Source organism: Crotalus tigris, unplaced genomic scaffold (assembly GCF_016545835.1).
Source record: "Crotalus tigris isolate CLP2741 ecotype Arizona unplaced genomic scaffold, ASM1654583v1 scf7180000018486.1709376, whole genome shotgun sequence".
Taxonomy (NCBI): Eukaryota; Metazoa; Chordata; class Lepidosauria; order Squamata; family Viperidae; genus Crotalus; species Crotalus tigris.
This window is the reverse complement of record NW_024097034.1, coordinates 93,288-219,681: the sequence shown is the minus strand read 5'-3', so window position 1 is coordinate 219,681 and position 126,394 is coordinate 93,288. Positions and strand designations below refer to the sequence as shown.

The window sequence follows — 126,394 nt, the reverse complement described above, 5'->3', positions numbered from 1 at the left end:
AGCAATGATCTTTATTCTTACAATATTTCCTGAAAAACTGGAAATTCCATATGAAGTTTAATGTTGCACCAGAGAGATGAGGCTGTTTTATGTTCTCACCCGTTCTTTCACACACCAAAAGGACAGAAAGAGCAGAGTGTTTTTCTTGTGCAAACCTGTATGTTAAAAGTTAAAAGGCTCAACTCACAAGAACATAGCATATAAGTTATATATCTTAATCAATAAATAGTTGGTGAACCAGCTCTTCAGTCATAAGGATCTTCATAAGGTAAGAAATACCTCAGAATCCTGGATATCACAAAGGCATGCTTTCATGCAGATGTAAAATAATTCCAGTGGTACCCACTGAGTGAACGTCATTTAGCTCATAACTTATGCAGCCTTATAAAACAACATCAAGGTGGAACATCTCAGGTGTGCCAACAAAGGGTTACCTAGCTTTATCTCCAAGATAACAGTTAACAATGTGTTACATCTTGAAATTGTGTGGATAATGCTATTTACGGAAAATATATTAAACTAGAGAACTGGGCAGTGCTTCAGAATCAGGCTTCAAACATTAAATTAATTTAAAAGCTTAATCTTCTCCTAGGATTATTTGGCTACCTGTACACCTACTAGGAAAGGATGCAACTACTTTGTGGCTTCGCTGACAACTGTCACATTTGTGTTAACTCAGTGATTCTCAACCTTTCTAATGCCGCGACCCCATAATACAGTTCCCCATGTTGTGGTGACCCCCAACCACTTATACATCACCGGGTGCCAGGGGCGTGGCCAAAGAAAAGGGGGAAAAAATGGCGGACAGCCTTGTTTGGCGACCCCCGTGAAATGGTCATTCGACCCCAAATGGGGTCCCGACCCACAGGTTGAGAACCACTGTGTTAACTGAAAGAGGAAAATACCTGAGGAAATGGTGGCTACTAGTCCTCTGAGAAAGAAAGAAGGGAGGCAAGAATTTATGGGATTTAATTCTGCATTACACCTTATGCCTCTAAGGTTCATCTCATTTGGATTGCTGTGAGTACAGTGAAAGAATTTTACATTGCAATCCTAGATCTATTAGATTAGATAGCGCTGAGTTCCAGAGAGAATATTGCAGTATTTAGCAGCAACCTTAACAATAAATTATTTCTATATTTTGCTTCTTTCCTATATAATATGCAGATTGGCGAAGGAATCTGAAGACAGCAAACACTTGTTTTGTTTTGCTTTTTCAACTGGTTTCATGTTGCACTGTATGCTGTTTTATTTTTGTGCGTATTTCATACTCTACATATTATAACTCTATTTTGCAAACAATCTTCTTGGCTTTCCTTTGCAATGACTCATACGAGGATGTGATCTCTCAGCAAAGCAAGGCAATATAACAGATGGGCTGGCACAATATTGATAATCTTTTCTTTTTTTAAAAGGTGGCATATTTAGTTCAGTTTCATCTTGTGAGGGATTCATCTTTTTTCATTCATTTAATACTTCACTTTTTTTAAACTTGGCCGTGTAATAATTATGTAAGATAAATGTTAGACTTGGCTCCATTGGCAGTTTAAAGAAATAAGATAAAATAACAAAATAACGGAGTTGGAAGGGACCTTGGAGGCCTTCTAGTCCAACCTCCACTCAAGAAACCCTATCCCATTTCAGACAAATGGTTCTACAATCTCACCTCTCCAGTATTAATAGCTAGGAAACCAACAGGGATTGCTTTTGCATTACAGCCATTTTACAATCTCGTTCCTACTGTGAATGATTAAGGTTAGAGGTAGCCACTGTTTAGCCACTGCCTCATATAGTGACTATTGATATTACAATAATGATGAAAAAGCAGCATTGTGATGAGTGCCACATTCACAATCTTCACAGGTCTGTAAAACAAAGGAAAACTATACTAAGATCATAAGCACAATGGTGCTTTCATGTAGTGATCACTTTGTTTAATGACTAAGTTGCCAGTCCCAGTTTGGGTCAGTAAATGAGGACTACTTGTAGTGTTTATCTGGGAGGAAGTCTTATCACACTCAATTCTTTGGAATAGGGATGCATTGAATTGTGTCAAAAATGACTCATTTTAGTTGCACTGTAAATGTCTTATTATTGAAATGTGGAGGGAGGATACAGATTCAAGGGAAGTCATTATCTTGATGTCAAGGCTTGGCATCATTGGATGTTTCTAGAATCAGTGCCTCAATAAAAAACCTCTGACTGGCAACTCTTCCAGAAATTGTACTTTTTCTTTCTGGATATCCTAGTTCTGTTTCTTGTTTCTTACAGTGCCAATGGATATCCACTGTTGGAAAGCCTTTCCAGTCCAAGCCTGTTTTAAAGAGAAAGAGTTATGAACCGGGAGAAGCAGAGCCTTGAAGGTGTCCATCCATAGTGGGGGATCTGGCAGCAGACCATGCAGGCCTACAAATCGCCAAGTTGCCACTACAGTATAATAGATTGTCATTCTATGTATTTTGCAGCTACGTATCTGCCCTTGCAGGAGCTGGGATGTATAAAAATGGCAACCATCTGGATCACGGGCTGTATACAAGATAAGTTGTCATGTACATCATGTGAATTTAATTTATATGTGTTGTTAGATATAAAAATTAGCCAATCTCTTTTGTCCTCTTGACTATTTTTCTTTCTTCTCTTTTTTTGGCCAAAGCAGTCATTTTGTCATTCTCTTATAATCCTCTGGAAATCTATGAACAGCAACAGAAAGGATAAAAATGAGAAAGGGGCCAGTGTGAGACAAATTAAAACATTATTTATATAAGAAGAGTAATTATAGAAAAAATGGATAGGAAAAAAAACAGATGTCTTAATTTCTAGAACTACAGTGCCCTCTACTGGTAGATGTGATGAATCCTTAGCAAATAAAAAGCTGTAGGTAAGTTTACACTAGTTTTTGAAAATGCTAGTATCAGTGAAGAACGATACACAATAGGAACAAAATAAAAAGAAAAGTGAGAAATGCCTTCTCTGCAAAACAGATGCAGGCTGCGTGTATAAATATTTGTTTGTAAATGAGATGTGAATGAGTTAGAACAAAAGTAAAATGGAAAATTAAGTGCAGAAAAGAATATGCAACAGCAGCAATCCTTTTATCTAAGTTAATAGCTAGAAGAGCAAGTCTTAAAAACATGGGAGACAAGCGGGAAGGCTTTGCATGGACTACTGCAATGTGCCTTACATGGGGCTGCCCTCGAACACAGAAGCTACAGATGCTACCAAATGTAGCAGTTATGTGTACTCCTGGATGTGCACATTACACCTCTGAGTCCGTGAACAGCTTTGGTTGCCTGTTTGCTTCTGCATGCAGGTCAAGATCTTGGTTGTAACTCTAAAAGCCCTTCATTGCATGACCAAGTTGTTTGATTTATCGCCTCTCCTCAGCTCCACTTACCCATCCCATCAAGTCGAATAGAAAGGGAATGCTCCAGTTTCCATCCATCTGGCAAGACCCAAGGAAGAGAGCTTTTTCTGTCATCCTGCCTGCCCTTTGGAACATTATCTATCTGATGTTCGCTTGGTCGCTAGACAGTGAGATACTGGTGAAGCAGGCATAGCAGTGCCTGCATTTTCTGCATCTCATGAGAAAAGCACATCTTCCTTCCCCTGTCCTTATCACTTTCTACAGAGGGACGATCGACAGCGTCCTGTCATACAGCATCACAGTCTACTTTAGAAGCATCACTGCTTCAGACAGAAAGGTGGTGCAGAGTGGTGAGGATGGCTGAAAAGATCATTGGCGGTTCCCTCCCTTCCATCCAGGACATAGCTTATAAGTGGTGCTTGAGCAAGGTCTGTAAGATTGTCTGGGACGCTACACATCCTCTTCACGACCTGCTTTCCTTGTTACCTTCTGGGAGGAGGCTCCGTGGCATCCGAAGCAGAACATCCAGATTCAGTCACAGTTTTGCTCCATACAGTATTAACCTTGTGAACTCTAAAGCTTCCTCTTTCGGCTAGGTATTCAAGATGGACAGTTGATTAATATTTGTATGTTATTTATATGTAAGGATGTAGGTTTATAATGTTGTGTATAGCATGTTTAAATCTGGGTTAAGTATGCGTACACTGTGAGAACAAGCAACTAAATTTCATTTTTAATGTGTGCCATTGTGCTGACAGTAAAAAATGACAATAAAGGTTATCTAATCTAATATTAGATTTAACCCAACTCTGCTGGGCTTTTGCAAAGCCTTAAAAGCACAGTTGAACCCAAAATTTCTGTTGCTAAGTGAGATTTTATGACCTTTCTTGGCCACAGTTGTTTAGTGAATTGCTGTAGTGGTTAAATTAGTGACACAGTTGTTAAATGAATTTGGCTTTCCCAATGACTTGCATATCAGAAAGTCACAAAATCTGATCATGTGCCCTTGGGATATCGCAACGGTTATAAATATGAGTTAGTTGCCAAGCGTCTGAATTTTGATCACGTGACCACGGGGATACTGCAACGGTTGTAAGTGTGAAAAATGTTCATAAGTCACTTTTTTCAGTGCTGTTGTAACTTTGAATAGTTACTAAGTTAGCTACTAAAAGCCAAGGACTACCTGTAGTGTATAAATCTCTGGTTGAAAAAACTTTCTGTCTGTAAATTGGATTGGTAGAAATTTAAGAACAGAGACAGAGATCTCAACTATATGGAAACAAAAGTAATAGGTGAGTTGAAAAAATAATCTAAATCTTTCTTATAAAAAAATATTTAGACACAGTATTATACTCCAAAGGCAATATTTTTTACAAAATATTATTTTATTGGCAATGTAAAAATTATTTCATTACAGTGTAAACTTTCTTTGTCACCTGAACTTGAAATAACACTGGTTACCATTTTTAAGAAGCACCTTTTGTTTGTTTCAGCAGTTGTTGTTTTTGTTTTGATTTACAGTTTCAGATATTTCTAACAGAATAAAAAAAATTAAATGTATTAAAGTTATACAAACGTTATATCAAATTTAAATATTTAATACTGTATTTTATATTTCAATGATAAATATAACATGAAAATGTAATCAGAGACTTAATATTGGCTCTGCTTTCCTTACATGGAAGTCTGGTGAGCTATTATTTCTGATGCACATTTTATTTTCTTAAAAAAATAAATTGCTGCCTTTTAGAACAGCTATCTTGACAAATTTGATTTGCTTGTTGGGCTGTAGATATACTTTACCACAGAAGCAAACCTTCCTAAACCATTTGGAAATATTTTTATTAACCCAGACAATGTGGGTTGTAAGACTCTACTTTGTTAATTTGAATGCTAGGAAGTGGCACAGAAACTCTACTCCTTTTTTTCTTACTATCAAGGAAATCGTAGGATAAAAACAATGACTAAAGAAAACAATCCATCTACCTAGTGGGTTGTTTCACAATAGCAATTGGTCTTGCCATATGTAATTAAAAAGCACATCTAAATTGGACACAAAGAAACTACTAGTAGTCCTCATTCAGAGACAGCTATTGGTTCCAACAAATCAGTTGTTAAGTGAAATGGATACTAACTGGATGTATGACAGAAAGAAGAGACATTGCAAAGATCACTAGTTGCTGCCTTCTCCTTCAGAAAAGGTGTCTCATACAGTGCCCTATGCCTGATTTTTTTCCTTTTTTTCCCCTCTTGCAGAGAGATTGCTTAAACAAGCTATTACTGAGTTACTTTTCTCCACAGCCCAGCATTCGCCTAAAAAGTGCTAACCCCCAAGTTAACAAGCTCTTCCCCTCCAATGCTGGCAGTTGCTGTCTGAAACTGACCAGACTTTAATCAGTTTCTAAACTAAAGAGGGTTTTTTTGGTCATAAATGTGTGCATTGGTTGGAAAATGATTTTTAATTACCATTTATTACCATCATATTTATGAATAATAGCTATCCACGACAGTTGCTAAGCGAGGACTACTTCTACTAGAAAAAAAATGTTATCTTTCATTCTTCTTAATAGAGCATCTAATATTATTTATATTCTCAAGGGTTCTGTGGAAAAGTGATTGTACTTAAGATATTTGGCATAAAAATATGAGATTCTCTTTGGCTTAGGTAGCTGATTATCATTACAAATAAACTCCTACATTTTGGGCTTCAAGTCATTTCATTAAATTCCTGCTTGGTGTTTTACTGCCCGGCATTCAGTTGTACTAATTTTAAGTTATACATGAATTGCCAAAATATGATTGCATACTAAATAAACATGGATGTTTAATATTTGATTCTCTTGCTCTTTGTAACAGCTTGTTACCATAATTCATACAATAAATGATTTAGGAGTTTTTATTTAATTGGCACAGTTACAGATAGTTGTTACATTTTGTGTTCTTTTGTTTCTTTTAAAAAAAGAAATGCATAACAAATGGCTGCAAAGAAGTGCCAATATCTGATTGCAGTGTGCTTCCAGCTCTAGGGGAAAGAGCAGTAATTATCTTAAGGATCTTTCCATTATCTTAAGGAAACTGGCTGCTTACTTAGTGGCAGTGCAGTTCCCCAACGTGGGAGCTACAGTTATCAGTTCCTTTCTATACAATCCACTCCAATGATGTTATCTGGACATCGGCAAGAACGCCCTCCTGGAGTAGCCAGACATAGATGAGTACAGCCTCCATTATTCACGGAACAGTAGTTATGTCCTGCAAAACAACACATGCCAGCTTAATGAATCCAAGTGCCTTATTTATTAAATAAAAACTTTTTACAATGGTGGCAAATATCTGTAGCTCAGGTGTAGGATGAGGGTGGAGGTTCATTCTCCAAGCTTGTGGGTTGGTTTCTGAACGTTTCATTACTAGGCTAAGTAATATCTTCAGTGGCCTATTGACCACATGAAGTCCTTATAAACAGAGGAACACTGACACTGACATCCCCTAAACTCTGCTGAAGATGTTACCTAGCCTGGTAATGAAACATTCAGAAACCAACCCAAAAGCTCAGAGAACGAACCTCTGCCTTCAAAACATTTTTAGGTAAAACAAACATTAGACCAGCCTGGAGACATAAGCCATGATGTACCCTAGGATGAATCATTCATTCCTTCAGTTATGTCCTCCTTTTGCATACAAAAGTTGAGACATTGGTTCTTTCAGATAATCCAGTCTAAATATCTCACTGACTATATGACAAATTGTAATAATAATAGACTGGAAATTCTTGTGTATTTTGTGTATCACAGGGAAAGTTATAAATAACTTGTGCAGTTCTTTACCTAGAATTCTTCTCAGTATCCTTGCCAAAAATTCTATTAACTTATAACAATAATAATAATAATAATAATAATAATAATAATAATAACAACAACAACAACAACAACAACAACAACAACAACAATAATAATGGATCATCGCACAGTCAGCCAGATGTTCAGACTGGATTTGGCATTTTGTCTACCTATCGAGTCCTTACCCAGGACCTGGGATAGGCAGATGTGGATGTTTGATGGTATTACAGATATCGTCGCAGGATGGAAGCAGTTCATAGTAAGGCCGCCTTTTGCAATTGACTAATAGCGAATTTGTCAATGCCAATGGTGTTCAAGTGGTGCTCCAGTTGTTTTGGGATTGCACCCAAGGCGCCTATGACTATTGGTACTACCCTTGCTTGCTTTTGCCACAGTCTTTCTATTTCTATGTGTAGGTCTTTGTATTTTGTTATCTTCTCCAGTTCTTTCTCTTCTATTCTGCTGTCTCCAGGCACTGCCACGTCCACTATCCAGACTTTTTTATCTTTCTTATCGACAATTGTTAAGTCTGGGGTGTTATGTTGCAGGTGCTTGTCTGTTTGAATTCTGAGGTCCCAGAGCAGTTTAATTTTATCATTTTCTATGACTTTCTCTATTTTATGATCAATAATAATAATAATAATAAAGTTGGAAAGGACCTTGGAGGTCATCGAGTCCAACCCTCTGCTCAGGCAGGAAACCCTACACCATTTCGGACAAATGGCTGTCCAGTCTCTTCTTAAAAACTTCCAGTGTTGGAGCATTCACTGTTTCTGGAGGCAGGTTGTTCCACTGGTTAATTGTTCTAACTGTCAGGAAGTTTCTCCTTAGTTCTAGGTTGCTTCTCTCCTTGATTAGTTTCCATCCGTTGCTTCTTGTCCTGCCTTCAGGTGCTTTGGAGAATAGCTTGACTCCCTCTTCTTTGTGGCAGCCCCTGAGATACTGGAACACTGGTATCATGTCCTCCCCTCGTCCTTCATTAAACTAGACATACCCAATTCCAGCAGCCGTTCCTTATATGTTTTAGCCTCCAATCCCCTAATCATCTTTGTTGCTTTTCTCTGTACTCTTTCTAGAGTCTCAGCATCTTTTTTACAATTCACAAATTTGGCAAATTTGTATAAAATTGCTATAACCAATACTCAAGTTTCTAAAATGTTAAGCAAGAGCTTTGTGTTTGTTTCTATAATAATTGACTTCATTCAATCTACCTTCTGTTTTAGCTCTTCTGCTTGTTTAACAATTGCACAAACAAGGTAAGAAATAGGATAAGCAAGGAATAATTTGAGATCGTTCTTTATTTCTAATTTCAGCAGAAAGCATGCCAAAAGCTTTTTATTCTTGATAGTGCTAAATTCTTGATGGCACTGATCAGTCAGAAAAACTGACTAAATTTACAAAGATATACTCTACTAAAAATATATTACCAAGCACGAAAAAGCTAATATTTTTGTTCATTTTAGCTCTTCTAAAGCAACTGAAAGAAATGCAATAAGTTAATTAAATTTGTACTATTAGGAATTAGGCTGATTTTTATTGGTAGCGGAATTTCTCGAGAAAATTTTCTGAAATCTGTGGTATATCTCCTTTAGTATTTCAGCCTCTATGGTTTGTTATAAACTTTAAAAAAAACCTCACACCATTACCTGCTGGACATTGGGCCAAGGCGGTCGTTATTCCATAAAGACGAGTGCGCTTATAGGGTTGAAAGTTATCATTCTCTTTAGAGATTGTGCGATCCACTGCTACCACAGCATCTCTATGGCACACAAAACAATAAGTAAATAAGATAACGGAGAAAGAAAGAGAGAGAGGAAAAAAATAGGCCTAAATAAACAAAAACTTTTTAGTGTCGCAGAAACACCCCCATATACACCCCACACGCACTGACACCTCAGAAAATCAGTTCAGTTACCTGCCTGTAGGGGATGCAGGAGGTTTTTTTAGTATACAGACTTGCCTAAAGAATACAGATAATCCCCCAGGTACGAACCTTTATTTAGCAAGTTTTCACAAAAATGAATTAATTCAGAAAGGGTACTTATATTAGAAATTCAAAATTGCGACCAAAAAGAGGCCTCTGTAGCCATGTGAAAACGCTTGAGCTGGCTAGCAGCAGTTGTTTTTTTTTTAAAAAATAACTCATGGCTGCAAGCCCCGCTTGGAGGCAATTTAGTTCCTGAGCCAGCTCACTGGAAACAGCTGATCGGCGGTTGGCGGGAAACACTCCCAGTTCAGTTAACATGGCAGCTATTGCAAGTAATAGTAAGTCAGATCTTTGTTCATTTAACAACTCATTTGACTTAATTAATGAATTTGATTTTAAAAATTTGTAAAATTAAATCTGATTCATTTGATGAGTTTTTTGACTCAGGAGCCTAATGGCCAGGCTCCATAAGGCTCATACCTTGAGAACTACCTGTATTTGTGGGGGAGTGGAGACCATGAGTAAAGCATCTGCTTTTTTGTAAACAATACACAACAAACAAAAACAGGTAATCATACCTTCTCCAGTCAGTGTAAAATAAATTCTTCCCATAGCTTGTAACGCTAAAAGGATATTGAATTCCTTCAAGGATCTTTCGACGGCTATGCTGATTGACATCCATACATTCTACTCTTTTGGTTCCTGCATGTGAAAAAATAAGCTGGAGTTTGCAAGAAACTGATGACTCTTTCCTTTCTAAGGTTTTAATTTAGCATTAATATATTCTCAGTTAAAGAAGATAACTTCTCCACATATAATTTGTACATGATTATTTTCCTTTTCAATTTTTCTATATTAGCCCATGTCTAACCCTGCCCATATTTTTTCCAGACATTCATTTTGAAAACTATAATTACAAGGTTTGTTTGCTGCTGACAACTTGTTTTGTGTTGGATGCCCAAAGACCAATGTAAATAAAACAACCATTCTTAACATTTGCTTTCCTTGCCCCTTTCTGTATGCTTGAGTCATTCTAGGGTAGGTCTATGACAGGGGTAGGCAACCTTGGCTCTTTTATGACTTGTGGACTTCAACTCCCAGAAATCCTGAGCCAGCATGGCTGGCTCAGGAATTCTGGGAGTTGAAGTCCACGAGTCATAAAAGAGCCAAGGTTGCCTACCCCTGGTCTATGACAACTCGCCACAACCAACTCGCCATGGCCAATTCGCCACAGCCAACTCGCCGCAGGACAACTCACCATGGCCGACTTGCAGTGGAACAATTCGCCATAGGACCAGTGTTACACTACTATCAAAGAAATAGTCAAATAGAATCATTAAAGAAAGGATGCCAAAGGAGGGACAAAATCAAAGGTGAATGACAAAAATTAAAATAATTTTTTAAAATAATTTTAAATAATTAATTTGAATTGTTGAATTGTCCCGTAGTGAGTTGTCCTGTGGCAAGTTGCCCATGGTGAGTTGGCCGTGGCGAGTTGGCTGAGGTGAGTTGTCCCATTCCATTCTAGGGCTAAACCATTACATTCAGATCATGGGTAATTTAACATAATACTAATAATGAAGTATATAGCCGTGGTGGCACAGTGGTTAGAATACAGTACTGCAGGCTAATTCTGCTGACCGCCAGCTGCTGGCAGTTCGAGTCTCACCGGCTCAAGGTTGAGTCAGTCTTCCATCCTTCTGAGGTCAGTAAAATGAGGACTCAGATTGTTGGGGGCAATAGGCTGACCCTGTAAACTGCTTAGAGAGGGTTGTAAAGCACTGTGAAGCGGTATATAAGTCTAAGTACTATTGCTATTGCTATAATGACTGACAGTCCTGAGAATTTCAGACAGCAGACTTTCACAGCTGTGCTTTCAGACATGAAAAATTAAAACTGGACTATGATGAGAGGTTAGGAGTGACCAATGCTATTTTGAAACAGTAGAGAAAAAGACAAATGGTAGTAATTGTTGAGTACTTTCTATGTAGAGAAGTAGCACTGTCATAACTACAGGACCCTCCCTGATATTTTTAGCATCCAGTTGTTCATTTATTTCATCAGTTTAGTTTATTCTACAGTGTAAGACTTTACCTGCATCTACCCAGCACAACAATGAAGAATAGGTGTCAAATGTCAGCCCATTTGGCAGTCCCAAATCATCCTTAACAAGAATTCTTCTATTGGTACCATCCATATATGAGGCTTCAATTTTAGGAGCTTCTCTGTTCCAGTCTGTCCAATAAAGATTTCTGAGTGTATTGATAAAGACATATAAATAAATAAATAAATAAACAAACAAACAAACAAATAAATAAATAAAACTGTGCATAAGGAGGGTGTCCTGAAAAGAAATATCACATTGGTGTTATTCCTAATAAAATTACATGGATATTTGCATCAAGGCACCAGGAGTCAAGCTTGTCTGGGGGGAGATATATCTTTTCACAGTATTTCTCTTTCCTTTTTGTTTTGTTAATAATTTGATCACTAATATTATAAAATTCAAGATTTACCTGCTATTTGCAGAACACAGCGAACCTTCAATCACTCAATCACTTTCTAATCAAAGGCATTGTGCAAACATACCATGTTTTTCCATGTATAAGACGCTATTTTTTCCTGCAAACACTCTGTTCAAAAATCAGGTGCATCTTATACAAGTGCAGCGTCTTATACATGGAAAACTAATGGTAAATTCCACAGCCCAGGGCATGCCTGTGTGGGTTGCCATGCCACCTGGTGTAGGTGTCAAGCCCCTGTGGGCTTGCCACTAATGTGAGGGGGGAGGGGACAAGATTGTCAGCTGGCCGAATTTCCAGATTTGCTGGTTCAGCTGTTCGGCACTCCGCCAAACAGCTGATTGGCACAGAGAAACTCACATGCCACAGTGTCTTATACAAGGGTGCGTCTTATAGATGGAAAATACAGTAAGTCAGACAGTTACTTTATACATTGAATCTGAATAATGCTGGGTATTTTATAGTTCAACATATCATGAGTAATCAGTCCATATAGAATGGAATGGAATGGTATGGTATGGTATGGTATGGAATGGAATGGAATAGAATAGAATATAGAATAGAATAGAATAGAATAGAATAGAATAGAATAGAATAGAATAGAATAGAATAGAATAGTTGAAAGGGACCTTGGAGGTCTTCTAGTCCAACCCCCGCCAGTTCCTTCAGAAACTTGGAGTGTGATCTATCTGGTCCTGGTGATTTGAACTCCTCTAAGGTGGACTTACCATTTTCTTGCCTATTTTAATTTGTGTTTCTAATCTGTTTTTAATGGTATTGTTGTTGATAGATTGGACTGTTTTTTCCTTTGTGTAAGGACGGATGCAAAAAACAAGTTAAGTAATTCTGCTTTCTCCCTGTTACTTGTCACCTTCTTGCCACTTTCTCACAATAATGGACCAATTGTTTCCTTGACTTTTTTCTTGTTTTTTACATGTTGAAAGAAGATTTTTTTTGTTATTTTTTACTTTTGTCATAAGCCTTAGTTTATTTTGAGCCTTAACTTTCCTCACTTCAACTTTTCAAGCTCGGGCTATTTGCTGATATTCTGCCTTATTTATGTGCCCCTCTTTTCACTTTTTATACTTGTCCTTTTTTGTCTTTCAATTTATCAGAGAGTTCTTCATGAATCCATGTTGGTTTCTTTTGAGAGATGTTATTTTTCTTCTTCATTGGTATTATGCTAGACTGGGCTTTTATAATCTCACTTTTCAAAGTTTCTTGAGTTGTTTTCCCCTTGAGGATTCTCATCCATGGAATCATTCCCAAGCTCTTTCTACGTTTATTGAAATTAGTTCTCTTAAAGTCCAAGACTCTAGTTTGACTATGTTCTATTGCTTGTGTTTGCATAATGTTGCATTCCAATATTGCATGATCACTCCCCCCCCCCCAAGGTTCCTGTAGCTTCAGCACCTACTATCATTTCATCTCTGTTGGTGAGAATTAAGTCCAATATGGCTGATCCTCTAGTTCCCTTCTCTATTTTTTGGCAGACAAAGCTGTCTGCTAGGTTTGTCAGGAATATGTCTGATCTTCCACTTGGTGCATAATTTGTCTCCCAGTTGATGTCAGGGTAGTTAAAGTCCCCCATTACTATTGTGGTGTGCTTCCTACATACCTTAGTTAACTGACTCGTTCATCTATTTCCTCTGTTTGGTTGGGTGGCCTATAGTATACACCTATGGCAATGTTATTTTTCCTCTTAAGCCATCACATGTTCTTTTTTTAAAAAAAAAATGACACAGCATATTATATTTAGCCAGTTGTGTGATATTAATTCATATTTAGATTTTAATGTGCTTAATATGTTGCATGATCTCAGTCAGTATGTTGTGGAAAACTAGAAATTTGAAGTAAACCGGTAGCTCAGTGAATAGTAAGTAAGCTTTTCATGTGAATATAAGTTTTCTTCCCAAGGAAAAAGGATCAGACCTTTAAAAAGTCACTTGCCTACCAAAACACATGTAAAGTTTTTCCAATAAGCAATAAGCACTATATACCAAGCAGTGAAAATATTATACAGTTTCGTATTATTTGTTAATTTAGTATATTGCTTTCATCCTACATTTTTCTTTACCTTTATAGCTTAATCCTTCTTTTTTTTTTGCACCAGAATTACAATTAGAACTATAGCACACTATGGGAATGTTGTCTCTGGTTTCAGTTTAGGTTTTCATTTGAGTTCATGAATTCAGTATACTTTACTAGTGTGCTGTATAAGGTAGGTTGTGATTAGTGTGAGTTCAAGTACTGTAGTGTGATATTCAATTTAGTGCAATTTATAAATTGATAACAGGTATGTTTAACATGAGCCAAAATTCAGTTAGTATGAGGCTGGCATGTACACAGTTAAAGCTAGTGCATGCACAGCCTCCCTTGATACATAGCATATAGTTTGAATAAATAAATACAAGATATAGAGCCACGTTTCATTCCTCAGCTGATCTGAAGCCAGCCTGTTTCCTCATATTTTATCCTAAATGTAAGTTTCACCTGGGATTCCTATTTTCCTAAGGAAAATTCCACTCTTTGACATAGTTCACACAACTGAATGCCTTTCTATAACCAATGTTCCTTTAGATAGCTCTCTGGGGTTTTTGTTGTTGTTATTGTTAAATGCCTTCCTGAAATCAGTCTTTCTCAGCATTGGCTTCTCTTCTCTTGGCAATCTCCATAATCTATTTTGACATTCAGTTTGGATTCTTGTTTTTCTTAGTGTTTGGCAGTTATTTTTCACATTCATCCTTAACGACTTCTTCAATTTCACTACATGGTTCATTTGGTTCTCTCTCAATGAGGTAGAAGCAATTCCTGATCTTCTTGAAAATGCTGCCTATAGGGTCAAGATCATAATGTGGAAACTGCTTGGTTTTATTCTCCCACTTTAGCTTGACTTGGAACTTGCACATGAGCAGCTTGTGATCTGTTCCACAATCAGCCCCTGGCCATGCCTTTGCTATTATAACTGAGCTCTTCCACTTCTTGTACCATTAACATAGTCAATTTGATTTCTCTACTATTCCATGCAACACTGCTCCATTTTCATCAGGTCGTACCTGATGTGAGATACCCTTCCCACCTTTTCTAGTCTTGAATTACTGCTAGATTCCAAATTAAGTTCATTTGCATAGAAAACAGGATCTCATACTGGCAACTTCAGCTTGTATACAATATTCATTTTTATAAGCTGCCCAGAGTCACTTCTAGATGAGATATGTGGCACATAAATCAAATACATAAATGTAACAGGAAATCCCCAAGGTGCTTCCTAAACTGAAAGAAATTCAACACTCAGAGGCTGGGTTCACACAACACATTAGACTAAACTATAGTGGATTGGATAATTTGTAGTCAGGTTGTTATGAGATTCTACTATTGTCTTACTACGACGTGTGATTTATGCATCATATTAAGCTACAATACAATCTATTTGGCTATAAAATGTTATGGACTAATAGTTTTAGGATGGGTAAAGAATCTGATATAGATACTGGAACAGCATGGGCTATAGGAATAGGAAAATATGGGAAGTAAAATAACAGGATATTTATACATCCTTACCCCCTCACAGGATCTGCAACAATGGCTCGAGGATTCACGAGCTCAGTGTCAAACAATACACGTCGATGGGTGCCATCTACTCTGGCTACCTCTATTCTGTCAAGCTGAGAATCAGTCCAGAAGATGGTACGACCAAGGTGATCCAGTGTTATTCCTTCAGGACTTTCCAAATCTTGAAAAAAGAGATATAAAAAGAAAACATCAATCAAAGGGCTTGGCTAACATTCAAAGCCATTCCTAAGTTCTGAGGAAGTTTATTTTGTTCATGAGATCTCCCTTCCACATCTCAAACTTCTGAAGAGGGCTTGAAGCATCTAATGTTACAATGGTAATATAGTACCTCAAATACCAGAAATGCAGGGGTACCGAATAATGAGCAAAATACTGAGACCTACCTAGTGCCGTATTTCAGTGTGGGTACTGAGGATTTTGAGCCAATTTCCTCTGGAGTGGAATATCTCATCTTGCTCCAGGCAAATTCAAAGAAAGTAAATAGGGTTTGCTATTATAATAACTCTTTAGTGGTAAGGCAAAGGCTGACTATTATGCTTAAAGGTATTGAGAAATTACGAGGGAGAAATTGTGAAACAAAAATATCCATTCTGTTGAAGGGAAGGTAAAAGGAAACTAGCAAATGGATTGGTGAATTTCAACTGTTATTTCAATATAAAGATTTTTAGTTATGGATTTATAATAGTTGTTGGACCACTTGCCCTAATCTTCAAGTCAATTACTATAAGTAATATAAATACAATGTTGGGAAGAATATATTTCTTTTGTTAATTGACTGATACAATTTTGTTCTGCATTTCCTCAGGAGCTCACATAATGTATAACACAATTGCTCTCTCACAACATCCCTGTTGAATAGGTTGAGCTAAAGAGTGTCACTGGCCCAAAGTCACCTAATAAACTCCAAGATTCAATGAGACTTTAAATATAGGTCTCCCCTAACTCTAAGTTATAATGGTATAATATATTGTGATACAGTATAAGTCACTATACCCATTAGTACTTATAATATTGTGACTCTTAACATTCTACTCAAAATAAATACTATGGATTCATTCCATATAGACACCTACAAGGAAATATCTACACTGGGTGCCTGCATAATTTCACAAATATGACAAAGTCTATATTGTTTTTTAGTAAAAGAAACAAAATTGGGGTGAACATATAAATACTTACAGTAAGTATGTCAATAAAATATATACACTTTTCTGATAAAGGTACAATGCTATGACTTTAAACTATTGACTGTAAAACAAACAGAGAAGAACCTATTTTGAGAAATAGGAGAAAATTTAGAGCTCCAAGTAACTAATCGTTTTGGAAAAGAGATTTCAGCTTTAGAAGAACTCTTAAAAATGTATGCAGCTAGTTTTTCTTGGACAGTGACCAGGCCCAAGGCAACAGGAAATAGCAGATGATAACCTCTACACTGGCTCCAAGGACTGATCACAAGCACAGACTGAGTATAGGCATCTTTCTAAAAGTTCAGTATTCATTCAACTGTGCTGGATTTTTTTTTTTTAACTCAAAAAGGGTTTTGTTCTATTCAAGACAGACTGACCAAAATTTAGGCCAAGAGTGGGAGCACATTTTTTTAAAATTATAATTATAAACCTCAGGACACTAATGCTATTCCTCACTCCATCTCCCTGCTCCATTTCTTATTTTAAATGAGATAAAAAGAATACTGAACTTTTCTTTTTTCAGGTTTTCAAATCTATGTCTTGTGATGAAAAATTTCTAGCGGATTAAACAAGCCATTGAAAGCCACTAAGTTACATGACTCTGCCCACATAGTTAGTGAAATGAATGTAACCATTTTAAGACAGTTATTACAATATGTAATTCTTCAAATACTGTTGCAAAATTTGATTGATGTTTGATTATCGGACTACCTCATAATCAGTCAGGCATAATCCACACAGGTTTTAATGGGGTGACATTTATAACATTATAACCGTTCCCCCATTTGATTGTAATGTTGTGATTATGCAAGAATGGAAAATTCAGGGTAGGAGACAACATTTATCCCCATGGGGTAGCTTCTGCAGCTGTTAAATTGAGCAGATGATTATAAAGGTCACAGGCTACTCAACTGACATGGAATATAGATTTTAATGGTATTTCACATATGCAAAGTCACTTTTACTCAATAGGCCTTAGAATGGGTTAATGGTTAAGCATGCAGACTTCCCTGTGAAAACTCTTTCACAGAGGCAGCTGTGCTGTTGCTCTGTGGCCTTGTGAGATATGAGCAGCCAGAAGAGCTTCATCCAAGTTGGTGTGTCCCTTGTGTACATTTTAAATAATTCTTCTAAACAACCAGGAGGTTATTTTTTCTCACTGAGATTGAAACCTCCATTCTAGGGCAGTAAATCTCACTGAGCTCGGGGATACTTACTTCTAAGTTATATATAAAGAGAGTGCACTGTACATACAAATTACGGATAATAAAATAAGCCCCTGTAGTAATAGATGCAATAAAAATGATATGCAAAATATTATAACAAAATTAGCTTATTACCCATCATTTTAATGAAATAAATTATATATGTCTTCATTTACCCGTTATACTAAAATAAGTAACGTTGAAAACTATCACAAGTTGAAAAATACAATACATAATAGCGTTTTGTTCCAAAATATTTTTAAAAATAGCAAATCAAATCAGTATTTACTGATTTGGGAACAATGTTATCCCAACCTTCATCTGTACCATCAGGATACAAACAGTCTGATTTATCAACATTATCAACATGTCCATTCAAATCTACACAATTTTTCATATTTCTTGACTGTACCTAATAAACATAACAATCAATACATTCTTTAAACAGATAGCATTAATATCATTCTTCACTAAAGTATCTTTCCTAAGTTTCTTAGGTCTGATTGCCTGTATGAGAACTTGGATAGTAGTAGTAATAGACCAAGTGAATATAGAGATTTGAAATAGTTGATTAGGTATTTTTCTGCAACTAAAAAGCTTTTTGATGCAGCAGAATGTCGAACAATTTTTCAGCAAAAAGAGACAAGTACTGCAATTCTCTATCTGTACTCTAATTTCAAATGTACCCCATAGGGCTGATGTTTTTTTTTTCATGACAATGTGAGAGGTTATGTTGAAGACTTCAGTGTTAACTGCCGAAAATCATCTTCCATCTTTTTTCCATTTGGAAATATACATTGGGTTCATTATGACATGGTGAGGAAGGAAATCTATAATTCCTACCTGTCTTTATGATGGATACTGGCTCTCCTCCACCAAGGCTTGCTCTACTGATGGATGGGCTGCTGATATCTGTCCAGTAAACCATCTTCTCCAAGCAGTCATAAGCAACTCCAATAACAACTTTATCCTGCATTTTAGACAAACTATTATATCACATTTGTAATACTAAAAAAATGGCTAAGAATTTAGTGGCTTGAAAATTCTACAATGAATAGTAAGAGACTAGTGAGGAAATGCAAAGGTAAAGCCTTATGTCCTAGTTCTAATTCAAGTCTGATTTTTTTTATCATTTAGGGATCAGTCCAGATGGGTTAAGTGCTGCCTTCTAGCTTAAGGTGGATATCCAAGATCAGAAACAAATTGCATTGCAGCAATAGAAAACGAATAGATTGTCATTTAAAGCTTGGGGCTTCTGTAATCCCAGCTAAAAAATGAATACTGTAATAGCACAGTAGGACTATTCTATCTAATAATTATTTCAGTCTTTCCCAATTTGATATTTGCAAATTCACACTGGGCTATATTTATTCCATTCCCATTTCTAAAATCCAAGCCTACAGCTTACACCCAAAGGACACAAAATGTCACTGAATCACTTACAGACATAATATTCACCATATTTTTTTTCTTTTAGGGAAAGATTGTGATTCAGTTGCATGCAGAAGCCCCAAAATTCTGCTCTGTGCAGTTAAAAAGGGTCTCATCAGAGCTTTGAAAAAAATCTCATGATGGGGCCTTAAGGTGTCGCCATTTGCCAGAATGTGTGAAGTCAATTGTCTGACCCTCTACAGGGCAGGTTCACATATTTAAGTGCCAAATACCAATTATAGATAGATTAGGCTTCTGGAAGAATCAAAATATATTACACAGAGTCATGAAAGAATAACTATTCTAATTAATATTTATTTGAGCATAAACATCCATTCCCCTCAATCTCTGTGCTTGATGAAATTCTAGTTTCATTCTATCCTTTAGTTGATCAGATGTTACTATCTTTATATTGTTTGTCTTGTCTTCTTCGTATCCAAATTTGTTATTCTAACACCTTTTGTCACTGAAACAACATTACAGTCAACTAAATTTAAATTTAATATTTAATTAGCCTCTCAACTTTGAAAAAAAAAGATATGTACAAATATGGCATGAATGTATATTTAGAGTACTAGCAATTAAGGAGAAAAATGCAGCATTGGTTGAATATACAGGATCAATGATTTCCATTACCTTTTCAAACAAATGCATTGCTAAGCTACCCATTCAGAGGATCTGAACTATTTTAAAAGATTAAGACCCTACTACATAGCAAAAAACACAGAGTAATTGCAGAAGAAAATGGGACAGTAGTGAAATACTTAACTCAGGTCAGACACAGAGAAGAGATGAAAAAGAAACCTTTGACAGAATATAGACACTGACCACTTTACTGGGAATTATCAGGAAATTATAACATTTAGAAACGTAAGTGCATCAAGAAAGGAAGTAATCGGGAAGAAGCTTATATGTCCCATAAATTTTTATAGCTATCTACAATGGCAATTAAGATCCAAGAGTCCCAAACAATGGAAACTTTACAGGAGATCCTGACTTGGTTAGAAAACCAATAAAAATTAGCTCCACATAAAGTAAGTTTGTTTCTAAAAGTTGGGCCTGATTATCTCAGAAGCAAGGAACCTTACAAAATACAATGCTTCAGGAACATTTTATTCTTTTAGATATCCCTGCCTTTAACCACAAATTACAAATAAAAATACATGCCACAATTTATTTTTTTAAAGTCAGGGTTCAAAAAATGTACCAGACACAAGGTTAAGTCTAGCCATTCAATATATAATTGTTCCTGACACTGGACTGGAGAGGCATTTTTCAAGCCATAGAAATAGAGAAATGGATAACAAAGATGGTAGAATTTGCTGAGATGGCTAAACTAATTGCTTTAATTAGAGATAGGACACTGTCTAAATTTAAGGATGACTGGAAACTTCTTATTGACTTTTCGTGGAAAAAGAAAAAAAAAGAATATATGGTTTTGAAGATTAGAATAAAAACAATAGATTATAGAGAAAACATTTTTAAAAATGTATCATGTACTTACCGGCACATGCAGCAAAGCTTTTGCATCTGATTTCTTCATAACATTCCCCTCCAGAGGGACATGGTCAATCTTCCCACTTTGAGCAATGAGTAAGTGGCTTCCTGGAGGCAGGGGAATTGCATCTGGTTTTACCGTGGGTCCCATTGTAACAGGAGGAGCAACTGTGCCCAGACCTTATTGACCAATAATATAAAACACACATTATCAGGTTACTCAAACACAAGATTTGCCGTATCTACAAGGCCAGGTAATCTTACTGATTCTGTACAAGCCTGGCAATTTAACACATTTAAGATATCACTAAAATACATGCATAAGAGATTGCAGTTTGGTGCATTGTTATTTGAGATTTAGGTTCAATGACCTTACTTGCCCTAGTCTCAGATTGCAATGCATTTCTCCTCCAGAAAAAGTGATCAGATTCTAAATGCAAAACTTACTCATGATTACACCATTGTATGCATACATCATCAAACATCCACACATAGAAACCTATAGCATATAAATGTCCATTGCATACTACGCTTCTTGCTTAAGAGATGCAGCTATTAAAAAGCAAAGGAAGCCAATCCACACATTCATGTACAATGCTGAAAACTTATTTTATTTCTCTTACACTTGATGATTTATTTATACACACATACATATACAGCGATACACTTTAGGTCAAAAGTTACGTTCCTGTGATCCCAATCATGCATTAGTAACAATGTTAAAATCGCTGAACAAACCAGAAAAACTAAGAACTTCTCCAAGCAATGTCTACTCCCTAGACATCCATGGGAGAAACACACGGAATCAAGTGATGAAACATGCATTGTGATATCTCAATACAAACCACACGAGTTACATATTTGTGTCTGGCATCAGGAAGCAAGTCCAAAGAATCAGTTTGGTATGTGATGTGTCGATACATGTTTCATCATTGTGGGTTTGTACTAGGGACCTATGCTTTCACTTTCTGTTGCCAACTAGGGCAGTGTTTCTCAGCCTTGACAACTTTAAGATGTGTAGACTTCCACTCCCAGAGGAATTCTTAGAGTTGAAGTTCACGCATCTTAAAAGTTGCTAAGATTGAGAAACACTGAAGAAGGGTAAAATGCAGCGTTGACCGGAAAACGTGTCCAAAACATTTTCTACTGCAGTTTCTTTCATTGGAAATACAAACCTAATTAGAACATTAAACCAGATCATTCAAATCACAGTTATAGTATAAATACATCTTTCACTTAATCATAGAACTTTGATATACAAATAACTGCAAATATCTCGAGTTCATTCATATCAATCTTCTTAGTTAAATTGAAAGTAAGAATAGGAAAAATCTAAATGAAGAAAAAATATTGCACTAACTTATTAACTTAGAAGCAACTTACATGGAGGCTGGATACCTGGGCCACTTCTAGTGCCATCTATCTCATTACCATCTCTATCCACACACCAGCAATAGCCAGTGCTAGGATGGCACTGGGTTGGCAAGTAATTCCCATAGATATCACACTGGGGAATAAATTGGCCAATTGGCCTAGGTCCTCTCGGGCCCAAAGCCAGAATTTGTTCTTGTTCTCTTTGACATTTGGTCTTTTCTACTTCTGTAATAAAAAGAAGAAGAAAATGCAAAACATTCTTTAATTTTATTTCTATTACCCAAGCCCATATTCTACCCACATGAGTTCTTCAAAGTCAGCTGGAACCCATACAGATCGCATCAGAAATGGCTGGTGATTCAGACTAATCACTGTGTTTAGAATTTCAGTGAAAAGATACAAAGTTCTTTTTTTTTTCTTGACACAATATGTCTTTAAACTTTGGATTCACTTGTCATGCCAGACAAATCTTATTGCATTCTTTGACCAAGTGACAAAATTAGTGGATCAGAGGAATGCTGTGGACATAATTTACTTGGACTTCAGTAAGGCATTTGATAAAGTAGATCACAACCTACTACTTGATAAGATAGAAAAATGTGGGGTAAACAGAATCACCACCAGATGGATCCGTAGCTGGCTGACCGGCCATACTCAGCGAGTGGTCCTCAATGGAACTGCATCTATATGGAGGGAAGAGTGTAGTGGGGTGCCCCAGGGCTCTGTTCTGGGCCCAATGCTCTTCAACATCTTCATCAACGATTTGGATGAAGGGATAGATGGGGAACTCATCAAATTTGCAGACGACACCAAGCTGGCAGGAATAGCCAACACTCCAGAAGACAGGCTTCAGATACAGAAGGATCTGGACAGACTTGAACACTGGGCACTAACTAACAAAAGGAAATTCAATGGTGAAAAAAGCAAGGTTCTACATTTAGGCAAGAAAAACCAAATGCACAAGTACAGCATAGGTGGCACCATGCTCAATAGTAGTAACTGTGAGAGGGACCTCGGAGTCCTAGTAGACAATCACCTAAAGATGAGCCAGCAGTGTGCTGCAGCTGCCAAAAAGGCCAACACAGTGCTAGGCTGCATTAACAGAGGGATAGAATCAAGATCACGTGAAGTATTAATACCACTCTTCAAAGCCTTGGTAAGGCCACACTTGGAATACTGCATCCAGTTTTGGTCACCACGGTGTAAAAAAGATGTTGAGACTCTAGAAAGAGTACAGAAAAGAGCAACAAAGATGATTAGGGAACTGGAGGCTAAAACATATAAGGAACGGTTGCTAGAATTGGGTATGTCTAGTTTAACGAAGAGAAGGACAAGGGGGGACATGATAGCAGTATTCCAGTGTTTCCCAAACTTGACAATTTTAAGGCATGAGGACTTCAACTCTGAGAATTCCACAGCCAGCAACGCTGGCTGTGGAATTCTGGGAGTTGAAGTCCACATACCTTAAAATTGTCAAGTTTGGAAAACACTGCAGTATTCCAATATCTCAGGGGCTGCCATAAAGAAGAGGGAATTAAGCTATTTTCCAAAGCACCTGAAGGCAGGACAAGAAGCAACTGGTGGAAACTAATCAAGGAGAGAAGCAACCTAGAACTAAGGAGAAACTTCCTGACAGTGAGAACAATTAATCAGTGGAACAGCCTGCCTCCAGTAGCAGTAAATGCTCCAACACTGGAAGTTTTTAAGAAGAGACTGGACAGCCATTTGTCCGAAATGGTGTAGGGTTTCCTGCCTGAGCAGGGGGTTGGACTAGATGACCTCTAAGGTCCCTTCCAACTTTACTACTATTACTATTACTACACAAGGAAGTCATGGGGATCAGTGGTTACTAGCTTTCGTAGTAGTGTGATGGCTTCTGAAAGCCATCTGCTGGCTACCTTGTGTGGTTATTTGGCCACTGTAAGAACAGACTACAGAACTAGATGGGCCAGAGACCCAATCCAGCCAGTACCTTGCTTATGTCTTTATTTTTTTTTCTGCAGGAATAGTGTTTTTAAGTAGCTATCATTGTGTTCTTTTGAGTTTTGAGGGAACAGAATCAAACTAATGGTCATTTTTTTCCCCACAGCTATAAATAATGTATTTGACTAAACTGAACGTAGAAAACATTTGAGTATTAGGCTACAAAGATACTCAAGAGAGATAGAGATCCAGTAAGGCTGTTCCTATGTTCTTAACTAAGTGTCCCCTAAAGGTATTTAAATGAAAAGATCCCAGCAGCATAGCTGTGTATTCTACAGATGTAGTCCAACCCTTATGGAGGGTGTTAGGTTGAGCCAGATTGCTGTAAGATGAGTCATTTTTTTTAAAGATAGCTCTGGGAAGCAACATGTCAGTTTAAAGTGATATTTTGAAGAGAAGTTCAAAGAAAAGTTAATTAACACTTCAATATTAGGAGGTTGTACTTTTACTTCCGTTACAAAGCATTACCAATCTGATGCCAATTTTTACCAGCAATTCATTTCCTTTGTGAAGGATAACACACTTTAACAGTTGGTGAATGATGCTTAGTGATAACAGCCTCTAGCCAGAGTGTCTGCATTTGTTTCTGTATGGTAAATAAAGCCTATGAAGAGAAAGGGGCGACAGAATTCAGACATCTTTTTCTTTTTGAAATAAAACAGTGGAGTGTGAAGATATAATGAATTATAGATACTCTTAGTACTTAGTACTTTTTTAGAGCGCTACTCTTACATCAGTACCTTTTTTACTGGCAAGCTGGATATGTCCCGAAGTTATGCAAAATTCTGCAGCTTCTTTAAAGAATGAATTTGTTAAATAAAAACAATTTCTGCATTGTGGAATAAATATTTTTGCTTAAATTTAAAGATGCAGAAAGCTGTCTTAAAATGCCTCAGCTGTAATACTGATGAAAAACTGTAAAAAAAAATAGATAATACAGAATATGATCTTATAGTTCTATCTTACAGCTATATATATGTCAAGAGTTGGATGGCTGTCTTATCCCTTCCTTAACTACAAGGAACAATGTCCTGGAATAGATAACAACAGATCTGAAAAGCAAAAAGCAATATCAAATAATTATAGCTTGATCAAAGCTTGATTAGTCACTGAATGCAAAACAAAATTGCTGCCCATCTACTATTCCATGGAACTACTCTTTAGTGTTTGCTCTCTAAGAATGTTTTACATATTATTCCAAAAGTTTACCTTGTGGTACACAGTGGAAGCCATCTCCATAATAACCTGCTTTGCACTGGCAGCTGAAGGACCCTGGGCTGTTGTAGCAGAAAGCATCTGGATGGCAGCGGTTCTGTTGACATTCATCTACATCTATTTTTATAAGGATAGAGAAAAAGAATACGGGATTTAAGACTCTTCCATGCAGTATCGTATTGTAAATCCTCTGCAAAATATTTGAGTCTGCAACCCCATCCTCTTTTCTGTCATGATGAATCAAGGCAAGTGCCTGCTGAGTCAAATAACAACTATTTGTTTGATCATTCACAAGCAACATTTATGCATATAGATTGTGAGCATGCTAAATGGTTCCAAGATAGTTGTAACTATTTTAATGAACAATTAAGGTGCTTTAAAGAGAAAAAAAAAATGAAGTTAGAACATATCAGTATCCCATGCATCTCAAATATAAATAAATAAATTATAAATGGTACAGGAAATTCAATGGGAATCAAATATCAGAGAAACATTTAATATCTTCCATCAATATAAAATATGCATTTCTAGTAATAGCATAATATTTCACAATCAGATTATTTTATCATTGTTAATACTGAAATAAACAATTGCTATTTGTCTGCAAATCTTGAGTATTCTAGATGGAATCTGTCAACTTTTGATAAGTGCATACTGTTAATAATTGGTTATTTCTGCTTTTTTAGGATTTCTGAAGGTATATTTGTAATTAATAATATTTTCATACAAATTCTTATTGCACAATACTGTTCACATTTGCTTTCAAAAAATTAATATGAAAAAAATAACTTTTAAAAATATGTATTGTAGAATATTTGACCCCAGCAATAAAAAACAGCTTCTTTCGGTCAATTTCATTTTCCAAACAGTTATTTTCTTCAGCACCTAAAAATTACTATGATAAAAGGAATTGCACACATTTACCATATAACAGATTTGCATAAAGATCAAGAAGGACAAAGAGGAAAGGGAACAATGCTATCCCTCACCTATGCAGGTGCGTCCATCTCCAGAAAATCCCGGAATACATGCACAGATATAAGAAGATCCACCAGAGTAGATGCAGCGGGCACGTTGGGGGATATCACAGGTATGTGAACCCATCAAACAATGATTCACTTCACGGTCAACAGCTATAAATCAGATATGTATAAGGAAAGAATATTAAAGTTTAAGCTTTTTATTTTTCAACAACAAAAAATATATTCTGAGGAGATGGTGAGAATTGAGAAAAAACTGAGCAGACTTTTTAAAAATAATCTTTCCATACTAGGATTTCAAGGTAATGTTGATTTTATACCTTAGAACAGTGGTTCTCAACCTGTGGGTCGGGACCCCATTTGGGGCCGAATGACCATTTCACGGGGGTCGCCAAACAACGCAGTCCGCCATTTTTTTCCCCTTTTCCTTAGCTGTGCTACTCCCTTTTATTCTATTGGCTTTTGAAAGCCAATAGAATAGACTCTCTTGAATAGAGTTTAATTCTATTGGCTTTCAAAAGCCAATAGGAATTGTCCAGGCTGTCTCTGCCCTGCTGAGCCCGCCAAAAGTCCCATTCTGCAAACGGTGCTGCACCAGTTGAGTAGTCCTCAAGTTACGACCGGTTGAGTAGTCCTTGACTTACAATCGGTTGGGGGTCGCGGCATTAAAAAGATTGAGAACCACTGCTCCAGGGAAAGATTGAAGGCAAATGAGGTCCAGGCAGAAGAAGAACATCATGGCTTCAAAATCTAAGGGACTGGTTTGGACAAAACTCAGCAGCACTTTTTTGTGCGGCTGCTGATAAAAACAGGATCGCCAATATGATTACCTATGTCTAATAACAGATATGGCACAACAACAAGAAGAACATGAAGAGAACACCAATTATCATTTGGGCTAGGTCTTTGACAGATAATGACGTAATTATTCATAGATGTTTTATTTAGTACATTGAAACATTATTAATGGAGGAGAAACATTATTAAATAGGTTTACACTGTCAACAAATGCCAGTAATAAATAAAGCTGGAACTGAGAAGTGAAAATTTTTGAAAGTTAAGTGTAAGTAGGATAGTTATTATCTATGTCAGTGGTTCTCAACCTGTAAGTCGGGACCCCATTTGGGGTCAAACGACCATTTCACGGGGGTCGCCAAACAACGCAGTCCGCCATTTTTTCCCCTTCTCCTTAGCTGTGCTACTCCCTTTTATTCTATTGGCTTTTGAAAGCCAATAGAATAGACTCTCTTGAATAGAGTCTAATTCTATTGGCTTTCAAAAGCCAATAGGAATTGTCCAGGCTGTCTCTGCCCTGCTGAGCCCACCAAAAGTCCCATTCTGCAAACGGTGCTGCACCAGTTGAGTAGTTCTTGACTTACGACCGGTTGAATAGTCCTCGACTTACGACCAGTTGGGGGTCGTGGCATTAAAAAGGTTGAGAACCACTGCCTTAGAATGTTGCAAAATTTGGGAGAAATCATAAAAATACTGGGTAGCCAAACTGTTACTTAGAGGAGTACTGTGTGTATGACATCTAGCTAGTGCCCATGTCACCAGTACTCTGTATTTATTTATTTTCTAGTGTTTATCAAATATATTTTGGTTTCCTTCCTATCAGTCTTGCAGTTTATATATAGATGCTAGAGTCATCTTTTGGTTTCACTGGTTTAGCTGCTTCTTTTTAGCAAACCCTGGTCACATTTCCTGTGTTCTGCTTTTTCTCAAGCACAGATTCTCACAATCATGGTAGTATTTTCCATCTTTTTAGTTCATTATGTTATACAAATTTACTTCTCTACAATTCAACGCAATTCCATACATTTTTCTGTTTGAGACAATAGTCAAGATGGCAATCTCCAGACATAGAGAAAAAGAAGCTTGGCAAATTTTGTTTGTCTCATACTTCTAGCCTACTGATTTGTCATTAACAAGGACCAGAGATCTCAGAGAATTCAACATTTGCCATTCATAATGTGTTATGAAGAATTTTTCATCTTACTTTCTAAATTACCTCTCCCACCTTCCTTTTCCCATGACATCTAGGCATGAATTCTTAGACAGTATTCTATTTCTGCTTGAAAATGAATGGGGGAAAAGGACAATGTCAGCTTTATCTTACATTATAAAAGTTATATCTTGAACAAAGAGAAAAAAAATCAAATACAATAGTCGTGTGTGTGTGTGTGTGTGTGTGTACTCATATTCCAGTAGCATTTACTACCAGGTCCTGTTTTATATCTGGGGAAGACAGACAGATAGATATGCACACAGTAAACAGCACAAGTTTACAACATATTTTTGCTCAAATATATTTTATGGCAGCAGTTACAGAGTGGAATATGTTCTTGAAATTCTGCACTACTGTGTGCAATATTTAGATCCTAGAAATTAATCAACTATGTATAATTCAGTACATAATCGTAACTTCAATTGCAGCACTTTTTTTACATAATTGCTGGTTAGCAATGTGGAGAAACAATAAAACCATGAAAGGCCTCATTGCAAACTTTGGTTGCTTATACAAAGAATGATTTACTATCTTACTAAAATTTAAGCCACCGCTGACCCAGAATTACTATTTGGCAACTGATTATATCTGCAACTCAGTGAGTTATAAAAATGTTGGCAGATTAATGAGTTTTAAACAAATACAGAACATTACCAAACTGAATAGTCATCACTAAGTATACTCATTTGGGAATTAAATTGTCTCTAAAACATGAGAGAAACTATAGTATTCATAAAATGATATATTTAAGGAACATGTCATTAACATTCTTTTTAAACTCTGAAAATCTTCATCCATGTTGTAAAATATACAAAGGCACATTGAACCTCACTTAATTTCTTCTACTATGAAAACAATTTTCCAATTAAAATAATTAAGTAAGCACATAAATATATCCTATAATTAATTAATAATTAAATCAATTATTATTTCCAAAATATTTTGTATGATACTGGCAACAAATAAAACTATGTCCAACGTTGGCTGTACACAAGGAAAATATACAGTGCATATAACACAGATTTCTCTCCTGCAGTTCTCCATGACTTCTGGTAAAATTTGACGTATTCTCCAAATAAGACAAAATTGTGCAGTATGAATTTCCTACACAATACTGCAAAGGATATCTAATTGTTTTCCTTTCCTTCAGAGCTATGAATTTATTGGGCCTGATTCCTGGTGACTAGATGGATAAATGATACAATCTCCACTTGTACCAAGTTATAGCCCATAGTATTTCCAAAGTCATCCAGGGACCTCGATTCCTCATCCTTTAATCCAGTGTGTTTCTCTTCCTCTACTTCCCTCAACATGAGTAAGCACAATAATTTGTTATGTCAATCACTCAAATCATATCCCCAAAATCTGTGAGTTTCTGCTTGAAACAGTCAGTCTCTATTTAATCCAAGACCATTTGATTGACTACTTTTTGCAGCCAATGGTACCAACTTCAGGGACATAATTCAAAGGCATCCATCTTTCTTCTTTACTACTTAAAAAGCACTGCTTCAACTATTCAGGGATGGGGTTTTTTTGTTTTTGCTTTCTTAAAATATCTTTAACTTTCATATCTTCTCATAATTAACCTCACTTTACTTTGGATTCTATCTATCTATATTTTCATTCTTTATTGTTGCTAAGTATAAATACTAAATCATTATTTCACATATTCTCCATTACCTATTTTATTTTAACTATCTGATCTGCTGTCAGCAGTAAGTAGCTCTACACATGGTTCTATTTTCCTTTTTAAGATCTTAAGCAAAATGTTCCCTGTATTAGGAATGAGTGATTTGCACATTCTCTTGCAGGTTCTTATTTTGGTATTGAATAGACACTAATCTCAGAACCATCCGGTTTTGTCTGAAATCTTTTGACACAGTTAGCTCATTGACTGCCTTTTCTCTTGCAGCTTTAAACAGTTTAATGGGCATTTTCACTTGCACCATGGGTTTTCGTACATGACAGCAGGTGCTGCCTCTGGTTAAATCCAACTTGTAGTGGAATAGGTTCTGAACCTGCACACACTGTCTCTGCAAATGTTTATGTCATTCTATAAAGCTATTTCTAAATGGTTTCAATATTGTCCTTCTACATTTTTTGCATTTATTTGCCTCTTTTTCATTTCTTCTATATTTTCTCTTTATAATCCTATCTTGTAAATTTTCTTCTGATTTCTTATAAAACAGCTCTCTTTCTTTTTAGCTATTTTCTTTTATTCCTTTGAGTTCTTAATTAAGATGTATTTCCTTGTGCTTTTTTGTTTACACTTTAAAATGCTACATTCAGTCATTGCACAACTTTCATCCTCTGTCTCTTCTCTGACTATAATAATAGCATCTTTTGATGGACACTTGGATCCTTTCCTCTTCAAATATTTTTCCTTCTTTGTTTTTCTCATTATTTGACACAGCTGCTCAGATTCACTTTTGCATAAGCTAAGGATAGCTGATCTGTTCCTTATACCGATCTTATCTTTCGTCTGTACAGTCTCAAGGTCATACTTTCTGATATAACTGCTGGAAAAATTGGAAACATTTTTTTCCCTTAGAGAATAGATGGATATAACTCTGGGAACAAAGCAAATTGGCTTTAAAAGCAAAGGGGAAAACTATGTGTGAAGAGAGTGAAGAGACTGAATAAGAAGTGGGAGGAACTCTGGACATTAGTAACTAATACTGCATTGTAATAGAGGTTTATCAAATTAATGACAGTTCAGTCCAGGGTACAGGAATATTCAAAAGAGAGGATACAAAATATTCAAAAGAGAGGATTTACCTTAACAAGTAGTGTTACTTTCTACCTTAGTGGTAGAAGAGGGCTGGAAGTTCCTATTGCATTTCTAAGAGTCTGTACCAAATTCCTAATTCCTATACTAAAATTCCTGATTGAAGTCCATGTAAACACTGGCAGTTTTTAAAGAAGAGATTGGACAACCATTTGTCTGAAAGGGTATAGGGTTTCCTGCCTGAGCAGAGGATTGGACTAGAAGACCTCCAAGGTCCCTTCCAATTCTGTTATTCTATTCTATTCTATTCTATGCTATGCTATGCTATGCTATGCTATGCTATGCTATGCTATGCTATGCTATGCTATTCTAAATTCTTGATCATGTCCTGCTGAATAGGGCTTGATAGTATAAAACACTTCAATTTACAAGAAGTACTTTTTAAACTAATGCAGTTATCTGTTGCTCCTCAAATAATCATAATAACAAAAGCTGAGTCATTTTAAATTATTTGGTGCCCTGAGAGGCATAAATGAGGCAGAATGTTAAGGATGTTATATCCCTTTCTCCCTCTTTAGACATATACAGAGAGTCCTCAACTTATGACTGGTCATTTAACAATTGTTCAATGTTACAATGGATTCTTACAACCCAACTTTGAAGTGCTGACATCTGCAGACACAGATCATATGACTGTGTTTTGGGCACTGGGCAACCAGTTCATCTTTATGGCTGTTTGCAGCATCCCATGGTCACAGGACGTACCTTTCTACATTTTTTGCTAGTTCCCAGCATTTATTCTCAGTTTTTGGCCAAAAAGCTGTCATTGGATAAAATGAATTCACTTAAGAGCCACACCGAAAAAAGTTGTAAAATCAGGTGAGGCCAGATAGTGACCTGCTCAACAATTGTAATGACTTCCGGGGTCAATTACAGTCTTTAAGTCAAGAATTATCTATATACAGAATACACATTGTCTCATACTGCATCTAGCTCAGTGGAATCTGCATTAAATCCCAAAACTATCCCCAGATTTCAAAGGATTTTTTTTTACTTCCTTCTCCTTTACTAGAGATACAGTTAACTAAACAATTGCATTTGACAGGGAGAAAGAAAAAACAAATTAAAGACATGCCGAGCTACAGCCAAGCACTAAACTTTCTTCCAAACAGATGTTGAAGCTACTAAAATATAAGAAAGGAAATGTTTAATACAGCTGCTTGGCAGACAATAAAAAAATTATCAGATTAAAACTTTAGAAACCTTATTACATTACATGCTTTCACTATAAACTATTCAGTTTCCCTTTATTAAAAGTTTAGTCTTAACTCAGCCACAGTTTTATGTCTCTCCTCTTTCCTCAATATGCTTCATTAGGACATTTTTAATACAGCAAATAATTTATTCAGTAAAGGTTAAAGAGACACTTAACCACGGATTCTGCTGGGATCTCATCTGGATGCTTTTCTATTAGTGGATAAATGACAGAACACATGTTACTAGCTATGCAATCCAAGACTATATTAATTTTCCCCACTTAAAAAGTCAAAAAAGGGCACATGTATTGGCTCTACTTTTTTTACATGCTTTTGTTGATTGAGCACTTTCCATTTTCTATTATTTAGCTATAAAAATCTCCCACCTGCTCTTTGCCAAGGGTCCTCATCTTTTCTAGCACTATGAAAATGACCCGCATACAGGATGGGGTATTTTTACACATAAATGACAGCAGACTAAAGACCATAGTCTTCCATAAGGGGAGCAAGGGGGAGGTATCTGGTAATATGTGTCGCTATAAAATTTCTGCCCCTTATCTACTTATCTATAAGTGCAAGCATGGAAAGATGGAAATTATATAATGAAAGGTACATGGTACACCAGATCAGGAAACCAATGCCATAGAGGTGAAGACTACTTTTATTGTACAGGTAGTCCTTGCTTAATAACCATAATTGGGACTAAAATTTTCATTGCTAAGCAAAGCGGACATTAGGCAAAACATCATGTGACTGCACTGCCTAGCAAAAGCTATTCCATTAGTCCTGGTTGTTGCCAATAAGTCAGGATTGCAGACCGTTGTTAGGCGAGGACCTTATGTTTCTCCTACCCTGCCATGCTCATCTCCACTTCAGTTCCTCCACCTCCCATCTCTTCCCTCCTCTGCCCTTTTGGTCACCCTACACTCCACCACACACCTTGGCTATCTTCTCCCTCTCATTGTGGGAGCTCCTGGCTGAAGCACCTGTTGCCAAGTGACCTACAACTGGGACCAGAATTTCTGTTGTACATCAAATTGAAACCAATTGTGCGACAATTTTTACAGCAGTTGTTGAATGAATCGGGTATTCATTAAGTGAATACAGTTTTCCCAATGGGCGGTTTTTTTGCTGAAAATCGGCAAAAAGTTTGCAAATCACAATTGTGTGATCACAGGATGCTGCAACCAGTTGTAAATGCAAGCCAGTTGCCAAATGCCTGAATTTCAATTATGTGACCATGAGTGTCATAAACGCGAGTTCAAGTCATAAGCCACTTTTTCCAAGGCATCATAACTTCAAACAGTCATTAAACTAATGGCTGTAAGTCAAGGACTACTTGTAGTACTCTCTTAAGCTGTTTGGATTTCCCAAAACAATAAGGGAGGTTTTGAAATAAACTCACCTATGCATGTTCGCCCATCATCTGAAAACTGATAACCCTCTAAACATTCACATCGGAAAGTTCCTGGCTGATTATTACACACAGCATTACTGCCACACATAGTTGGCTGCTCCTGGCATTCATCTACATCTGTGTAGAAAAGCAACATTATTATACGACTGTCACTCACAATTCTTTAAAGGAAGAACATGACATGTCTGTGTTTAGCATTAGTTCAGCTGAAAGGCCATCTCTGTCTTCCAAACAAACCTGTTACAACAGAGATTAGAAGCACCAGGCAAATGACTTGTCAAGACATAAGTGATGAAGAACCTAGTATCTGATTTTGCCAGATTAGGATATTGGTGTGTTTTTATTCCATTTGATTCTTACAGCACAGTAATTTAGTATCATGACAACATCAAGGTCTGCACAAGAGGGGATGGGTGTTTATTTTTAAATCCAAAATACCTCAGAAGATTGCAGCCTTGCAGAAGAAAAATAAATTGGGGAGGGATATAGCTAATCCCTAGCCGCCTTGCTGTTCAAAATTATCTTCAGATTGCTGTGCAGTCGTTGTGAAAAATTCTAAACATAAACATAACTCAAGCAGGTCAATAGCAATTCTGTACTGCCACCCCTCAGCTTTGATATACAACCTCCCAAAACAGCATTTTTGTTTTCTTAAAACATCAACAATTGGCGTAATAGCTATTATTACAAATCACCTTTAATTTGGCTCCGAAAAACTACGAGCTAATGTCAAGGTAGTATTAATTGTATGGATTGGATTGGGTCCCACCCTGCATCTGCCATTTCTGCACTTGATAGGTAGTAATCAAGCTTTATCAGCATTTTTATTGTGGTTCCCATTTGGATTACTTTCCTTATGGCTATGTGCAAAAAACCATTTCCAATTGGAACAAAGGATTAAAAATGTCTTCTTTGGCTGTATATTCCCAATCTGGGTCTTGCCCCCTTCTAGTTAAAAAAAAAAAAATCCCAGCAGGAACAAATTAGATGATACAAATAACCTATATGTGTATATTTCACATATAGTTCTGCCCTAATTTGCAGAACTTCAGGGTAAGCAGAAATGCTATAAAAAGATACTGAATAGAGTACAATTTGACCATACTGCTATTTCTGCTAATGAAATCAGGTGTCTTTCTGTTGGCACACACATACAAGGGGGAAATATACCAAAATTTGTCATGTATAGCAAGTTTATAAGAAATAGTATATCAAATAGCAAAACATAGATTCTGAAAGTGAATACTTTATTTTCTATTAAAAATAAAATTCCTACCATAACATGTCTGTCCATCTCCCCGGAAACCCACCGAGCATTCACAGGTAAATTGATTGCCTGATCCTGGACGACAAACTGCATTAATATCACAGCCATGGCTGCCTGTGTAACAAGGATTGCGGCTTACATCACCCGAACCATCTGCCAAAAGATCATAGAAGATACTTTTAAAGAAGATTGTCAAACATTATCTATATTTGTGCTCTTGAAAATGTGGCTTAAGTTAAAACTGAATGATTTCCAGGTCAATAGGATGCTAATGGGTCTGTAAAATCTGGACAGCATAGCTTTTAAATACTCAGCAAAAAAGTTTATACCCCTCGTGTTTGTAAAGGTTAAGACAAACTATGGAAATGTGTCTTAAAGGTAATGAATAGAAGCTCTAAGTTCTTCTAGGCCCATATATTATTTCTACATATAGAAACTCTAAGCATTTCTCTCAATTCAGAATAACTATGAATATAAATTTAATAAATAATAACTATGACATAATAAGAGTGAATTATAGCTGTATTCACAAACAGCATACTGTATTTCTACTCAGTTTTTCTGCAGATAAGTTTTGTTACCTAACTCTTATGGATGATTTATCATCCAGCTTTGAAATTTGAAATCCAGCTTTTAGAATGTGATATCTATCTATCTATCTATCTATCTATCTATCTATCTATCTATCTATCTATCTATCTACCTACCTACCTACCTACCTACCTACCTACCTTCCAGTCATAACTCAGCCTGGCTTCTGAATAATTTTAATCATTTTAAAATGCAATCATTTTAATAATAGTATATCATTCTAGTCATTGTGCTATGGAATGAGTGATCACTTCATAAGTGATCTTAAGCACAGACATTTAATAAATGAGTTATCTTACTTATGAAATTTCATGGTAGAATGTTAATAAATCATATAGCAAATATTCACAAAGAAAATATTCTTTAGCTATACCCAAACAGTAAGGTATTTCTGATTTAAGAAAGTAATCCATATGCACTTACATGGAAATAAGCCTTACTGAAATCACTGAAGCTTACTTTCAAATAGCTATATATAGGTTTGTATTGTCAGTGTAATAGATCCTTTAAAAAAACAAATTGCTTTTATGTCTGTTCTTAGAAGATCGGGTAATCAATAGCGCTATTCATGAATCACCCCATTCTGAAGTGAATATCAGAGAACAGAAGAAAAAAAACATTCTCCTTTTGAAGAAAGGTTGAGTGTTTGGGTTTTCTAGCTACAAAAATATCACTAAAGGAACAAATAATAACAATGTATGAATTGATACATGGAAGATGGATAGTGAATACTTTTTTCTTATATTACTAGCACTCGGGGTCCTTCATTGATACCAGATGGCACAGGTAGCTCAAGGCAGGCACAAGAAAGTAATTGTTCACTAAAATACTATGGAATTCATTGGCACATTACACTGTGATGGTCACTAGCTTAAGTTACTTTAAGCCAGGCACACTGGTTGAGGAATTCTGGGAGTTGAAGTCCACAAGTCATAAAAGGGCCAAGTTTGAAGACCTCTGCTTTAAGCAAAGATTTGTGAAATTCATAAAGAATAGAACTGTTAGTGGAACTTCTAGGATCAAAGTCAATATGTCAGAAAGTGTTCTTAGAAATGAACAGCAGGTGGCTGACTGCTGCTTTCAGTTATTGCATCCTGGAGATGTTGTTGGAAGCAGGATGGTGAATCAGCAAAGAGAAGGGCTCTTTCATATGGACTGTTCCGTCTGAAAATCCACAAATGTAAAATCAAAGACAGGCTTCTATGCAAAGGCAGTGAAAGTAAACCAGGCTAATTGTCACCAAACATACCAATTGGGCCAATTGAATTGCTCATCGCATATCGCAAAATCTGCTCCTCTTTGTTGTATAAGACAAAGACACTGTCCACTGATAGCTGCTGAGTGGCTGACCCAGAGTGATGAGAATCATCATGGATGCATTCATCAAATGAAATCGTTTGTCGCCATTGATAAGAAACTGTATATGTTGGTGATACTCCATTTCTTTCTGGCTCCGTCACAGTATACTCTCTGGTAGAAGATGATGTGATAACTGAAATAATGAAATAAATTCATATTAATAAATATAAATTAGTCATACTTGAATATATTTCATTTAACATAACAATATTAAAATATAAATAATTTAGCCCTAGAATAATGGGGCTGACTCTTGATAATTCATTCACAGAAGACTCCAAAATACATTTTCCTACTTACAGAGGAAATGGGGTGGGGGACTTATTTATTTTCTCATGCCTTTGTGATCTTTAGTCACATTTCATGCTGCTTTGGAGCTATTTGCTTCTTTAGAACAGCTTTTTAGGAGTCACAGGGGAGGAATGTGAATAACAGAAATGGTTTTACTGTTTCTCCACTATGAATTGAATACTATTTTGGAGAGGTTCAATTCATTCCGTCATAAAAGGCTATTGTTTATTTTATCTTTTTATATATTTATGCAATGGTTTAAGCCAAGTCTCATACAATATCAATCAGCTTATGTTTAATTTATATTTAATTTACTTTTCTTCAACTGAAGATGTTAACTTTGCAAGGTTGAAAAATCTAACTTTTTATATTGTGTAACTAAAGACTAAAGCTGACTTGTTCAAAATGTTGAATTAGGCTGAAGGAAAGCAGCAAATCTCCTGAGAACAGTGTTTCCCAATCTCGGTATTTAAATCTTAAAATCTTAAAATGATCCATTTTTTCCATCAGATGTCATAATAAATCAAAAATATTTCCCATTGCATCACACAATTCAATTTTTATATCATTTCTTGTTTTGCAATCTTAAATTCCATCCATCAGACAAATGGATTTGTTTGAGAGCAAGCTCTTAAAGTCTATGAAATTGTAAACAACACTGAACAATTAATCAATTGGTCTTACAGAATTAGACTACAAAAATTGGGACAACTACTAGCTGTCAACCAAGAAGCACAGAGAACTCAACACTCTGCTGTCATTTAGAGGTCATCTGGATTTTTGCAGCCCACATCTGGTCAGCCTAGTAAGTCACATCATTTATCTGAGTGCAAATTAATAAGACTTGAGCACTGAACAATTTCATTACAGAAAGATTTATCTAGCAAAGTCTTTTCAGTAAAGTATAATCTACACAATGGATGTTTACATTTAAATATAGTAAAAACAATGTGAAGTATCTTCTTTATTGGTAATTATAAATGACTGCATAAGGTTTCCTGAAATATAAGCTGGGAAAATAAAAAAAATGTGGCTCTCCCAAAGCTTGATTGAAGTTTTCGTAATCTCTACAAAGGCTGCCAACCAAATTGAAAGGGTTCATGAGAGAAAAAAAGGGAAACTATTAAATACAAACTGTGCTGAAATAACTGTATTTGTGGAGTGTAGTCCTTAGCATGTCACTCAAAATGTCAATCAAGATAATCCCTCATTTTGAGCATATGGCTGGAAATAATTTTGATGATAATTTTTTTTAGCCAAATATAAAGGTAATTTGTTGGCTAAAACACTGCAATAAATTAGAAAATTTCAAATATGTTGCCACAAATCTAAGATACACGATACCAATGATATAATTATACATGATGCATTGTGCTAGCCTGCAGATACAATATGGGGGGGGGAAACAATGAAACAATATATATGTTTAAAGGAGTTGTCAGAAACTTACTTACCTATCCCATTTCCACCCAACAACCCCCACTCTCCCCCAATCCAACAACTCTACCAAGAGTTTTGAAACTACTAAATGCCTGACTAGTTAGCAAAATCTTTGAATTAAAAATGGTTGTCATGAATCAATATCAGTTATCTCCTTTCTTCAATAGTCCTTAAGACGTTTCCTGGAGGACAAGCTGAAAGAGCTGCTGTGAAGGGGGAAGTGATGAGAAGTTAGCTTTGAACACCTATATTTTGCATATGTTGATCTGGGTTCTAGCCACTTAATGTCAATTAGTTTCATAAGTGGTGTGATATATCTCCTTTGGTTAAAGGAGACCAGAGCCTGAATAGATGATTTCATCCTGCATTAATAGATTTGGCTGCAGGCTTTCCAAGCAAATATATTTAACTTACCTGAACTGGAAGAATGATAGATCTCAGTGTAGGGTTCTATATGGACGGATGAGCCAAAAGGGATCTCAGGTACTTTGCCTTCAAGTTCCGTGCTGATTGTAAGATGCCCATGTTCATCAATCCCACTGAACTTCTGCTTAATGATCAGCTTTTCATTGTTGCTGAGGAATGTAACTTCTGCTTGCCTTGTAAACTCGCCACCTAGAAGATAAATTACATTATGTTTTATTTATCTGTTGGAAGAGTCATCTTCTATGTTGAAATATTAACCTTTAGCCTAGGTTCACCTAGCCAGCCAAACCTTATGTGGACTGCTTGCTTTTGGTTTAGTATTATGTATGTACCCAGCTAACTGTGAGTTTGTTAACAAACTATAGTTTAAAAAAACTATGTCTGAATTCTAAGAATTTTTTTTTAACAATTGTTTAAACAAACCACACAACCTATGGTCTATTTTTCTTGCTCATCCTTGGAGTCCACAATCTCATTTTCTGCTTTTGGTGTCTCCTTGCTTTTATTATTGTGTGGCTTGTTGCATAATCGGCCAGATGTTTAGACTGGATTTGGCATTTTATCCACCTACTGAGTCCTTCACAAGGACCTGAGATAGGAAGATGTTGTTTGATGTTATTAATGGTGTCATCATTGGTTGTAAGCTGTTCCAAAGTAAAGCTGCCTTTTGCAATTGGCTGATGGTGATTTTGTCAATTTGATGGAGTTTGAGTAGTGCTCCTGATGTTTTGGGGCTGCACCCAAGATGCCTATTACTATTGACAGTATTTCTATTTTGTTTTGCCACAGTTGTTTCATTTTTATTTGCCAGTTTTTATATTTTGTGATTTCCCCCCCCCCAGTATATTATGATGATTATTACATTTTTATTGTATGGGGGGAAAGATGCAAACATAGTTTATTGTATGGGGGGAAAGATGCAAACATAGTTTATGAAAGAAAAGACAATATATTATGGTGTGATTTTGCTGCTTGTCTTCTTCTGAAAATAATAAACTTACAAAACAAGCTTACAAAACCTCCTCAATGGGAATGTAGAAATCATAACAACTATTATAACATAAGTCAGTGTTTCCCAAACTTGACAATTTTAAGGCATGTGGACTTCAACTCCCAGAATTCCACAGCCAGCAATGCTGGCTGTGGAATTCTGGGAGTTGAAGTCCACATGCCTTAAAATTGTCAAGTTTGGGAAACACTGACATAAGTAATACATAATTTTAAGAAGAAATGTTAAAAATTACCAGTAACACTGAATCCATTTTGGTAACCTTCCTGTTCCACGGCAAACATCCATCCAATGATGCCCCCAATGGAAGCGAGAGGAAGCAAGGAGAAACCCAAAGTGTCTGGAATTGTGCTAATGGCCGTGTAGGCACGCCCATGGTTCATCACAACATATGAGTGGAGGTCAGTGTTCTCAAATACAACCGGTACTGGGTTGTTTCCAACAAAAATCCGTCCCTTGACTTTTCCATTGACTCGCTGAGGAGAACCTATTAAAATAAAACACTGAAATGTAAATATTGTATTCCTGTAGTATTGTAGATCTTGGTTAATGTGAGGGGCCTCAAGGTTGATTCAGCCTTCCCAACAATTATGGGAAAGAAACTATAAATTGACAATGGCGACTGCGTATAAAGAAAATATGTACAAAATGTTTTACAGATGGCACATGTCTCCTGAAAGATTAGCTAAAATGTTTAAGGACAGGTCTATGAAATGTTGGAAATGTCATCAGATACCAGGTTCCTTCTACCATATGTGGTGGACGTGTGCAGAAGCTAAAACTTATTGGAATATAATTAGAACATGGATAGAAAAGATGATACAACAACGTATAGAACTAAGACCAGAAATATTCCTGTTGGGTATTCTATCAGAGAAATATAATAAAGAAAAAACATATTTAATTATTCATGTAATTACGGCAGCCAGGATTGTATTTGCACAAAATTGGAAAGCACTGAAAGCCCCCCCAGAGGGAGAGGTGATTGGGAAAATACTGGAATGTGCAGAAATGAATAGACTAACAATGACAATTAAAGATAAGACAGAATCAGACTACCATGAAATTTGGGGAACTTTTTATGATTGGCTGAAAAGAGAATACGGTTAAAAGATAGTTAACATCAATTTAGATGAAGAAGAAGGAGCAGATAAGGAGGGAGACCCAGGCGACACAGTATTGAATAACTGGAGGTTGTATACATGTTTATAGAAGTATATACCGAGAAGGTTAGATAAATAGAAGTATTAATCTTATTGTCTATAATACAAATAGGGAAATTTGGAGAGAGGAGTTGCTCGGACATTACCCCTGAATTGTATCTGAAGAGGGATGAGAGGGAAGAATGGAGAGGAGAGAGAAAAGAGTAAAGGGGGGGAGAAGGAAGTAGGAAGGTTGGAGGAAGAGGAAAGGGGAGGAGAGTGGTGAAGGAGAGGAGAGGAAGAAGAGGGAAGTAGGGAAGAGAAGAAAGGGAGAAAGAAGGTAGAGAAGAAGGAGTGTGGATACGGTGAAAGGGGAAATGGGCGAGCAACACCAAAAGTCATGTGTATGTATTTATTTCATTTTGTTAAAAGTATCTGTATGTGAATGTGGAGGGTATGTATGTTAATATCTGATAAGTATTATGGTATATGTATGGGGGAGAGTTTGGAAAAATAAAAAATTATTAAAAAAAAAAGTTGATTCAGCCTTCCATCCTTCTGAAATCATTAAAATGAGAATACAGATTGTTGGGGGCAATATGTTGATATTGTAAACTGCCCCAAGAGTGCTATAAAGCACTATGAAGCGGTATATAAGTCCAAATGCTATTGCTATTAACCAACTAGCAAGTTGTGTTCTTTTAATAATAACTTTAAAAACACCAGGAAAATGTGGAATTAATCCCTTTTTCAGATTAACAATTTTAAAAATAATTATGCATTAATATGAAACACTGTAGTAGCTAATAACATTTTCTTTAATCCTTTCAGAAAGTTAAGTATTTCAGAGTTCTCTACTATACCCTGGACTGAATATTGTACAAGATTTTGCACAGTGCCTAGTCTGCTCCAAGAGAATAACATTTATATTTGCCAAAGAAAAGAGACTTCAGAAAAATATTGTGCTATGTTATAGATATTTAACTTGGAAACCAACAGTTTACCTTCAGCTACACATTGCCTGCCATTTCCTTTGTAGCCAACAATACAACTGCAACAAAAGCCACTTGGGTAGTCTTTGCAAACAGCATGAACTGAACACTGATGGCGGTTGTTTGCACAGCTTTGCTGGACATCTGTATTGTAACGGAACACTGTAGATGGGGGGAAAAAATACAGTACTTTCTGTAGAAGACTGGTTAGGCTCACAGAATTTTAAGCCAGTTATTGTGTCTTTTATCTCCTCATTTGTTAGCTACAAAATGGACAGAATGCAGAACCACATAATATAGGAATATCTTTCTTATTGTAAAAGTAATGTCTCCTGAATTACTATTGCCACATTTAATTCTCTGGCACCCGAACCTCTGCTGGTTGTGAAACAGAATAGAAATTCAGCCTGGTAGAGCCAGAAGAAACAGATAGATGGCAAAATCCACTTGTGGATAGCAAGATGCTTTTTTCATCCCAGGCACCAGACTTTCTCTTTATCCAAGACTGTCCTCCCTCAGCAGCTGCATCTAGCCTCCATTCTCCAAGCTTTTAAAAATGTTTTACCATATTTTGAATTGTTAGGTGGTGTTGGTATTTTCTCATTATGAATTTTAATCTTCAATATTGTCTCCATTGAGCAATGAGAAATACATCCAAAATTAGAATACATATGTTTGACAAGGGTACATCTCTATGACATGCCCCAACTCTGATGTTCATGTCAGAATTTGTTTCAATAGACTTTAACTACAAAGAAGAATGCAAATTGTTCATAGTGCACTATTGAATATTCCAGCTCCCTCCCTTCAGTGATATTTTCTCTATCTAATACAAGGATGACAAAAGTTTTATAAGCCCTACAAGGTAGACTAGACTAAAAAAACCCAAAACCATTTAGGTCAGGACTACTTTTATTGTAACAGTCTCATTAACAGAATCTTGCAAGTTGAAATGTACTTCCTCCTCCTTCACTTTATATTTGCGTGAACCACGGAGGGGCCTCTTTGAAACATTTACCCAAACTGATTTCCTGGAATGGGTTCAAGCTTGTCTGACCATTGTCTTGATAGTGGTTCTTCATCCTGGTCTTCAAAGCCATTCCCTCTATCCTGAACAACTTTTCAATTTGCAGTGTGGGGAGAAGGGTTATTTTCTTAGGCAGCTAAGGGCCACAAGATGTAAGTCAGTGACAATGTACTTTGCATAAACAAGTATGGCCAATTTCTAATGTTTAGGAGGAAGAATTCAGTTTTTGAACTGCAGGTAGCCTCTCTTAGCCTAATTAGTAAATAAGTAGTAAAGGCAGCTCATATAGGAGACATGTTTTGTTCATCAACACCCAAATGAGGACTTTTTTATCAGATGCAAAGTTAGCATGTTTGCAAGTGAAAGAAATATGCTGTGAGACCTTTAACACTTCCTATGCCCGTGCATATTTAGAAACGGGGGGGGGGGGGAGAGAGATTCCTTCATATCTGTTGTTCATACAATGGACACACTGTAAATACTTTTGTATCTCACGAAACAGCCTATAGTATTTACAAAAGATAATCAATAGAGATTTTGCTAAGTGATCTTACCAATTCCAGTTTCATCATCTTCTTCTACTTCAATAATCTGAGCATGCTGGTTGGGAAATTGGTGAATTGGAAACTGTAGAGGTGGATTTTTCCCTGTTGGTGGTGGAAGTTTAACTGGAGGCTGATCAGTTAATGTTTGGTATGGAAGCTGAAAATCATCTTCTATTGCTGGCTGAGGTAAGATGTATCCAGTCTGAAAATTATCTCCTCTGTCAGAAACTTCATAGGAGACTTCTGGATGGCTGATTTCAATGGGATCTTGTTGGAGAATGGAAGGGTCTATGGTCACTTCCTGGAATTGCTCATAGTCGCTGTATTCTACACTGGCAGGAGACTGAGTACCTTTGGCAGATAGGATATCATTTGAGCCACCAATCTCAAATGCCCAAACACCAGGTTGTCCCAAATTGCTGGCCCTAAAAACCAAAAAAAAATTGAAACTATACATTAAGCAAGCATTGTAAATATTTTTTTTTATTTTTTAAAAAAATTATGTTCCACACCACAAATTATAAAAATAGCTGGGGTAAGCTAATCCTCATGAACTGTTTGGTTCAACCCTAAATCCAAGTAGTGTATAAAGTTTCTAACTAAATATATTTTGTTCTCTTGTAACTTTTATCCCAATAAACTTGTATAAGGTCCATACTGGCACTTATTACAGCAGCGCATTGCTTCAGGTGAGGTCTGAATACACCCTTGCAGTTTCCAATATGAAAAGCTACTCGCATGGTAGCTTAACTGTGAACAGGTTCTGTAACTTCTAAGTAATGTATGTATAATCACACACACTGATACCACCATACCCCTTCCTTCTCTATTCTCTTCTTGTCTTAGTTGTCCATTAGCCTATTCTTTAAAAAACTGTCTCTTACAATAGGAAAAGGATTAGGCACATTGTAAATTCACAGCTATCTCTCCATCTACAATTTCTGAGTCCTTCATGTGTTATAACTTAAAAGAGTAACATTTTATTTATAGAAGAACACTAACAAGATTTATAAAATTACTAGAAAATACAAAATTATTTTGGAAAAAATAATAAAAACAACATACTTGCACAGATTCCTAAGGATCTCTTCATCATTAGCAATTATATTGTACGATCCAGCTTTTACCCATAGGAAGTAATATGTAGAAGGTTGACTGAAGCCAACAGTTGCTGGAACAACTGCATTATCATTTTTGGAATGTGTACTATAGAACTGCAGGCCATCTTCTGGATAAAGGAAAACCGCATAGGAACTAGAGTCAGAAGACGCTAAAACAGCCTGGAATGTGTTTCTCTGTGGGGAAGATTTAAATTTCATTTGCAAAAAATTAAAAATAATAATAATTAAACACCTGAATGATATACATTTCATGAAACAAGCCAGCTTGCTTAATTATTTATTGCAGAATACAATAAGCTTATCCAACTTATCATGCTCCAGTTCCACTGAATTTCACGTCCCAGAATTCCTAGTGAGCATGGAATTCCATATTCTCATGCAGGCTCGAAATTCTGGGAGTTTCTGAAAGCTCCAAGTTAAGATTCTGGAATACAGAATCAAGATTTTAAAGAAAGAAAGCTAGAAAATTTAGAATTTTCAGAAGAAACATTAAATTGTTCGTGCCAAAGAAAGTATTTCGCTAATATCACAAAGTCATATAATTCAGAAATGAATATGTCCTAAGACCCTAAATGTGACTAAATTTAGCCTAGGAGTCATTTTTACAATTGTATTTTTTTCCAGCATGTCTCTTTAGTTATTCTTAGAATGTATCCCTAGATATGGTTAATGAGTCCCACTAATTATTTATTAAATTTCTCCTTTATCCTAGCACTTGCCTTCAGATGCGGGGTCCACTTTTCAGATCAACAAACTCCCTTTCATAAGTCATTATTTATTAAACTGTTTTATTCTGGTTCCAAAATATCTCAAAGCAATAAAGAAATAATAAACTTTATTCAAATGTCAGAATAAAATTGTAATTAAAATTAAATTAATTAAAACACTTTTAGATGAAGAGAGCCTTGTTTTCTGGAGAAATATGTATAAAATTCCAATTTAAGGCTGCACTCCTAAATCTATTTGCTAGGAAGTAAAACCAGGTGGTTTTAATGGGAATTAATTCTCGGTAAACATGCACAGAATAATCTAGAGTTTCAGCATTAAAAATACAGTCATTGAATGCATTTTTTTCAGTGGTAGGTTGTCACCCGCTTACCTTCACTTGTAAAGTAGTATCTTGTCTAGATCCTACATAAGGAGCCACAGAATCCCAGGTAACAATGACAACACTCTCTGGATCAAAGGTAGCATTTGGAAAGCCCCTTTTGATGTACTTGGCAGCAAGCTGGAGGATCTCAGGGGAAGAATCTTCCCTGTAATACACATTTCCACGTCCACCTGTAGTATCCAAGTCAGCGTAAAAGGGAGCAAGACCTCCAAAATTAAGAGGAAATTGACCAAGATAGTCATCTTCTCTTGATGGCTCACTCACTGCTATGATGCCATTAGTAAGAACCTAATCAAAAGAAAAAAAAATTGCTCAAATACAATGCAATCAAGCAATGCTTACCTCCCATTTTGAAAACATAAAAATGTATTTTATATACATTTATAAATATATAACATCTAAGAAAATTGTGTATTTACTAGATCTGAATAATAGGCAGATTGTGTATTTTCCAAAATGAAGGGATCACCCATTGGTGCTGGAGCTCTCGAGGCAGTCCAAGATACAGCCTGAAACCATCACAGCATTGGCACAGCCTAACCTGAATGTCTGCAATCCTTATTAAAACTTAGGGCCATAACAGACACATTTTGCTGTAACTCAGACAACATTCTTTTTATCATCTAGCTTGATGAAGGAGTCAAAAGCATTTGTACATCTTAATGTATTCTCCAGGTTGGCATAAAGATACAAGGTTATCATAATAAGGATTTTTTAATTTAGTTGATACGACACTCAACAACACTTTATTTTTTTCAGTTTCAGGTTTTTTATTGATTTTACAATATTACATTTACATATTTGAAAAGTAGCGTGGCGGCTGAGCACAATAATTCCGTTACATTTGAATATCATCAGTATGAATCTCAAATTATTACAACAAACTAATTCCCTCTCTTTCCACCATGATATCTACTGTCATGTTCAAACCAATACAGTTCTTATTCTATTAATAAAATAAAAAATACCTTTCTAGTATTCATCAATAATCTTCAGTCTATACATATCTTAATTAATTTGACATTCCACCTTTTAGGCAACACAGAAAACCACATACTCTCCAGTCCATGGAAAAATCTTTCTCCACGGAACTGGTCCCTGGTGCCCAAAAGGTTGGGGACCTCTGGGTCACACTATGTCTACCTCCCCCAGCACAATCCATCCCACTATTTTCCTTAGCCTTGTGTGTATATCGTACTAGAGATGTTAATTTAGCAGGCTTGTTTTTTCAATATTCTGCTATTTGGCAATGAGGCACAAACCTTACAAGGACGTCAAAAGAAAACAGAACAGATTCCATATTTGCTATTTACTTTACAACTCCGGCATTTCCTTGCCAAGATATGATAATTGCTATAGTCAAACTTTCCCAGAAGGGCTGAGAAGAACCTTCTCAAACAGATACAGCTGTAATGATTCTGGATAAATATATACAGGATGCAAACAGATAAAAAACAGTTAGGTTGTCTGGTGAGATAACCAATGATACATCTTTCAAAGACCAGCATTTTTTATTCAAGGATATTTATAAAAAGCATTCTAAAAACACTGATATCAATGAGTAGAAATATTTAGTAAGTAACAGAAACACTTGTTGTTACACATTTCTAGTTGATTTATGATGGGATCATATTCTTGTAGAAGTGACATCATAAGGGAATTTTGCAATGATTTCTTTCTTTTTTTTAATTGAAATTTTTATAAACATTTTACAATAAAATCCCTCCCCGCCTCTCTCCCTCCCCCTCCCACTAACCCTCCCCCTTCCCAGAGCTGAATACAGAGCTAAAAACAAAACAAAAAAAAAAATTAAATAAACATCAAACAATTATACATAAATCCTAAAAAAAAATTAAACCCCTTTAACTCCATTACAATAAAATCAACAAATCTAAACATAACAACTTTATACAATAAGTTATTCAAAAGCTAAATAATATTTTCTAATCCCATATTTGTTCTGAACAAAATTTACCCATCTTTTCCATACAAAGTTGTATCTCTCTTGTGAGTGGTCTTTCAGATAAGCCGATATTTTTGCCATTTCTGATAAATAAGAAACTTTAAGAAACCATTCCTCTAAGGTAGGCAAGGAGTCTTTTCTCCAATATTGCCCAATCAATAACCTTGCTGCCGTAATAAAATTCAACATTAAAATAATCTCTTTACCATCACAATCTTCAATAATACCTAACAAAAATAATTGTGGTGCAAATTTTATCTTTCTATTAAAATTTTTTTGAATATTCCACCAAATCTTGATCCAAAAAGCCTTTATATTTCTACAAGAGCACCAAATATGATAATAAGTTGCATCCATATAACCACATCTCCAACATTTGGGCTGTAAATTAGAATACATACGAGACATCTTTTGTGGATCAAGGTGCCATCTATAAAACATTTTATAAAAATTTTCTCGTAAATTTTGAGCTTGGGTAAACTTAACATTCCTAACCCAAATTATCTCCCATGTATCTAATAGAATCGGCTCTTCAAAATTTTGAGCCCACTTAACCATACAATCCAATGATTTCTTAACTTCAAACTGAAGATAGGAATAAATAGATCCCTCAACTCCAAAATTAGCTTGCCGATTATTCGTAACACCTCACAAGATCATATTTTCCTTTAAGTATATAACTTCCTCAAACTGTCTAACCATTTAATTCAAAATCACAAAATTTAATCGCATTGATCAAATAATAAAAACTCAGAAATAGAGTATTTGATAAGTTGTAAAACAGATAATTTTATGCCACCAAATAAACATTTAAGAAATTGCAATTAATTGTTCTAATTGTATAAACTAATATAGTGAAAATAATTACTATTCATCTATCTCTTCATCAGATATGACTAAAGAACATTAATATAATACTATGCTTTATCAACGCTAAAGACTGAAACATTAACTTCTGCCTATTCATCATCAGACACTGATTAGCCACAAAAGAATAATTGTGCTTTGAAATGAGATTTGCTATTGCAGAATTTGCTTCTGATAAGAAAATAACTATCAAAGTTTTCTACTGTCAAAATCTAAGTGCTATCGCTGGTCAAATGCCTCAATCTGATTATTCCAAAGAATATTCACTGATGTGGAAAGAGATCATATGAAACAAGGAAAGAGCCAACTATAATGTTTAGAAAGTCACAATTTTATGTGTCATTTCTCTTATTGTATTTTTTAAATATATGCTGCTGTTATCTGATTTCTGCTTTATATAGTGGTCCACCCAGAGTCCTGTGGTGCCAAAATCAAAACAAACAAACAAACAAACAAACAAATAAATAAATAAAAATTCTGTGCCCAGGCCACAAATCCAAATTCTGCAGCACAAAAAAACTAAGATATTGAAACTTAATTTTACAATCACAAAGATACAATCGTGATTTTAGCAGTTATTACTCGTGTACTTACAGACATTGAGTATTTGTATTTTTATAGTATTTATTTGTTTTGTGCATAGGTTTTGTAGTTTTATTTTTTTAACACTGTAAGCTGGTCAGAGTTGCAGTGTAATAAGATGGGTGGTCAATAAATTTAACAAATAAAAACAAACAAACAAACAAACATATTTTGAAGGCTCTTCAAAATTTTTGAAAGGGGTATTTCTTAATAAGTAGCAGCTTCTTTTAAAGCAATAAAGCAGCTGCATTTTTTTCTGGGCTGAAAAAACAATGTGATGAGTAATAAATTGGATTTGGTCGTAATAAATTTAAATTCACCTTAATGCACAACCAGTCAAACTACAGATGTTCACATTTCTCTTATTCCATTCTGTGTCATGTTAATAGATGTGAATCATGTCTCATTTGTTGATGTCTCTGCTTTATGGAACAACATAACCTCTTATGGTGCCAACCTTGCTAGTCTTCAAGTTGTTTCCTGGATCATTTTCCTCAATAAATAAATGGACAAATATGATTTGTTTATTGGGTGCTCTAGTTTTAGGGCTTGTGTAGAAAACAGGTCACATTTTAGGTCATATTTATGCAGAAATATTGAACATTCAAAATGCTTCATAAACTTTTAAGCACTATGTAAGTTACATTTATAAGTAAACACATCTCTTGCAGACATGCATAGTTCTGCCTCAGTTAGCTAGAAGAATTTGTAAAAAGCAACAAGAGGATAAAGAGAGATTTGAGGGGAAAACATTCAGTGTTGCAAACTATGATATTCTTCATATGAATGTCAATCATCTCACACAGTAGAGGGACATTACTATATACATGAGCCACGTCCCATTACTGTAATATCAAGAAGCTATGGCAGCTTTGGTTATGGCAGAAGTGCCATAACTTTGTATGCAGCAGAACTTGTAATTAAAACTTGGCAATTAAAAAGCTTGCAAGAATCAAGGCAGGCAGGATGGGGAGAGGTTTTTATCTCAAATTGTGAAGAGTTACTGCTTACCAGAACAAATAACAGTGATTATATGGGTCAGCTATCTCATTCAGTGCACAGCAGTTTCCTGTTTGTTTTCACATTGAACGGATTCTTATAAAATGGTAATATAGTTGAAAGTGCAGGTGACATTTTGAAATATATAATGTTTTCAAAATCTGTTTAGTTGAATACAATGCTATCCCTTTAACAGAGAAATGAACTCCCCCCTTCATCTGCGTTTTCCATGAACACCAGCATTTCCAGCGCAGGGGCTTTACAGATGATACTTATTTAATGTATTAATAATTAAATAACATATTGCCATATACTGACAACTTGTTCTGGAATGCATGTTTATTTGTAGTGATATCCATTGTCCCACTTAATTCCAGTGACAATGAGAAACAATTATTCTGAATAGATTTTCTAAAATCTATTGACCCAAAGATCAATTCTAATACACAGTATTACTTTTGTAGAAAATATAAGTGATCTCAAGAAGTTTTCACTGGAGTGATTTCTGAGGAAGGCTTCTAGAAAATTCTACTTTATATTAGTGACCAATAGGAATAAAGGAGAAGATTTACTCAGAACAAATATATTTCATATCTGTTATCTTCCTGTGTCCCTGTTCAATTTATGATTCCCAATAGTGGCCCAAATAAATGAGCCTCTTCAATACATCTTAATGTAGGAGGGAGCAGGACAGGCATGTGCAGACAGAGAACTGCATTTGCTCAAGAATCCAGAACATAATTCATCCAGTGCTTTACATGCCATCTGTGAAATTCTGAACTTGCTGCAGTGCAACCAACTCCTTTAGAATCTGTTTTATGAGTTAATCCTGAGAGTATCCAGCTGCTATATTCCGCACTAGCTTCTTTTAGTGTAATCCTCAAGGGCTGTTTCACATAACGCATATTCCAATAATCTAGAAGATAAACTATTAATTTTGTTATTATTACTACTACGGTATTAAAATGGAGGCTCTTAATTAGGAAAAATTAGTGTAGCTAGATTATTCATGTGTAGGAACCTTCAGAAACAAGATGAATCAACTAAAATTTCCTTGTACTTGTCCTAAATAAGAATACCATTCAGAACAGGATATTTACCAAATACCAATACCTGGGAAGCACAAATTCACAGAACCCCTCTTTGCAGGAGTCAGCTTCACATTACTGGTTCAGTGCCAGTTCACAACACACAATTGTCCAATATTTGACATTGACTCCTGGATCTCTCGGATAGGGAGGGAATTCCATATTGATGACACCTGATGATCTAAATCTCATATAGCTAATATAGAAGAGGCAACTTAGCAATCAACATTCTCTGAAGATCGGAAACCACTGCAAAAGTGAGGTGGTGAGCAGACTCTGGCTAGCTGACTGCTAAGTGGGCCTAGGTGGAGGCTCTGGCTAGGGAACGTGAGGAGGGTCAAATGGTGGACTTCCACAGGCCACCAATAACCTGCAAAGGAGAAAGTCATTCTTACATTATCTCCTGCATTATATTTTTGAAGGATCATCCAGCAGAGTTGGCTACTACGATTGATTAATTAGTTAATTAGTTCAGCACTGTTCCTCTATACATGGATATGCATCTTGCAGTTGTAGCACAGCAATTCTTAAAATGTGGCTTGCAGGTTACAGAATATTCTTAATATGGAAAACTAGGTGCTCATTAAATTTTATAGCACAGGTCATCATCTAATGAATTTTGAGCAATACTGCACAGACCCTTGCAACATTGTACGTTGTAGCAGTAGTAGTATCTGTCAGTTGTGTCCAACTCTAAGGCACTGTTTCTTGGCCAAGGAAGCCAGTGATCTCAGAAGACAATTCCATGGTCATGTGGCCAGCAAGGCTATACACCAAAGACACACAGAACGTTGTTACTTTCCCACAGAAATGGTACCTATTAATCTAATTGCATTTGCATGCTTTCAAACTGCTAAGTGGGCAGGAGCTGAAAGCAGCAGGATGCATAAAATTGTCCCATACAGCCTAGGTATTTATGCAGTAATGGTGAGATGAAGCTAGTATGAATTTCTCTGCAATACATGCACTGGAGGAACACATGCTCTGTTGTTTCTGTGTGTCCAGAGTCTCAGGGGTATTGTCTCTCTGGGTAAGGAATCTTTCTGTATTGGTCTTTGACCACATCTTGAGGGGAGGGCATCTGTGCCAGAGTAAAGGTTTTTCAGTGTTTAGGTATTTTGAGTTTAATAAGGTATGCCAAAAGGGAGACAGAGTATTTGTTGGATTCACAATAAATAGAATTTGGGGTCCTAGATAGGTCCATTTGGTGCACTGTGTCTGCTATACTCTGTTTAATAGATGCTTCGGTCTGATTGTATGCTAACTACCGGTAAGTAGAACACAGGAGAGAAACCCAAAGCTGAGATTTTAGTTGTTGCTGTCTGATTACATGTAGACTGAAAATCATTACTCACACACATCAGAAGTATATCCAATGAAATGAAAAGTCCCTCTAGCCCAGCATTGTGTGGCCTAAAATTATCAATCACATGCTATAGAAACTCCCAAGTAGGTCTTCTAAGTTCAACAACATTATCCTGCTTGTGTTTCCCACTAAATACCAGGAGAACATTTTGTGAGACTCCCCAGCTAGTATCAACAGTAAATCACACCCCTAATATTTTCAATATTTAGCTTGTCCACACTCAGCAGAAGACTCTAAGATATAGCTTACCTAGATTAGAATCTTTGTTGAAACAAGAATGAAGCTGAACACAATAGCTGATAAATTACCACCAGAAAAAAGAGATAAATAATTTGTATACCCTTAAAGTTGTTATTACTTCTTCCTGTCTTTTGGAATTAATGGATCCTGGCAAACTGGTCTATGGTCTTAAAGCCAAACAGCTGTTGCATGCATACATAGGCAGCTTCTAGCCCAGGAATCACTCACTGTAACTTCCAAGAACTTCATTGTATATCAATGCAGTATCTACATTATGTGTAGTACCGGTAACTGTTGAGAGCTTTACAGCAATGCTGTGACCTGCAATAATTTTATACGCTATTTCTAATTTTTTTCTAGACTTAAAAAAACAGATTTATAAATGGTCAGCATATCTCACAAAATTACAGGGACTCAAAGAACCAAGAATAATTTAAGAATACAAATCAACATGAAAATGTGGAATAACATAAAGCCTCAACAATTGAAATGTAAGGCAAAAAAATAATTCTTCATCTGATGGCATAATAAAAGTACTGAAAATGCCTGGTGAGCAAATTCTGGCAGATAATTCTTCAACTGCAATGCAACCACTATCATAAAAAAACAAAAAATGTTTCCCTGTCTTGACTGGTATATATAATATATCAGCCCCTCCTCTCCTGGGAAGATTTACAGTCTTCCCAGTAGAGGAGGAGCTGATACATTTAACTGACATACAGGCATGTTGGGTCTACCAAACTATTTTGAAGAATAGTGTAACCAAGGGTGCCTAACCTTGGCAACTTTAAGACTTGTGGACTTCAACTCCCAGAATTCCCCAACTAGCATGGCTGGCTGGGAAATTATGGAGTTGAGGTCCACAAGTCTTAAGGTTGCCAGTGTTTGACACCTCTGATGTAAACCTTAGATTTCCTGAAGATTTAGCCCAAAAATGAATGAACAAATGAATGACATAGCTTTATGAAAATGACATACACAACCTCTGAATAAATGCCTTTCATTGCTTGCTACTGTAAAGTTTCCTTATCATCAAGCTGAATTTCTGGTGACTTCAGCAATACATCCATACGGCAGCAATATGGAAAGAGCTTAACTACTTCTGGGGATTTTTTTTCCAACTCCAGCCTACAAACCTAGGTTTTCCTAATGGCTTCCCATCCAAATATTAACCAGGTGCATCTCTGCTTAAGTTTTTTAAGAACAGTCATAGTCAATAGGTGTTACCAAAGCATTTTATGGGATTTGGCTGTTTGAACGAGATCAGAATGTGCCCAAATATAACACAACCCACATATTCTGAAAACTTTCAATGCATAGTTTTAAGTACAATAAGAAAAGCAAGATGACTTAACCCTATCATTGTTCCAATCCCTACCATGCTGAGAAAAACCAAGATCAGATCAAATCAAACCAGTAATCAACATAAAAGAGTAATCATGGATTAGATCCATGGCTTGAACAGTACTAAGAAAGGAATGTAAATATTTAGAACAGAACAGGGTCTGCTTTTTTGTCCTGACATGCATGATCATTATTTTATTTGCATGACCTGCAAGTCCAGTGGCTTCAACAGCTGAAATGATAGTAACAATGCCTTTTCTAGTTAGGATTGTAAATCTTGGAAAAAAACAAAGACCATCTGCTTTCTATTTTGTTTGGAATTAGTAAGAGTCTATCCTAATTGCCAAAACAACTCTGAACAAATCCTTCCCACCGCACCCAAAACATCTCCTTGCTTTCCTTCTGCATAATTTCTTCTTCCGATATCCCATACAACTTCTCGGGCATTGACATTTTATAGAAAAGACTCTACTTATATCAGATCACCCCAGGTTCACAGAAATTCAGGGGGCACCATTCAGTTTAGAATAGCCTGATGGAGGATAACTACAAAGAATGTAGAAGTTTGTTCTTTATTAGGAATGCTTATTTACAAATCCATACTCCAGATTTTGTCCCGGGGAATCAGTTTTTAATCATGCAGAATTACAATCAATTCAGATGGAAGAACAACATTGCCTTGAATATAGACAGAGTGCCTTGCCTAAGGCACAATCCTACTGCAGTCATGCCTCGGCAACAGGATCAAGAGAATCTCACTCAAGGAACAAGCAAAGGAAAAGTCTCTCTTGAGCTGAGATAGATATCTATCTAGCTTTCTGGAAGATAACATGGAAGATTTCCATTTCTCAGACTTTTCGGTTTCAAGTCAGTTTTTTGACTCCTGGAAACCTCCTGGGACTTCTCCCTGCAGTTTTCTTGGGAAAGTTTTTCAGCAATGGGTTTGGCACTGTCTGCTGGCTAGGGCTGACTAGCAAAGTGACTGCCCAGGATCACCCAGTTGGCTTCGGCCCAAAGAGGGACAAGAATTCAGTTTCCTAGTTTCTAGCCTGACGCTTTCATCCAAGCCAGCAATGCTCCCTTTTAGGGATGAAGCAGCCGCTTATCAAAGCAAGCTTTCTCCTCCTTGGCTAGCGGCCCGAGCAGCAGCAGACACTTCCACACGTAGTGACAGCAACTCCGGTTCACTCTTTTTCCCCCCTTTCTCTATCCTGGCGCGCTCCTTGTTTGGAAATCACATTCCAGAAACTCCCCCCCCCCCAACCGATCAGGATCTCGTCCTTGTCCGAATCCATTCGCCGAGGCCCCTCCTTCCCTTCCTCTTCCAGCTCTCTCTCCAGCCCGATCCCTTCCCTTCACCTCCCGGGCACTTACATAGAGGGAGTGGACGCTAGAGCCGTAGAAGTGCAGCGGCGTGTCGAGCAAGAGAGGCGCGGAGCTGACATCGTCCCCCGCTTCCAACGCTTCGTCGCCCCGAGCCAAGCCGAAAGGGAAGAGGAAGCCCTCGCGAAGGGAGCAGCCCCCCGGCGCCACCAGCGCCAGCAGCGCCCACAAACTCAGCCCCCTCATGATCCCGCGCTTTCTCGAGTCACCTCAAGGGCGAGAGGCGGCGGGACACGCTACAAGTTTTAAACCCCGCCGGGGCTGCGAAGGAAAGAGAGGAGGGGGACACGCTCGCTAGAATGGGGAACCGACCAATCAATAGATGGCTGAGAGAAAGCTATCCTATCGCAAGGCGAGGACTTGCCTTGGCTTCCCTCCCCCACCCCCCACCCCAAGCCATAAAAGAAAGGCTTGAAGCGTGGGATCGCTTAGCTTCCTCCCATTTCCCCGTCCTCTTTTCCCGCCTTCTTCCACGAGCTCCTATGGTCACATTCTGTAAGACGAGCTCTTCTGTTTCTTACTCGCCTCGCGTGAGCGTGAATGGTTGCATATATAAAGTAACAGTCCCTATTATGAGCCATTTAACGGATCAGGTTAGGATGATCATTTATCCTCTGTGGATTTGCTTCATCCTTCTTTTTAGAAAAGCATCTGGAAAAGCATCCCATTGTAGAAAAAGTGCTCTTCTTATACTTGAGGCACTTTGACAACCATACAGTGTTGTATTTGAAAAGTATTTGACTATTGTTTTTTTAATTAAGTGCTATGCACACTGCCCAGAATCACTTTCATCTGAAATGGGTGCATAATAAAGCCTGATCAGTGGTTTGAAGCCAAGGTACTGTCACCTTGGTCACCAATCTAAAAACAAATGAGAAACAGGACAAACAATCCTTCCTTCCTTCCAGCTGACAGAATTGTGTAAAGAATGGCATTGACTTTCTGTTCTTCCTTCAGTCCTCATTTCATGCAGGTTGCGTTTCCAGGTAATTTTCCTCCTTGCACATGTAGCTGTTACTTATAAAGGGGAGAAATGTAAGAGGTCAAGGCTCCATGGCAGCTGAATCTCTAGAACCATAAGGCAAAAATTTAGTTATTTAAAACCATGATGAGGCAAGTTCCACTCATAGTGAAAACAGTGCCCATAAGCTGCAAAACATTCATCCTACAAATACTGTAGAAAGTGTGTGTGTGTGTGTGTGTGTGTGTGTGTGTGTGTGTGTGTGTGTGTGTACCTCAACATAACCAGAAATGTACTGGCTGGTGGTGAAACAGTAGGTGATTTTGGAATGGTGTAGGAAACTTGCATGGAAGAAGACAAAAGGACATCCATCATCTTAGACGGCATATATTGGGTAGCTTACCAGTCATGAGAAATCTCCTCTGATATCTAATAAGACACACACTTAAAATTAAAGAATTCTCAGCCCAGGCATTTGTTCTGCCTATCAGAAAGTGACCAGTGCTGATGAATCTTCTGCAAGAAAGTGTAATAAATTTTATTCCAGTCTTTGTTCATTTCAACAGTGTAATTTAGAGCAGAGGTTGAGAATCATGTGGTTATTATGATTAAAAAATTGGGAATCAGAACTCCCTAAATTCAAAGAAAATATTTTAAGTATTAAGGCTGGATATAACCTTATTGTATGTATTGTGTGTATTGTGATAAATCTTAATGACTTTAAATCTCTGGATTTCAACTCTCAGAATTCTCCAGCCAGCCAGACTTTTTCTACCATAATCTGCAAAGATCTATGACTCAATGAAAGAATAACTTTGACTACGTAATCTTGAGATCCTGTGCATTTATTTGTTATAGTATGACAGTAAACTGTCCTCCCAAAATAATCAAATCCTTAAAAATGCATTAAGCACACAGTTTTAAATATCCACTATATTGCTTGTAATGAGGAAGGAAATGATTATTGTAAGTTGTATGTGTTTAATCTTTGTGCTGGAATCACATTAATTTATTGACCACTTTCAGCATCATCCAGTGAAATGAATACACAGTATAAATACCACACAGTGAATCATTCACTAAGTTATTTTATATTCAATACAGTCCTCTATAAATATTTGGAAAAAAACATTAGTTAATTAAATCAAAACAATTTACATAGCTGCCTATCTGACAATTGTGAGTCTATGTAGCACACATAGAGATAAAACAAACACACTCAACAAAAATGAAAGTAATAATGGTGTCCAAAAGCAAACCCAACTTAAATCATAAAAAAGACAAATATTTTATGAGCTTACCTAATCTCCAGATCTGAGAAATAAAGACAGTGTTAGATGTCACAGAATGCCACTATCTTATGGTCATCAAATTTTTTGCAACAGTGGTGGTTGTGGCAAGGAGGTTATTTCCACAACTAATCCTAATATATCAAGTCAGTTAGATTTGGCAATAGTTGTTCATGTTCAGTTGTCTTGGTTATCGTAGGGTGCTTTCAAGGGTTCCCCCCCCAAAGTGTTTGGAAGTTTCACCTGGTGCAAAGTCTAGGATCTAAGCTGCTAACCAGTTCTAAGCAATTAACAGCTTGCCAAATGCTGTTTGGGCGTCATAAAGTGTTGGTCTGACCTCTGAAGCCTTAAAAAGCTTGGATCTCATTGTCTGAAGAATCACCCCTCCTGTTAGGAACCTCAGGAATAGAGATCTGCAGTAAGAGGGAGGCTTTTAAAGATGTTCACTCTCAAAAAAACTCACCCAAAGCGCCTTCTCCTGGTTCTTTCTAATAATGCATTCTCTTTGATGCTCTCCGTTCACTCTGCCTTTAAAGAAGACATACCTCTTTAAGTTAAGCCTTTAAAAGGTGATCATTTTTATTTAAAGATACTTATTTTAATTGTTTTAAGCTGCAACTCACCTTTGGTGTTCATTTCAAATTGAAAGGCAGCATACAGATCGAATAAGCGTGTCCCTATTTATGTCCATATTTATTCCTTTAGCTGAGATGCTTTAAGATGGAAATATACTTTGATTTATCAAAGATTACATACTTAAAAGTTTAGCAGACAAAATACAGATGCAATAAAGGATTAAACCTTATCTACTGACTTCTGCAGTCTCCTTTGCCCCCAATTAGTTGTTTATCAGATAATCCCATGTGGATTGAAGTCTTGTCTGTCCTACTCCTGTCCTTTTAACTTAGTCAAATGATTCACCCATCTTTTGCGCCCATCTTCTGTGTGTGCAGACATAAAGACATGGACTTTTAGTTTTATAGTAGAGTTTGAGTTAAATAAAATGAAGTGAAAAAAAAACATTACTTCTCAAGTTATTGTTTTTAAATTGTTTGGGGAAAAATTAGTTCTGAGCACATATTTTGACTATTTTGATTGTTGTAGAGGAAATCAAAAACCAAATTATGATGTTTCTTACTTAAAATTACTAAGTATATTTGCAGCTGTCTCGGCTGGCCAGTAATGGAAAATTCTCTTAAGAATGGGAAATGCATATATTTTTGAGCTGACTGAAAAATGTAAAATAAATGCTGCAAAAATAAATCTAGTTACCTCCCTCCCTCCCTCCCTCCCTTCCTCTCTCCCTCCCAGCTTTAAAGTATTCAATTAAATGTAATACTTTGTCAAAGTAAAAGAGGTTGCATAGAACTAGGCATTAACTCACTGAAAGAGGAATTGTGTTTGATGCGTAGAACACAGCTCATTATAAGCTAAGCAGGAAACAGTCACCACATTCCATTGCCTCTTATTAATTCACTGGTTTACAGGCCAGTGCCTTTCTTCAAATCAGGGAAAGAAGCCATCATGGAAGTATTGCCAGGAAATCAAGATCTGAGAACTTACATCTCCATAAAATTGGGATAGCTTTCTGATATTTCCCATTTGGGAGCCTCAGATTCATTACCTCATTTCAATTAATTGTTTCCTTCTCTGTATAGGGAAAGAAAAGAAGAGGGGAAATACATATTGCTTGTCCTTGGAGCATGTGTGTCGCAACTTAATAATTCCTGGAAAAGCTTTCTTCATTTCTCGATGCATTCTGGAATATTATTTACAGTTTGAAAAAAATGTGGCTGTTACTGGGAGCAGATCCCAGAATCCCCTTTAGAAAAGTGTATTCCACCCTCTCCAATTGTTTTGTTGCATTCTCTCTCTCTGTTTCTCTGTCTTTTGCAAAGTTGCATGAAATACACTAAGACAACTGTGAAAAAGTTAATTGTCAATCAGTAGTCAGAGTATGTTGGAACATTCATCAATGGAATTAGCAACTTGCCAGACCTTGTAGGCATCTCTAAATTTCCCGAGCTTTAGCAGGCATAGCAAACCCTCCACCCTTCCAGTGTAATTCACTACCCCAGTGTTTCTCAACCTTGACAATTTTAAGGCATGTGGATTTCAACTCCCAGAATTCCACAGCCAGCAATGCTGGCTGTGGAATTCTGGGAGTTGAAGTCCACATGCCTTAAAATTGTCAAGGTTGAGAAACACTGCTTACCCAAACCTTCCAAAAATAGTTTCTTTTAAAGGTGAGTGCTCTTTTTTTTTACCCCAGGGATAGTGTGATCCTACCAGAAGGGAGGGGATGCAGAGCAGTACTCTCAAATGTAGCCAACTTTTAAAATTTCTTTTAGTATAACATTATCCAGATCCCTGGAATGAGACTATAATTCCATGAATTGCAACTATTTATCCTTCTTGACCTCAGTCTCTTTGGCTATAATGCAGCTCATTCTATTTAGAAGTTACAAATCAAAACAAACACCCACACATTTTTCCAAATATGGCTTGACATTCTTTTGTACACTATACACAGTGTACATTTGTTCAGAAGCAATGGCCTGCTTTGTAAAGCAATTATTCAACAATCAACTCCTGAGAAAATACACAAGATTTTGCAATTAAACAAGACTGAAGCTATGTTCTCCTGTAGGCTTGCTGTTCATCGGTGGGAAAACTACAGAAGCTAGAATTGTGAAAGTCTGACACTCTTACAAATTGTAAGTTTTTAAACAATGTATAAGCTGTATGTACAGATTTCAACAAGCAGAAATAATGTGTTTCAAGAGTCTTTTCCAAGGAAGCATTTTCTATTCTATCTGATGAAAAAAGCAGTTATTTCAGGTTCCATATGGGGGCATAGCAAAAAAGAAGTTATTAACCCATATTAAAGTACCATTGAAAAATAGGTAATAGATTGAGAAGATGGTAGTGGTTGCACATTTGCCAGATTTTTGTTCGTAGATTACTAAAGTAATTCAACTTGCCTTGTTTTAGCACAACTTAACTGTATAAGTCAGATATGGGAACCAACAGCAAATATCTTGTAATCCAAGTCATTCTTTGCTCATAATACTAAACGTGATATGTGCCTTCAGGTATATGCTCCATGTTTCTTGACTCATAATTACTCTGAATTTTTATAGCTGATGTCAACAAAACAAAATACTGGATGAAAAATAACATATTGGAAATTAATAAAACATTCCTGCTTTTTCATGAAGTGCTCCTCTAATTAAAGATTACAGATATGTGCAAATAGTGAATTTGTCGATGAAAGATTGATCTGGGAACAGTATTGCATGTGTGAATGTGTGCTTAAATATTATATATTTTTTGCTGAATAGACCTACAAAAACAGATTTCAAGGTATAATTGCTCCACAGGTTTTGTGGAAAGTTTTCAATTGCCTTTAAACAATTGAATGTTTGGAATTACAAAGTGGCAAAATCTGTGGGAGTGGGGATGGGCACACAATTGTTCTGTGAGTCAGAGTAATTTATCATTTTTTCATGTCTAGAAGAGATCCATAAAGAATCTCTCATCAGACAGAATTCCTGATGACTACATGTCCATACCATTTTCTTACAAACAATGTGGAAGTAAGTGATTTATTTTATCTTCTTCCAACTTCTTTCAACTCACCAGACTACATCCTTGGAATTTCCTTGTGATCTCCCATCAAACATTTAGCCAGATCTCATTTTGCTTATTTTTCTTTTAAAGTCAATCAAGGTCATCTAGAAGCTGATATTGACTTGCATTACTGTTATAAAATAGACAGTGCACTAATAGTAAACTTGTTGTCATGTTGATTCCTTGGGCAGTCATGTATATTGATGAGGTTAATCACGGTAATACATAGGATGTCCAGATTATGTCACCCTTTAGACATTAACTGATATTTAAAATTTTTGTCTGTTCCCCTTTCCCCACAGATGGAGTTCAGAGACAAACTAAGAACAGAGATCCAGACTTCTGTAAAAATATGAATAACTCTTGCGTTGCTTTACTCTCATTCATTTTGTCCATACCTATCTTTTCTTCTTTCTTATTTAAAATCAAAACAGACCTGTATTATGTTTTTTGTTTGTAGTATCCTACCTCCTTAGATGCATCCTAAATCTGCTTGTTTTTAAAATTGTGTTTATATACTTATATGCTACACACTTAGATGCATCGTAAATTTGCTTGTTTTTAAAATTGTGTTTATATACTTATATGCTGCCACTATAATCCTTTGAGAGCTTAAGGACAGCATAGAGGAATGAAGCAGGCACAGGGAAGTGAAATAGGCTGAGCTGAGAGGAAAAAATATCCTTCAGAGCACAATGGATGCCTTTGGAATTTTGAGAGTGTATCACGGGTGTTTTCACAAAGCAGTTGTTATGGAATGTAAGACCAATCACAAAATGCCCATTTAATGTAAAATGCAATGACCTTTCCTCACCCCACTTTCTCTTTCCACCAATATGTTGCAGCATTGTCATTTTTCTGGGCAAGTGGACACATCCCTCCACCACTATACCAAACATGGGTCAAAATGCTTTTCATGGTTTATGAAAATTAATCAGCATTTTTAGTTTAAAAGATTCCTTATAAGCCATTTGGGAAATAAAGGTGAAATAAAAGCTTTCCCTTTTGGCAAGCTAGCTTCCCATTTATTAATTAGAAAAATCTAACATAAATTAAGGCATGTGGACCAGGGATTTTGAGGAGATCCAAAAGAAACATCACAAACATTATGAGGCAAGCAGACCAATTAAAAAGGACAGGCAGATTATATTTGGATTCATTCATTTATAAGAATTCCTGGAACGTCTTCCCATTTTTACCTTTGCTGACAGTGTATGGCATATATTTGAATTAGCCCCAATATTGGAACTATACGCTAGGCAGTATTTAGGCAGTATTTAGATCAGTGTTTCTCAACCTTGACCATTTTAAGGCATGTGGACTTCAACTCCCAGAATTCCACAGCCAGCAATGCTGGCTGTGGAATTCTGGGAGTTGAAGTCCACATGCCTTAAAATAGTCAAGGTTGAGAAACACTGATTTAGATGCAATGTTACACAGGAACTGAAAGCTCTTTAAGCATCCTGTTTCTGCACAAGACGGAAATTGTGAGGCTATTCAGAGTTCTGCTGCATCAGCTGCATCATATCCCTGAAGATTAGGAATTGTAGGATAAAATTTTGAGGAAGAAAAAAAACTTCTATTCATTTGCAGATTTCTGCAGGACATAACAGTATTAAAAAAAAAAACTCTATATATATCACACAATGCCTAAAATGTGAAACATTCTCCTCCTCCCCACCCCCATGATTTTCCAGAGCAGAAAAAAGAAACTCTAGAGAGACACCTACTGGTTCCTATTATTAAACCATTCTCAATTTTCCAAAAAAACATGTTTGCTGATAGAACAAATAACCTGTTAGGTAAATAGTTATTTTGTAGGGATTAGAAAACTCATTGGAAGCCTTGACAATATTTCTAAATCTCAGCAACTTTAAGATGTGTGGATTTCATCTAGGGCTGGCTGGGGATTTCTGGGAGTTGAAATCCCTATATTTTAAAGTTGTTGAGTCTGAGAAATTAAGCATTAAGATGATGTAGTTTGCTAAAATATAACCCATGAAACCTACGATGGTGGAGAGCTGCAGGTTCAGACAGTGGAGGTAGGAAATGCAAGATTGTTTTGGAAACAGAAAACATAACAAATAGAAATTGGTACAGTTCCATTACCACAGGATACTGGTGCCCTGACGTTTAATCCTGACACAGTTTTCATGTATGAAAATTCTGAAAATTCATTTTCACTCCCCTACTATACACACATAAAATAAGAAATGTTTTTAAACTGCCCTGCTTATATATACATGACACTGGAGCAAAGTATAAGTAGAATTTCTGTGATTATGGGTTTCCATCTTGACACAGCAGCTTACAAGGTTCAGAGACTGGTTCCTCTCAGCCAGACTACTGCCCTGTTTCTGATATCAAACATGCTGTTGGAGAATTGAAGTCAACCTCCCATTCTTAAATACTTTGGAACTTATTCTAGGTGAAAAGGCTGAGTTTACATCAGCGGTCTTCAAACTTGGCCCTTTTATGACTTGTGGACTTCAACTCCCAGAATTCCTCAGCCAGCATGCCTGGCTGAGGAATTCTGGGAGTTGAAGTCCACAAATCATAAAAGGGCCAAGTTTGAAGACCCCTGCTTTACATGATGAGCTTACCTGTGATTAATCTAGCTATGATTTATTCAATTAACCCAACCTTTCAAGGCTTATACCCCACACATGTGGCTAATTTGTGATTATATGTCATGTGAGCATAGCTCAAGAGATGTTAATGTTTACACTAACTTCAGGATCATATATAACTTCAGAAGTTTATAATTTCACCTCCAAATTTATAGTCCTCCCAAACTGAAAAGAACCCAACTAATATATTGCATAAGAGATATCACACGAAGTTGTATATTAGATTAAAAAAAATTGATCCAAAAATAAGAAGCAGCCATTTTAGTCACAAGGATTCTTGGCCAGTAAAAGTGTTTTTTTTTTGTTGCTAATTAACATTCACATATTTCACTAATGCAACATATGATTCGTACTCCTGGTACATGAACATATAACAGCATACAGTATTGTGTGACCCTAGCCAGTTGTAGTTAAATTAACAAACTATAGTTAAACAAACCATGGCTTAGTTTAAGTAACAAAAGAAAAATGAGATATCTTGGACTTCTTATGTTATGTAAGAATAAAATATTTGATACATCCAGAATTTTACAGTTGGATTATAATAGAAAAAGCTGGGTCTCTCTGAGGTCTGTTGTAACAATCTTCCAAAATACTTTAAGGGTGAAATCACTGCTATTCTGCAATCTGTGTGAAGGTCCACACTATATTATCTGTTCTAGTTTTAGTTATTTGGGTGTAAAGTATAGATAGCTCAGACATTCACTGGTATATTTTAGTCTTTCTTCTTTGTTGTTGTTGTTGTTGTTGTTGTTAATTGCGAAGTCGTGTCCGACCCATCGCGACCCCATGGACAACATTCCTCCAGGTCTTCCTGTCCTCTACCATCTTCTGGAGTCCATTTAAATTCACACCTACTGCTTCAGTGACTCCATCCAGCCATCTCATTCTCTGTCGTCCCCTTCTTCTATTGCCCTCAATCTTTCCCAGCATTAGGCTCTTCTCCAGTGAATCCTTCCTTCTCATTAGGTGGCCAAAGTACTTGAGTTTCAACTTCAGGATCTGGCCTTCTAAAGAGCAGTCGGGGTTGATCTCTTCTAGGACCGACCGGTTTGAACGCCTTTGCAGTCCAAGGGACTCGCAGGAGTCTTCTCCAGCACCACAGTTCAAAGGCCTCAATTCTTTTGCGCTCAGCCTTTCTTATGGTCCAACTTTCACAGCCATACATTGCAACTGGGAAAATCATGGCCTGGACTATGCGCACTTTTGTTGGCAGGGTGATGTCTCTGCTTTTTAGTATGCTGTCTAGATTTGCCATAGCTTTCCTCCCCAGGAGCAAGCGTCTTTTAATTTCTTGGCTGCAGTCCCCATCTGAGGTGATCTTGGAGCCCAGAAAAATAAAATCTGTCACTACCTCCATTTCTTCCCCATCTATTTGCCAGGAATTGAGAGGGCCGGATGCCATGATTTTGGTTTTCTTAATGTTGAGTTTCAAGCCAACTTTTGCACTCTCCTTCTTCACCCGCATCAAGAGGCTCTTTAGTTCCTCTTCACTTTCTGCCATTAGAGTGGTATCATCTGCATATCTTAGGTTGTTGATATTTCTCCCGGCAATCTTAATTCCAACTTTTGATTCATCTAGCCCTGCCTTTCTCATGATGTGCTCTGCATATAAGTTAAATAGGCAGGGCGACAGTATACAGCCTTGCCGGACTCCTTTTCCAATTTTGAACCAATCAGTGGTTCCGTGTTCGGTTCTCACTGTTGCTTCTTGACCCGCATATAGGTTTCTCAAGAGACAAATGAGATGGTCTGGTACTCCCATCTCTTTAAGAACTTGCCACAATTTGTTGTGATCCACACAATCAAAGGCTTTTGCATAGTCAATGAAGCAGAAGTAGATGTTTTTCTGGAACTCCCTAGCTTTCTCCATGATCCAGCGTATGTTGGCAATTTGATCTCTAGTTCCTCTGCCTCTTCGAAATCCTGCCTGTACTTCTGGTAGTTCTCGATCCACATACTGCTGGAGTCTAGCTTGTAGGATTTTAAGCATAACTTTACTAGCATGTGAAATGAGTGCAATGGTGCGATAGTTTGAACATTCTTTGGCATTGCCTTTCTTTGGAATTGGAATGTAAACTGACCTTTTCCAATCCTGTGGCCACTGTTGAGTTTTCCAAATTTGCTGGCAAATTGAGTGTAGCACTTTTACTGCATCGTCTTTTAAGATTTTGAATAGCTCAGCTGGAATACTGTCACCTCCACTAGCTTTGTTGTTGCTCAGATTTTCTAAGGCCCATTTCACTTCACATTCTAGGATGTCTGGTTCGAGGTCAGTGACCATCTCATTGTGGTTATCTGGGATGTTAAGCTCATTCTTGTATAGTTCTTCTGTGTAGTTTTGCCATCTCTTCTTAATCTCTTCTGCCTCTGTTAGGTCTCTGCCATTTTGGTCCTTTATCATGCCCATCTTTGCATGAAACGTTCCCTTCATATCTCCAATTTTCTTGAAGAGATCTCTGGTCCTCCCTATTCTGTTGTTTTCTTCTATTTCTTTGCACTGTTCATTTAAGAAGGCATTCTTATCTCTTCTAGCTACTCTCTGGAATTCTGCATTCAATTGGGTGTATCTTTCTCTTTCTCCTTTGCCTTTCGCTTCCCTTCTTTCCTCAGCTATTTGCAAAGCTTCCTCAGACAGCCATTTTGCTTTCTTGCATTTCTTTTTCTTTGGGATGGTTTTAGTTGCTACCTCTTGTACAATGTTGCGAACTTCCATCCATAGTTCTTCAGGCATTCTGTCTATCAGATCCAGTTCCTTAAATCTATTTGTCACCTCTACTGTATATTCATCAGGAATATGATTTAGTTCATACCTGAGTGGCCTAGTGCTTTTCCCTACTTTTTTCAATTTAAGCCTAAATTTTGCAACGAGAAGCTCATGATCTGAGCCATAGTCAGCTCCTGGTCTTGTTTTTACTGACTGTATAGAGCTTCTCCATCTTTGGCTGCAGAGCACATAGTCAATCTGATTTCTATGTTGACCGTCTGGTGATGTCCATGTGTAGAGCCGTCTCTTGGGTTGTTGGAAAAGAGTGTTTGTTATGACCATCGTATTCTCTTGACAAAATTCTATTAGCCTGTGCCCTGCTTCATTTTGTACTCCAAGGCCAAACTTGCCTGTTATTCCGGTTATCTTTTGGCTTCCTACCTTAGCATTCCAATCCCCCATGATGATAAGGACATCATTTTTTGGTGTTAATTCTATAAGGTGCTGTAGGGCTTCATAGAACTGGTCAATTTCATCCTCTTCAGCACCAGTGGTTGGGGCATAGATTTGGACTACTGTGATATTGAATGGTTTGCCTTGGATTCGAATTGAAATCATTCTGTCATTTTGGGGATTGTATCCCAGTATTGCTTTTCCTATTCTTTTATTGACTATGAAGGCTACTCCATTTCTTCTGAGGGATTCTTGCCCACAGTAGTACACCTGATGGTCATCTGAGTTAAATTCACCCATTCCTGTCCATTTTAGTTCGCTGATTCCTAAGATGTCGATGTTCATTCTTGTCATCTCTTTTTTGACTACGTCTAGCTTGCCTTGATTCATGGATCTTACATTCCAGGTTCCTATGGAGAAAAAATCTTTACAGCATCGGACTTTCCTTTCACCACCAGATATATCCACAGCTGAGCGTCCTTTCGGCTTTGGCCCAGTCGCTTCATTCTTTCTGGCGCTACTAGTACTAGCCCTCTGCTCTTCCCCAGTAGCATATTGGACACCTTCCGACCTGAGGGGCTCATCTTCCAGCGTCATATCTTTTTTCCTTTTAGTACTGTTCATGGGGTTTTCATGGCAAAGATACTGGAGTGGTTTGCCATTTCCTTCTCCAGTGGATCACATTTTGTCAGAACTCTCTGCTATAACCTGTCTGTCTTGGGTGGCCCTGCATGGCATAGCTTATAGCTTCATTGAGTTACGCAAGCCCCTTCGCCACGACAAGGCAGTAATCCATAAAGGGGCTTTCTTCTTTATCCTTTTACTATTATCTGCCTAGGTTTTTAACAGCAAGCTAAGGGATCTAATAGGTGGCTTGTATTTTGCCCATGGAAGTTCTTAGTCATCCAGGTCATGGTTGTCCCAAAGGTGCTTTTTCAAAAGACAACAGGACTTTATTTTTCCTTGAAGACATTTTGCTTCTCATCCAAGGAGCTTCTTCAGTTCTCACTGAACAGAGGAAGATGGAAGGATTTATATTCCTTGCAGTCATCTGGTTGTTAGCACTTTTTCTGAGAGTCCTTGAGGCTATTTGGAGGTTTATCTGTGCCCTCAGGGTCACTTGAATAGTGCAAATGGACTGTGTAGTAAACAGGAGATGGATGCTGTTGCATCCCTACCCCTCTGTTGATAGAGGGCTCTCCATTCTTAAGTAGATGGCCTCTTTGATCTTCTTTTAAACCAGTGGTCCTCTGTCCTGAATGTGGACTTTGCTGTCTTCAAAATAATGACATTTGTCTTTCGAATGCAGATGGGCTGCTGAATCTTGTCCTGATGGGTTTGTTCTCCTATGTTGTGTCATGTGTTTGTGAAGTGGTTTGTATTTTGATGTCTTTTGATGCCACCAGAAGTGGCATTTTGCTGAAGTGACTCAAAGATGGACTATTTATTGCACATATATATACTGTTGGACATGGCAAGTCACCTATTACAGTAGAACCTTTATTTTTACACCAGCTTTCTTTTATAAACATACATGGGGGAGAGTTGTTATCTCATTTTATCCACATAACAACCCAAAGAAAAAGATTGATCAAAGAAATTGTTTCAGGCTCATTCTCTGACCTTCTGGTTGAATGGAAGACTTAAATCTGGGCCTTCCTCATCCAGTCTAGTATATTAGCCACTGAATTACTTACTTACTTTTGGGTTTTAGGGCCTTCCAGATTTGGGACTTTAACATCTTTGGTGCTGAATGGGGTTTCACTATCTCAAACAGACCCAGCGCATAACGTGTGTGTGTGGTGGTGTCCTGGATTTGTGACTCCTGCTCAGAGAACAGAATCCTGACTGCATTCCACCCAGAAGGCATGCCTTTTCTGCCGTGATGCCCACTTTATAGAGTATCATTGCCCCCCCCCCCGTAGTGAGACTGTTTCCATCCCTATTGACTTTTCAAAGTCCATCAAAATCGGTATGCCATCAGGCCTGGAGAGACCAGGGGCCAGTCAGGCACTGAGGTAGCTCCATTATTGTTGACATCTGCTGTCCTCAATTAGCCTTTAATCATGATTTTTAAAATTTTCTGAAATATATATATTAATATTTATTAATATATTACTGTTTTATATTTATAGTTTTATTGTACACCATCCAGAGTCACTCTTGAGATGGTAGCTATATGAATAATTTTTTTAAAAAAAGTGAGAATTTCCTTATTTGTCCAAGCATTATAAACTGTTAGGCAAGCTTCATTGGTTTGTTGTTTTGTTATTCTGACTTATATTTATTAGGCCATTTGATATACTTTAGTAAAGTATTGTTTGCTTTTATGCACCTTGGAACATACCTTAATATTCTGCAATAAATCAGATTAAAAGTAATTTGAATTCCAACAGCCAAAACAAATATTTTTTTCAGACTCTTGTGACAATTGCATTCTCACCGCTATCTTATCTATTCAGAAACTATGTGAGTAGGACAATTTGAAACTTACTTTTGGATTTCCTCAAATATGCTAATTAATCCACTGCCACTAAAATTTCACCCACTGGTTCTTAATCTTTTTAAAAAATTAATGAGTTTATTTTTGCTTTTTTATTTCTTGTTTATAAGTAAACATATTTATAAAAACTAGATTTCTTTCAGAGATCTCCTATATCAAACAAAATTCTATCACTAAAGGAAGATAATATAAAAGGAGGAGTTGCGAATCTACTTAAAGTTAATATACTCATTTTTATCTTTGATAACCTGGCCCTAATTATAGGTATTTCTTTCCATTCTTGTTTGGCAAAGTCTCTGACCTACAATTGTTTTGTTATCTTTAAAATCCCTCCTGCTTTAGCACCCAAGGTATGGAATTGAAGGGAGCATACTTTCATCCTCAGTTTGATGGATTTTTTTCCTGTAGAACAACCACATTCGTTCTCAGGAGATTCTCCAGGATTGATCTCATTGGCAGACTTTTATTCTATATTTCCCCCATATCCAATTGACAAATACAACATAACCTCCAGGTTTGTCATAACACGAGTGAAATCTCTACAATGATGTTCCTGGCAGTTCTGACAAAGAACAGATTCTTCCTTGAGGATCTGATTGGGTTTAATACAGGATTTTGAAGATAGAAAATTGTTTTGTCTTCCAGGCTTCTCCAACACCCAATCTGTTAGGGACAAATGCATTAGTGCAATTAATGAAGACAAATTGACAGGACCCTGCAAATTAATTAGCTAAAAATATATCATAGTCAAGGATTGGCAGACTGAGAATACGTGCAATTATAATGTTCAACGTAGTATTTTTACTTGAAAAACATTCTTTTCTTCAACTAACGGGCCCTCCAAGTACAGTGAAATTATTCAATCGAGGCTTTCCATTTCCTCAGGTGGAAATTGAACATGAACAAGACAAGTCATCCATTTCCCCCTTCAGAACAGTGAGCATTCCCAGGAGAAAAAGAAAACACAATTGAGGAGGAGGAAGATGTAATGAGATGCACAAGAAGGCTGCCAAATTAAAAGATAGTGTGGCATCTTGGACTGCGTTGGAATGTGCTGAAAGATCTCGCTCAGGAGGCCCTTTGCTCAAGAACAAAGCTGTGCTGAAAACCGGGGAGCCGCCAAAGAGAGGACACCCTTCCTTGCCCGAGAGCCGCTGAAGGGGGCTTCCCAAACAGTGGCTCTCTCCGCGCTGCTCCTGGCCAACTGCTGACGGTGGACGCTCCAATGAATCCCTCTGTCCCGAGATCATGTGCTTCCAGCCACCAGTGCGCTGCCAAAGAGGAAGTGCGGGTTGTTTTCGTTTGCTCGGTTCCTCTCCTGACGAAGATGAAAGGCGGCGGCGGCGGCGGCGGCGGCGGCAGCAACAACAACAGGAGCCCCAGTCGGCAAAGTTAAGGGCAAGCTCTGCCCGTCCGGATCCCGGGCGCCGATGGAAGCCCTGGAATGGGACGCGCTGAGGAACGGCAGCCTCCTGCCTACTCTGAGCCCGGCTGTGCCGCCGTTCGTGAAGCTGGGTCTCACCGTTGCCTACACCGTCTTTTATTCGCTCCTCTTCCTGTTCATTTACATCCAGCTCTGGCTGGTCCTGCACTACCGGCACAAGAGGTTTAGCTATCAGACGGTCTTTTTATTTCTGTGCCTGCTCTGGGCTTCTCTTCGGACGGTGCTCTTCTCTTTTTATTTCAAGGACTTTGTCGCCGCCAATTCCCTCAGCCCCTTCGCCTTTTGGCTCCTCTATTGCTTCCCGGTGTGCCTCCAGTTTTTCACCCTGACGCTTATGAACCTTTACTTCACCCAGGTAAGGGAGGGAGGGATGGACGGCCGTTCCTGCGCTCGGGGCGCTGGGATCGTGGCCGGACTGGCGCGGTGCTACGGCAAGAGATCGCCCTTTAAGATTGTTCGTTAAGAAGTGTAAGGCAGGCTCATATGCTAACAGCTAGTAGAACCGCCATTAACTGAAGCTGCGGGGCTACCGGCCCCTTAAAAGTGGACATTTGGAGGAGGAGCTCCAATTTGTAGACAGAGACGGTAACAACAAAAAAAACTTCTTACTCAGCCAATTGGACAGACCAGCTGATTTTACAAGGTTTCACAATATAATATAGCAGAGAATCTGGATCTCAGTTGCTCTTAAGAGGAGGGAGAGAAAAAATATGATAAACCCAAGATTTCCATCAGGAATAACTCCTTCCTCTTTCTCCTCACCAAAAATTACATAGTTCACAAATGGAGCATTATGTAGTGGTGTCTTTAATTTTATTTTCTTGTTGTTAAGTGAAGACTGATGATTTTACATGCAAAGTAAGTCTTTCCTTGAACACTGGTGCAAAATTTTAAAATGAGATCATGGATATAGGAAGCCTCAAACTATTCTTAAGGATCCTTCAATTAACAACATGCTCAGAGAGGCAGCAACCCTGTTTTGCAGTGTTGTGTGAATAATTAAAAGAGTTTTTGAAAGAAATGTATATTATACCCTTTTAATGTTTGAAATACATTAAATAAATGCTAAGGAATATCAATGCTAAATTTAGTCTTTAGTAATAAGTAGGCTTTACTGAGATTCTTCTTTTTATAGAAACAGGAGCAAGAAAAAGTTAGCATTACTGAAATTTTAAAGAAGTTAAGCAGAACATTATTTTAAAGTAGGAAGTAGGGAGGGGTCCCATTGATCTCAATGTTGTTTCTTCAGATAAATAGGTTGATTGAAGTTTAGCTTCAGTGTTTCATATTATAATGATTTATACCTTTTATTGTGATTGTGAAGTTGGATCAGAATCACTCATTAAAAGTGCCTTAATATTCATAGATATATCAGTCTTCCATTACATGCAAATAAGATAAAGTTTTATTACTATGGTACTAAAAACAGGGACTTGCAAAAGTATTACACAGCAACCAATTACGTTTTGGCACATTTTCGTTGTTAGAAAGAGGCTAAATTGAAAGAATATAGCCAGGTTCACACATTGCACTAACAAATAGTTTGATTGCTGTTTAATGAATAAGTAACAAGCATTTAGATAGAATAATGTCAAAATCTATAGTACTAAGTCATTCACAAACTGCTGTTCTTGCATTTTTACTTCACTGGAAATAATTACCACTAAATATAATGGGAATTGATTCAGAGAAGCATATTTAAAATTGTGATTCAAGGTAAACATGTTTAAAATTGCATTCTACTTACTATAGTCAAAGAGAATCAGATAATCAGATGACAAGTTTGGCTTGTAAGTCTGCATGTTGCCACAGAGTACCCCTTTAAATATTACATCTACATTGTCACATCAGGCATGCATGGACAAGTATAAAAGGGAAGTAAGGAACACACTCTCAATCCAGAGACAACATTTTTCCAAATAAAAAGACAGGTTCTGCCTCACTGTGCCTTAAATCCAGTCTGTTTGGTGTGAACAAGTTGCTAAATGTTAACAAAACTTAGGAAATGCTTGGAAAACTGCTAAGAACTCCCTCTATACACACACTGTTCATTAACATGGCAGAAGAAATGCTTTAAAAGAATCACTGAAATTATGCCAAGAAAGATAAATAATTAATCAATAGTTAACTGGCAGTCTTTCAATCTGTTATGAGGGACTTTTCCAATGTGATGCTCCTGATGTGTTGGATTTCAAGTCCCATAATTCTTATACAAGTTTAAAAGGCGTTGGAATATTAGTCATGCTTGACTCCTGTGACTTTATGGACACATCCAGGGCTTTTTTTCTCATAGAATGCCCAGAACGGAGTTCCGGCACCTTTTTTGGATGGAACCTTGTAGGGTAGGCAAGGCGGGTTGTGTGACATATGTGAGTTCCGGCACCTTTTTTTTTTTTTTTTTTACAAAAAAAGCACTGGACTCATCTATGTACTTTTCTTGGAAATGATATTGGAAATGATTTGCCATTTCATTCTTTCACAGCACTTTTCAACTTCCCATTCTAGCCTACAGTTTTTGGGCTGTCCTGATAATTTCCCCTTCCAATACTAACTAGGGCCGACCCTGCTTAGCCTCCATGTCCAGACAAGGTTGGTAAAGTGCTACAATCCGTTGAGACAAAAATAATGGATGTGTGGAAGGAAGAAATGAAAGAAGAAAGGCTTTAATATGTTGTTGCCTTTCAACTTTTTCTTGCAATCTCTGCCTTTATGACTATTTATTTTAGCTGGGTTTATTTTTAGATTTTGAGCCATGACGGGCAGAGCTTAGGAGGAAGAAGTTGTAGGAAAAAAAGTAGTGGAAGGTTGAATTGTATTCTTTTTGAATCCTACTCTTTTCTCATAACAACAGATTAACAGAATAATAGAAGAAAGGAACCTTGGAGGTCTTCTAGTCCCACCCTCTTGCTCAAGCAGGAGATTCTATATACCATTTCAGACAAACAGACAAAACTGACTGACAAAGTGGACCATATATTGAAAAATCCTGTGTGTATTACACATAATTAGCTCTACTCTGAATCATAAGCACTGTATTTTAAATAAATTCAACAAATAAATAAATTCAATAAATAAAGTCCCTCCCCAACAAAATACTGAGGAAGCATAAACCTGTTTTCAAAACATTGGCTCAGCTCACTTCCGTATTCATAACTATCTCTATTCTACTTTAGGAATAGAATTTAGCTTACATGTTTTTCCACCTATACCAGGATTATGTTATCCAGTCTACTACAGATTTAGTGGCATGCATTGTACTGTCTCTGTTCTTTTGTCCTTTTTTTGTCCCTTTGGGTCAATCTTGACTCTTGGTGTCAAGGATGTCTGGATGAATCCCTGCAGTTTTCTAAGGAAGATTTTGGAAATACTGGTAGTTTGGCATTGACTGCTTCCTAAAGCTGAGAGAGAGTGACTGGCCTAAGATCATCCAGCTGGCTTTATGCTTAAGGCAGGAGTTGAATTCACAGTCTCCTGATTTCTAGGCTGGTGCCTTAACCACAGTATCAGACTGGTTCTCATGGACAGATTTTACTAAGATTTAATTATTCTAAGTTTTGAGAACTTTAAGGCTCTAAACCATGAAAGAGTTCCAATCAGGATTCCATTAGATACCAGTGGGTTAGGACGGTCTACCAAACCAAAGTATCCCAGAATTAACTTGGCATTGATGAAAATAAGAGATCTGTCTACACTGTATACAGTCTAATTAAAAGTGAAGGGTGAAAACACTTCCTCTATCATCTATGAAAATTTCTTACCATGTTTCCGAACTGGAAAATTAATCACGGTCAAACCTCATTAATACAGGTAGTCCTCAATTTGTGATCAATCACTTAATGAGCATTCAAAGTTACAGCGGACCTGTCTAGAGCTATTTACAATGCATTTTCAAATTTAGACCACACACACTCATCATATGATTGCATTTTGGGTGCTTGGCAAACCACTCACTTTTATGGCTGTCTGCAGCATCATGTGGTCATGTGACCAGAATGTTTTTGCTGGTTTCTGGTGTTTACTTCCATATTCCAACAACACCCCCCCCCACACACACACACCTATTGAGGAAAATGGATTTGTTTAACAATCACATTCATTTAATGACCACTGCAAAAAATGTTGAAAAATCACCTCTGGCCACATGACGCCTCAACTTATAACTGCAATAACTTATGACCATAATTCCAGGGTCAATTATGCTCCTAAGTCAACGACTATCTGTACTTGGCTAGGAGATCAACAGGGAATACCAGGGCTGTAGGCCAGAATGAGAAATTGAAAAAACATCCTGGAAAAAAGCAATGGCAACTCACTTCTGGATTATTGCCAGGAAAATTGCATGAATGCGTCCATCAGTCAAGATTAATTTGAGGAGGTTTCCATCTTTAAATGAATTCCTTTTTATCAAAGCCCTCAGTTCTGTATATGTTTGTACATGAATGTTCTGCATTTTTATCCTTATCTTTAAAGCATCCAGATAAAACCAATTAAGCTTGATCTGAACATGATATGTTCAGCCAAAAATAATAATAATTGGTGCTGGGTTATACACCATGTCTTTCATTTAACTCCGATGTATGCCATTCATGCCCTGGCATCTCAAGGCTAAGAATCCTATTCCTATGCATTTGCTGGGTATATATAACTATGTTTGGTTATTTTTTTTTCTTGCTTGACTACAGCATATAGAAATTGGATCATAAAGTACAGGTAGTCCTCAACTTACAATAGTTTGTTTAGTGACAGTTCAAAGTTACAACAGTACTGAAAAAAAGTGACTTATGACCATTTTCACACTTATGACCATTGCAGCATCACCATGGTTATGTGATCAAAATTCAAACATTTGGCAACTGACTCATACTTATGACCATTGCAGTGTCCTGGGGTCATGTGATTCCCTTTTGTGACTTTCTGACAAGCAAAGTCAGTGAGGAAGCCCGATTCACTTAACAACTGCAGTGGTTCACATAAGAACTGTGGCAAGAAAGGTCATAAAATGGGGCAAATCTCACTTAACAAATATCTCACTTAACAACAGAAATGTTGGGCTCAGTTGTGGTAGTAAGTCGAGGACTATCTATATAGAAGCACTCGCCATGGCATTATCTCTAGCCGTGCTGGACTACAACTTTCATCAAGCATATGTATTTTGTGTGCTGCTTTTGAAGACAAGGAGTTTGCTATGTAAAGTTGGGAGTTCCTCATTCTAGTTTATTCTCCATTTTTAGATTAGTAGAAACAAATGGAGATTTAGAGGATAACAAAAAACATTGGACAGTATGATTACTGAATTGGAACATATGATACATTAGGAAAAGATTAGGAGGAAATGGAACAGAATGTATTTAGAGAGAGATGCAGAATATGCTAGTCCCTTCTCCAAGGGTCTTTCATTTGAAACAAATGTTTTTTCCATGATTGTGAGCGATGTTTATCAAATCCAGTAATATTATTTAATGACTCAGCCTTCCTACTATTGCTAGGCTCTATCTCTAGACAAAGAATTATACACATAGTTAGACCAAAATCTACATGACTATACACCCCATCTCAAACTGACTTTTCCCATGACTCACTCTTAGACTAAACTGATACTAAAGGAATCTCCTGGAAAATCAGATCCCCTATAGATTGTCAGGCCAGGTTGAATGGCCACCTTTAAATTTGTTCATCCATATCTAGAAATACCTCTGCTTGGTGAATGTTTCTTAGTTTTCAGGTAGATTTTGAGGAGGAGAAAGTTGCTAACATATCCCCAAGGCTGAAGTTTCTGGTAAATTAAGTTAGCTAGGCTGCCTTAGATTTGTGAGATACACATATGATGGTGGTATTTAAAGGAAAAGGAATTGCTGTTTCTTCGGCATATGGCAAGGAATAATATACTCCGTTATGAAACGTGTGCATTGTGAATGAAGGAAGATAAGTTATTTGAAGTCTTATAGGACTGTATAGTACAGTAACTGTAGCCCCAATTACTGTCATTTCAGTTTGCTTCCTCTACAACACTACAGTATCAGCTTTGGAGATGTGGAGTGAGAGGGTGGGGATTCTTGTTACTACAAAGCTTGCAGTAGGGCTGAGAGGAGATATTTCCTTCTTATTCTCAGCCACCCATCAAAAGAAGTGAAGACAATCATGGCTCATCTTCAAACTGTTTCTGAAAATGTTGCCAGGATAGATGTGTTCAACAATCAGTTGTGCATGGTAGCTATAGAAAATATAATTTCCTCAAAGAACCATCCAACCAACCATCCAGCTGGGGAAGGGAAGGGGATATTCAGGGAAAATAGTATAATGGAGATAGTTTGGGAAGAGCACACATGCAATAAAAGTGGATCGGAACACTCCAAGCCAAGCCAACTGATTGTAAAGACTAGCCTAATATATAATCACCCATCATTTAATATTAAAAAGGAACTGACCACTTGTGACTTCTCTTTGATTCTTAGTAAGTTGTGAACTTGGAATTCTTTTATTTATTTTTATGTATTTATTATTAAACTTTTCACTGAGGCTACCCTAGGCAGCTTATAGTCATACAATTAAAATACTATATAAAACAGAGGTCTCCAACTCCTTGTCCATGGACCGGCATCAGTTCAGGGCATGCTAGCAGCCGGGCTGTGCCAACAAATGAAGCCTCCTCCACAGGATGCAGGTAGCACACAAATCATGCCGCCTCCAGTCCATGGAAAAAACTTTTTCCACGGAACCAGTTCCTGGTGGCCAAAAGGTTGGGGGCTGCTGATATAAAACTTTAAAAAGAATAAGAACCACACATTTAAAATTAAAATTCAGTTAGAATCCAATTAATCAGATGGAAAGGAAAGGAGAAAGTGGGTATGGGGAGGAAGTGGGGTCCAAATAATCCATTTACCACTTCCAAGATGCCACTCTCCTGGGCATGTGTTCTTTTACTAACTGGGGGGCATTCAAGGATAGTGAAGGAAAATTTTGAGAAAAAGTGTTTTCCCTCTCCAAAGATATAACAGTCTGAATGTTCTTATTAAGCATGATTAATGATTGTTTGTTTTCTTCTGAAATACATGATAGATCTAAGAAGCCTTAAGATATGTAGACTTTAACTCCAAAACTTCCTCAATCATTGAGAATTCTAATAGCTGAAAGCTACAAATCTGAAGTGAGACTAGTTTGAGGAAGCTTGTACTACAGAGATAAAAGGAAGGGAAACTGCAATTTCTGAGAATAAATTAAACATGGGAAATAAATATTATAGCATTACTTTACTTCTTGTACTACCAAAGTTGTATATGTGGTCTATATGAATATGCCCTGCTCCTACTTTTGCTATGTTATATAATACAACTCTGAAAAAAGATTATTATGCCTTTGAGGGTTTTTTTTTAAGGAAAGCAGAGTGAAATATTTCCTTTGTTTAAAAAGAGCTGAGCAACAGAGTACCCATCTGCCTGTGACTAACAGAATCTCCTCAAATAAAAAACAATCTTCAAGCAAAAAGCTAGAGATAGGGGAGTCACAGGCAGTAGTCAGGAAGGGTTAATGACAATCATGAAATCATGAAAGCAAGCATTGGTACTTTTCTGACATGCATAAGCCTCATTTGCCCTATTGACAATTTCTCTGATCTCACCATGGGACAGCATCTGGTCTGAGAGATCATAAAGCAATCCCAGGGCTGTGGGCTGGGCTAGAAAGTTGAAAAGCACTCCAGAGGAAGATAAGTGGCAAAAATACCTAGAAATTAAATGTCTGAATCCAAGCAGTTCCTACAAACTTATTCTTTTTTATTTGTCTAGGTCCTAGGATAAGATTTATATTTCCTGTAAACACACTGATGAATAAAATTTTGCTGCTGCATAGAAAATTGGCTGTTTGCAAATCTGAAAGCAAGAGCGTAGGAGCTGCACAATGCTACGTATGTGGCTAAGTCATCCACCTGAAATATAATGAACTCAACAGTACAAGAGAGTGCCAGCTCTACTATGCATTGCATGTTTAATAACACAGTCTCATTTTCTTACAGGTGATTTTCAAAGCTAAATCTAAATATTCACCAGAATTACTTAAATACAGGTAAAAAAATATTTCCACCATGAATGAAGGAAAAAAAAGTAGTTGCATACCATTGGGACATAATTTATTTTACTTCTAAAATAAATAAAATAAAAAAACATGTCCATTGTATTTCTGAGAAATAATAATTACTTTATTGAATTATTTAGAGAATTTACAAAGCTGCCCATTTTAAATGTGTAACCCTGGGCAACTAACAACAGTTATCATAAAATACATAATAAGACCTCAAAACACAAAATACAAACCAAGTTAAAAATAGACCAAATGCAATAGCTGGGCACCATAACAAACTTATATTTATATTGGGCTCATTACCATCCTAGTCTAGTACCTGCAGGGAGAGTCAGGTATTTGCAGCCCTCAGGAAGATTAGAAGGCTTTGGGCCTTCCAGACCTTGGAGGGGAGAGGGGGGAGGCTGTTCCATGATAGGCACCACAATTAAGAAAGCTTAATTACTTTTAATAATTAAAATTATATTTAATGTTTAATAATTTCCTGAGAAAATTTAGTTAAGGTTCAGCTACAGTGACTTGGTTTGTGCAAGCTGCAATGATTAGTCACTTTAGAAACGACAAAATACAGTCCAATGTAATCTTGAAAATTCAGTGATGAGAAATTTGGGTTACAGAATCAAGGCTATAAAACTAGTTTATAAGAAAGAACATATTATGCCTTGCTGGAAAAAAATGAGCAACACAAAGCCTTTTCAAGCAGCTTGGAATCCCAGCATATCTGGAAGATGCCAATTTGGGGAAGACTGATTTAGTATTATATTAATATTTGCTAAAATTAATAATTGCAACATTAATGCTATTTTCCCTCTCCTTGCTTAGGTTACCCCTCTACTTGGTGTCTTTCGTGGTCAGTCTGCTTTTCCTGCTGGTGAATTTAACGTGTGCTGTGCTTGTGAGATTAGAAAATTCAGAAAGGAGGATAATTGTATTGGTCAGGGTTGCTATAAATGACACTTTATTTGTACTCTGTGCCATCTCACTCTCCGTTTGTCTCTACAAGATTTCCAAAATGACCTTAGCAAATATTTACTTGGAATCCAAGGTAAAGTACATCTTAGTTTTTTGTGTTTTTGTGTGTGTTTTCGTTTAGTCTGGGGAAATCATTCCAATGCAGATAAATGAATGCTATCTTGTTCAAGAAAGGAATTATTTTTCTTCAGTATCTAGTCAAAATTAGTGGGGGTAAATCCAACTGATAGTTTATTTTATTTCTTTATTAGGTTATAAAATTGATGCTTGTAATTAGTTTAAAGGTAGTGGCAAACCACCTCTGAAAACACTGTAAAAAAACCTGCATGGACTCGTCTATGTATTTGCCAGAGATCCCGACTAACTTGATGACAGACATGCACATATCAATCTGAAATCAATCAATTGTTTTTATGTAACCAGCTAAAATTATTACATCCCATTTAAACAACTCTGAAAACCTCTAGATGTCCTGAGTAAAAACAAACGCTCTTTTAAACTTTAACAAGAAGGGCTTCACTGCCAATAGTCTTGTACTGTTATCTAGATCTAAGGAAAAAGCAAACTTAGTTGTTGTTAAATGATGGGATATGATGACCTTCTAAGTTTTAATTTATTGTAAAATATCAGACTTATTTTGTTCAGCTGGGTATCAATAGCATTTTCATAATGGTTTTCTCCAAAACCAGATTGGCATAGGAACATCCAGGGCCACACTATGTTACTCCAATTCTCCACAAGCAAATTTAAACACGTTCAACACACAACATGTACAGGTAGTCCTAAACTTATGGCCACAATTGAACCCAAAATTTCTCTTGTTAAGTGAGACATTTGTTAAGTGAGTTTTGCCCCATTTTATGAACTGCCTTGTCACAGTTATTAAGTGAATCACTGCAGCTGTTAAGCTAGTAACTCAGTTGTAAAGTAAATCTGGTTTTCCTATTGACTTTGCTGGTCAGAAGGTTGCAAAAAGTGATCACATGACCTTGGGACACAGCAACAGTCTTACGTATGAACCAGTTGCCAAGCATCTGAATTATGATCACATGATCATGGGAATGCTGCAAAGTTTGTAACTGTGAAAAATTGTCATAAGTCACTTTTCTCAGTCCCATTGTAATTTTGAACGATCCCTAAATGAACTGTTGTAAGTCACAGACTATCTCTACTGAAAAATATATATATGGTATCTGAAACAACAAGCTGTTTTCCTGTGGATACTTTCTTGAGAATATGTTTTGCTTAGATTGTTTTGCTGAAACAGCATGAATAGTAATCAGGAAACTTATTCCTTGAATTATAAAGTCCATTTTGTCCAATACTGACAAACTGCATTTTTCATACCAATTGTATAATATTTGCTTTTTAAAAAAAATCACCAATTTGTCTGGCATAATAAATAAATCAATCAAAAATAAAAAGAATCAGACCAAATCATTCCAAAGACTTAGTTCAGAAGTCAGCAATCTTTTAAAGTTTGTGGCATTATCATTTTATTTTTTTGTTATATTATAGAAGCAAAAGATAGAAAAGTTTTCATGTTAAAAATGTTTTAAACATTCAGAATGCCCCAAATCTAGAATGCAGAGATTTTATGGATGTGAGTATGTCTCAGCTTTTCAGCTATTTTGTTAGTGGGCAGCATATACTGGTATTTCAGATGTCATGATCTGGCATTTTCAACATCCTCTATCTGACAGTGGCCAATCAGATAACTGGAGGACCACAGTCTAAGACTGGGAACAATAATGAACTTCCATCTGTCACTTCTCAGCAGCTAACCAAAGACTGTATTATCTTTCTCATTTCCATCACTGAAGATTTAATGAAGAAATAAGTGGACAAAAGAAGCTTTAGAACCAATTAAGCAGACTGAAGTCCTGGTCTTTCTCTTTTAACACTGAGAGCGCTATTGTTTATCTCTTGATATTTGATTCTTTCCAAATGATTCTATAAAGATAGAGAAAAAAAGTTTTTTTTCCCAAAAAATTCTCAAACTTGGGACTTTTTATTTTAGAGAGCTTTTGTTGGTTTTCTCTAGGAATGATATAGAAGCTAATTGTCTTTAATTAAGGAATTTTCCCTTTAGTTAAATTATCTTCCTATCCTTCGTATTGTAGTATTCTGTTATTCTGTTACTCTCTAATTTATGCCTTGTTAGTAGTTTTACTGCCACTGCAACTGTTTTATGAACAGGATTTTGCAACTGTTATGGTTACTTGTTGGACAGTGTAATCATTTGTAACAAAATAACCCTTCTTGCATTTGTTGTATTTTATAAATTACATTTAAAAAAAGATGCTGAACATTTTCCAGGTGTCCAACAGATATGCATAGTAACTTGTGTAATTCCTGACCAGCAGATTAAGTAATATCAGCATATCTTTCCTCCTGCTTTAGCAAAAGCGGACTGAATTATTTGCAGCTCTTAAACATTTTTATGAATTATGTTAACTTCTTTTTCCACTATGGTGTGATATATTTTTCCCCAATGTGGAACATTAAATAGACAATCTTTTCTTGTTTTTCCTTCTATCCTGTCCCACCCAAAAAAAACATGACTTTCTCTTTTCCAAGCAAATATAATGTAAGGTATCAGCACTTTTCAGAATCCAGCAGATTTACAAAGCACAATGTTTAGGCTGGTCCAAAGTGACTTGAGATTTGGCTACAAATTTTCTCTCAACTAGAACCTTGAACATTTTTGTAATCAGTAGACAAGTACATTCAACTGTGTTTTAATATCTTCTCTAGGGATCATCAGTATGCCAGTTAACAGCAATAGGAGCAACTGTTATACTATTGTATACCTCAAGAGCCTGTTACAACCTGGTTATTTTATCATTTTCTCAAACTAAGGCAATGAACTCTTTTGATTATGATTGGTACAATGTATCTGATCAGGCAAGTACTATATAGCAATTTCTTCTGACAATACAATGTTCATTTAGCTACCTATACTTAATGGTGTAAAAGTAAGCATCCTCCCCCCACTCACATCTTTGCAGTTACCAGCTCAAGATCTTTTAACTACATATGCCAAGAATAAATAATTTGATTATACTGGCATCATTTTCATAAAAATGAGAATGGAATCTTCAGTGGAGGGCTGTAGGAAACTTTTATATGTGACTATGAACAATCATAGTCTGAAGTATGTTAAAACCAGGGAAGATGTAAGTCACTTTGCCCTTTGCAAAAAGATTGATTTACTTTGAGAAAAGCACAATGGCTTACTGTAGTTTTAATGAGCTATTGTATGCTAGCGATACCTTAGCCAAGAAGAATTTTATATTTCATTCAGTTTAGCTTTGTGATGAAAATTTTACAATATATCAGTGGGAAAATCTTTCCTATTCTGGGCTAAGAGTTTAGGAGAAAGGAGATTGTGTAACAGAAAGAGTTAATCCTGTTATCTATTTTAAAATGTATTTAAATGTGGCATGCTTTCAAGTGATTCACATGCAGATTACCTATGTATTAGCCAATTCGATTGATTCTGAATTAAATCGGTTTATCCATGATTGATTCAGGCTATATAGTTCAACATTTTGAAGCCATGTTTTCAGAATATATCCTTCTGCTAAAGTATATATCTCTAATACAGGTTGTAGTATTGATACAATTCAGTAAGTATCCATTAATTGAAATGTTCTGATAGAAAGAATGTGCTCACAATAAGTCTTGATAGTTCAGATAGATGCATATTAGTTTATTTAGGCCAAGAAAATTTGGAACATATCTAGATTTGGAAGCTGCAGAAATCTCATAACATTGCTTGTCAGAAAAGGTTTCATCTCACTATCTGCTTACAAACACTTAAAACTTAACTATTACAACAGCTTTCCTTTTAATTTTGCAACAGGCAGATCTGAAATGCCAGTTGGGTGATGCTGGCTATGTAGTATTTGGAATAATCTTGTTTGTGTGGGAACTTCTCCCCACTTCCTTGGTGGTGTTTTTCTTCCGTGTTCGAAATTCTACAAAAGACCTAGTAAGTTATACTTATTTCTTAATATTTACTTATTTTAAAGAAATAAGAATAAATTAATAAATTAACTTCTAAGAATAAATTAACTGCTTTAAAACCTAAGTGAGCGGTTTTGATTTGCTTTTAAAATATCACTGCTCTCATAACATCTTCGTAAATTGTCCGAACTCTCTCTAATGTTTATTAAATAAGTGAAATAAGTGTTTCCTATCTGCCAGTGTTTCTATCAGGCTAGAATCCTGTTCCTTCACACAATTGCCTAGGTAAGCTTACATGCTCTTCTCAGAGAAGTGACCCAAAATGGAAATTGAATAATTCTTCATTTTCTTTTTTGTTACCATTTGCCATCTTCAATAAGTGGCTGATGTACTATTTTTTCTTCTCCTTTTTCAAACATAATCTAAAAAAGCTTGTGTGTATGTGTATGTGTAGTTAGTATCCATCACTAAAGTCAATTTTCTCTAAGTTTTAGCTTTTCCAATACCAACTCTAAAATCTAGGCAACACGTATTTCATCTTTCTTGGTTATTTGTCTCTGCACTTTATGTGTACGTATAATTTTCAAACTTTCACTCAGCTTTTGGTTTTTTTAAATTTTCTTTTTTTCCTCTTTTTCTAATTACAAGTAGTCCTCGACTTATGACAACTCAGCCTAAAATTCTGTTAAATGGGACAGTCATTAAATGAGTTTTGCCCCATTTTGACAGTCATTAAATGACTTTTGCCCCTTTCTTGCCAGAGTTGTTAAGTGAATCACTGCAGTTATTAACTTAGTAAGATGGTTGTGAAGTGAATCTGGCTTCCTGTTGACTTTACTTGTCAGAAAATCACAAAAGGTGATCACATGACCTCAGGACATTGCAACGGTCATAAATATGAGTCAGTTGCCAAGCATCTGAATTTTGATAATGGGACTAAGGGGATGCTGCAACGGTTGTGTGAAAAATGGTCATAAATAACTTTTTTCAATGCTGTTGTAACTTTGAATGGTAGTAAATGAACTGTTATAAGCCGAGGAGTACCTTTATTGGTATGTTAGTTCTTGTTAAATTTGCTCCATTTGCAAAAAGACTTTAATATTAAATAATAAATTGAATATCAAAGCCTATTAAGAAATAGTCATGCAAGTCAGTGTTTTTTAATATTTTATTCAACTTAAATAAAGTTGTAATGTAGATATCCTAAATTTTATATATTGACTGCATACCTTCTTTTTTTCTGTATTTTCACTACTGTTATCTAAAGAATAGAAAGTCAATAATATTCAAGTATATTATAGAAAGATCATTATATTGAAATAATATATCAAGATTTATTGTAACAAGGGGAAAAAAGACCAAGAAGTGGGAGCCCCTCATAGCAGTATCTTTTGTTCCTGTCTGCTGAGTTTTGGCAATGCACCATTACATTCCTAATCTGTGCTTCTGGAAGATTTTGGGGATTTGACTAGAAGGCTTCTAAGATCTCTTCCAACCTGATGATTCTATGACTCTAAAATAATATATTTTAAAACAGAGGTCCCCAACCTTTCTAGGTTGGTGGCCCGGAAGGAAAGGAGTGGGGAAGCATGGGGCTGTGTGCACGTATGTGTCATACAAATGGGGGCAGTGTGAGGGCACATGCGAAGCTGGGGGTGGACCTAGTGTTTGAGTGATGCTGGGAGCAAGTCTAGTGCTCACGCAATGCTCAGGACAGCGCTAGCATGAATGGGAGGAGTGCACATGTGCGCACACTGGCCAGTCATTCACATGGCCTGGTAGCCAAGAGACCACGGCCCGGTAGTGGGCTGTCGACCACAGGTTGGGGACCCCTGTTTTAAAAGGCATCCTATCTATCTAGTGCCCATTACCTTTGGTTCTTTGTCTTAACTAATCACAAACTATTACAATTCTCCTCTTTATCCATTTACAGAAGGGAACTAGGGGATTAGCCATTTGGGATCTAATTCTCAGGAACCTCGGGAGAAAGTGATCATGCAATATTGGAATTCAACATTATGGAAGAACAAGCAATAGAACCCAGTCAAACTAGAGTCTTGGACTTTAAGAGAGCTAATTTCAATAAACTTAGAGAGGGCTTGGGAAGGATTCCATGGATGAGAATCCTCAAGGGGAAAACAACTCAAGAAGCTTGGAAAATTTTGAAAAGTGAGATAATAAAAGCCCAGTCCAGCACAATACCAACAAAGAGGAAAAATAACAGCTCTCAAAAGAAACCAACATGGCTGCATAAAGAACTCTCTGATAAATTGAAAGATAAAAAGGACAAGTATAGAAAGTGGAAAGAGGGACACATAACTAAGTCAGAATATCAACAAATAGCCCAAGCCTGCAAAGATGAAGTGAGGAAAACTAAGGCTCAAAATGAACTAAGGCTTGCAACCAAAGTCAAAAATAACAAAAAAAGCTTCTTTCAACATGTAAAAAACAAGAAAAAAAGTGAAGGAAATGATTGGTCCATTAGTGGGTGAAAGTGGCAAGAAGGTGACAAGCAACAGGGAGAAAGCAGAACTATTTAACTCGTTTTTTGCATCTGTCTTTACACAAAGGGGAAAAGCAGACCAACCTACTAAAAATAGTGCCATAAAAAACAGAATAGAAACACAAGTTAAGATAGGCAAGAAAACGGTAAGTGAGCACCTGTCTAGCCTAGATGAGTTCAAATCACCAGGACCAGATGGATTGCACCCCAGGGTTCTCAAGGAACTGGCAGATGTGATCTCAGAACCATTGAACTATATTTTTCAAAGATCCTGGAGCACTGGGGAACTACCAGAGGACTGGAAAAGAGCTGATGTAGTTCCCATCTTCAAAAAAGGAAAAAAAAAATGGACCCAGGAAATTACAGACCTAACAGCCTGACCTCGATACCTGGGAAGATTCTAGAAAAGATAATCAAACAATGAATCAACAAACACCTACAGGCAAACAAAGTCATTACTAAAAGCCAACACGGGTTTGTCAAAAACAGATCATGCCAGACAAATCTTATTGCATTCTTTGATGAAGTGACAAAATTAGTGGATCAGAGGAATGTTGTAGATATAATTTACTTGGACTTCAGTAAGGCATTTGATAAAGTAGATCACAACCTACTACTTGATAAGATATAAAAATGTGGGTTAGACAGCATCACCACCAGATGGATCCGTAGCTGGCTCAGTGTGTGGTCCTCAATGGAACCACATCTACATGGAGGGAAGTGTGTAGTGGTGTGCCCCAGGGCTCTGTTCTGGGCCCAGTGTTCTTCAACATCTTCATCAACAATTTGGACAAGGGGATAGATGGGGAACTCATCAAATTTGCAGACAACACCAAGCTGGCAGGAATAGCCAACACTCCAGAAGACAGGCTTAGGATACAGGAGGATCTGGACAGACTTGAACACTGGGCGCTATCTAACAAAATGAAATTCAATGGTGAAAAAAGTAAGATTCTACATTTAGGCAAGAAAAACCAAATGTACGGGTATAGTATAGGGGGTACCTTGCTCAATTGTAGTAACTGTGAGAGGGACCTCGGAGTCCTAGTGGACAATCACTTAAATATGAGCCAGCAGTGTGCTGCAGCTGCCAAAAAGGCCAATGCAGTGCTGGGCTGCATTAACAGAGGGATAGAATCAAGATCATGTGAAGTATTAATACCACTTTACAATGCCTTGGTATTCCAAAACTTGGAATACTGCATCCAGTTTTGGTCACCACGATGTAAAAAAGATGTTGAGACTCTAGAAAGAGTACAAAGAAGAGCAACAAAGATGATTAGGGGACTGGAGGCTAAAGCATATAAGGAAAGGCTGCTGGAATTGGGTATTCTAGTTTAATGAAGAGAAGGACAAGGGGGGACATGATAGCAATATTCCAATATCTCAGGGGCTGCCACAAAGAAGAGGGAGTCAAGCTATTTTCCAAAGCGCCTGAAGGCAGGACAAGAAGCAACAGATGGAAACTAATCAAGGAGAGAAGCAACCTAGAACTAAGGAGAAACTTCCTGACAGTTAGAACAATTAACCAGTGGAACAACCTGCCTCCAGAAGCGGTGAATGCTCCAACACTGGAAGTTTTTAAGAAGAGACTGGACAGCCATTTGTCTGAAATGGTATAGGGTTTCCTGCCTGAGCAGGGGGTTGGACTAGATTACCTCCAGGTCCCTTCCAAACAACTCTTCTTACTATACTAATACTTTTCTTCTTCTTCTTCTTCTTCTTTCGTTTCTTCTTCTTCTTCTTCTTCTCTTCTTCTCTTTTCTTCTTCTTCTTCTTCTTCTTCTTCTTCTTCTTCTCTTTCTTCTTCTCTTCTTTTCTTTCTTCTTCTCTTCTTCTTCTTCTTTCTTTTCTTCTTCTTCTTCTTCTTCCTATTATTACTATATTATTATTATTAGGATCATCGCACAGTCAGCCAGATGTTCAGACTGGATTTGGCATTTTGTCTACCTATCGAGTCCTTACCCAGGACCTGGGATAGGCAGATGTGGATGTTTGATGGTATTACAGATATCGTCGCAGGATGGAAGCAGTTCCTAGTAAGGCCGCCTTTTGCAATTGACTAATAGCGAATTTGTCAATGCCAATGGTGTTCAAGTGGTGCTCCAGTTGTTTTGGGATTGCACCCAAGGAGCCTATACTATTGGTACTACCCTTGCTTGCTTTTGCCACAGTCTTTCTATTTCTATTTGTAGGTCTTTGTATTTTGTTATCTTCTCCAGTTCTTTCTCTTCTATTCTGCTGTCTCCAGGCACTGCCACATCCACTATCCAGACTTTTTTGTCTTTCTTATCGACAATTGTTAAGTCTGGGGTGTTATGTTGCAGGTGCTTGTCTGTTTGAATTCTGAAGTCCCAGAGCAGTTTAATTTTATCATTTTCTATGACTTTCTCTATTTTATGATCCCACCAGTTTTTGCTTACAGGCAAATGATATTTTTTGCAAATCTTCCAATGCACCATTGTTGCTACTTTGTCATGCCGCTGCTTGTAGTCAGTCTGTGCAATCTTCTTGCAACAGCTTACCAGGTGGTCCACTGTTTCTTCAGCTTCTTTGCATAGGCGGCACTTACTGTCTGTTGCTGTCTTCTCAATTTTGACTTTATATGCATTTGTCCTTAAGGCTTGGTCTTGTGCAGCCAGAATTAGTCCCTCGGTCTCTTTCTTCAATTTTCCTGCTCTTAGCCATTGCCAGGTCTTGTTATTATCTGCTTTCCCAGCTATTTTTTTAATGTATTGGCCATGTAGTGCTTTGTCTTCCCATGCCTCTATTCTGTTCTTCATTTGGTCTTTCTTGTAGGCCAGTTTGGTCTCTCCAGTAGTCAGTAAGCCTTCCTGATATACTAATTTCAGTGCATCTTCATCATTGTTCTTCAGATATTCTTCCAAAGCCATTTTTTCTTCTTCAATCATCTGATGTACTTGTAGCATTCCACGCCCACCTATTTGCCTTGGTAGATAAAGTCTGTCAATGTCACTGCGTGGATGAAGGGCATGATTCATTGTCATTATTTTTCTGGTCTGCCTATCCATTGCTTTTAGTTCTGCTTGAGTCCAGTCCACTATTCCAGCTGTGTACCTAATGACTGGGATTGCCCAGGTGTTGATTGCCTTTATGGTATTTCCTCCATTGAGTTTGGACTTTAAGATCTTCTTCACTCTCTTGATGTATTCACCTCTAATCTTTTTCTTGACTTCAGTGTGCTTGATGTTGTCAGCTTGAAGGATACCCAAGTATTTGTAGTAATCTTCCTCATCCAGACTCTTAATGTTATTTTCGTGGGGCATCTTGATTCCTTCAGTTTTCACTATTTTTCCTTGTTTGATAGTAAGTGTGGCACATTTGTCCAAGCCAAACTCCATTACAATATCTTGGCTATATATACGGACAGTGTTGAGCAGCGATTCTATTTCAGATGATGTTTTTCCATACAGCTTCAGATCATCCATGTAAAGGAGATGGGATAGTCTGGTAGATGTTTTTGATGTTTGATAGCCATGTCTGAGGTTTTTTTTATTATTATTATTATTATTTGTTCTGCTCTGAAGTGCTCCTATCTTTTATGTGTTGGTCATCCTGGTCTCCCACTGTAAGAGCATTCTTGATGGTCTTAAAGCTCTTCTTAAATTCTAACAGCACAGAACATCTTGCTTCTGGTTCATCAGTTTTCTACAGAGTAAGGTCCCCTTCAGTTCTCTGCTTTTGGCATATCACCTCCCCTCCCCGCCCAATGTCATTTCTTGCTTTAGTGCCTCTTTCGCTTGATCCAAGAAAAGTTTAATCTTTTCTGAGATGGAATACAGCCCACTTACTACTCTAATCCTCTACTTCTTTTTTTAGCATTGTAGTGAAGTTGCATTTGCTGTGTGTGTGTGTGTATGTGTGTGTATGTATATATAACATGTTAATGTATAATTAACCCTGACGATGTCGGGAGTGCCCGACGAAAGCTAGGTTTATTAAATATTTTTCTATTTATCCTCTTGGTGATCATTATTTATTTGTTTTTTATAGTATATATATATATATATATATATATATATATATATATATATATATATATATATATATATGATTGGAAATAAAAACAAAAACATGACTCTTGGGAATATTCATGTTAGTCAAATAGTAATGATCACCAAGAGAGTATCTATAAAAATAGAATTTTAATCCACCGAGCTTTCGTCAAACACAATTGACATCGTCAGGGTTAAAAGGTAAGTGCCGGGGGAGAGTCTTATATACAGCTGTTTAGTGTCTGCTTCCGGCTCCTGGAGCGTGTCATAGGCCCCAGCTGATCGGGTTGGGTCTCCAGCCTACATCCCACATTACTAGTCTGCATTCTGTCATAAGTTGTTTCAGAGTTGGGAGTCCAGATCTTTTTGCCTTCCTTGCTCATAGCCTCCCCCCCACCACCATCCCACACACGACTTCCCTCTACGAGTGGGGGTGGGCAATTATCACTTTCAGTATCCTTACAAGCCTCACGGCTATTTTGGTCTTGTTTATCCGTCTCCCGGAATTGTGCCCTAGATTCATAACCCCCGCCCATATTGTTCCTCCTCCCCTCCTTCTTCCCCTGGGTTCCCCTGTACGGTCCGCTGTTCGTTCCCACACGCTCTGTCTTGCGCACCGTCAAGATGTTTTTTGTCGTTGTCCTATTGTCAGTGGCTCGTTGTTCCATCCGTTGCCGGTGGGCAACGTTACCGTCCGTCCTTGGTTCTCCATTCCCACTCCATACGGTGCTCTTCCCCTTTAATTGTAGTCGCTGTTTCATCCCATAACTTTGCGCTGGGGGTGTCGAAGGGGGGTGCATTCTCCTGCTGGATTGCGATCGAGTTGTCATGCTGTGTCTGGTAGCCTCCTCATGGGGGGGTTCATCGTTGTTCTCCTCATCTCTACCGGACCTGGTTGTATTCCGTTTTTCTTCCAGTTTCTCGAATCCCCATCCATTTCCATTCCATCTCCATGCTGTTCCGTTCTCTACGGATCGTGGCGAATCCGTCCGCAGTTGTCTGCCAGGACTGGTCTGTAGTTGTTCCAAGAAGGGGGGGGCCATCAGTGGGGGCTGCATTAATGTGATTATATGAGGAGGGGGGTCGAGCGATGTCTTCTGGATAGTAAGTCTTTGAATTAAGTCCCCTCTCCCGGTTAATGCGGCTACCAGCATTCCATATTTTCAGAGCCTGGTGTGCTGCACACAAATCCACACGCCTATTGATGGATTCAGTTTCTGAGAACCATGCCTCTTTTAATAAGCGGCCTCTTTTTGTGATATCATTAGCCAAGATTTGGGCATTCTCAAAATCAAAACGATGGCCGTATTCTACTGCATGAGCCCAAATCTGGGAGTGTTGTTCACCCCGTCTAATGGCTAGCCTATGCTCATGTAGGCGGGTCTTAAGTCTTTTCGAGGTCTCGCCTATGTAATTACTCTGGCAATCCGCACAGTTGATTTTATAAACTATGGCTGATCTCTCGGCGGTGGGGAGCTGATCTTTGGGGCGCATCACCTTAGCTCGTATGGTTTGGGTGGGTTTGTGGGCTACCTGTATGTTGTGGGGTGCCAGAAGCCTGGCTGTAGCCTCTGACACGTTTCTGATGTACGGTAGTGACACGCGTGTGACCCGTGTCTGGAGGTCCTCTCTTGATTGTCCATTATGTAGTCCGGGTGCCATACTGTGTCGCTTAATAAACCTCGGGGGATACCCATTCATTCGGCATATGCGGAATAGATGTTTTCTTTCTTCTGCCTTAGCTTCCATGGTGCTGCAGTGCGACTGTACCCGTTTGAACAAGGTCTTAATACAGCTGGCTTTATGGGAGGCCGGATGATTACTATGGAAATGGAGGATGCGGTCCGTATGAGTGGGCTTCCGATAGACCTTGGTGTTTAGAGTTCCATCTGGGGAACGTTGGACCAGTACGTCCAAGAAGGCTATCGAGCCCCGGACCTCCTCCTCCAATGTAAACTTAATGTCCGGATATATTGAATTTAATACTCCCATAAAGCCGGCTAAATGGTCTCGTTTGACGACCGCAAAAGTGTCGTCAACGTACCGTGCCCAAAACTTGGGCTGTTGACGGGTCATAGCCTCGTGTTCTAATTGTTGTAGAACCGCTTCTGCCACCACGCTGGATATTGGGGAGCCCATCGGTGTACCTTTGACCTGTTCATATATATTCCCTTGAAAGGAGAAGTAGGTTGTAAGACATAGCTCAATGAGTTGCATTAGGTCCCCCGGTTGCAAGGAATCCCGGTGTCCGGTTTTTCCTAGTTTTTCTAATCTATCCCTTAGGACTCTCAGGGCCAGTTCTTGGGGGATGGAGGTGAAGAGTGAGGTGACGTTGAAAGAGACCATCACCTCATCCTCCTCCACCCTAAGGGTCCTGATCCTCCCCAGGAATTCCTCTGCGGATCTGACTGTAGTGGGGCTGCCATCGACCAGGTAGGATATACGGTCACTAAGCCACTTCGCCAACCCTGAGATGGGAGTGCCTCTAAACGACACGATAGGGCGAAGTGGAATATCCTGCTTATGGATTTTTGGCAGTCCATAAAACCTCGGGAGCGCAGAATCATTGGGTCGTATTCTCCTTAAGGTATCTTCATCAAGTTTCTTTGATCGTTTAAAACTATCAAGTAACTTGTTGATTTTATTTTTCAGGGCCACCATGGGGTCTTTCTTAATAATTCTGTAAGCAGTCTTGTCATTTAGTAACTGCAGCGCTTTGGCCACATAGAGTGCCCTGTCCATCACCACTGTGGCCCTCCCCTTATCAGCGGGGAGTATCACAATGGTGGCGTCCCTCTTAAGATGTTCCAGGGCCTCCGTTTCATCCCTAGGTAACACTTGGTGGTGCCTATGACGCATAAGCAACCCCGTGACCTGCTGCCTGATTAAATTCACCGAATTTTCTCCCAAATCCTCGTAGTGCATAGCCAGTTCCAACGCGGCAACGAAGTCTAACAGATTCGCATCCATCAGGTTATATCCTGCGTCGCGCTGCAACAGCGCAAGTTGGGGGCGGGTGAGGGTCTTTGAGGATAAATTATGTACCACATTATCCATATACCTATTACCCTTTAATCCCCGTAAAGTGTCTATCTTACGTTGGAGGCGTATGGCAGTCTGTTGATTGGTTCTCTCCGCCATTGACCGAACGTGCTGGTCGAGCATTTGGAAGTGTTGCTCTGATAAATCTCTGTTACATTGTTCACGAAGACAGTTGGCTCCCGTCTTCAAGGTTCCCACTCGACGGTGTTGATCATTAATGAGTGCTCGTACCGTGCGGCGTTGGAATTGTCTCACCGCTAACTGGCATTCAGCAGAGTTCACTGCAGGTCTCCTCATTAATGATTTGGGTGGGAGTTCTTCACGCATGCAGGCGTGCAGGAAGGCTAACTTGCGATAACAAGCCGAGATACGGCATACCGACTTCTCCCAGCGCCTTGCCTTGAGCAAAACTGCTCTGTTATAATGATTGGAAATAAAAACCCCCAGCGCAAAGTTATGGGATGAAACAGCGACTACAATTAAAGGGGAAGAGCACCGTATGGAGTGGGAATGGAGAACCAAGGACGGACGGTAACGTTGCCCACCGGCAACGGATGGAACAACGAGCCACCGACAATAGGACAACGACAAAAAACATCTTGACGGTGCGCAAGACAGAGCGTGTGGGAACGAACAGCGGACCGTACAGGGGAACCCAGGGGAAGAAGGAGGGGAGGAGGAACAATATGGGCGGGGGTTATGAATCTAGGGCACAATTCCGGGAGACGGATAAACAAGACCAAAATAGCCGTGAGGCTTGTAAGGATACTGAAAGTGATAATTGCCCACCCCCACTCGTAGAGGGAAGTCGTGTGTGGGATGGTGGTGGGGGGGAGGCTATGAGCAAGGAAGGCAAAAAGATCTGGACTCCCAACTCTGAAACAACTTATGACAGAATGCAGACTAGTAATGTGGGATGTAGGCTGGAGACCCAACCCGATCAGCTGGGGCCTATGACACGCTCCAGGAGCCGGAAGCAGACACTAAACAGCTGTATATAAGACTCTCCCCCGGCACTTACCTTTTAACCCTGACGATGTCAATTGTATTTGATGAAAGCTCGGTGGATTAAAATTCTATTTTTATAGATACTCTCTTGGTGATCATTACTATTTGACTAACATATATATATATATATATATATATATATATATATATATATATATATATATATAGGTCTTTGGTTATTTGGGTTTTCTCCCGCGTCAAATTGGAAGTGTCTTGGCGACGTTTCGACGAAGTCTCATTCGTCATCTTCAGGCTGGTGTTTTCGGCTTCGTGCTTCTCATAGCCAGGCCTCTCCTCGCCAGCCCAGTACGAAAACACCAGCCTGAAGATGACGAATGAGACTTCGTCAAAATGTCGCCAAGACACTTCCAATTTTACGCGGGAGAAAACCCGAACAACCAAAGACCTACATACAAACACCCGCAAAAACCTCAGAAAACACACACACACACACATATATATTCTGAGGTTTTCGCGGGTGTTTGTATGTAGGTCTTTGGTTGTTCGGGTTTTCTCCCGTGTAAAATTGGAAGTGTCTTGGCGACGTTTCGACGAAGTCACATTCGTCATCTTCAGGCTGGTGTTTTCAGCTTCTTGCTGCTCAAAGCACGAAGCTAAAAACACCAGCCTGAAGATGACGAATGGGACTTCGTCGAAACGTCGCCAAGACACTTCCAATTTTACGCGGGAGAAAACCCGAACAACCAAAGACCTATATATATATATATATATATATATATATATATATATATATATATATATATATATATATCAAGGATACAAACATACTGCAAGCTTTGTGGGTAAACTGTGGGGTAACCATTTTCAGCTTCAGTTAGAAAGACTGTAAAATTCTTTTGCAGCTAAAATTCTTTTACAGCTCTTCTGTAAAATTCCTGTTTTCCATTTGCTCGCTCATTCATATTCATCAGCCTCTGTATTTATTGAACTTATATTCATTAGTTTTCTCTCCCATTCATCAGCTTCTGCTTACTCAGCAAGAAGCATTACTCAATCATCCACAATTAATAATGAACAATTCTCAAGGCAACCTCTTTATAATTAGCAGCTATACAAAAAAGTTTTTCACTTTCTCATAATTGAGGACACAATCAATTTGACATCTCTCCCTTGTATTTTTCTTCAGTTGAGCTCCACTCCCAATTTTTGTTAATTTTCCCTGCTTACTTAGGGAACTTCCTCCCTAGAAACTATCTATGTCATATTATTTGTACAGTTTCTGTTGCATATAAATATATGGAGATATCTCAACATGCCATGTTTTCTTACAACAAGAAAACCAACTGTCAATAGAAAATTCTTTTCCAGTTGGATCTTAAAAATACTCTCAGAATAGCAATAGTTCCTTATCTTTCTTTTTCCTTGAAAAATAAATCAGAAAACTATAAACTACTCAGTCTGACACTGATACTAGGAGAACTCTAGTCTAGAGCAAATCTTAAGGGGATTATCTGTTACTATCTTAGAACAATGTGAGAGTTATCAGAAATAAACACAGTTTGTCAAGAGTCTTGGCAGACCAATCTGATCTTGTTGTTGACTATATAACTTCTGTAAGATTATTAACATATTTTGACATTAGTAAAACATTTGATAAAGTCCCACACGTCATGCTGATTAATAAGGAGTTTGGTATGGAGTGTATGGCATGACAATAAGTGGTCTGGTGTGAAAATTATATTCAGAATATACTCAAGGGTTTCTTATCATACTGCTACAGTTATCAAAAGAAATGCCACAAGAACCAGTCCTGAGTTCCTTAATCTTCATTATTTTTACTAATGACTGTTTGAAGCAGATGGTGGGTATATTAAATCTGCTGATAAAACACATGTCCAGAGGGTAGCTAATATACCAGAAGACCAGAATACCATTCAAAAATTATTTTGAAAATTGCAGGCTGAAGGTAACAGTAAAATATAACAGAAGGCAAGTAGAAAAATCATCACTTATGAAACAACCATTAGATGCACAGGTTGTAAAACACTACTTGTTAAAAAGATCTTGGAAAAGTAATTGATTGCAGGGCAGCTGTATGAGATTCTTACAAAAAAAAGGGAAATGCAATTTCAGATTTATACTTCTGCACTGACAGAAGTAGAATTCCCAAGTCATGGGAATTAATGGTTCTACTGTATTCTTCTTTGGCGAGAGCTCATCTCAAGTTCTATATCAAGTCTAGGTACAAACTTTAAAAAATATACAGAAATAATTACAACCAGGTTTAGATAAGTCAAGCAGGATACACAAATGACTAGAAATGAAGTCCTAGGAAGAGAGTTTGAGGAAGTTGGGTATATTTAGCAATGAAAAAAACTAAATGGTGATATGAGATAGATTTATTTAAACACCTAAAAAGAATGTCACATTAGATTAGAAGGTCAAGGCCTGTACGTTCTTATTCTAGAATGCAGGATAAAACAATGGGTTTCAGTTATAGAAAGACAGAATTCAGCTGAATATTAAGGGAAAAACTTCCTAACTATAAGAGCAATAGTAGAACCAGTACCCAGCGATATTGTGGATTCCCAGTCTTTGAATAATTCATGGGAAAACAATAATCATCTGTCAAGGATGCTTCAGCTTGGATTTTTGTACTGACTAGGGGTTGGACTTGATGATCTAACTGACCCATTCTAATCTATGATTCTAAGTGTTTACACTTTTCTTTTTTAAAGAAGCCAAAGAACATATTTCTACAACATATAGCTACAATTATAAATAATGTTTCTTTTTTCTCCAGACAAATCCAGGAATAGTACCAACTCATGCTTTTAACCCAAGAACCTATTTCTTTGACAATCCTCGCAGATATGACAGTGATGATGATTTGGCATGGAGCATATCACCACATAGCATATATGGCAGGTAGGACAAACATGTATATAGATCATACAAAAGAACAGCATAACTTCACAAAGATCTTTGGGGTCCTAGAAAAATGCAAAAAAAATAGTATGCAGGTAGTGTTTTGACTAGAACAACTGGTGAAACTGATAACCACATTCTTAAAAAATCCCATTAAGAGTGGACTAATCAGTTAACAAGCAAACAGACTTGTGACACAAACTAATATTTTGTTCACAATAATCACGCATACCTTGTAGTCAATTCCCATTGCATATTATACGTTCCTTAGGTTTATATAACTTTAGCCTTATTTATATATGTCACAGAAAAATCTTGGGGAGAGGGGCTAACATTTTCCATCAATAAATTATACAGTTTAGAGAAGAAAATGAATTACTTCACCAATGAACCAATCTACACAAAGAACTTAAAAGATAACCAACCTAATAGGTAATGAGTGCTGCAAACATACATCATCAACAATCAAAATACCTTTGATACTGTTCCTTCTTTGTTTAATCAAAATGCCTTTTGAACAAATAAAAACTGTATATAATTGAAAATTGTTAATGTGGAATTCTTTGTGACCTGGATTAACAGCTGTGTATAAAATTTAGGCCAAACAAATGTATAGTCAGAGGCACTTAGAATTTATTCCAGAAACAGGATTGAAGCAAATAGGTCTGCACAGTCAGAATATGATTAGTAAAATGCATCTGAAGAGCTTTATAAAATTACATAACTTGAAACACTGTTAAGCTTTCACTTTTTTACAAAGTCCATTGTTTTTATCTTCTAGCTTCTCTCCAGAAACCTATGACTGGGGATATCTAAACAACAGCTTAATGGTTCAAGTTGGATCTCTGCAACATGATTTCACATCAGAGTCTCCATGACGAAGCCCAATATAACAACAGACCAATGATACTCCCTTCACATTATTCAATTTTAGTAAGAAGGGTTATTTTGCAAGGACTTACATATTTAAATTATGTAAAAAGAACTGAGTCACCTTTTATAATGTTAAAAATATTTGAGTTTTAAAGATTTGAGTTGCTGAAAAAAAATCTGTTTCCTATATTTGCAATTTAGAAAAATAGTTTGAAAAACTCTAAATTTTTTTTGGGGGGGGAAGTCAAATATTTAAAATGTGAATATGTATAGACATGGTGGTGTTTAAAATGTTAATTTAATTGTACAATATAATGCCCAGTGAAACATATGCTGATAGGAGTTTTTGACCTGTTTAACATGCAAATTTAACTATTTAAAATGTATTATTAGTTTTAGTAAATTGGTCATTAAAATAATTTTGTATATCTTTACTGATGCATGAGTGAGGGTGACGGAGTGGAAGAACTGTTTTCTCTAAGACTGCCTATTTTTTATTTCAACTTCCTATCCGCTTTGATTATATAGGAAGCTACTAAATTTAAAAAACAGAGAAGAATTTGTCCTGAGGTACAGTTTACAGTTGTGTTAGCTTCAGCAGTCCATATAATAAATTGGAGTTTACAGTACTGACTTGTCATGGCCAGAACTTCTCTAAAGGAGTGTACATAAAATTTCTATTTGCATGTGTACTTTGATTCAGGACTACATTTCTGAATTTTTTTTACTTTGGACATTCCTTTGTAAAGAAAATCAATCCAATCTAACAATTCTTTTTCACAATAGAGCTAAGTGTGTACTTCTTACTTTCTCTCATCCCATAGTCAGTCTGCAAGCTTGTTACTCATCCAACAAAACACATCTTTGTGCACATGCCATCTGTAATGTGTATGCAAATATAAATATTTTATGAAAAATATTTATACAGGCAGTGCTTGGCTTTCAACCATTCGTTTAGTAACCATTCAAAGTTTCAATGGTACTGAAAAAAAAGTGATTAGGACTGTTTTTCACATCTTGTGACCCTTGTAGCATCCCCATGGTCATGTGATCAAAATTTGGCCACTGGACAATTGGCATGTATTTATCATGGCTGCAGTGTCCCAGAGTCATGATGATCACCTTTTGCAAAGATGGTGAGGAAGCCAGATTCACTTAATAACCGTTTTACTAAGTGAACAACCGCAGCAATTCATTTAATAACAGTAGCAAGAAAATGCAAATGCAAAACTCACTTAATAACTGTCTTGCTTAGCAGTTGAAATTTTGGGCTGAGTTGTGCTTATAAGTTGAGGACTTTGTGTATATTATTTATTTTAAACTTCTCAAAGCACTTTACAATCATTATAAAGGCAGAAATACTTGCCCATCTATTCAATCCTCGGTGACAATTACAATCTCCCCAGATCCAAGAAAGCCTTTTCCAGGTTGGGTTAAATTGTGACCTGTTTAAGGGCAACCAGGAGCATGTCCTAATGCAAAAAAAGCTTTCCCCCAACCTTGAACCCATCAGTTAATCCCTTTAAGTTAATTCAAAGTAGCCATGATGAGAAAGAGGCAAGACAACAAATGACGGGACAAACCATCACAAGTGCCTGGATGGAAAGCTGCACCTCCAAATGCTCAGCAAATTTATTGTAACAGTTTGCTGAAAGCTGTAAAAGAATAGTTCCCAAGGCAGACGACATGAAACCCAAAACAAAATCAAACAAATAAAAATGGATGTATACATCAGAAACAGTACGGCACTAGCTTTACGTTAGTCTTACGCTGGTAGAGCAAAGAAGAAATCCCATCTCTTTTGCTTCCATGGCAATCCTTTCCTCCCCAGTCAGGGTAAATCGCTACCGATTTATGCTGGCTGGGGAGGAAAGGCTTGCAAGGAACCAAATTAGGTGCAATTTCTTCTTAGCGCCACCAGCGAAAGACTAGCATAAAGCTAGCGCTGGCAGTACTAAAAACAAATCGTGGTTCATGCTGGCTGGAGAGGAAAGGATTGCAATGGAAGCAAAAGTGACAGGATTTCTCCTTCTTGATTGTGCCACATGGCCCAGCGAGGGAGCAGCCTTCTCTACCCTGACTCCCTGAGCTCGTCAAAATGTAAGTAAGCGAATGGAGACTGGGTGGACAAGGCCCAAAGGGCTTTGGGGAAACCAAGGGGCAGGAGGCAGAACATGAGATATCTTAGAGGGTGGGGGAGGCCACCTAGGAGTGCCTGTGCCTGCACTAGGCCTCCCTTGGTTTCTCCCATCCCTAAGATCCCATGCTCTACCTAACGATCCACACATTTGTTTAATGAATACATTGGGGAAAGCAGAGACAGGGAGGTCGTTGCTTCTTTTACATTTCATTTAAAGTAGTCTTCGACTTCTGACATGAATGGGCAGGCTCCATTTCTGTTGCAAGTTGAAGACTACCTGTAGTAAACAACTATAGATTAATCTTTTTCTCCCAGAAACTGCCAACTACTCATTCCCTTGAATTTCTCACAATGTTCAAAAGAACATTTATGGCTAAATGAAGATACTCCTCTGTTCACAGAATAAACTCTGCCTTATTTGGGAGATCCCTTCCTCCTCATTTTCCAACCCATTCCTTTTCTGGCAATTCCTATAACTGAGAGAAACATTTGAAGGGCTTTGTGGGGAAGCAGGAAACATAAATCACCAGACACAGATTCCCACACTGTTGTAATCATCACATTGTTTGTAACAAAATATATAGGATTATATATTGTATTTGATTGTATTCAAAACTGAGTTCCAAATTATTTGGAATGTTTTCATTATTAGAACATTTATTTCATAGCAATAAATGTTAGGCAATATATCCAAATCTGTAAAGGAAAGGAAAGACGGTCTTTCGTTTAGTCTGCAGATTGTTTTATCCTTCATATGGTAACCAACATTCTTGCAAACATATACTCAATCTTATATACATTTACTCAGAAGGGAACCACAATATTCAATTAATCTTAGCATAAAATACAGGAAGAATGAAGCTTAAATGAAGCTCCTTCATTTAAAGGAAGAATGAAGTTTGGCACTATGTTTATTTGAACTCCAAACGATGGGGTTTATTTTTTACTATAGCGTGTATAAGATTTGCATCTTTATTAGATTACTGTATCATAAAAAGGAAAGGGAATAAAGCAAAAAGCAGCAATGGAGGTTCTCATTTTGAAAAGGAAAATTCTAAAGGTGGCAAATATAATGAGGCAATAGTGGTCTTTACATTAGCAGTAATGGGGGAAATCAAGCTTAGAAAATGTAGCATCTAAAATTCTGACCACCATCATCCCTCAGTTATGTTCAATGGAATGGAAAGCAACTTCTTTTGTCCATTTCTTTCTATTGTTAATCAGAGTAATAAGAGTAGCAGTAGACAACTCTTTTCATTGTGGCCGAATTCAGCCACTTGGAAATTCTTGTTTCTATATATCAGATTCAAGGACTTCTTTCAAATCTGTATATTACTAAACAAAAACTCATATGTTGTCTATTACACACAACTAGCTATTTTTGAAAAACTGCATTATTTCTTTAAAAAAATAGAACAGCTGAGCAGACAAATAATTAAAGCAATGTTTTGAACTCTGAAATGAGACTCACAATTCCAGAAATAATTGTAGGACTTCTTGCGTTTGGCCAAATTTTAGCAATTAAATTCCTTATTCAATATAAAAGCAATTCAATCGTCAAGAAGTCTGAAAACTAATGACTACAACAACATTGTTTTCTACTTATAATTTCACTTCTGTTTTTTGGTACTTCATTTCTGTATTTTTAACCAATTAAATAAATAGTAGCCTTCACAATCTTGGATGTAAACAAAATTCCTGAATAATCTATTCCTGTAATCTTATTCATATGACCTTGACTTAGAATCAACATCTACCTTAACACAAGATACACATGAAGTGAGGTCTGCTGGCTTCATCCATAAAAATATCAGCATAAGCAAATGAATTAGACAAAGTAATACTTCTAAAATACCATTAAACTTATATTCAGCATAAAGAGAGAAAAACAATATTTTGCTTACCTTGCCTTTTTTAAATAAGGAAGTAATTGAAAGAAAGCTTCACGAATTCATGTCCATGTGATTTGAGTTTCAGGAAGCACATCAAGGAAGAACTGAAGCTATAAAAACCTTGCATATGGATTCCATGCTAACTCAGCAGTATTTACCATTAACATGTGGAAATTAAACACTTTGAAGTATCAATTTCCATTCAAAAAGACAACATTAAAAATAGCAAAATTACAGATCTCATGCTTTAAAATTTGCCCACAAATTCTGAAGCTTACAGCTGTTTTGAGCAGGGGGGCATTTATCTACCCCTACAGCTGGCAACACACTAGACTATTTTGAACTTTCCCATTATCTTTTAGATTAGATATTGGGAAAAAGTATAAGAAATGGATGAATTCACAAAAATAATCTCCATTCCTTTGGACAAAATCTTATGTCTGATTCATCACAAATTGATGAAAGCTTACTGATAAGAAATAGATCTTACCAGAAACAGATCTTACCAGTAACATTAAATTCTAAGGCACATAGCAGTTTCCCTAGTTTCACAATCTGTTACCACAAGACTATTCTTGTCTATCATAAATATCTGACGTTCATATTTATTAAGCCCTGAATTGAATGCAGTCTTTAGAATATGGCTCACTATCTATTGATTTCAATAAACAATGAAGTCTTAAATTATATGGGTAATACATTACAGTTCTCTTCATTTAGTTATCACTGGAAAATTCACATATGTACAAAAATATATAGTTGAGAATAAATAATACTTCATTTTTAAATACTTAAATCACAAAGTTATGGAATAATGTTGGTTAAAGCATGCAGTATAAATAGACATACATACACACACACAAGAACAATAACAGCAGACATGTCTTAAATTAGAAGATGTTAAGAGCACTTTTAATTCATTTTGTAAAGACTGTTTTACTTATCAAAGCAAAGCAAAATATGTACAAATCTGTATATTGTACTTAACCTGACATTCATTCAAACATCCCTCACAGAATACAAATATTACATTACAAACAGTTTTTAAATAAAGTGCTCATTCACAATTTACAGACTTCCTCCTACTGCAGATTAAGAATTTAAATGTTTATTACCTGCAACTGTTCTCTGATAACTAGATTCCCCTTTGTAGTTAAAGATTTAGGAACAAATGTATAGAATATCCTTTTATTATATTATATTAGAGACTATATTTTTAAAGGTGTAATTAGAGATTGCATAGATAGGATGTGCTCTGTTGAATTCTGGAAGTGACTTTTGGACATTTGTCTGTGAAAATATTTTATTGTATTTCTTATTGTATTTGAATAGAAGAGCACCAGAATAAGAGGACTTTGTAAGGTTTTTGAAATGGAAGATTTAAGGTCCACGACTATAAAGCTTGAGCCAATTTTTTTAAGCTAGTAGCAGTTAATGGGAAAAGCCTTTCATCATCCACTTAAAATAAAAACTGATAAAGTAATTTAATCCAGTTTTATCTCCTCACAGAGAAAGCAGCTGTGCTGTAGAAAAAACGAAGAAAAGGAAAAGAGGAGAGGGCAAGGAGGCTAACACAAAAATAACTTGAGATTCCCCAATAACTAGTTCCCCTGAATGCCAAGGGGCTTATTTTAGTAAAATATTTACTGGCCATGACAGAGACTGTAACAAACAAATGGAATATAAATGCAAGAAAACATTTTTCTTACATATTATCAATTCCTCCAAATAAACATAAAAAACGCATTTCCACCAGGTATTTTTAGGAAATGCTGGAAGAATCTTTTCCATGGGAGCAATGCAGCCTGAATGAAGTTCCTGCATATTGATGTAAAGCAGTGTTTCCCAAACTTGACAATTTTAAGGCATGAGGACTTCAACTCCCAGAATTCCACAGCCAGCAGTGCTGGCTGTGGAATTCTGGGAGTTGAAGTCCTCATGCCTTAAAATTGTCAAGTTTGGGAAACACTGATGTAAAGCAAGAGAGGCAACATTTCTTTTGAATGATAATGAAACAAAAGTAGTAGAGAGTAAGAACAGTGAAACAGTTAAAAACAAACGTAATTTACATAATTAAAGCCAGGTATTTTATCCATAAATATTTTGTCCAATGTCTTAACCTTTTTTATTTTAAATATTCAAGTTGGAAATATATATGTATTCTTGCCTTTCTAGAACAGTTTTGTATGCAGATTGGCTTCATTTTGCCTGGGGTTAAATTAGTGGCTGCTTCTACCAGTAGGTACCAAGCCTTCGTTAACTTTTCTGTTGCAGTAAGACTTTGAAATTCTGTAGTTCTCGTATACTTGTAGAAAGTCTGTGAGGAAGAGAAGGGAAGAAGGACCGAGTCTAGAGAAGTTCAGTATTAAAACAAGGAAGCACTTCCTACATGAAACTCCAGCTTGACTTTTAGATCAAATCAGCAATTTGATCTAAAACTTAGATACTGCAGTTCGTTAAAATAATTATCTTATCCACCTTCAACACTATGTGTGTGTCTGATGCACTTAAAGTCTAGAGCTATTTAATTTGACTAAAATGGATTAGATTCCCTTTTATTGTGAATGGTGGTACTGTGTAAGTTACCGTGAGAGGAGATTATAGCTTTTGGAGAAAATACAGATAATCCTGACTTAACAATTGGCACCGTAACACTTACTTGAAGATTCAATGGACTCAAAAAGAGTTAGTTACAAACTTGTTTTCAAAGTTACGACTGCAGTACTATCCCCCATTGTCACATGACTGCATTTCAGATATTTGGTTACTGTCTCGCATTTACTACAGATACGTGACTGTGATTTGCAACAATTTTTATGGTTTTTGTCAGAAAACAACAAAAGACACCATTGGATATGCTGGATTTGCTAAATGACCACATGATTTGCTTAACAACCATGGAGCCTACCTTAACAACTGTCATAAAAATGATCATAAAATTGAGTCAAATTCATTATTGCAATGATTTATGACAAGAATTCTGGACTTAATTGTGGTCATACATTGAGGACTACTTGTACATATATATTTTTAAAGTCCGTATCACATGAAGAAAGAGCCCAGCCTATCACTAAATAGCTATAACAAATTTCACTTGTAACTTACCTTCCAAATGCATTCAGAAGAGCAACTATTTCTTGCCGTGTCAATTGAAAACCTTTTGATGGACTGTTCTCAGAAAGATTCTTTATTTCTTTTTCAGAGAATAAGATTTTCAAAGCAGTTCCTAAACCCTGAGTCTGAAAGAGAGCCAATATATTAAATAGCAAGAGTACAATATACATTAATTAACAACTTTGGACACTTCTACACTGCCATCATTTCTACTCTCCAATCTCTCAAAAGTGATTTGAAAACTAATTATCATCTCTATTTCAGCGACTCAAACCAAGAACCCAGAGTAAAGCACAACTAGCCCCAGGTAGGGGCAGGTCTTATATCAACAAAATTCTCTCATTCTCACTTCACCTCAAAACAGATAGAAAATTTAAAAAGCAGATCAGTCTCCATTTGCTAAATGCACATTGTTTTGTTTTCAGTTCAGTTTATTAAATTAATTATTGAATGAAGAATTAAAACTTCATTTTCAAGGAATTAAAAGGAGCCATGGTGGCACAGTGGTTAAAATGCAGTATTGCAGCTAACTCTGCCCACTCCCAGAAGTTCGATCCTGGCTGGCTCAAAGATGATGCCTTTCATCCTTCCAAGGTCGGTAAATTGTTGGGGGAAATATGCTGATTCTATAAACTGCTTAGTTCTATAAGGCACTATAAAGTGGTATATAAGTCTAAGTGCTATTCTATGCAGTATTTTAATATAAATGTCAAATAATATTGCATAATATAGTATGTATTCCTACTATACAGAAAATGTATTCTATAATTGGTGAAATGACATGTACAACTTGCATAGCGTGAATATTATAATAAAGCAAATATGAAATATCTGGTTTTGAGGTAAAGCTAAAATTTACCATATTGACATTAACTGGCCTTAGAGATGCAGAGTATAGGAAATAGTTTACCTAGTGTGAGCAACTGTTTTGCTATGTAAGAATGTTAACCTTAAAACATGAAAAAAACCTCACATACCTGCAATTTTCCCCATAACCGACATTTATCACATCCAACACAATCCATTATGCGAGATATGTTTTTGAAATGCAATCTGAATTCTTCCTACCAATACAGAAAAACATGTTTAAAGCTTTTTCTAATGCATTAGTGATTCTAAAGATGATGGTCCAACATTCTCTTCTCTCAATGTTTTCTTTACTTGCTAATTTTGTGTATCCTTTTCCTTTCGGAGGTAACCATTTAAGCCTTCAAACTAATTAGTTCAAACCATAGTTTGCAACCATTTTTAATCTGATAGCAAGCTGAGTGGGAATATCCATAGTTAATGTTATAAATTCTATATCAGTTTCATTAAGTACTATTGGCTTTGAAAAAAATACGTTGACAAAAGGATGAAATGAGCATTGCTTTTGTACTGCCCCTTTTGTAAATGTGTGCAACAACGTATCTAAAAAAAGGTGGAGTTCGCATTAGAATGACATAACACTTGTTCCATCATTTGATCCCTGCCCCGGATGCTTTTTTCATATTCTCATAAAGAGAAAAAGTTTCATTTTTCATGTAGTAAAGAAGCTTATGAATTGGCATTTATCATAAAGCTATAAAGCAGTGGTTCTCAACCTTTTTAATGCCGCAACCCCAACCGATCATAAGTCGAGGACTAAACCGGTCGTAAGTCGAGGACTAAACCGGTCGTAAGTCGAGGACTATCCAACCGGTCGTAAGTCGAGGACTTTCCCTGCCCGGGAGCACCGCACATGCATGGTGCTGCCCCCTGCGCTGGCCGAGGCGTAGCTGGCAAGCGGCAGAGACGGAGCAGGCCGACCACCGGCTGGGCCACCAGCTGGCCCAGCCCAAAGAAGGTAAGGCACCCGCCGGAAAAGGGGAAAAAAATGGCGGACAGCCTTGCTTGGCGACCCCCGTGAAATGGTCGATCGACCCCAAATGGGGTTGCGACCCATAGGTTGAGAACCGCTGCTATAAAGTATAGCTGTAAATTAACAGTAGAGATACAGAGATGACTCAAAATTATGCAAGTAGATAGCATAACAGAGATTCCGATTAATGGGATAATCTACTGATCTGGAATCTTATATTCTAATGACTTGCTTGCTACTTTTCTGAAATATTACTTGTAAGAACTTAAAAGTACCTTGATGTTTAATGATGTTGCTTCAGATATAAAAACAATATAATCAAATGCACACACAAAAGCAAAGAAACATGATTTAATGTAATTTAAAATTTCTTTCATTTCTGCAATTTACGTAAATTGTCAAGGTAAAAATTATATTTACCTTTAAAGATATGGCCTCCTTTTTGTTTCCAGAAAACATGGACTTTTCATCAAAATGCATAGGAAAGGACCTAGAAAAATTAGATAATGAATTAGACTTATTTAACAAAACTGTTTGGATACTAGTAATAATGCTCCACTTTCTACAATTACTTGACATATCTACAGTACCTAAAATGTTTAAGATATGGTTCAAGAATCAAAATATATATTATAGCCATACCCAGCTACATGGTTTGTCCAATTCTATAAGCAATGCAGAACAGTTACTTTTATGTTTTTTTCCCAAAGGATTCTCAACAAATATCCCAAAGGAAATAATATGAAATTCTTCATCATATAGCAGTTTTAGCCATAGTTCTCAATTTTGTCTTTCTCTCCAACTCTTTTATGAAACTCTCCCTTTTCTTATCTGGATGTAATGTCTTGTGAGTTTTATAGTATGTCACTATATTCCTTCTTGATAAATAGAAACAAATGAACACTTATAGACTAACTTTCTGACAATAGAAAATATTATTATTCAAAAGACTTAGAGAGAACTCCATCCAAAACTACATACTGTATGCATATCATGATACCTGACAGATCTTTTAACAAATCTGCTACTTATAGCTATTGTCCTCAGAGTGAAGTTGTCAGCTAACACAGTAGACTTGACTAAGAAACCAATGCCATAGAGCAGGCATGTCAAACTGCCGGCCCACGGGCCGGATGCGTCATGCCAAAACCGCACCCACCCCATAGAGGCTAGGATTGCTTTCATTGTAACAGCTACAGTAACAGAATCTTGCAAGTCTGATTGTATTTTGTCCTTACTCACTTTATCTTTATCTAAACTAGGGATATGCTCGTTTGACAGGGTTCAAGTTATTTTCTTGGCCCAAATTCAAATCCCTCTTACTTTAACCATTTCCTTGATAGTGGCTCTTCCTTCTGTACTTCTTTCTGAACTTCAAGACCATTCCCTATGCCTTCTATCAAATAGCAATAGCACTTAGCCATAGCACTTAGACTTAAATACCACTCTATAGTGCTTTATAGCACTCTCTGAGCGGTTTACAAATGTCAGCATATTGCCCCCAGCAATCTGGATCCTCATTTTATCAACCTTGAAGGATGGAAGGCTGAATCAACCTTCAGCTAGTCAGGATCGAACTTGTGGCTGTAAGCAGAGTTAGCCTGCAATACTACATTCTAACTACTGCACCACAATGGCTCCTATTGAAGTTCACCCAGACCTTCTAGCTTTTTCCACTGAGCTATTGCTCTCTCTGGCCCCAATATCCTGTAACACAGTTCAGCATTCTAAGATGCAGCAGTTGTCCACAAAAGCATACAGTATAACAGATTACTAGCTCACTGAATTTCACTTGACATGGCACCTTTCTCAATAATTTGATATTTCTAATCAAAACACTCCATCTTAACTAATTCAAAGGAAGAATAAAAAATGCCAAAGAATAAAATAGTAAATACTGTTATATATATTGGCTGAGTTTATCACCAATCAGTTTGTCAGCAACCTAAAACCAATTTCCTGTATGTGTTAACCACATGTGTGATTTCAGCACAATGTTTCAGTTGGCCCTCTTTGGCCAATTGCATTTCTTCCAAATTAACTGTCATAATCCTGATGACTTGGCTATCTGCTTCAAGACATCTGACTATGTGACTAAGATAAGAAGAGCAATAGTTATGTTCTCTTTTCCTTTTGGATTAAAAAAACCCCAGGTATTAATTATTTGCACAATTTAAACTGCAGCTGGATACAAATGAGTCTTTCCTCTGACAGTCATAGTTTTCCTTTCTGGAGAGCTTCCTTTCCATTGCAAATATCCTTTGGACTCTCAAGTTGCTTCCCACATCTTGCTAAGCAAACTTGTTTGTTTTGTTGTTTAGGATTTGGGATTAATTTATTAAAGAAACCCAGTCATCTGGGACTGATTCAATAAAATATGGTTAAACAGTAGTTTAATGTGATATGTGAATTCAACCATATTTTTAGATCTGTTTTAATACCTTCATTTTCCTGCAATTCCCTAAAGATCTACTGAAATCAACTTTATTCAGTTGTCTGTATCTGAATACATACTAAAGGTGGAGACTAAAAGCACACCTACTTTGTATCTTGGAAGATTTCTAACAAGAGAGACTTAGTTTCTGTATCCTCCTGTGAATTTCCAGTATAAAGGTCCACAACTGAACGCTCAAAGTATGATGCAACCTTTGACAATGCACGCAGTTCCACCAAATATAGGAAATATAAATTTTTTAGTCGTCTTGGTCCTTCACTTTTTGTTTCACTAGGGTCAAAACGCTGGGTGAATTCTTTGACATTAGATCCCCAACGAGGTCTTCCCCATGTTTCTGAACAAAGAAAAACAATGCTTTAAAATAAGTATTAAAATTGTTTTTATGAGAATAGTGGAAAAATTAATTTCCTACAAAAAAAAATCACAAATACCTTCAAGTAAATAGTTTGCACAAAGATGTAAGTTGATACTTGCATGAAGTCCTGAAATAAGTTTATAGAATACACGTTTTTCAAGACAAAGCCCTAGATGACAATATAAAAAATATTGTTAAAACCCAATTAATTAGAAAATAATTCAATAATCCTGTTAGAAAGTGTTGTGCTATACAGATAGTCCTTGACTTATAATAGTTCATTTAGCGACCATTCAAAATTGCAACGGCACTGAAAAATATGATTTATGACTGTTTTTCACAGTTATGACCTTTGCAGCACCCCCATTACATTGTGATCAAATTTCAGATGCTTGGCAACTGACTCATATTTATGACCGTTGCTGTGTTCCAAGGTCATGTGATCATCTTTTGTGACCTTCTGACAAGTCAATGGGGAAGCCAGATTCACTTAACAACCAGGTTACTAACTTATCAGGTGCAGTGATTCACTTAACAACTGTGGCAAGAAAGGTTGTAAAACGGGCAAAACTCACTTAACAAATGTGTCACTTACCATCATAACTTTTGGGCTCAATTATGGTCATAAGTTGAGGATACCTCTAATAGTTCTACCTTGAAGAAAGTGGAAGTTTTGCTTTTTGAGATTGGCAGTATCCCACCGGGATAGATACAAAAGGGAAATTTTGCTCCCTTCAACTTTGCAACTTATGGAGAACTGATGGGACTATCTAGAACAGCACAGACAACTGCAGGAAGTATCAGAAAAGATTTTCTACAAACAGGATCACTTAGCACAGTGACTCTCAACCTGTGGTCTGTGGACCCCTGGGGGTCTATAATGTCATCACAGGTGGTCCGCAAAGGCTTGAAGAAATATTATGATTTAAATTTTTAGTTAAGTCTTTGGTGGTCTGTGGCCACAAAAGGTATTTAAAGGGGGTCCAGGGTGAAGAAAAGGTTGAGAACCATCACCCTAGCAGATCGAAAGCTTTCTATGGCTGGCAAAATATTTTTCATTCATTCAAAGATAAGCTCAAAAAGCTAGAGAAAAACACATTATTTCAATTTCTGCCTTATTTCCACTAATCACTATCCAAGTTAGAACATCTTAGGAAAAGCCCATTGTGTTAAAAATGCTAGTGGATCTTTTCCTTTAGCATGCAAAGAGCAGAAATGGATAGTGCCAGATCCAAGGTTTATTTCAGTTCTGTCACATAATGGAAAACAATGGTTTTGTTTTATATTTAAACCATACAACAAGATGTATCCAAAATGGGTGAATATCACCAGATTAGAGAAATTGATCAAAGCAATCCACTGATAAGACATGCCTTGAGTATAGGAGATATTGTAATATTTTAGATAATATTTACAACACTTGATTTGAATAATAAAATCAGTACTATTGTATTTCATTCAGAACTGTAGTAATCACGTTTCTATTTTTTTCCATTTATATGTGAGTGTGATTCCTGGCTGCTATGCAAAATTGACCTAGAGCTTGGCGATTAAAAGAAGAGCTGAGCAGAGCATTCAAAACATGTGCTTTGTAAAGAAGAAGGTATTTTGCAAAGTTTGTTAGAGTGAGTGAAACACTTCTGGAAACATCAGGCCATCCATATCCTTTTAAAGGCTGAGACTTCAGAGCTGGCAGATACATGCAGAGAACTGGGATGTTCAAAATAAGTGCACTCACTGCCATGGCTGCCATGTTTGCTTCAAGACTTTAAAGAGAGACATTTTTTTTTCAATTAACATGATTTGCAAGGCATATCTTTTAAATGTTTTGCACAGCCCTAGTCAGTGGTACACATTAATTTCACTATTGAAAGCATTTAGTAAAAATGACCAAGTCTTGCAAAATCAACAGTTTTTTTTTAGCTAACAGGTTTTTTTTTAGCTAATGTGTGTGTGTGTGTGTGTGTGTGTGTTTTCTGAGGTTTTCGCGGGTGTTTGTATGTAGGTCTTTGGTTATTCGGGTTTTCTCCTGTGTCAAATTGGAAGTGTCTTGGTGACGTTTCGATGAAGTCTCATTCGTCGTCTTCAGGCTGGTGTTTTCGGCATCGTGCTTCTAGGAGCAATGTGTGATCGTAGCTGTTTCTTCCTTTTAACTGCCAGCGGGGGTATGAACTGATTGGGTGAGAGCTTGGCTGTGTTCTGATTGGGTGGAGGTGTGTTCTGATTGGTTAGGAGCTTGGCTGTGCTCTGATTGGATGGGGGGTTGGCTGTGCTCTGATTGGATGGGGGAGTGTTCTGTTTGGGTGGGGGCTTTGTTGTGTTCAGGTTAGTCTGAGTTGCAGGGGGATTTGAGATGGTGAGCTGCGTTGCTGTTGTTTGGCTTCACATTCGTAGTCATGCCTCATCTTCATGGTGGGTGTCAGTTTGCTTCATGTATGGATTGGAGGGGTTTAAAGTGGCTAATGATGCAGCTGTGGTCTGGCTTCTGGTTTGTGGTCGTGCCTCATTATCGGTGTGGGTTTGGGTTTGCTTTTTGCATGGATGCTAATAACCAACTTCCCTTCCTGGATGTCTTAGTCTAAAAGAAATCCAATGGCTCCCTAGGACACACCATCTACCAGAAGAAAACACACACAAACCGCTATCTGCATGCTCTCTCACACCACCACCCAGCACAGATCAACTCCTTAGCCAAGACACTCATCTCCAGAACAAAACGCTTAGCTGATGAACAACACCTAAAAACCGAACTACACACTCTCATTAATGTATTAACATCCAATGGATTCCAAAAAAATAAGATTACCAAACTAATCTAAAAAGAAATCCCACAAAAATCCAAGACAGAGAACAAGAAAACAGCAAAACCCTCCTCCCATACATAAAAGGCACCACAGACAGAATCAGCAAGATCCTCCACAAACACAACATCAAGACAGTATTCTGCACAAACAGAAAAATATCCACCATCCTAAGAAACCCCAAAGACAAAATTGAGTTAGAAAATCAAGGATTATATGAAATCCCATGCACTGCTTGTCCCACCACATACATTGGACAAACCAACAGAAGAATAAGTGCACGCATTGACGACAATAAGAACTCAGTCAAAAAAGAGGAACCAACTTCTTCCCTCGTCCAACACCTTAAAATCACAGGACATGAAATTGACTTTAAAAAGACCAGAACTATCACCAAAACTGAACATTTTAATAACAGAATAATCAGAGAAGCCATCGAGATAGAAAAACGCCCACACAGCATGAACAAACGAGATGATACCTCCCGCCTACCAGCCATTTGGAAATCCGCCCTGATTGACAAACGACTCCCTAACAGAAAAAATGACACCAGACCCACACTCACAAAAACCACACAGGATGTCACAACCACACATCCACGCAAAAAGCAAACCCAAAGCCACACCGATGATGAGGCACGACCACAAACCAGAAGCCAGACCACAGCTGCATCATTAGCCCCTTTAAACCCCCCCCCTCCAATCCATACATGAAGCAAACTGACACCCACCATGAAGATGAGGCACGACCACGAACGCGAAGCCAAAAATTAGCAATGCAGCTCACCATTTTAACCCCCCCGGCAACTCAGACTAACCTGAGCACAACAAAGCCCCCACCCAAACAGAACACTCCCCCAGCCAATCAGAGCACAGCCAACCCCCAGCCAATCAGAGCACAGCCAACCCCCCAGCCAATCAGAGCACAGCCAAGCTCCTAACCAATCAGTACACACCTCCATCCAATCAGAACACAGCCAAGCTCTCATCCAATCAGTTCATACCCCCACTGGCAGTTAAAAGGAGGAAACAGCTACAACCACACATTGCTCCTAGAAGCACGAAGCCGAAAGCACCAGCCTGAAGATGACGAATGAGATTTCGTCGAAACATCGCCAAGACACTTCCAATTTTACGTGGGAGAAAACCCAAATAACCAAACCCGACAGTTAGCTTGTGCTTGGAAAGAAGCGAATCAACTAACTCGGAGAGGAAGAGAAGATCCCTCCACTCGGCTGGGACGGTTGGAGTGAGAGAGTGTGGATTGCGGAGCGTAGCTAACGATGGACCCGCGACTGCCACAAGAGACAAGGAAAAGAGCAGATTGGAATGGAGGAGCATGCGAAGGGGTGAGACTTACGGGACTTACGAGACTCACGAGATCGAACCATCACACCCCCCGCCCATGGACCCTGAAGACTCCCTTGAGACACACACAAATATGAGCAGCGTGAGAAAGAAAAGGAGAGTCAAAGAAATGTATTGTGGCACTCGAAAGGACCGCAATTCCATTACCACCCCCCCCAGACCGAATCTCCGAAGCACGATGCGTGTGAAAGGAACGCAGGACGCACAAGAAAGGGGGAGGAGAAGCAAGACGACTGGACGCAGCGGTAGCCAGGAGATCGCCCCCCCCATAGGCAAACAACTTACCAACCCACCCCAGATCGTCAGTACATCGCATTTAACTCAGAACAGCTTACAGGACTACTCGGGTGACAGTTACATAAGAGGTGAAAACATTAAAATTGGAAGAGAAAGCTACCGCAAAGAGAACAACCGAGCAGAGGATGATTGGGAAGGGAAGGTGAAACGCACATTCCCACTCGAACCCGATGGGGGGGATGAGTTAAAGCATAGGGATAACCAGAATAACAGGGGTTTCACCCCACCCATCCCAAGATTAAGGGAAAGGAGGATGGATGAGGATGGACACGTAACTAAAAGGAATAGGAAGGAACAAACCAATCATGTACAGTTGAATCAATTGGGCCCGATGACGAGATCGAGGAGCTGGGCGCAGACTCTGACATGCCTATAAAAGATTTTCTCACTCTCTGGTGCATTAGCCCTGAGGATGCCGGCAGGTGACGGCGAAAGCTTGGCGCTTTTTAATTAAACTTTTATAGTTTTTATTACCCTGGTGTTCATTTTATTCTTTGCCATATATATATATATATATATATATATATATATATATATATATATATAATATATATATATATATATATATATATATATATATATATATATATATATATTTATTTATTTATTTCCTGGAATAGGAATGCATTCTTTAAATTTATTACACAGAGAGTTTGCAGTTTTTCATTATAATTTTGACATGATACCAAATTTACCTTCTAGCCATGTATAAAAAGATTCTCCTGTGAACACAAAAATAATTAATTTCAAACAAGGCCTAAACATATCTAATCATAAATACTTTGAAAATCTAAATTTACAGCATACTCCAAAATACATATCAAAATTATCTACCCTCTCATTTAAAATTTGTGATAAAACTGAATCACTGTATCACTTCACTGCTGCTCATTTAAATTCTTAAATATTTATTTCTCAAGTTGAGAAAAAGAGTTCAGATATTTTAAATCTGATTCATGCTTATTTAAAGGAAGTTGTAGCAGAATTTCTATAAAGATCCCTGGAATGTAACGGAACATCAGGAAACATAAACTTCATTCTAATCTACTTTGCTGGACTTCATGAATTCAATAAAGATCCCTAGAGACTTACAGTATAAATGGCAATTGTTTATGTATATCAAATATTAGCAGCATCTATTAATCATGAGAAAGGGATTAACAGTCCTAGATAACATCTGTGTTCCAATATAACCAATAAACTTTTGTTATGCAACTTTTTTCTTTTTCTTCCCTACTTTATATCTCTCACTGAAATTTATTCATTAGGTATAGTATGGTGATATTGTAAAGTTGTAATCCTGGGAGATTTCCCATTCATTACATTTTTTTCCAGAATCTTAAATAATACAGTGAAAGAATATTATGTCACAAAAACTTACCATCATCCTCTCCTGAAAAAAAGTTATAAAAGATAAGTATTATAATTTATTCTTTACTTCTGTATTGAGTATCAAAAATATACTGTATGTGTCAGTTTAAAAAGTCAGAACTTTCTGATTGTAATTAACTCCATCATTGTTTTTCTCAGGAGTTAAAGATTCAAATAGTGATATATTTGCCATCCATAACAAAATGGAAGAATACTGGCATAAGATTGCAAAGGATCTCAATTTTTAAAAATGTGTTACTTCTTCTTGCTTTTTGTTACAAGTTATAGGTTACTTTAAAAGAATGTGTTTTACACCTCCCAGAATAAAAATCTCTAATTAAACAACATAAACTGAGAACAGGTGATTGGTTGCAGTTTTTTTTACTAAATCAGACAAGTTACATTATTTCTGATACTTATTATTTAATTGAAAAGTGGAAGTGCCTTCCCATTCAAATCAGAATTATTGTTTGCAGAACTGTGCTTTCAGATGTAATTGCTGATTATGCACAGCTATCATATATAGCTAGGTCTCAATGTCTTTCATTAACTGATGAATGTATATTTGCCAAGTTGAGTTGAACAAATATACATTAAAAAAGCCTGGATAATAATAAAATTGTTAGTGATAATATCTCTGATACCCATCAAACAACATCTGCCTTCAAATCCTTGGGAAGGATTTGGTAGCTGGATAAAAATGCAAAATCCAGTCTAAACACCTGGCTGATTGTGCAACAAACCAAAAAATGTTTTACTTAATAACTAATATTCAGAATTGTTATATTATAATTGCAAAGGATTTAATGACTCACCCTTGGTTGGTGCCAGTGGATTTAATGGACGATACACAGATCGTGGCCTAATGAGAAAAATATGGTAATTTATGTTTTGGTAATTTAAGGAATTTTAAATTTCAATATAAAATAATTTTGCCCTCTATTTTCACTTACTTAAAGCAATTTTCTTCATAGATACTGTTCCATACTCTCCATGCGGAGGTTCCTTTGTATCCAGTGTATCGTTCTGGATTCAACAGCAAATCCACATATTGAGCATCAGGTGATCTCTCATCTAATAACAAAGAAAAACCGAACTGCTTAATTATGAATTGGAACATACAACTTGCTGACACCTTCAGTATAAGGAGCTATCTTGATGTAAAAGATCAAATTACAGTAATACCATATAAAAGCATTTATGAAGAAATTAACAACATTGTGCATTTATATTTTTACATTTTAAATGTGAGTATTGTAAATAAAGTGGACATTAAATATAAATATGTAACTATTTTTAAATATAGCATATTTATATTTTATTTTGTATTTTTATATACAATTGAACGAAATACAGATAGTCCCTGACTTATGACTACAATTGATCCCTAAATTCTGTTGCCAAATGAGACATTTGTTAAGTAGGTTTTGCTCCATTTTACAAACTTTCTTGCCATAGTTGCTAAATGAATTGATTCAGTTGTTAAGTTAGGAATATGGTTGTTAAGTGAATCTGGCTGCCCCATTAACTTTGTCAGAAGGTCACAAAAGATGTGACCTTCAAGACACTGCACCCATCTTAAATATAAGTCAGTTGCCAAACATCTGAATGTTGATCACGACCATGGGGATGCTGCAATGGTTGTTAAGTGTGAAAAATGGTCATATGTCACTTTTTTCAATGCTGTTGTAGCTTTGAATGGTCACTACATGAACTGTTGTAAGTTGAGAACTACCTGTACATGTCTATGTTTTTGTACTGAGCGACTAGTTCTCATCTGGTTTTCTTCCATATTGTATGTGTTATTATTACATTATAAGGTGCCCAGAGCTGGTTTAGAGTTAGACAGCAATGGAATTTAAATAAATAAATAAATACAACAGAAAGTCTGTCGTAACATTTATTGTAAAATGTTAAAAAAGTAATGAGGTACTGTTACTACTACTAGAAATACCAATAATAATTATTAAAAGTGTTTGTTTTTCTCTGAGTCTTAAAGACCCCAATTTGATTTTTATGTTCATTCAACATAACCGTGTATTGAAAATAAGCACATATAAAAGCAATTTAGCCACATAGCAACATAGTATACATCTATGTGACATCTTTTCATGTACTTGGAAGAATCCTATCATATGTCTTGTCAATCTTTTCTGCAAGTCAGAATATTGCCACTTCTTTTCATCTCTCTTTGGAGGACAAAGTGTCCTTATTTGTCAGAATATTTCTTAAAGTATAATGTCCAAAACTGAATATGAAAGTAGCATATCACCAAAGCACAGAAAAAAAAATGGAACTATTGATTCCTTGATTTGGAAACAACAGAAAAACTTCTGTTGATGCAATTTGAAACTGCACTTGCTTTTTGTAGCCATATGTGCAAATTTTGTAAGTATTCCAAACCTTAATTAAAATGTTGAAGAATATGCATCTCTGATTGTATCTTATAGCAGCCCATTAATTTTTTTTTTATTGAAAATTTTTTAAAATTTTAAAAAACAATACAACCCTTCCCCAAACCTCCCCAACCCTCCCATTCTCTCCCCCGATCTTCCCAGAGCTGAATACAGGCTTAATTGAAATTTCTTCAAAAGATCTTAAAAAAAAAATATAAACCATGAATAAATCTAAATACATTAATTAAACAGATTATAAGATACTTAACAATAATATATATATAGAAAAAACACGAATACAAAAAAAATACTTAAAAATAAAAAAATAGGAAAAAATAAAAAAATAAAAAAAATAAAAACTATAAAATATTTTAAATTTTAAATATAAGTTATTGAAAAACTAAATAATATTTTTTATATCCAACTTATATTGTATGAAGTCTATTCATTTTTTCCACACCCCAAAATACTTCTCTTGCGATTGATCCTTCAAGAAAGCCGAAATTTTTGTCATTTCCGCCAAATAAGAAACTTTAAAAAACCACTCTTGCAAAGTAGGCAAAGATTCCTTCTTCCAACATTGCCCTACTAACAACCTTGCCGCTGTAATTAAATTTAACATCAGTGTAGTCTCTTTAGTATCACAATCAGTAACAATACCTAACAAAAACAATTGTGGGGTAAATTTTACCCTCCTTCTAAAAATTCTTTGAATATTCCACCATATCTTAATCCAAAAAGCTTTTATATTTTTACACGACCACCAGATATGATAATAAGAAGCATCCAAACATCCACATCTCCAACATTTAGGCTGTAAGTCAGGATACATATGAGACATTTTTTGTGGATCAACGTGCCATCTATAAAACATTTTATAAAAATTCTCCCTTAAATTTTGGGCTTGTGTAAATTTGACATTCCTTACCCAAATAATTTCCCAGGTATCTAGTAGAACTGGTTCACCAAAGTTTTGTGCCCATTTAATCATACATTCTTTAACTAATTCTGCTTCTGAATCCAATTCTACTAACACCCCATAAATTCTCTTGATATGAGTTCGTCTTTGATCTTTTATGGCAGCCCATTAATTTTATCAAGAATCATTGATGACCACTTTGAATATAATTTCCAGTCTAGCTTTCCATTCTTTTTAATTATTCTGCCAACCAGGTTCCCATTAGATTAACATATTGGATTAGTAGAGTTTGCAATTAAAGTTATACTTAACATTAGCCAAGAAAGTAATAAGAGATGGTAAGCCCAAAGGTTTATTATATTTGGAGGATTATTACAAATAAAACTATTTTAAGAGCATTTAACACATTCAATTTTAAAGTACATGGATATTAATTCTAATTTTGTTTATTTAGTTATACAGTGAAGAATATATGACTCAATTTTTACCATCCAATTCACAAAAATGGTCCTGGGAATCATCATATCTGGCCCAGTCAATGAAAGCTTCTTTACTTTGGTTACTATGTGAAAGAGAGATAGAAAAAAAATTAGCTATGAACTAAATGCATTTATTTTTATATAACTGTCAACCTCCATAGAAATCAGAGATTACTTATGATTATTAGGATGAACCTGAAAAAATATCTGTTAATAGTCCAAACAAGCTTTCACAGAAGCTCATAAAGACACAAATGATTACAATTAAATAGATCAAGACAAGAGAATAAGAATAGCACAAACACCTATATTATTTTCCAAGTAGTAACAGAGTCAGCAACCACTTTAACTATTTACAATAACCATTAGAGTTGCATAGTTACTGTACAGATGCAGCAGAATTAGATTATATATTTATGCTACATCTGTTGCAATAAATAACTGATTCCTCGTTATTGTTGTTCTATAGTTTTTTTCTGAACTCATTAAAATTAAGAAAGTTTACATCTAATACTAGAACCATCTGACCAAAAGTAATAAGGAGGTGATGAGTCAAAGTCAGATTTATTATATATTGCACTAGAATAATTTTAAGAAATTAAGAGGCAGTTATTTTGTAGAATCTATCAGGTTTCTGATGCATGTATTCATCTCATGTATAATTTCAATTGAACTGACACGAATGTTTCAAGCAAAAGGTACATCAAATATGAAACTATTTTGTTTCCTCAGAACATAAGGAATAGAAAATACAGAGAACCATTAAATAAGAATCATGTCTTCCACTAATACTGAAGGCATAATTACCTTAAGGTACTATTAATTGCACCCAGTTTGTTAGCCTGTTCACAGTCTTCACGTTCTTTGGTATGATTTGCTATCTTTGAATACTGAAAGACAGAATATGTAATCTTTATATCTCCAATACCAATATTTTTAGATAAATACTCGCCAGTTATTTATCTAAAGTATTACTGGCTTCAAAATAGTACTTAATTTTTCAATACATTACTATAATCTCTTACAAATCCTGAACTTTCTGCTGCATGTGTTCCCCCAAATCCCTCACTGTACTAAAGAATTATTATAAATACTTAGTCCCATAAGTCCCAGACCTGAATGTATTTTTTTAAAAAATATGAAGATTATAGAAGGAGTTCCCTGAGCTTTTAAAGCACTGCAAAACTGTTTGCAATGTTTACTTCAAGAGACTAACATAACAATAGAATTATTCCAGTGCTTACATATTTCCCTAGCCTAGACAATTCCTTAAAGTTATTTTTAAGCTAAAATTTATATCAACTTTAACCAGTTTCCTATCCTATCCTGTTCTATTTAGAATAGTTCTATTTAGTCTCTTGTTACCTTTGAAAACAGAGAAAAAGAGAGGCAGGTGCGGGTGGAGGGAGGAGAAATATCAACTCTTTTTCTATGACAAGGAAGTACAATGAAATATACTACTGCCAGCTACAACTACTAGAAGAGAAAAGCAATATACAAACAGCAAGAAGAATGCTGGCATTGGTTTTGCCACCGAGTAACATAGCACAATGTTACATCAGAATTGAGGAGTGGCATGAGTGATAGCAAATTCTCGGTTTTATACATGTACTATTTGCCATATGTAAGAGACGGTATTAGATTATTTTGAAAGAAATCACTTACTTTGTTAGCACTTTCAGCTTTAATTCCAACTGGAACTTTACTCTAAAATAAATACAAATAATGTAAGCATTTATCTTTACCTTTTTTCAAGCAATTTTCAACTCCCAAATAAATGAACTAAAGAAAATTCAGAATTGGAGCCAGTCAGGAAGACTAGTTGTGCATTAATTCTACAGACAAATAAATTGACTCTTAAGAAACTTTCATTTACGATCTAACAGGTTTTGATGTCTGCATGCCTATTTCAAGGGAGTCAAATTCAACAAAGGCAAAGGGATTTCTCTATAAAATGCTTAAGAAAAAAATGATAAATCCAATTAACATTTAAATCAGGAATACCTATACCATAGCCAAAGTCTACACAGCATTTATGCAAGAAAATGCAGATTTGAATTATCATTCTGTCACTGACATCCACATACATAAAATCCTCACAGTAACAATAAATATGTTGTCAATAGAATAGTCAGTCCAATATATATGTAGCTCAGGGTTGAACTGTGGCGTTCTTGGTACTCTCTGAGCTAGGTTGTTTGCTTGTAGAAGTTTAATTACTCACCTAGCTATCGTCATCAGTGGTAGTGAACGTGGATATATATCTATAGTAGCTTGCCCTGCCAATATTGGTAGGGGTGTAATTTTCACTTGACAGTTCCTTCATTAAATAGCAATAAAAATAAACCATTTTTATACACCATTCAAAAGAGACAATAAAAAAGTAACAAGGAAACAAAAAAAGGTTAATCACATAGAGAGATGGTTTGGTCTAGTGGTTAAGGTCCTGGCCTAAAAACCAGAAGACTGTCAGTTCTAGTCCCACCTTAGGCATGCAAGCCTCTCCTCAGCCCAACTCATTTGGCAGGATTGTCATTGTGAGGAAAACAGGAGGAGGAAGGAATATTAGATAGGTTTGCCACTTTTAGTTAAAAATAACTATGTGAGCATGAAGGCGTCCATATAAATTTTCCAAATAAATAAACAATAATAAAGGTGAGAAATCAATTAATTAAAAAAAGACCAGAACACATTCCTTCCAGCAGCCAACACTCAAGACAAATAATCAAGCAGAAAGCAATATTCTAATCCAGTGGTTCTCAACCTTTCTAATGCCGCGACCCCATAATACAGCTCCCCATGGGCGTGGCCAAAGAAAAGGGGGAAAAATGGTGGACAGACTTGTTTGGCGACCCCCGTGAAATGGTCATTCGACCCCAAATGGGGTCCCGACCCACAGGTTGAGAACCACTGTTCTAATCCAAGGAGAAAACCAATACCATCAGGACAAACTACTTTATATGAACTGTGAGAAAATACAATACTCACTGTCACCAACGATGTTACCTAATTGCAATCCAACATCTACAAGCAAACAAAACTCAGAGAACACCAAGGACTAGAAGAGTTAATACAGTATTGTTTCAGCTTTCTCCTTTGTTTTGAAACTTACCTCAGGACAAGGTTCTACATGGCAATCTCTGATAGAGCAATGGCCATCATCAGCCCAGAATGGACATGGTCTTTTCAGATTAACCTTGAATAACAATTTGTAAAGGTCATTCATATTCATTTAAGAACTGTTTGCCTTTAAAATTATGAGACTAAACAAGTTGAACAAAAAGGGAAAAGCTCATTGGAAATAATTAGAAGATTTTCTGAGAATTCATTTGAAACAGAGGAAATATAGCCCATGCCAAAAATCTAGTAACATAAGTATGAATGCATTATCACATCCATTTAAAATTTGACCGTTATAATCTCCAGCAAAAAACTGCTACTTATTATTTCCCGTCAGTCCGTTATAATCTCCAGCAAAAAACTGCTAATTATTTCCCGTCAGTCCTTCAGTTATACTTTGTGTATTTCATTAATTCACTAAGAAAAACAGTATATTTCTTTTTACTAGTTAAAAGGTTTCAAACTAGTTAATAGTTACATTTAAGCAACTTTTCAAAACATCTTGCCTTGAGTGTAACGTTTCCAAATATTATCCATCCCATCCGCAATGGATTTTTATTGCCACAAATGAAGTAACCTACCAGAATGTATTAGGCAGCTACATTTGTTCACAAGCTTCATGCAGCTGCTTTGAAGGCTTTTCCTGCCTATCTCTTTGGGCACATTTATACACAGCCACTTTATAGTACTTTATTGGCTGCCCCAAAAGGTCATCTGTTAATGCACACCCAGAGAACCAAGAAAGAGCTCCAAGGGGGATGCAGCTGCCGCCTAAGGAGAGGCACTATCAAATGGTTTGCACAGTCCTAGTCCTCTCTTCCCCCCACTACCTGGATCTCTTTTTAAAAATATTTTAAAAAATGACTTATTTCTTCACATCTTATTCTTTATTTTTTCATTCCTTTCTTTGGAGAATTAAAGCTAGATTTCAATCAGCTTTATAATAATATGCCATTTTTACTTTACCTTGTAATACCTGAAGTAGTCTCGTTCTTGAAGTTTCTGTATTTTGGGAAAGATCTTAAAATTGTTGAAGTCATCTATGCTTTCTATGTCACATAAGCAGTCATCAAGTAATCCTGTTACCTACAAAAACAAATACCAGCAAAAAAAGATATTTACACTGGAGATTTAGGTTGCAAGAAGAAATGATTAAATATAGTAAGAAGCAACAGGAATTTAGGTAACAATTTAATTATTTTAACTGATCCAATTATGTTATAAAATTTAGAACTAAAAAAGGGAAAATACATAATTTGGTCTCTTTATATTTAAATAAAAAGAAAATGTTTCACAATTGGTCTTATCTTCATTATAACAACACATCAAATGAAATCTCTTTTTACCTGTGTAAACCATTCACAGTACTAAACCACAATAACTAATTAGCACTAGACAACCCATGCCATGTTGGGTCTCGTTTCAAAGACATTTCCTTACCTAGAGAAACCGAATGACCAAGGGCAGGCAAAAAAGCAGTGAGTGCAGGAGAGACTTCCAACTTCCTGACACTTTTTCCACTGAGTTCCCTAGTGGGAATCTGGGAGGGAACGTTGAAAATCCCCTTCCCTTTCCAGCAGGTAAGTAGGTCGCTGCTGCTGGATGGATAAGGGAGTGAGGGATTGGCTGGGAAACTGTCACACACGCTGAAAATAAAGAATATGTGACCATTGCATCACCCCAGCAACAGCCAATAGCACTGAAGCAGCCATAATTTCCAAATTTAATTCCAGTGGAAATCAGGGGTACTGGATTTTGGACACATTTTGTAAATTAGCCCATTTGAGGTAATTTGGTTCAAAAATTGTTGCCCTATGATACTCTTTCATTCAGTTAAAGATCACGACAATGAGAGTTTTAGTAGTATGTAGAGTAATATTTTATACAATGTTTAACTATAAGAAATGAATTCAAAATGTAGCTAAATTTCAAATAAGCAGTATTATGTTAAAATATTTAAAATATTTGTCCTGTTCTTGTACCTCAAACATTAAAAGAATAAAGCACTTATTAGATATCAGTAGGTAAGTAGACAAAAAGTATTTCTATCATGTATGGAAATACTTCAACAATCTCCAGTTATCACACGATTATTGAGTTGGGAAGGGAACATTTCTGTTGACGAAATATGCTACTCAAATGGAAAATTTAAATGCTAAAGCTTAAGTGGAAACTGTACTCAGGTATTCATGGCTGAGACAGGGGCATCCATGAGTGTCAAAAAGATCAAAATAGTGGTCACATCTATGTGACTGAAGCCATTTTGTATGTGTTGCCTAGTTGTAGCCACCATTTTGCCTGATAAGACTGAATGAATAGTGATAGACTGAATATCTACAGCACGGACAAGAAGGCAAATGTGGATCTACTATTTGATGTCTCATTAATTTGCAATAGGAAAATAACTCCTTTTACCTAGCAACAAAATGACCCCTGGTATGTTACACAGAGATAGCTTTGAGGGACAGTGTATTGTATGGAAAAGGGTTATACAGTTATTATTTCAAATTCTCAAATAAAGGTGTGTGCTTTGCTTTAGATCCTGTTAGATAAATATTAGGGAAATAAGTAAAGAGAAAAGTAGATCTTCCAAGCCTACTTTCATCTCTAATCTGTAAGTTTTACAACAGTACTTAAATGATTTTCAGTGGTCACTATACCTGCAACTGTCTGCAGAAGTCCATCTGGTGGCCCAGGTCAAAGCCCACTCATTGCCCCAGTTCTCATCTCTTCCCCTTTGATATGTTGACAGTAAGCTAAAGACTTATTGTCTCAGACTTGCCTTCTTACCTGTGCCCATAGCCAACTGGTTCATGGGAATGGATCAGTGGCTGAAAACTGGTTCTTTGAGAAGTCATAATCCAAGTCATAATGTGAGTGTTAACATTCATACAGCTGGCAATACTGAACAGATCTTAAGCGCAGTTACTGATTGTAAGTTCTCATTCTCTGTGCTACATGAGATGAAGTTTTTGCAAATGTAAGCAGGAAACACAATGAGGAATCACTAAAAATGGGATTTCAAGAATGATGAGCATGGTTTTGCTTAGACATATAAAAATTATTTTTTATTTATTAAATTTATTTGCCACCTATCTTGTTTTGAAATGATGAAATCATAAATACTATTCAGAGGGTAGGGGCCACAACAGAGAGGGAACACTTCCTAGGTCCCACAAGATGGCAACATTTAATTATGGGGCCCAGGACTTACCCACTTTGTTTAA

At 36.9% G+C, this 126,394-nt stretch overlaps 3 protein-coding genes across 6 annotated transcripts in view; 1 reads left to right on the top strand and 2 right to left on the bottom strand.

Annotated features, from left to right (window-relative positions):
- Window positions 1–4,730: 4,730 nt before the first annotated feature.
- On the bottom strand, window positions 4,731–59,961 carry NID1 (nidogen 1). Of its 3 annotated transcripts, XM_039352979.1 has the most exons (22): window positions 59,288–59,552; window positions 58,527–58,616; window positions 58,367–58,431; window positions 45,810–46,109; window positions 44,655–44,884; window positions 43,599–44,014; window positions 42,030–42,179; window positions 40,119–40,370; window positions 38,863–39,063; window positions 36,608–36,850; window positions 34,777–34,920; window positions 33,489–33,617; window positions 26,101–26,244; window positions 25,106–25,228; window positions 21,923–22,138; window positions 20,547–20,719; window positions 18,455–18,581; window positions 15,208–15,379; window positions 11,219–11,376; window positions 9,703–9,826; window positions 8,844–8,956; window positions 4,731–6,613 (listed from the first exon to the last, which is right to left on the bottom strand). In XM_039352979.1, exons 2-22 carry the CDS (start codon window positions 58,537–58,539, stop codon window positions 6,492–6,494), a joined length of 3,615 nt encoding a protein of 1,204 aa, XP_039208913.1. In that variant the 5' UTR covers window positions 58,540–58,616; window positions 59,288–59,552; the 3' UTR covers window positions 4,731–6,491. The 3 variants fall into 3 exon arrangements, with proteins under 3 accessions (XP_039208913.1, XP_039208912.1, XP_039208911.1); XM_039352978.1 differs by lacking the exon at window positions 58,527–58,616 and having other exon boundaries at window positions 59,288–59,961; XM_039352977.1 differs by lacking the exons at window positions 58,367–58,431; window positions 58,527–58,616; window positions 59,288–59,552 and adding an exon at window positions 55,645–55,984.
- Window positions 59,962–69,307: 9,346 nt separating this feature from the next.
- On the top strand, window positions 69,308–99,250 carry GPR137B (G protein-coupled receptor 137B). 2 transcript variants are annotated; one of them, XM_039352981.1, is made up of 8 exons: window positions 69,308–71,189; window positions 71,225–71,628; window positions 79,282–79,331; window positions 80,169–80,391; window positions 83,076–83,225; window positions 84,187–84,315; window positions 97,624–97,748; window positions 98,530–99,250. In XM_039352981.1, exons 1-8 carry the CDS (start codon window positions 71,078–71,080, stop codon window positions 98,624–98,626), a joined length of 1,290 nt encoding a protein of 429 aa, XP_039208915.1. In that variant the 5' UTR covers window positions 69,308–71,077; the 3' UTR covers window positions 98,627–99,250. The 2 variants fall into 2 exon arrangements, with proteins under 2 accessions (XP_039208915.1, XP_039208914.1); XM_039352980.1 differs by having other exon boundaries at window positions 70,094–71,628.
- A 4,288-nt stretch (window positions 99,251–103,538) lies between these two features.
- The window catches only part of ERO1B (endoplasmic reticulum oxidoreductase 1 beta), a 24,857-nt gene continuing 2,001 nt past the window's right edge, over window positions 103,539–126,394 (bottom strand). Inside the window, exons 2-16 of the mRNA XM_039352970.1 lie at window positions 124,134–124,253; window positions 123,160–123,243; window positions 121,713–121,754; window positions 120,855–120,937; window positions 120,057–120,130; window positions 117,207–117,327; window positions 117,069–117,115; window positions 116,264–116,275; window positions 115,578–115,604; window positions 110,494–110,586; window positions 110,150–110,396; window positions 108,028–108,097; window positions 106,745–106,831; window positions 105,759–105,892; window positions 103,539–104,970 (exon numbers count right to left, since the gene is read on the bottom strand). Coding sequence (XP_039208904.1) covers window positions 104,910–104,970; window positions 105,759–105,892; window positions 106,745–106,831; window positions 108,028–108,097; window positions 110,150–110,396; window positions 110,494–110,586; window positions 115,578–115,604; window positions 116,264–116,275; window positions 117,069–117,115; window positions 117,207–117,327; window positions 120,057–120,130; window positions 120,855–120,937; window positions 121,713–121,754; window positions 123,160–123,243; window positions 124,134–124,253 — 1,302 coding nt within the window. The 3' untranslated portion in view covers window positions 103,539–104,909. The remainder of the gene's footprint in view (window positions 104,971–105,758; window positions 105,893–106,744; window positions 106,832–108,027; window positions 108,098–110,149; window positions 110,397–110,493; window positions 110,587–115,577; window positions 115,605–116,263; window positions 116,276–117,068; window positions 117,116–117,206; window positions 117,328–120,056; window positions 120,131–120,854; window positions 120,938–121,712; window positions 121,755–123,159; window positions 123,244–124,133; window positions 124,254–126,394) is intronic.

Excerpts from the sequence above, each read along its gene's own strand:
- GPR137B (XM_039352981.1), top strand. The coding sequence starts at position 71,078 with ATGTGCTTCCAGCCACCAGTGCGCTGCCAAAGAGGAAGTGCGGGTTGT. Across the intron at positions 79,332-80,168 it reads CCAGAATTACTTAAATACAG|GTTACCCCTCTACTTGGTGT; the intron begins GTAAAAAAATAT and ends CTCCTTGCTTAG. Across the intron at positions 83,226-84,186 it reads GGTACAATGTATCTGATCAG|GCAGATCTGAAATGCCAGTT; the intron begins GCAAGTACTATA and ends ATTTTGCAACAG.
- NID1 (XM_039352977.1), bottom strand. The coding sequence starts at position 55,839 with ATGAGGGGGCTGAGTTTGTGGGCGCTGCTGGCGCTGGTGGCGCCGGGG. Across the intron at positions 46,110-55,644 it reads CTAGCGTCCACTCCCTCTAT|GTTCTTACTAATGGCATCAT; the intron begins GTAAGTGCCCGG and ends TCTTTTGATTAG. Across the intron at positions 26,245-33,488 it reads TGATGGGCGAACATGCATAG|CTGTTGACCGTGAAGTGAAT; the intron begins GTGAGTTTATTT and ends TCTGATTTATAG.